This window comes from Alligator mississippiensis, chromosome 7, assembly GCF_030867095.1.
Source record: "Alligator mississippiensis isolate rAllMis1 chromosome 7, rAllMis1, whole genome shotgun sequence".
NCBI lineage: Eukaryota > Metazoa > Chordata > Crocodylia > Alligatoridae > Alligator > Alligator mississippiensis.
Genome location: NC_081830.1, coordinates 48,133,664 through 48,277,842, shown reverse-complemented (window position 1 = coordinate 48,277,842; position 144,179 = coordinate 48,133,664). Strand labels below are relative to the sequence as shown.

General features: G+C 44.0%; 1 long non-coding RNA gene across 1 annotated transcript; it reads right to left on the bottom strand.

Annotated features, from left to right (window-relative positions):
• Positions 1-42,314: 42,314 nt before the first annotated feature.
• On the bottom strand, positions 42,315-106,048 carry LOC132251926 (uncharacterized). The gene is made up of 3 exons (XR_009463668.1): positions 105,997-106,048; positions 63,075-63,193; positions 42,315-43,762 (listed from the first exon to the last, which is right to left on the bottom strand). It is a non-coding gene; the product is annotated as an uncharacterized LOC132251926 (long non-coding RNA).
• Positions 106,049-144,179: the final 38,131 nt, after the last annotated feature.

Here is a 144,179-nt window from a genome sequence, read left to right as displayed (position 1 = left end):
TTTCTAGAAAGGGCACATAAAAAAAAGAAGAAAAAATTCTGGGATGGAGTAAGGAAATCAGGTGCAAGGGGTGCCCCATGCCCACACACACAGCAGCCACTTCAGGGAGCTCCAGCTGTGCCACCTGCACACTGCTTCTCTGACAGTGGCTTGGGCAGCCACTGTAGGAGCTGGGAGCCGTGCTGATAGGGCTGTGCTAGGAGCAGGGGGTGGAGGGGCAGGGTTGTTGGCAGCTGGGAGCCTAGAAGCCCAGTCCCACTGGCCGCTTGCTCTGGTCAGATCCCAGCCAGGCATCAGGTACCAAACTCCTGGTCTGGCCACTACATGATTGGGGTAGGGGCCAAATTCCTGCTAAGCTTGGCCTAGCTGCTGCATGATCATGTGTGTTTTATTGATTTATGGATATTTCTTTTTTATATTTGAACATGTGATTTTATAAACCTTGTAACATTGTACAGTCATTACTAAATTGTATGTCCATACACCCTTATTTTCATGCAATCCTGAAAACTTAAATTGATAAAAATTGATAACAATCAGAAGAAATATTTAAAAATAAATATTGATTTTAGCTGCCAAGACTATTAAAAAATAAAAAAAATCAAATTCTTCCAAACCTACTCATATTTAAAGAAAGAAAGCCTAGATCATGATAAGCTGGTTATTCTGAGATCAGCCCTTGGCACAATCATAGGCTGATATCGGATAAAAACAGTAAAGCACAGTCAAAGACTCAGTCAGACAACACAGTTTTATAGAAAACAGATCTTGTTAAACTTTTTTTCCAGGGGAAATCATAAGTTGTATGAGAAAGGTAATTTTGTGCACGTCATTTAGTCAGAACAGAAGGCATTTCATTTAGTTCCACATTACAATCTGAAAAAGTTGGCACCATAAATCTATGCTGACTCTGCCAAACGGACTAAAAACTGATTAATGTTTGTAACTGGGAATCTTCCTTCCAGAAGGAGTCCTTCCAGAAGGAGCAGTGATTAGCTAAGTCTACCTCCATAAATTGCAGTTCAGAGTTAATCTGGATCTTCCAAAAGTCTGAGTGTTTTGTCTCAGTCCCACCTGCATTGTGGTCTCATATCAAGTTCTCACACCCTGAAAATTTCAGTGTTACCCATCTAGCAATCTCGAGCTTTGTTTTTAGCTCCCTTTTCCCTCCATTGTTTCAAAACATCTCCCTCAAGAGTTTCATTTCTGTGAAGAGCAGCACTCCTCAAATGTCTATAATATATTTCCATAGTTAGTCATTTCTGAGGCAACGGAAAACTAATAAAATAGTAAATGCATCAAAACCAGCTTTTGTCAGAAATGAGGCTACCTTCTGTCTCGGATGGCCAGAGCCGACTCGAGGTGATCAAATAATTGCTCATTCGTCGGGCGGGCTGGTGAATAGAGAGGCCGAGAAAGCTTTATGGTTGTAAAACTTTACTTACGTCGCTTGTGGTTGCGATGAAAACGGTTCCGTCGTCTGAACAACTATGTTAGTTGTTCCAGCTGATAAGGTTCAGGCTAACTCATCCGTCCACAAATCAAGCCGGTGGGAATAGGGTACGTCTGGGATTGTGCTCGGTGACGGGGAGAAGAATCGATAGGTGATCAGTCTATCGATCAGCTCAGCCGCAAGTCAGATCTCTTTTAGAAGCACTCTGCAGCGTGCTCAAAGTTCTCCAACTTGGGTGGAAGTCACGCGAAATTTTAAACGGCTAGCAAGCCAATTACTAGCTGCCATGTAGGAGGCCCCCCCTCCACCTCATGAGGGGGTTGCCAGGTAGCAAATACAGCAGTCAAAGCAGAAATGACAGCAGTGGCATTGCTTTTCCGTAGGGGGATAACCTGTAACTGTCTTGTTCCCAAGTCAACAACAACTAATCCTTTGTTTGGCGGCTTAGACCTTGGAAGGGGTCCTAGCAGATCTACCTGCCAAACTTTTCCTGCTTGAAACTGTGAAGAATCGAAAGCTCCGAGCTGATGTTTGGTTCTGTGGCACTTTTCTTTTGCACATATCTCACAGGCCTGAGCTACCTTTTCCCAATCACGCCGAGCTCCGTATGAGGCCGGCTCCGTAAGGGTTCGGCACCAACGTTGATGGCAAGCTCGTGGTCCCGGGTGACCCCAATTTTCATGAAGCCACACAAGGAATGGATTTACTTCAGGACCAGAGGTAGATGTGGTAGGCAAGACTATGTCAGTCTGGAGTGGATCTTCTAAGAGCTTATCAATGACCTCATGTACTGGATCAGTATCCGGACAATGGGACTTAGTGTGCCTAACCAACGGGAGGCGTACAAATTTAGTTAACGTTTCCCAGATGTCTTGCCAATCATTCAAATTTTCGGAGGGAAAAGCTGTACCAGTAAGAATTTTATAAATGTATTGTGAATCAATGGCAATGATTGGAACAGGAAGTGTATCGTTATGATGTGTCAGACAATGTTCTAGTACCTTAAGGAATCCTAATAATTCACATTTTTGAGCCGAATTATCATCTGGGTCGGCTTGAAATATTTCCCTATCATTACAGGCTTTGCAATAGTACCCATAGCCTCCGCCATGTCGGGAGGTTCCATCTGAGGCCATCCATGCCGGGGCAGAAATTCCATACAATGTAGGGACCTTCTCATCTTCCGGGCTTGGATCAGGTACCGTGTCTTCCAACCTCCAACAATGCCAGTTGTAATGGTGGGTAAGCACTAGTGTATTCCAAGTCTTAGACTCCCCCTGAAAATATGGGTCAACTCTTTCCGCATCCAGCAAGGGTAACAATGTGGCACCGGGAGCACGTAACGTCCCATGCCCCCTTGCTAAAGGTTCCACCAGCTGTTCAGCTAGGAGGATTTTTCCTATAGCTCCATATCGATGTTGTGCCACTTGAAGCGTCTTATGGGCTGTATATACTAGCTCATCATGAGGGTTATGTGCGACAGCCCACACGTGGTTGGTGGTGAACCCGAGGGTTACGGTTAGTGACTCACCCAGATCGATGGCATGGAGCTGTGTATCTTTAACCGTGGCTAGCAGGCGAAGCAGGTTCTGCTGATCTCCTTTTGTCCAAGCCGTGGACCTTCGGGATTTATTACGGATCTGTCGCTGCAATTTAGTGAGAAGTGCTAAATTACTAGGTCCAATATAATGCCGATACCAATTCAAATGACCCAAAAGCTGTTGAAAGTGTCTCTTGGTAGTGGGGAAGAATGTTTTTAATGAATCGATGTTAGGACCCTCATGAGAAATTCCGTGGCGTATGGAACCGATGTATCAAGTACCAAGAAAAGTAATGTCATCTATAGGATGTGAACACGACTTTTCCTCGTTGATCGTCCATCCCTCACTCTGAAGGTGAGTGACTAGTTGATTGACTATACTAGTAACTACAGAACTATCGCGACCCATGATGGCAATATCATCAACATAACTCCAAATTTTTAATTCCTTCTCCGGGGGAAGAGAGTATGAAGCTTGAAAATTCTTTAGGGTGTTATTCATGGCACCAGTGGCTAGTGATGGAGCGTTACGATATCCTTGTGGACAGACTGTCCACCTGTACATGATGCCATCAATACACATATTTAGTATTCTTTCTGGGTCAGTTATCAGGATGGAAAAGAACATATTTTTTAGATCCAATGTGACTCCGACCCACTTATTTTGTTGAAATTGTGCCATCTCAAACATACATTGTGGCAGAGTAGAAGGATTAGGTTGTTGAAGTACCTGACACCTTTTGTTGACTTCTCTATAGTCCACAACCAACCAGGCTTCATTAGACTTTCCAGGTTTCGCAACTCCCCATCCTGATGACAGGTAGGTGCTGGCTGTTATGGTCTTAATACAGCCTCGTTGCTCGAGTCGCCGCAGGAGGTCAGTAAGGGACTGTTTTAGAGGACCCTTAGTTGGGATTGGTCGATATCACCAGGTGGAGGTGCTATGAAGCTTTGGTCAATGCCAATCCTGTTCTGGGATAATAATGGGTAATGCCTGTAGCACTTGTTCTTTAAGGTCAAGCGCTCTTATCCCCGGGATCCCTAAAATGTTGATGCCCCCTAGGACAGCCTCTAGGGGGTATCGGTGGTCTTGGACCCAAAATTTGACCTTCGTTGTGACAGCAATAGCGTTAAGCCCTTGCACCTTGATCGTTTTGGTGGTCTTTTGATGAGGTATCATTGAGGTAATCACATTGGTTTGAGCTCCAGTATCGAGAAGGAAGAATGCTTGTTGTTGGTCATCCGGATCAGTAGGGTTGTAAACAGTGAGTTCAGCGTATGGTCGAGAATCAGTAGGATCAGGTTTGAACTGGAGAAGGCTGCCAGTGGAGCCGATGGCCATTACTCATTTTTTGATGGGTCCTCAAATCTGAATCCTAATGCTTCGGCCAGACGAGACTGGCCTCTTTCTCCCAAAATTCGTAACTGAGTCTTTGTAAGTCCGGAGCGGGAGAGAAGAAAACCAAACATGTTCCTTTCCTTTGTCATTCTTTCCTTCGGCGTTCTTGGAGGTGACCATCATGGCTCTTGCCGGGGGTTAAACTCTTGACGTCTGGGTCTCAGTGTTTCAGCTGGGTATGCTGAAGGTTGGTCCCTTATATTATCAGGAGCTTCTTCACCTTGCTTCATAAGTGCTTGTAGACGTGGGAGATGGCCTAAGAGATTTCCCACTGGTTGACCTGCCATTGGGTTCAAAAAGAGTCGGAGTGTAACGGCATTTGCTCCTCCGTATACCTCCACGCAGGCATCTATAGCTTCCAGGGGCGTTGGACTTGCCCCAGGGTCCGATAGGTGGCGATGAGCCCATCTCTCTTTGCATTGCATGGCTGTTAGTCCCATTGGATTTGTTCTCGGGCTCCATGAAAGATATGACACCCCAACTATAGCCAGGAGGAGTTGCTCTGCAGTAGCCTTCTGTGGATGACCTTCGTGCCAGGTGTGAAATTTGTGGGTCACCTGTCCCACTACGAGCGCCGGAAGTGGGATGGGCCAGTGGACACTATCTGTGACCACATTCAAGTCGGTGGCACGCCCTCCGCTCCATGCCACTTGTCGGGTCAAGGCACTCGCTTCTTCTTTGTCTAAGGTGTCAGATACAAATTCCACTATTAATCGTCCTAAACACATGGCCAAGGTTTCTTCTGGTTTTATTTTAGATTCCTTGCAAAGTTCTTGAATTTCTGGTCGGGTGCGTGTGCGAGAGGTAACAGTGGTACGCGTAGCACCATCTCCATCTGCAATATGCTTCATCACAGCTATCGGGTGAGCTGCGGTAGAGGAAGAGTTAAATTCTTCATCTGGGAGCGTTGGGTACATCCCTCCTCCCATTGCCCCCTCCCTGTGGCAAGGAGGCAGGGCCGTTGGGAACGACGTCACCTCAGGGGGCAGAGGCGCTAGGCGGATCCCCGCCGGATATTCTGAAACTCCGCCCCTCCTTTCCGGTTCCCCTGATGGCTCGCGCTTCTCTCGGCGCCATTTTCTGCCAGCGGCATCATGCAGCCAGCGCTATTGATAAGCGTCGCTCCGGAGCTCTTTCCTGTCCACTCCAGCAACTCCTTACCCGCCGTATGCATCTGTGCCTCTAAATTTGCGTATTCCCTTAGTAGACCCGCTACTGTACGGAACAGCACATTCGTCATTTTTCCCTTCTTCCATTTAGTTAGACCCCATCTCGGCACATGACGGCCCTTAGTTTCCAAATCCTCCCGGAGCTGAACGAGGAGCTCATGGCCCCGCGACTCAGGCACCAAATCCGGACAGTTGAACCAGTCTGTGGGGGTGGGTTCCCCCCACCTCCTTTAAGTAACGAATGCATTGAGTGAACTCCTGAGCAGGGGTCAGCTTCTCTGCCTTCTGCGCTTTCACCCCGGCTAAGGATATGGTTGAGGTTTCCTCCGGGGGTTGATAATAGACCCGATCACTCCCCATTATGCATCCGAACTCCCCAAGGGATAGCTTAGTTCTCCATTCCTTCACTACGGCTTCTTCTCTCTTTACGGAGAAGTAACCATCAATATTTCTTTCATCCCCTTCTACCGCCTGGTGGTAAGCGATATGCACCCATAGATCGTTGGCATTCTCTATGTGGCGTGTCCCGGTGCGCCAAGGGCAGCACCCAATTAGGTTCTTCTCTATCACCGTGCCCTTAGATCCCATCCTCGTTGCCATGTCTCGGACGGCCAGAGCCGACTCGAGGTGATCTAATAATTGCTCGTTCGTCGGGCAGGCTGGTGAATAGAGAGGCCAAGAAAGCTTTATGGTTGTAAAACTTTACTTACATCGCTTGTGGTTGCAACGAAAATGGTCCGGTCGTCTGAACAACTATGTTAGTTGTTCCAGCTGATAAGGTTCAGGCTAGCTCATCCATCCACAAATCAAGCCGGCGGGAATAGGGTACGTCTGGGATTGCGCTCGGTGACGGGGAGAAGAATCGATAGGTGATCAGTCTATCGATCAGCTCAGCCGCAAGTCAGATCTCTTTTAGAAGCACTCTGCAGCATGCTCAAAGTTCTCCGACTTGGGCGGAAGTCGCGCGAAATTTTAAACGGCTAGCAAGCCAATTACTAGCCGCCACATAGGAATAATTTATAGCTGGCCAATAGTGGGACACAAATTTGCATTCGAATGGCAGGAACTCTCTTGCACCGGGGGTTTTCTGCTGCAACAGAAAACCTTTGGTTTGCAAGAGGCTCTCATGTGGCAGGAAAATTCCACCGTGCCGAGGCACCAAAATCACTGGGTTGTGACACCTTCCACTATCTCATTTTTTGATGGGACCCCTGGCTTCCAGATGTTTCAAAAGAAGCACTTGTGAACATTTTTCCAGTTATGCTCAGCTCTTCCAAAGTCTCAAATCTAGTGAGACATATACGTGCCCACTCTTCTACTCAGGGTATTGTTTTACTTTGTTTGAGCCCTGGCATCATGTGCTGTTCAGAAAGCACTCAGAACCAAGGTGCTTTGTTCCTTCAGTGTCTGAAATATGAGCAGGCAAGACTCTTTGGGTAGATGTGATATCTTTTAGTAGACCAACTGAGTACTTGGAAAAAAGTTCTTAGCAAGCTTTCGGGCACAAACACCCTTCATCAGGCATAGGGAGCCTCTGCTGGTCTGAGACACCAAGGAATGAGAGAAGCTAAAAGTGTGGAGAGATGTCAGTGAAAACGTAAATAGGCAGAGATAAGCAAGACAAAAGGTAAAGCAAGGAAGGGAGGGGGAAGACAGAAAAAAACCCCAAAAGGTCAGAGGGAAACAACAGGGATAAAATACAAGGTGGAAAAGAGGCTGTCTATGAAAAAGGGAATAGTTAGAGATCAGGAAAGCAGGAATGAGAGAAGATAAAAATGTGACAGGATGTCAGTGAAAATATAAAAGGGTAGAAATTAGAAAAACAAAAAGGTATAGAAGGGAAGGGACGGTGAAGAAAAACAGGGGACAAAAAAGGCCAAAGGAAAAACACTACAGTGGTAATAATAAAGTAAAAAAAAAGAGGCTATAAATAAAAAGGAAATGGTAGGGAATCAGGAAGAAAAAGGGTAAAGAAGAGGGGGAGGGGAGAAAAGGTGGGGAGGAAAAGAGAGATGACAGAGGTCAGGTCAGGCAGGTACCAAGTGAATCAGATGTCAGGCAGGTTGTAATGTGTCATAAAGCCAATGTCTATATTGAAATATGATCAGCGTTGCTTAATATGAGATTCTATACAACACAACTACTTCCCACGGATTCATGCCATCTCCTTTTAAAGATACAGCTCTCCAAAGATAGATCACATAGGAATAAACAAGTGGCATTATCTCACTACAGGACACCAGTGCAAGCAGTCTCTGGTGTCCTACTGTTGTAGCAAAACCCCCAGTTTTTCTTGTTTTTCTTTTAAATTGCATTCCCTCCCCTTCCCCAACCATTTCTGACTTTTTCTTTCCCTCCCTATTCCCTATAGATAAGTGTAAGTGAGCTAAGACACAGGATAAGCTTCAGCGTTTTATTTTGGTAGCAAGTTGTATTTGTTTTGTTTTTGCCTCCTTCTTTATATTGTATAATCATTATGTTTAAATTGATTTTTACTGTTCTATATTACTGTTTTACTGGTACTATATGATTAGGCCTACATATGTAAGTTAGCATAAGTCATGTCAAGTTTCCATTTTGTTTGTCAAGTCTCCATCCTGTCCCCATGCCCGGTTGTGTAACCCATGGCTCACACCTACCCCTCCTATGTAACTTGGTTCCTGAATGAATGGGGATGAATGAGGGTGCTTGAGAGACAATGACAGTAGGTCTAAAAATAGCTCCCTCTGAATGACCAAACCATCAACACCAATACCTGGACCAACGACCCAGCGCTTGGAACCACCCTCAGCATTCAAGAAAGAAAAGATGAGGCAACCCATCATTGTGCCGGGCTGCACATGCTCAGTAAGAACACCTGGAGCCCTCTGGAACAGGACTGACCTTGCCTGGTTAGGCCCTCCCCATAGGAGATCAGAGGTAGTCTGCTCCATAAAAAGGGGTAGTGAAGACTGACTCCTTGGGACACCCTCTCCATCTGGACCAGCACCATGCCACACCACCAATCCACCCAGAGGCCCTGCTGGCCACCCCCTCTGGACAACACCTACTGGACAAAGACCCCTTTCCAGCCTGGATAGGTAGCTATCACTCCCCAACCCCTCTTCAACCAAGGACTTGGACTCTGCTTCTCTTCCCTACTTGGACTCCAACCCTTCCACTGAGTCTCTTTTTCCTGCTGCCATTGTGAGTGAGTGAGTGAGTGAGTGAGTGAGTGAGTGAGTGAGTGAGTGAGTGAGTGAGTGAGTGAGTAGTGTGTTGTATGTGTAATAAAACTATTATTTGGACCCCTAAGTTGGGTTTTACTTTACTATGGTTTGGCCCTGCTCCAATCTCTGCTTCTTGCCCCTCTAACTTCTGTCTCATTTCTCCCTCTCCTGCTTCTGGCTCACTGCCACCTCCAACACCTGTCCTGAGCTCCTCTCTGTCTCCAAAACCCATTTCTTTGCCACTGTCTTATCCCCACTGCCTTTTCCTTTTTCCCTGAGCAGCCAGGTTTCTGCCTCAGTTTCTTTCCTGATTGTCTCCTCCTTGCCACCACTTATCTGCCCCCCCACCCGATATCTCAGCTGTCTGCCTCAGTTTCCAGCCCCAGTCTATCTTAAGTAAACCCAAGCCTCAGTTCCTCAGCTCGCTTCTCTCTAGTCCACTGGTTCTAATCCTGGTTCTGGCAACTTTCACTCCCTACACTTTAACTCTCTCTCTCTCTCACCTGAACCTTCCTTTAACTCTCTCTCTCTCACACCTGAACCTTCCCCCAAGTATCCCAGGTACCCCAAGCACACACATACACACTGTACCATCCAAGTTAGGAACTTATCTGTGTGTATGTGTAGGTGGGTTGTATGTGTGTGAACTGGTGAGAGAGAGAGAGAGAGAGAGAGAGAGAGAGATTGTGTGCATGATATACAAATTAGTGATCTGTGTCTAACTTTTGGGGTGTATAGTGTATGTGCTTGAATTGGTGATAGGTATGCATGTGCCTAGGCTGGTTTGGATGTGTATGCACCTAATTGATTTGTGTGTTTGTATATGTGCAATTGTGTCACACCCTCCTGTCTAACAGTGCAATATTGAGATCCTGAGAGTTGGCCTGACCCAACAGGGCAACACTGTTCTTTCTAAAAGAATGTGGAAAGCTGGAAAAGTCTATCTTGTAGCGAGAGGCTTAAAACAATCAATCAAGTTTATCAAAGAGAAAAGTAAGAAATGATTTAATCTTAGTCTAGAAGTAGACCATTAATAAGTGATTTTCAATAGTAGATAACTCGTTAGTAGATAGAGGAATAATGAAATTTAAGGAAGGAAGCTGAAGCTAACAAATTTAGGCTAGTAATGAAGCATTTTTTGTCTTTAAAAAAAATACTGAGGTTAACTAGATTTCATAGACATTAGGGCTGTAAGGGGCCTCAGAACTACGGAGTCCAGCCCCCTGCCCCAGGAGCAGGAAGTCAGTTAGGGTCAAAGGATCCCAGCAAGATAAGCATCCAAACATTTCTTAAAAGAGTCCAGAGTAGGTGCTTGCACCACCTCTGGCAGAAGTCTATTCCAAGCCTTAGGGGCTCGGACAGTAAAGAAGTTTTTCCTTATGTCCAGCCTAAAATGGTCTTGGAGGAGTTTGTGACCATTTGACCTTGTCATCCCTTGGGGCGCTCTGGTAAACAGGCATTCCCCCAGATCCTGATGCACAACCCTGATGTACTTATAGGCTGCCACCAGGTCACCCCTGAGCCTGTGCTTTTCCAAGTTGAAGAGTCCCATGGCTCTCAGCCTCTCTTCATAAGGCCTGTTCTCTTGACCTCTGATCCAGCACATCAGAGCAGACTCAATTAATCAAGTCTGTTGGAGCATGTAAAGTGACGCACTCTGGCAGCCTCACATCACATGCATCAGTAGTGCAACATATCTCTCCACCGAGAAAATGGTGGTGGTGTCCTTTGAAATAAAATACATTCAATATGCCTTACTTCAAAGCACCCTGCCACCATATTTTCAGCTCAGGGACGCACTGCACTGCTGATACACATGATGCATGGGTGTTTTTAATTAACATAGCATGTGTAAAAATGCCCTGTGATCTCCAGAATCTTATAGCAGCTCCTGTGCAAACTTTGTCCAACATAAATGAGCTTCACCTTCATGGTTGAAAAGTCTCATGGTCTACATGAGATGCTTTACTGTGCAGTAAATTACCGCACAATGTGTCACTATCTACACATGCAGATGCCTACTGCACAGTAAATTGCTCTAGTCACAACTTAATTTGTGACCTGTAAATACAAGCAGCAAATTAACTCCCAAGTAACTACTGCAGAGTAAGTCATGTATCAAAACTGACTGGGAGCGAACTTGCTCCCAGCCAGCCCCACCACTAGGGGTCCACCCACAGCCTAGCCCTAGGGCCATGGTACTGGAAGCTTCTCCAGCCCCCAGGCTGGGACAGCTCTTTGCCTGCCCCTGCCCCAGCCCCAGCCCCAGGCCCTATAAAGCCTGCAGGGACACCAGGACCTGGCTGTCCCGTGCCACGTATGCTGGGAGGTGCACATCCTCACTGCCAGCAGGGACTGACTCAAGTCACTGGGCATGCCTGCCACACCCATCTGGTAAGCCCTGCACTGGAGGCAGGTCTCTCCCCTCCCAGCCTGGCCCCACTCCTCTAGCCCTGGGTTTTTTCCCCTATATAGCATGCAGGGAGGTGGGAAAAAGTGAAAAACTTTATTGAGCAGCCTGTGCCCCCACACCTAGGCATGGATGGACCTCTCACACATGGAGGAAAGTGTTGATGCTGACAGTGATGTCATCCTTAACTGTTGAGGGCAGGGACATGTAGCACAGCCACAGTAGCCCTCCGGGCAGTGGTAGAGGTTGCAGGGTAGCACAGGTTTGCCCTCCACACCACTGAGGCTCAGGGTCCCACAACAAGTAATCAGATGCATGTGGGGCACCACAGCAATCAGCAGAAGCTAGGCATAGTGGGTTGGGCACCCCTCAATCCACACAATACCTCACAGGATACCTGGGACATCCTCAGCAGGGGCATGCTTGGGGTGCAGAACAAGTGGGGTGGTGCCTGGCCCCAGGGTACCACTCCAGAAAGGTCCCCTGGGAGGAGGGCACGGGCACCACCAGCTCCATGTCCCAGTTGGCCAGGAGTCCCTCATCCCCTGAACCCAGGGGCCATGGGCTTGGAGGCAGTGCAGGAGACAATCTGGCCTGCAGAAGTAGAAGTCAGGGTGCGGGGGATCTGAAGTCATAGCAGTGGATTCTGCCTGGATCCAGGCCTGTCCTGGCCTGGGAATGGAGCAGGGAAGGCAAGCTACCTGTGTTCAGCACCCAGCGACCCACCTACCCCTGTGGAGTGAGTGGGGATGGGGGACTTGGCCAGTGGCCACCTATGCCAGGGCTTGGCTGGCCAACTTACCATGGTCCATGGGCAGCCATGTGCACAGGGCCCCCAATCTGAGGCCAAGCAGTACATAGACCCCTGGTAGTAAACATGTTATCTCAGAAATGTTGCAAACTCTCACAAATAACCTCTTTCTCCTGACTCTGTAGGACCTGCAGCTACATGTGGGGGAGAGGCACCAGTTGGCAGCTGGGATACGCTATTAGGGTCACCACTAGTCTTGGCCAGCACCCTGTGTATGCACTGGCTGCAGCAGCACAGGACAAAATCCATCTTCTGGAACAGCTTGTCACAGTGGATCTGTTGCAGGGGAGGAAGCAGGGAGGTGATCTGTGTTTGTGGAGAGGAATAAAGTGGTGCATGGTGGGGTTGGGGTCCATGGGTGGCCATCCAAGCAGCCTACAGTGAGGAGTGCTGGAGGAGGTGGTTTGGCCCCCACTACTGGGACAGCAGTTCACCTGGGGACTCAGCAGGGGGGACTCATCACTGTTGCTGCCATTGCAGCTGGCACTCCCGGTGGCAGCCTTGAGGAAGAGTTCACTGGCACTCCCAGCAGCCATGTCTCACTGGCACTCCTGGCAGCCTCAAGGAAGAACTCCCCCTGCTTTACACTTCCAGAATGGCCTCCCTGGCATGCCACCATGCCCATGCTGAAGGGTGGCCAATATAGTGGAGGCTGGTGGGTGTGGCCAGCTTGAGCAGGGAGTCCACAGGGAGGACTGGCCACATGGCAGTAGCCTGCCACTCCAGGTATGGGTGTAGCTCATCAAGGAGCTCCTGAAAGGTGGCCCAAATGCCTGGAGCTCCTGGAAGGTGACTCCTGGAAGGTGGCCCAAATGACTCCAGCCACTGCTCCTCATCCCAAGTGGTCTGGATGACATGCAGCCCCCAGTCCTGCCTGGCTGGGTGGGCCCATAGGTGGTAGGGCTGAAGCCCAGGAGCATGCGAATGACAACAGTGGTGGCATCCAGGTGCACATCGTTGGCATCTGTACCTGGGTCTGGGTAGCAGCAGAGGATTTCCAGGAGACTTGGGATGGCAAAGTGAGCCTCACCAGGTGACTGAACCATGCAGGGCAGCTGCCAGGGCTGAGACTGACCTGGACCAGGTGGCAGTCACTGTGGTAGGGCAGCACAGTAAGCACAGTAGTGAGCAGGAACCTGGGGCAATGGATGTTGCTCCTGGGACCTGGGGGGGCACAGCATGGTGGGCAGAAGCTCCATTGACAGAGCTGCAGAGTGCTGGCACTGAGCTCTGCAGGTTGCTCTGGGCCAGAAAGGCAGGTGGGCAGCGAGCAGCACGCGGGGCTGCCTTTTAAAGATCACTGGCCATAGGCAGCTGCAGCCGGAGCTTCCAGAACCCTCTGGCTGCTGCAGGGGGCCGGTGCAGGACCAAAGGTGGCGAGAGTAAACTGCTGCCATGAGCAGCAAATCTGCTCCCAAATGGGCACATGAGTAGACACTTGCCTAGAGTGGGTTTACTCCATAGTAAACCAATCCCACAGCATTTGCACATGTAGATGCACCCAAATAGTGGTTATAACCTTCTCAGATAACATGGAACAGCTGTTAACAACAACCAGGAGTCAGTATCAGGAAGGAAAAAGGCAGGTGGAAATGGAGGAAAAGAACATGAAAACAAACAAACAGAAATCCAATCAAACTATCTGAACTTCCAAAAAAATAAAATTTAGTTTGCTTTGGGTTCTAGGTCAGCATTTCTAATAACTCCAAGTCTGTTGCAGCACATATATGCCAAAAAGGTTTCTATGTGAGCACTCTAAAATATGATTTTTCAAACAGGTTTCACTATTCATTTAACTTGGAGAAAGAAGGAAACTGTGTGATGGGAGTGTTGTGCACATGGATCATTACTCCCCTACACAATATATCAAGCTATTCAGTTGCTCCCATTATTTTCACTCTTGTTTTTGGTTTGCATAAAATCCCAGAGGGACACAAAAAATCCAGATGAAAATGATGCATGCAGCCTTACATTGGCTTATAAAACAAAATTAATTACAGGGAAAAAATATGCTGTGACACATTCTTTTTATATTACATGTGGGAGTGACCTTTTGTAGCACATTCTCTTATGAGAAGAATTTGATCATTCTCTTCTGTATAATAAAACAGTATTATGGTAGCATTTTGCTAGTGCTACTATACCATACCTAAAGTCTGTCAGGATTTCCACTGTAAATCCAGTCATCAGGGAATTATATTTCAGCTCTTTTTTAGTCACCTGGTGGTTAAATCTGGCATAAAACTTGTCAGTTCACATGTACATTTCTAAATTAAAAAACAGGATTTCATATGGTAAAGCTCCCCAAAAATATGTTTATGTAGCTGTAGATTTGTTTTAACCAACCCATGACAGAACACTTAAAAGCTGTAATTTTGGAGGGTTTTAAACTTGTAATGTACATCCCAATGGATAATGCCGGCAAGGTTGCCAAAACAAGATTTTTTTTTTCTTTTACTAAAAATATACAAGTTTTTTTTTTTTGGGGGGGGGGGGGTTGTTACTGGCAGCCAAACTGTTTTTATTGACAACATGTTTTTACTGATATATGTTTTACATCATGTAAATGCAACCCTTCTGCCAGGCTTTGCCCATTGCCAGGCCACAGTTTGCAGGGCTAGATTAAAATTTAACATCAACCATACTAAAAGTTTTTAAAAGTTTCGCTGTCAGTAAAAAAAAAAACTTTTCAGTAAAAAACGTTATTTGGGGTTGGCAACCCTAACTAATTGCAGCAATGGTTTTACAAAGTGCTGCCCTCCCCATCCCCACCAAGGAACCTGTACACCACCCAACTTCCCCTTATGCCCCCAACTGCACCCTGCTGTCCATCCCCTGAGCCTAATCCCCACTGACTCTGCTCCCCCTGTCCCAGCATGGACCCCCGAAGAAGCCTGCCTGTGACCCAGCAGTACGACAATATGGGAATCTGGGACACAGGAGCACATGATTGAGGGAGCACTCCCTGCAGGGTGCTGTGCTCCTGCTCAAACACCAGGTGGTGCTGCTGTACTAGGTCTGTTGAAGCATCAATTAAGCTGTGGCTGCTTAGTGCTTTTACTGAGAGCTCATTTTTTTACAGACTTTGCTGAGAGCCAGTTTTAGCATGATGTTTTACTAACAGTCACTAAATTTACTGACAGTTGAGCAACCATGGATGCTCACAATTCCAAAGGTGAAATTCTATCTCCACAAAGTTTTTGTCCGTTGATCATAAAGGGCTCAAATGAAGCATACAGATAACACAAAAGAACTGAAAAGATTGTATTATGGTCTAGCAGATAGACCACTGATTGAAACATGAGTCTTTTCCCAACTCTTCCATTTCTTAACACAGTGTGCTTGGCAAAACAAAATAAGTGACTTCATAGGACTTCCATTTCCCCATCTGAAAAGTGGAAAATATTGTTGATGACAGCCCTTCTTTAATATCTACCAATGAAGAAGGATATATATAAACTAGGTATTTATTATTATTAAATTACATGAGGCTTATTTTTAAAAGTGGTATATTTTCTTCCATCTGCTCCATGCTACAAAACATCCATGCCCATCGTCAATAAGCAATAACACGTAGTACCAGAAATTCTATGAGAGAAGTAAGTCCCAAATTCAAAATGAGTAGTGGCTACCATAACTGAGTGCAATACAGAGTAACTCTACGATGCCTGATTTACACTTTATCTAAAGTTCTGACACTTCAAGAAATAAGAACCTGGCAAAATGAGGAATAGTAAGAGAAAGAAAAAGCTGAGAAGACATTCAGCCATAATTCTACATTATCCTTTTCTTGGCCAAACTCATAGGATCACTTAAACCCAGGCACTACTGAAATAGAATAGATTTGTCAAAAACAACAATCCTTCACTAGAATACTAGCAAAGGGCCACCCAAAATGCAGCCATTGGTATACTTTTATGACTCAAACAGTTAAAGAACTGAACAATTAATCCTCTTGTTACCATTTTATTTTTGCTCCAGAATTTTTTTCCAGTATTAAAACTTCTGGATGCAGTGTATCAGACCTATATTGTCTAAACTATCCACTGATTTTGAATGCCTAACTTAATGCCTGATGTTTAGGCTTGTTAAGTGACTGTAATGAACTGACAAAGCATAAAATACTCTAAGTACATGCTGAAACACTGTTCTCTATTGCTCTAAGTAAAGAATGCCAAGCAAATGGAATTACACTAAAATTCTTGAGTAAGGATAAAAGCAATATCAGGAAACAGAATTTGGGTTTGGAACCCACTGCTGCTCACTGCAGTATAAATTGGGAGATCAGAGGAGTTGCATTAATCTAAAATAACTGGCAGATTAGAATTCCATTCTTTTGAATTACTTTTATTGGGTTAAAGAAGAGGAAAGAAGAGGAAACCATTTTAAAACCTTCAACATCACAAGAAAAATGTAGGAGATGAGTTTGAAAGAAAGAAAAGCTCATCTGCTTGATCATCTGGTACTTCCTTTAAGGAATGACTCAGAAATAAGTACAGAACAGAATATAGAATTTCATTAAGAAAAACAACTGTGTTCCATAATCCAAAATTATATCAACTGAATATGTAATAGGGTAGTCTGAAGTTTATCAGGAAGTCTATTCACTAATATGGTAAATCCAGCATAATTTGATTTCCATTATAGCAACACATGTGCTACAAGCAGTCCATTCATTTCTCCGACCCTTGTTATCTTTTGGTATGAAGTTAGAGCTGTATAAGTAGAACTCCATTTCTGTTCAAGTTTTCCATGCAAATCCCCTTACTTGTTTCACAGATTGAAAATTACCAGATTCCTTGTAGATAATGCCTGAAACCCTGTACTGATTTTACCTGAAGTGTACAAAAGCTGCTAATTCTCTAAACTCTAATTGCTTAAAAACATATAAAAAACATGGCAACTAACACCATCTCCTCTTTGAAGCCTTACTGCAAGAACTGTAGTACTGTAAGTCTGAAGATGTATAATTAAATATCTCAGCAGGAAAACTCATGTAACTCATTTTAATCCTAATACAATTCCCACCAAAAAAGCATCTAATTCATTTTCAAAAGAATTGTATAGTAGGGGGAGGGGACTGTGTCCTTGAAGAATATTTTTTTGAATGCCCCCAGTTACTCACCCTTGCTTATGAAGTACTTTCGTATCTATGCTGTATGCATCATACTCCTTCAGTTACTAAGGGGAAATGGTAGATATAACATTAGTTGATCAAATACAACAGCAGTGTATCTCACCCTACTGAAACAAGAATGCTTACAGATGGCAAGTGGGTGGCAGAATTATAAGGTGAATTAAAGGGCAAACAACACCAACATGAGGTACCCACTTAGTGTTGTTTGGAGGACAAATGCATTTCACAGCAACTTTCAAGGTTTGTAAATTTGTTTCCATTCTGCATGAGAATGGAAACAAATCCTTGAAAACCACAAAGCCTTAACTACACTACAGCAAGTACATCTACTGTGGTGGTGAAGACACTGGTATACAATGTGGGAGATCTAGGTTAAAGGCACTACTCTGCTTCATTCAGGGCAGAGACTTTCCTCCCACATCCCTCTAACTGAGGTAGAGTAGAGAAAAAATATCTATGTTACCATATCCCAGACCAGTACTCTAACCACCAGAGTGAGGGCATGAGTTTGGTCACCCACTTCCCAAAAAACACATCTGAAAGATGACAGTCAAATCTAAAACTTCTCCTTCTTATCGGCTCCAATGCCCACAAATTTTGGCATATTATCAGAAACACCTATCAGTTGCATACCAGAAGACCTTTAAAATATTTAGCACCCCACACTGAATCTTATAGATATTTACATATGCACTCAGACTTGTTAAAATGTTAACCATTTGAAAGGAAAGAGCACACCAAGTGTAATGCACTTGGGTATCACTGAACATACATAACATTGGCCTTATGCACAGAGCCTGAAATTAATTAAGTAGTAATATCAGTCTCCATTTAGGCTTCTTGGATGATAAAAAAATGACTGGTAAAGGAACAAGGAAAATGGATTTTTTAAAAATTCTTTAAGATCTTAAGATCTTCAGCTCTGTTTTTCACAATTTGTCTTTTCTTCTTTTTGGTGGGGGCAGGGTATCACACAAATGTTGTCCTTATAATATAGTACAGAGGTTAACTTTTATAACCACCAAGCTAACTGCCATTTTTGTTCATCTAAATTGCTAATATGCAACCTGAATATGAAACTGTTGCTACTGCTCATTATGGTAGCAAAGTGGCAAGTGCAATAAAATGTAAAATATAAAACGGTATAAAACCCTTACAAAATTCTAGCTGAAAACAGAAAATAGGTGTAATAGATTTAATAATTGACTTTAATGACTATTTTGTGGTAAAATCCTTGAAAAAAAAATATTGGCAATGTTATTAGAGTCAAAAGAGAACTCCAGTTGGAAACAGGTGACATGATTTTCAGAGTTCTTGACTATTCAGACTTCCACTGATGTCAATGAGACTGCAGGTGATCATAATTTTTCAGAATCAAGGCATTATTAAAATGTCTTCTCCCTCACTCATTATCAGGAATTCTGGTTTTCTCTGATAAAAAAGAAACCTCCAATTTTTAGATTTAAAAAAGTAACACAAAATCCATATTTTTCCACGATTGAAATGAAACACCATTAATATATAGATATAGATATAGATATAGATATATCAGGCAAATGTGGATTTTGGGTTACTTTCTAAATCCAAAAATTAGAGATTTTTTTTTAATTAAAGAAAAGCAGGATCCCTGCTCATGCTGTGACCCTATATTCTAGAGACCTCAGAGCAGGCTGTGCTATATGCTTTCTCATTGAAAATGGATGCCTTTGGGGGGAAGATGAAGTGTTTTTCAGAATTATAAGTATTTTAAGATTCATAAAAAGCACTCAATAAAATAACCTTTGTTGCACAGAAACCAGGATATATACATGTATCCCTGTAGAAGGAGGATTTAACAAAGGCCTGTATTGTAGTGAAAACAAAAGAAAGAATATTTCCAAGTGGCTGCTTAAGGAAAAGCCTGATCCTTTCCAGGTAAGGGCAAAAAACAAGAAGCCTCTCATAGTCACACTCACAGTACCTTCAGCAGCAACTGCCCAAAAGATGCTCATTCCACATTATCGCCAGGCCTGAACACTGGAAGACACTGAGAAGCAGTGCAGACATACACAATGCACATACTCATGACACACACACTTACTACATTTGAAAGTGTTTCCTAAAGCTATCCTACTTTCCTAAAGCTATCCTACTTTGAAAATGTTTTCTAGCTATCCTAGCTTTAGGAGAAGTGAACTCCTAAAGCTATCCTACTTTATGCCTGTTCATACTGGAAAGCATGAACAGCCTTCCGCCCCACAAGTGCAACCTCTGTAAGAGTTAGGATTATGGATGGCCCCTACACTCAGGGAATAGCTGTTTGCAAACACTGGTGAAATTGACATTGGTTTTTGTTCATTCCCTTCTATACTGGAGCCAGCAGAACTCATTGGTTCATTGGTAGGAAGTAAATTGCAATCCAGAGGCAGATGCTTGTATTTCTCTGGCTGCTCCACCTAGGGTGAGATGGCACTGTGCATTGCTCTTTAGTGTGGGCTGTGAGCAACCTGCACAATTCATCTATTAACACACTTTCCCACGTCACTGAACTTTCTAAGGCAGGGGTGGACAATTATTTCAGCTTAATGAGTTTTGGTGAGCTGTCGAGGGCTACAAGAGTAGCCCCATGCCTTGATAGGTGGCTTGCCCCATGCTCGCAATATTTGGACTAGAAGTCTACCCCTAGCCCCTGGCCTTTGCCACCAGAGCTCCCTCCCTCTGTCCTCCAAAAGTACTCCTTTTGGGAGGGTGTGGTGGAGGTTCCCATCTTGGAACCAGAAAAAAAAAACTAAATCGTATACTAAAAGTCAAAATGCCTACTATAACATATTTTAATTTTATTTATTACAAAAAAATGTGTGTGGCTTGATAGGTGTTTGCGTACTGTATATAGAGGTGATCGTATAACTCAAAAATAAAGTCTTACTTGTGCATATTGTGTTTGTGGGGTGTGGTTAGGGTGTGTGTGTGTGTATGGTGAGGTATGAGGGGGTATGTGTTGGTGGGAGGTTTGTGAGGGGGTGTGGCTGTGAGTGTGGCAGCAACAGGGTATGTTGGGGGGTGTATATGTGAGGAGGTTGTGGGAGCAGGTTGTGGGTGTGTGGCACTTGTGGGGTGTGAGGAAGGGTGGTTGGGGTATGGGGACCCCTCCACACTCCTTCCCATGCCGCACAGCCCCCACCACCAGCAACAGCAGCAGCATGCAGCAGGCGATGAGGCTGCTTGTGGCCCAAGTAGATGCTGTTGCCCAGCAATGCACGGCTCCACCCAGTGCTGCACAACGGGTCAAAAAGCACAGCCTAGCTAGCCTACCTCTACTGTACAGGGCTCCATGCAACACACATGCAGCACCAGTCAGGGAAGCCCCTTGCGATGGAGCCAGCTGCCTTCCCTGCTCCCTGCCATGCAGGTCCCAGGACTCCACCGGGAAGCAGGGGGCAGGGCTCCCTTCCACTTCCAGTGGAGTCCTAGGACCCACACCGCAGGGAGCAGGGTTCGGAGCCAGCTCCCCTGCACAGGGCTGCCCCCGCTGGCACACGAGTGCCATGATAGAGGCAGGCTGGCTGTGCTGTGCTCCTAGCCCCCAGGTACAGCGCTGGCTGGGGTCGCACACTGCCAGGCAGCAGCACCTGTGTTAGGCCAGATGAGCTGCACTGGCCAGAGCCATGTGCCACCGAGCAGCAGCACCCACACAGACAATCAGCACCCCGAGTGCCCCCATCTGCTGTTCCTGCTGCCACCAGCAGCGGGGGCTATGAGCCATGAGGGGAGTGTGTGGAGATTTCCCACACCCCCCATCCTCCCTCACATCCACACCCTGCCCACCTGAGCTCCATGCTACTGCCAGCCCTAGCCCATGCTGTACACTCCCACGCAGCTGCAGCTCCCCCCCACCCGTTCCCACTGCCACTTCCCTACGTGTTGCCCAGAGAGAGCGGTATGCCAGGGAATCCTAGCATGTCCCCTGGTGGCTGCAGCAGTGGCAGCAGCAGCCCCACCTGGAAGCTGTGTACTGGCCAGGCCGGGCCCTTCTGCCCACAAGGGAGAGAGTGAGGCACATGGGCTGGGTGCGGTACAATTACCTGGCAGGCTGGATGAAATTGCCTGGCTGGCCTGCAGGCCATAATTTGCCCTCCCTTGCTCTAAGAATATCAGTGAGATCTTCATATACTTCCCAATCTCTTCCATCCCCTTTATAAACCTGCTAAAGACAGTAACATTTAGAAACCTTTTCTGAAGCTTACCCATCTCAAAGAAAGGTCTTTGAGTTAGTGGCTCTTTTGTCCACAGAGAAATTAAACCTCCCACACCTCCTTGTACTCTACCTCTGACCATCATATTACTATCCTTCAGGAGAAGGGAACGTTTCCCTTCAAAATGAAGCATTATAGTTTTCCAGTTTTCTTGGCTTCAGAGCATTAAATGCTTTAGTTTGGCAGTGTCAACTTCTGTTTTTGATGTCTTCATTTTGAGCCACTGCATGCATATGGTGGTACTGTACATTTGGGAGCAGAGTTCATCTAACATTACAAATAAAATAAAATTAAAGGATATGGTAATAACAGTCCCAAACATGGATACCACATGTTTCCATATGTTTCTGTAACAGACAGATCCTTAACTGTGTTTGATATCCAGGCTAAAACCTTGCATAAACCCACTGAAATTGAAGTACCCTAATTCTTCATTTTGAAGGAGGAATGTTTCATTTGAGGATTTTAGCCATGTCTCAAGGTATTAGCCTATGGAATACTGCTAAAGCTCAGCCTGTAAAACTAGAACTGTTTTTTTTAACCAGTGTTATAACGAGGTCTTCTAATTTGGACACATGTGCAACAGCTTCCATACAGAATTTGGACACAGGAGTGCAGAATGAAGGCTAGAAAAATAGAGAAGGCACCAAAAAATCAGGCTTGCACACATGGCTGGAATGTTAACTGGGGCTACAGCCTCTCTTGTACTAGAGGTAGTTTAATTCATCTTACAGACACAAAGTTTTGTTACAGACAGTGAATCCTTGTGTTATCACCAGCACATGAAATTACCTAACAGAATGAGTATGAAACCCTGGAAACCACTGCATTTCATCTGTTCTGCAAACACAGGTTGCTGCTGAGAAAGTCTTGGAACACATTCAAATGCGATTACTGCAGATGAGCCTAAGATGCAAAATCTGAAGCAGGCTTCTAATTTCTCACAAGTTTAGGGGTTGCTATACCCAAGGGCTTTGTGTTCTGGGAAGATAGAATCTCAGTTTAATAATTATTAGAAATACATATTTTTTCCAAAATAAGTGTAGAAAGAAATGAGAGGTAAAGTGTTGATTCATATGGATCAGTAATTCTGGTCTATGTTGCTGCTTGGAAATGGAGAGGATAGGGGTTCTAAGAAATCAAGTCATCTTTTCAGGCTCAAAATATTTTCCAACTAAATTGTTGCTTTAAGGAAGGGGAGATGTATATGTGGGTGGAAAGGAGGGCATGAATAAACAAAGTCTGCTCTTTCAAATCAGAATGGTTCTAACCCCCTGCCCCTATTTCATAATTAATTGAAAACCAGCTACAAGTGCAAAGTACCTATCACACCATAGAAAGGTCCAAACAACTATAAAGTTAGACCTAAAAATGTGCACTAGCTTTCTAACTGGTTGGTATCCAGCTTTAATTTGCATGTGTAGCAGGGTCTCCACTGTCGCTGGGCTCTGAACTGCATGGGTGCACCATCCCCAGACAAAGCTGGGAATCCCACAACTGACAGGAATCTCAGTCCCAGCAGCTGCTATCTGGATCCCAGCAGCACTCCACAGTGAGGCACAGCTCCAATCTCCCAGCCCTAGGGGCAAGTGGAGTCCATGGGACTAGACTGTAGTTGTTGCAGTCTCCCAGCCTCAGGAGTGCATGAAACCACCAGGACTGGGAGACCATGGCAGCTGTGATCGTCCATCCCCTGAGGCTTCACACATCCCTCTGGCTGGGAGATTGTGGCAGCTGCTATCTCTCAGCCCTCAGTGTGCATGGGGTACCCCTGCAACTGGGAGCCCCTCAGTTGAAGGAGCTCCCAGTCACAGGAGCTTGCTTCTTTCCATGGCAGGAAGAGCTCAGCAATAAGCATGCCAGACCTAGACTCCTGGCAAATCCGGGTGAACTTTTACTATCGGGCCCAGCCCCCCTTCGCCAGAGAAAATGATTTTTTTGTTACATTTTGTTTCATTTTGGGGCCCCCTTTCTGTCTGAGCCCCAGGCACCTGCCCAGTTCACCTGTTCCTGGTCCTGGCAATAAGATATGATGGGCTCTAATGCACCATCCCACAATCATACCTCCTTCCAAGTTCAGTGAAAATAATACATTGGTGCTTAGATGTGGGCAAATCAGCATGGAAAAATAAACCTTCTGTTCACTTGTCCAAAGCCTGAACTGAACCATTTTGTAAAGTTGGAATAGATTCAGTAAACTTTTATTTCCTCACATGCCTTTTTCCTCTCATGTACTTATTCCATTCCCTGGCTCCAAATGGAAGCAAAAGAGCTATTAAGAGGAATTTCTTTGCTGAGGTTCCCCATCCAGTTCTGAAAAATGAAGAGTTGGAATATTGAAGAACGTTCCGTCTAAGGAAACACTCTTTCAGGTATTTAGCATAACTAAACTGCCTCTCTCTAATTGTTAATCAATTTTCTTCACTTAAAAAAAAAAAAAAAGGAGTGAAAATAGTAAACAAGCCTTCAAGCTAGTGTGAGAACAAGGCCATTCATGCCAATATATTTATGTTCCACTTCCTACAAAAAAAATATTTCCTTCATTGTTTTATACACTTTAGAATATCTTAAAGAGATTATTTTTCTTTTAAAGGAAGTAGTACCAGCACTGGCACTTGCAGAAAAACAAACATTTTCAAGAGTCCTTAAGAGGCAGGCATTCTTAGATATTGGAGCACCTAAATTTGGAGAGCGGGGCTTAGTGAGCCTTTTAAAATAATGTCAAAAGGGATTTGGTTTCTGTATCTGGATTTATAAGACCATTTATATGCCTAGCATGGCATCTAGGTCCATGCAGTGGGTTTTTAAAAAATGGCTATATACCTGACACCAGCTTCGTTTCTCAAAAATCTTACTATGTACCTGTTTGTATCTTTAGGTATCTAAAAGCTTTGGAAACCTTGCCCTACATTCCTAGGCAAGGTAAATCTCAAGCTGTAAAGTTCCTAAATTATCTTTGAAAATGGGGCTTAGATTCCAATTTCTATTAGACATCTTTAAATTTTTATCCATAGTGAACTACATGAATTTGGGGGTAAGAATAGGCCTCATTTCTTTTTAACAGGCCAGTACTAGTAAATTAAAAACAGAGATGATCCATAAAAAGGTGGTCAGAATTGGTATCTATCAAAATTCCTTGTGCGTACACGTCATGTGGTTATTAGCTATTCAAACATTAGCAATTTTTCTCAAGCAGCTATTCAGTCATACCCAATGTACTGACTTCAGTTACACCTGTCGGCACTGGATTTAAGACCCAGATACCTTGTTCTGGGTGGACCCAAACCCTCAGACCGACCAGAACTTCTCCATTCAATAATAGGCAAATTTTATTGATACAAAGTTATAGCAGATAAGAAAAATGCAAACCATTCTCTATCTACAAGTGCCAGAGATGTCACAGTGGGAAAGTGCGTCTGGCCAGTATGCAGGCTTCACCCTGAGGTTCTCTCTTGAATGTCGGATGTCAGCAGCCTGGAGGTTGAGGGCTGACCCCAGTGAGATGAGTTGGTGGTGTGCCCTCTGTCCAGGGTGGGCTGGTGTTCCCCTCTTAGAAACCCTTTGCTGCTCTGAAATCCCTCCTTTTGTATCCTTGTTCTCCTGCGATGACTCTTCATCTCTGGGCTTCATTGATTAGTCTCCCTGTGGTCATCATATTGTCTACATTCTGTTTTGTCAGCATATTCCTTTGTTCCAACAAACCCATCACATGTATACATCTTAATTTGGCTATTTACTGATGTCTCCTAATTTGGTCTGTCCAACAAAACCAGAAATTCCAAGGGCTCTGCAGTTGGGCACTGTGACCTGGCATCAATGCTGCAGAGTCCCTTATCTCTGTTTGGGTACATTGTTCATGTTATGGAACATTGCGGTACATGTCTTCAATTTCCCAACCTGTGTCTGCTGGCTTCAGACATAGTGGGCCTCGAAGGAAACTGTCACAAGCAGGCTTTTAGAAACCAATTAACCCTTGCCATTCCCCTGGACCATTATTCTAATGCATATCTACTGTACCTACATCCAATTCCTAAAAGTAAAACTCTAAATATAATTGTCTAACCATCAACACCAATATAAATTCAGAGTGACTTCAATAATGGTTCTTTGCATTTATGTTATAGTAACAGAGCTGGATTTTAACGCTCAATCTATACAACATACAATTGTTATCTCTCCTTTTTTAAGGGTTGTTTATTTCCTGTTAATACATGTTCTGCCCACATCAGGTCAAATCTTGGCTATAATCAAAAAGTCTCCTGAATTTTACTTCTGTGTCCTTGTATGCATATGCACACACACACACGAATCCATGCATGCCAGTCCATATTTCATACATGCATAACTATGATTGTCAGACATACACACACCTCATACTACTTATCAGTGATTTTTATTGGTACAGGTCAGTCACATCATACACGCATTTAACTTGCGCAAATTCAACTATACATGGGGTGGGAGGGGGGACAGGGCTTGAGCTTGCATGCGGCGCTGCCACTTACCTGAAGGCCCATTATGGTGGTGACGGCCACTGCCTCCAAAACCTCCCACTGTCACCATGGAGCTATGCCCAGAGCTGTGTGGCCGGCCACCGGGCAGCAGCAGCTGCGTGGTGGTAGCCTGGTGGCACGCAGCCATCTGCACTACCACCCCATGCTGCATAGCTGCCACCGGCTGCACAGCTCTAAGCACAGCGCCACATGCAAACTTAAGCCCCGCCCCCCCACCCTGCGTATAGTCACCGATTTTTGTCTTATGTGATTTTCGCTTGACGCGCAGACTTCTGCACCTAACCCCCACGTAAGATGCAACTGACCTGTATACTGCAAACCATTCTGACTCCCTATGATCACTTTTCAGATTCTTAAAATGCAAATGAATGTATTTTCCAATCAGCGCAGTAAAATTCAGTTTGCATGATGGCCATGCATGGATAACATACTTTCCCCAGGCACTTTGAAAAATCACCAAGTCCCTTGTATTCTTAGTTTGTTGATTTCTGGGAAAGATCATATTTAGTTATGCTGCTAGTATAAAGCTGCACATCATAGTATTAAACTTTTTAATTTAATTTCGGGCTAAAAAGATTCCCAGAGATCAATAGTGCTGTTTCCTAAGCTCTAAAACTGCTTCTAGTGATATACAGTATCATCAATGTCCAATAAAATAAAATGCTGATGTCTCATCTCTCCCACCTGAGATTTGTCACCGTTTTCCTCTCATATCATGTCAAGTTGAAACTTTAAGAATAAAAAACATATAACAACAATAAATGATCCAATGTGCCAAGGTCCCAATATGAAATAAGAAGCTAAACTCAAACTGGACTCCACAACAATTCAGACTTAAATCACGTATCTACTCCTTCAGTGGATATGCTGCTTTGGACTCCATTATGTTGCAAGGATCACACTTACTTACCAAAATGTCATTCCGACCCTCATATGTTATTTCTAAATAAGTGGAAGTTACAGTGCATTTTGGTAAAAGGGCATGAACATGATAGTGTAAACTGAGTTAGTCATGTCACGTGTGGAGTAATATAAAAGTAGGCATAAGATTCTGAACTAGTGCAACCTAAGTATTACATCTGAATCTGTCCCACAATGCAGGTAAAAAAAAATTAAAACATTTCAGAAAGTTTAAGACTTCACAAGATTCTTCCCTTAAAAGTTAAATATATTTTCTTGAAACTCTAATTCCATAATTTAGCCAACCTTATTTAACAAAAAGAACTGAAATGAGATGAACATTCATTGGAAAGTAAAGGTGGCCTTTGGATTAACCTTGACCTCCTAGTAGGTATCAAATGCCAGCTGCTTGTTTTCACTAGCAGGGTTTTGATGGCTAGAAAATGATATGTAGAGGTTTCTTTTGGGAATTGGCTTGCAGGTAAAGTAGATATACATTAGAATAATGGTCCAGGGTGTGGGGTTTTCCCTTGATATTTGAGGGTCCTATGTTTGCCCTCATCTCCCCAATTGCCCTATCTGGGTACTCCTGTGTTATATTCTGACTCTCTCCTGCCACATCTTGCTCTATTTTGATGTTATCAGTCAGGAGGTGTACTGTCGCAGTAGGACACTGGCAATCTATCTAGATTTTTATCTGTGTTACACTCTATCTTCTAGCTCACTCGAACAACACCCAAGATTTTAATCACCAACTGAATCCAAGTTTTATATGGGTTGATCAGTTCTCTTTATTATTGATTTTTTTCTTCTTACATCCACAATCAGCTTACAGCCAGACAGATTGTGACTATTTCAAACTGTTTTATATACTTTTAATTTTCCCTTCAGACACACTTTGCTGCATCTCATCTTAAAAAAATACACAAATATGTAAAGTTAATGACAGAACCATTAATTTTTTAACATGACCAGGGATATTACTTTCAGCCTCTTTCTTTCTCCCCTTTTGTTTCACAGTGAGATCTTAACTTAATGAGTTCTTTGGGGCACTCCCGTTTCTTTCCTGTATGGGTGTGAAAGTAGCTGGGACTCAGGCTCTTTTTCTGATCAAACATCCCTGGAGCACAATCAGTCCCAATCAAAGTCAAACCAAAAAAAAAAAAAGAAAGGAATAGGAATGAACTCAACCTTTGTGGAACCCAATGAAGATCTGTGGCTCCTTCTTTCTCACAGTTTCTGTCAATGTTCCTCTGCTCCTCTGAGTGATTCAAGGGTCTTATTTCTTCAGGGGCTCCAGATTCCCTCCTCTGGTCACATCTTCTCTGGTACACAGGAATGGCTCCTGGGATTTCCCTGTCTCAATCTTTTTCCATGGCTTCTCTTCTTCTTAGCCATCATTCCCTCATCTCTCTCGCCACACACCGTGCTGTCCCTCACCGGGTCTCTCTATCTTAAAGGAACAGCTACTCCAGAAATGGCACTCTACCAACAGCTACTCTGGACACAGCACTCTCCCGGCACAATCTCCTTCCCTGTTCCAAGTACCTGATTTACAGCCAGTCCCTCTTCACACAGAGGAACAGCAATGGTTAATTGGTTTCTAAAAGCCTGCTTGTGACATAGTTTCCTTCAAGGCCCATTGTGTCTGAATCCAGCAGACACACAGGTTGGGAAATTGAAGACATGTACCACAATGTTCCATAACATGAACGGTGTACCCAAACAAAGATAAGGGACTTTGCGGCATTGATGCCAGGTCACAGTGCCCAAGTGCAGAGCCCTTGGGATTTCTGGTTTTGTTGGACAGACCAAATTAGGAGACATCAGTAAATAGCCAAATAAGATGTATATATGTGATGGGTTTGTTGGAACAAAGGAATATGCTGACAAAACAGAACATGGACATTATGATGACCACAAGGAGACCAATCATTGATGCCCAAAGATGAAGAGTCATCACAGGAGAACAAGGATACAAAAGGAGGGATATCAGAGCAGCAAAGGGTCCCTGAGAGGGGGAACTGAGGCTACCAGATGTAACAGAGGGTACATCAGCAGCCAATCTCACCCACCCCACTGGGGGTGGGCCTTGGCCCTCAACCTCCATGTTGCTGACATCTGACATTCAAAAGAGAACCTTAAGGTGAAGCTCAAATACTGGCTAGATGTACCTTCCCTCTATGGAAGCCCTCAGACTGTTAGATATAGAATTGTTTGCCTTCTTATCAGCTATCACTGTATATCAATAAGGTTTGCTTATTATTGAGATCATAGTTGGTCTGATGATTTGGATTCACCTGAAACAAGGTATGTGGGTCATAAATCCAGTGCCAACAGATTTTTTACTGTGTTGGGCACATCTACACATGCCATTAGTGCACAGCAATAAACTGCAGACCTTATTGCTCCACAGATTATTGTTGCCATAACGCTCCTGGGTGTACAGTTTATACGTGCGCCAAGACCACAGCACACTGAGCCAAGTTGGAGCAGCCCCAATTGGCAGATGGCCCTGGAGGTCAGCCTTCCAGACTGGGGCTGCTCCTGCCAGGCACAACGTGCTAGGGAGGAACTGGATGAGGCACAAGGGTGCTTCAGTGCAGAGCTAGCCTGAAAGCAGCACCTACACTCAAGCACCCTCACGGACCTGCCAGCCAGTCAACATCTACATGTGCACTGCTGTACATGAAAAAAATCCACAGCAGGGTAGTACCTGTACCCTGCTGCAGAGTTTATTAGTTTCCTGAGCCCTAATAGGGGTGCACATATAGATGTTGAGATGTTTACTGCACAGTTAGTCAGTTGTGCAGGAAACATCTCATGTAGATGCACCCATTAGTTATTATTTGTTAGCCAGCAGGTAGGGAAAAAAAACACCTTTTTTCTGAGGTTGTGCCTCACCTAAGCAGGAAAGTTGTCTTCAGTTTAACTTAAGTCAGTTTTAAAGCAGACCTTTGTACACACACCATTTCTTTTTAAAGTAGCTTAATTTGGGTTAGAAATTACATAAGGGAGGGGCTTAATTTTAACCAAAATAAATCACTCTTACACTGAAATGAGACTGTGTACACAAGGATGTGCCTGGGTTTACCCTTTATCATTTAAAAATCATTTTAGGTTAAACTACCATAACTTTGCTCAGACTAGGCCTTGATATTGCTATATCTGTTTATCACATTGGAAATCAAAGAACTATCAGCTGTATCAGCTGCAAAATGTGGATAAGACTCCACATTTAATAGACTTCCTCTATTAAAGACTTTGAGATGCTAGATGTAAAGTCTCATAATAAAATTAGGCATTAACTGTTATTTAGGCCAGGCATTCCTCAGAATAACTTTCCCCATTGGGAGCAACAGGGTTGAGACATCCCACCATTCCCTTGAGACAGTATCTTTTTTGGTATAGCCTTGCTCATTCTGTCATGTCACTTCACTTGGCACTTACCATCTGCTTCTCAAAAATCCCATCCCTTTCCTTGGGTATCAACAAGGCACACAGTAACACAATTAAAATATTTCAGCTGACCTTTCAATTGGCCAGGCAGTGCAGATTGGACATGGCTATGCCTAGAAGGTGCTAAGGAGTTTCCCTGCCCCATGACTTAGTGGGGGGAACCCTGCACCTCTATTTCTTTTAAAGCAAATTTTGCTCCTGTGGGCACAGAGGATTTGTCTCCCATCTCTTTGGAGAAAGGGACTGCAGATGTCCCTTATTCTTGCACAAATCTCTCAAAACCAGGTGACACTTCCCAGGCTTTTGTGCTTTCTTTCCCTTGTACATCCGTTTATGTACCAATAAGGTAATTAAGGATTTTCCCTTTGATGCTTAATGCTAAGGATTGGAACTTCAAAAGTACTCAAGCACTGATGCACTACCTCCATTCTAGTCCATGAGAATGCTAGGACTGGCTTAAGTCTAAATAAATACTCTTAAATATATCTGGAATCATGCTTAGCTGAGATATGAGAAAAAATGTGTAAAACAGAAATAATCTAACGAAGCAATACACATGGATCAATATGTCAACTAATATTTATAGATCTCATTATCTCAACATGTGCTTTTAGAATCATTTTAAATTATTATTTAAAATAGCCATAGCTACATTTAAAATTAATATTTTAAAGTTTAAGTGGTCTGCATTTGCCAGTTCAGATAAGCATTGTTATATTGCTATATTAACTGAAGGAACAAAAGGTATTACTAAGGGTAATGGCATTTTATAGAAGAAGAGATTTATGCAAGAAAATGATTTAATTATTTTAAATCAACTATATCAGGAACAGACATGTAGCTGTATATCAATCTCCTATGTGTTTCCAAATCTTCTATCTGGTTGCCAGTGGATAGTTTAATAGATTAACATGGAAAAATCGTACTGGGAACAAGATTAAAATAGTTCTACCTATTTTTTGCTCTAGATTTAAATTGTTATTGCATGGGGGATCAAAACATTGTAATATAGCAGGTACTAACAGTTTACCTGAAATAGTGTCTCTGACTACACCTTGAAGCAGGAGAACTAGGAAGCCCTGTTCTGCCCCTCCTAGCCTAAGCAAAAGGTGCTATGTTATAGTTTTGGACAGACTCTATGCATACTGAGCTCAAGAGCCAGGCTTTCACAGAAAGCCTTTACAGAAGATTCGGAAGTGTCTTTTTTTTAAAAAGATCTTTCCCTTACAGTCAGTGAAAGCACTGCCATCAAAGAGAGCAGGATTGGGCCATATGACAGATGGGCAACCTCTGGGCAGCTCACAGAATGGTTCTGTCTCCAGAACCCATTTTGCAGGCTCACAGGGGTCTAAGGTATCAAGACAGAATCCAGCACTGAGTAACTGCAGGGGTTACAGCAGGGGTAGGCAACCTCTGGCACAGGTGCCAAAGCATGACACGCAAAGGCATTTTGCTTGGCACATGCACCTCGGGGTGGACAGCAGAGAAGAAGCAGGGACTACATTGCCATACAAGGACAAGGGCAACTACATTGCCCTCGTGGCTTCCCCACTGTCCACCCCAAGTATGCCAACATCTGACAAGTCAAGTTTGCAGGCGTTTTTAGCAGTGCCCAAAAACGCTGCTGACTTCTGGGTTACAGAGTGCACCTTACATCTGCTGACCAGCTGCCAGTGGCATTGAGAAGGAACATGGAAATATGCAGTTCTTCCTCTTCTGATGGTAGTAGAGGAAACTCTTCCCACTCATTTCTGTGTTTTAGGGAAGATCCTCCTCTTTACCAGCTGGTGAAGTGTGGACCCATCGGCCAGGCAAGATGCAGAAAGAGATGCTATTTAACTGAGGAAGTCTTCCTATTAATAGGTAGAGCAAGAGCAGCAACATAAGGGGTGGTGGAGGAAAGAGGCACTGAAGACAAGAATGTCCAATCCTCTTCCATTCCTCTAAGAAAGGAGCTCTAAGGGAAGGCTTATTACTGGCTTTCCTTCTCTTCGGGGAGATTCCACAGTTAAGAAAACAGATCTGTCAGATCAGGGGGAAAAAAGGCAGGCTCAGAAGGACACACTGGTAAAATGACAGAAAGAATATTGTCCCAGGGGAACTGGGGGGGCAGGAGGGCCCCAGGCCAAAAGAGAGCCCCACTTACCTCCCGTAGAGCCCAAAGAGCCGGAGGAGAGGCGCGCGGCAAAACCACCAGTGAAAGTGATTAGCCACGCGTATATCCAGCTGTGGCCGAGCAGCGTGGGCGGGAGACGCTACCTGGGAGACATAAAAAGTGGCCCCGATGATACGGAGGCATGGCTGATGCGTGGAGGCTGGAGGGAAGAGCCCTCACTCAGAGGGAATCAGCCACCACGCCCGGCAGCGTGGAAAGCCGGGGTTGGAGCTAGGAGAGGCTCTGAAAGAGTCGGCAGAGACACCAACAGCAGAGCCAGCAAGGAAGCCGGCTGCATCGTCGGTAGCAGAGCCGACAGGGAAGCCGACTGCAACATTAACAGCAGAGCCGGCAGGGAGGCTGGTTGTAACGCCGGCAGCGGAATCAGCTGGAGAGCCAGCAGCGCAGACAACCGCAGAGGCGGCAGTGAAGGTGGGGCAACGCCAACGGGGGACCCAGCAGCTGCACTCGCAGCAGAGCCAGCGGCAGTGCCCACGGAGGATCTGGAGAAGAGGTAATAGAGGGGCGGGCCCAACGGGGCCTCGTCGGGCCACACCAGGGGGCGGACGAAGACCCGAAGCAGGGCTGGACAGTGGACTGTCGCAGCCCACAGCGGCCTTGGGAAGAGGCGGGGATTCAACACCCCAGCGGGTGAGCCGCCTGGGCGGTGGAACCTGAGCCCAGGGCAAACCACGCAGCCCAGAGGCACCCTTGCAGGCCTCCTGGCCCATTAGCTTAGGAACTTCGGTTATCTCGGTGGTGGGATAGGCACGTAACATCACAGGGTGATTAGTTTAGAACGATAGGGAGCCTTACTGGCAGGACCAGGCCAGAGGTCCTCGCGGACCTGGGCACGCAGCAGGCGAGTCGTGGGCAGGAGTTGGGGAAGAGCTGAAGACACCAAAAGGGGCCCAAAGATCGGCAACCCAAGATGGTGAGTGGCCGGGGTGTAGGGGAGGTCAAAGCCCCGTGAGTGCCCGCCAGGAGGCGCGACGACCCTGGAGGCTGCCCCAAGGGGGAACCCCTCCACTGAGGTGACATCCCAAGTCGTGGCAGACGAGTTAAGGGGACCCCCTGACGTCAGCAGGGGTAGCCTGTGGGGTCCACCCGTGAGCCTAGGACAGACTCGATCCCTAGTCCAGGCGAAGGCCGCACGGGAGCGCCTAACTGAACGGAGGCAGGCACAAATATATAGACTGACAGTGCAGTATAACTGATTTTTCAAGGAAGAGTTCCTATGAGCAGCTTCCTCCTCTCCCAAACCCCTTCAAGGCAGCTTCTTTTCTTACCTAATGCTACGGCACATTCTCATAGAGCCAATGTTTCAAAAAGAAAGAACTCTGTAGTTCTCCAAGTGCAGGAAGAACTCCATAGTTAGGAAGTTCTGATCCTCTCTTCTATACTTCAAAACAAAATGTTTGCATTAGTTATATATTTATACATAGCTCCCTTTGCAAAGCACGTTTATAATTATTTTTTAAAAAGAGAATAACATTAAACAATTTTCTCCCTGACCAACACTATACCATAAGCCACAAGCTTTTCTACTTACAGCTCAAAGCCATGTCAAACACTTCACGTTTACTGTACTAGATAGAATCTGGGACCTGAATGACAAATTGAACAGACAGATTATGGGTCCTGTAATTCTTGTTGTCTCTCATATCCATGACCAGCTCCCATATTAGTTTATATTGAGCCAGTGCATGGACACCCAGGGACAGAGTCTATCCCACCTGTTAGGCATCTAAGTCCATTTAGATGCCTAAATCCCTTCCTATTCCACCCAGCCAAGGCCTGAAAATCCAATAATGAACCTACTACTGTAACAGCATCAGCTTAAGAGTCACAAAAAAGCAGCAAGGAGGAAGACCCACCCACCCACCCACCTTTAGCATTAGCTGTTTTTCAGGGACTCACACATGTGGAACAGGGTAACTCTTAGGCCCTAATAGGTGGAACAGAATCTGCTCCCTAGTTAATTATTCTGCCTCCACACAAAGTCTGACTTCATGTTGTGAGTCCTGTAGGGAACTTCATACATGCCACTCACAGCAGAGTGGGTCAAGAAACATGGTTTGTGTGTGTATATAGTTATTAATCTTGTGAGTATAACAATATTTATCCTCTGTGGATTCCCACTATAACACGGCTGCAGTCATGGTCATATCACATTGACAGCAAAACTCACTGGAAAACTAATAAAGAAAAGTCAAAGAAAAATAAAAGTATATTCTACCATCTACAGAATATTTTCTAATCTTCAGGCCATGGATGTGAGAAAAATCTATTCTGCTGTGGCAGGCAATTTTATTTAAACCTCCTGCCTTGACAGTGATTGATAGAGGGGAAAAAATCAAAATCAGCGCACAACAAGTAACAGCAGTTGTCGTCACAATCTTGAACCCGAGCTAAACAGAGATCATCATCAGTTATTTAAATTGACAGCACATATCTTACTAATTACATGCAAAAGGAAGAGCTTTATGGCTATTTGGAATCCATTATAAATTCCTAACCTGAACCTTCTAGTGTCCAATGGGAGAGATGGCCATCCTGCACTTTTTTTCCTCCCTTGACAGAGAAGTTTTAATGCATAACTTCTATTTAATCACAACCTCTGCCTCTTCTGCATAAGGGAATGTCAGAAACAACTTTTATTACTGCAAATTTATTTCCCTCTTGATAACCTCTCAGCCAAGAGGCAAATCAGCAATCCCAGTTTGATTTCCCTTCTCTGCCCTAGACTAATAGAACTATAACTACAGCCAGGTCCAAACCTCTATTAAAATTAAATCTACCCCTGCGCCCAATAAGTGCCTCCAGCAGGACAAAATAAATCTGGGTAACGACGAATAATGAAATCATACTGCAAAAAATTGAAGTACCTGTCAGTCTGCAAGAAAAAAAATCTCTCTTTTGAACTCCTTTCATGCATGGTCTATTGCCACAGGGGGGTGGGGTTTGGCTCCCCTCCAAACCCACTTGATCAGTAAAGAAGACCATATTATTTGTGCACCCAGGAAAGCTCCTTTAAGTCTCTTTTAACCTTCAAACCACAATTCAGATTTGTTGGCTGACGTAACTCATTTCCTGCAGCTGGGTGAGTCTGAAATGCCCTGTGCCAAGTGGCCAGCACACACTCTAAGCTGCTCAGCCTCCTGGCATTCACCCTATTGGCAGGAACAGCATCCCTCATACAAGTGGAGGGAAGCATCTGATCTTTTCCTGGTCAGTTTGTACAACTGCTGCCAAATGGGATGAAGGAAGGCAGTTAAAAAATACCCTACTTACACGACAAAATAAGCATTAGAATGTGAGGGAAGCACACCAAACATTCAAGGTCTGATCCAAAATCTACTTAAGCTGAAAAAAATATTTCTAAACATTTGATGGTATTTGGATCTAGGGCACAAAGTCTGCCATGTACACATTCCAAACACTGATTTAAGCAGGACTCATGCCACCTTCCTGGAATGGGTACTGTTATCTTCAGATGATATGAGCCCCGTCTCACAGGCAGGAAACCCTGCTTCTTTTGGGGTTGGTAGCAGCAGGAGTGCTATAGCCCTTACTGACCTGCTCCCACCTACCCCCAAGAACACTGACGGACAGTCTAAACAAGCATTTGTGGGACCCTGCTCAGGTTTAGGCAGCTTAGTCTTTTTGCCCCATATTCGGGCCTAGCAGAATAGGGTACTGGTTCATATGACTGGCATCCCCAGGTAGAAACACAGTAATTCAGAATAACATTCCAAGAACTATAAAATCCAGCAGGAAGATTGCCTTAAGCAGATGGTGGGCACTTCCTCACAAAAGTATAACACGTCCACATTTTGCCAGATTCTTGACAAGATGGGTAAGATTATGTAAAAGGAGATATGGCCACAGAATACAACATTCTCCTGTCTGATCCCTGCCTAGCATAAAAATCCAGCTAGAGGAAAGTACAAGTTAAGCCAGGTCATGGCAGTACAAAATATGGAAAACAAACTGAAAGAAATACTCATCTCATTAACAAGAGTTACTTCTGCTCCTTGATCTTCTGGAAACTGCCATAAATGAGCTGATTTTATAGCAGTCCAAATACCCACCATTACCTTTATTTGATCATATAGGTCTAATCATGCCTATTACAGTTTTCATACATGGTTTCTAAACTCTAGAAGCCATGCATGAAAGCAATGCTACTGTTTAGAAAACAGCAGCATTCATTGCAGCTAGCACTACTCCTAGCACGGCATGTCATCATGACATATGCAGCATACTACTAGTAATATGTTACAAGATACTTCTGTAAAACAAAAATGTATTTTGATATGAAATGTTAAAATATTAAATAAATTTTCTCCTAAGCATTGGAAGTTCTAGTTTTCAATCACCAAGGCTGAGAGAAGAAAAAGGAAGGAAAATGCATGCTTTGAAATGGAAATCAGGAAGTCTGTGCGAGTCTGCAGCAAATTTAGTAAATAAAGTGAGATTTGAGTTACTGAACCAGTGCGGAACTTCCAGCTTTGTATAGTCAAAAAAGATGAGCCAGGTCCCCCAAACAGCAGGAGTTCTACAGTCCTCACCACACAGCTACAGGCATGGTTTAAAAGTCCTGAGCTTTTACAAAAATCAAAGACACCAGGGTTGTTATTTTTTGTTTTGTTTTGGGGTTTGGGGGGGGAGAGGTTGGGGGGGGGACAGGTTTGTTTTGTTTAGTGGGGGTGGGGAAGGTGTTTGTGTCTTTTGGGTACACTCAGTTTGCATTTTCCAGTTTTCTTTCATGACCATGTCAACTTGAACAGTGAAATTTGCACACATCAGGAGTTGAAGGGGGATGGGAGGTGGGGGGAAGCTCAAACACTGAGGGATTCACAATGAAGTGGTCAAAACTGACTGGGTACCTGAACAGCAGGGTGGCCATGATTAGACCATGACTCGATGCACACAGCTACTTATTGAAAGGCAAAATATTTGGAGTGAATCATCACCATTAGGACAGTGTATGCTGATTGGGCGTGCAGTTCACTCTTTCCCACCATCAACCATTCATGGGAAATGTTGTTTAAAGTTCATACAAACATTGTAGTTGAAATGTATTACTATGTCCTCAGTGGCTAGTATTATCAATGATTTCTATGAAATTCACAACACACGTAATCAGGATGTATGGCATGCTTCCTAGAAAAGGCATTCAGAAGTCTCTATGGATTAAGCATTTTCTGCATCTGTTCTGCTAATGCTCTTTTCCACAGCAAATGGTCATGGATATATTGAGCCATATGGCAAAGAAGAGGTTAAGCAGAGGCCTAACTAAAACCCTAAGTTATTTCCATGAAACTCAATTTTTCTTAGTAAGTAAAAAATAAACTTGTTTCAACTCCCTTAATCAAAAACACCAAGCACTTGTGCTTTTAATTATATTCACTCCTTGTGAGAAGAGTAATTTGGCATCATGCAATACACTTATTAGACTGACCTCCGGAATACGGCAATCAAAATTACATTAAAATGTTATCAATTTTCAGACTCATTAAGAAGCAGTGAGAAGGTAGAAATACTAACCTGTTGCTAAATCACTGATTTATATTTAACCAATATACTTCCTAAGGGGTTTTATAACTCATCTATAGTTTCCCTTTCTTCATATCTGTTTTTATATCTGAAATTTTCACTCAATTCTTTTAAAGGAATGCTGTCAAATATAATAGTTTCAGATTTGAACATATGCTATGTAAGAACAATGTTCCCATGTGTGTGCCTGCGTGCACACAGAGTTTTTTCCCTTTAAACTTTTCTGTAATTTTAAAAGATTCTACCAGTTTGAGAAATATTCCATGTATACACTTAAAATGGAAAAAAAAAAAAAAAGAATAAACACGAAAAGGCCAATAAAATGGAGTAGGTACATGGTTACTTTCTAAAGTGTACATATGATTAGAGACCTACTGAAATTGCAATTGCACAATTTTCACAAAAACTGCAATTTTGGGGAGGCTCTGCAAAAAAGCATGGGTTCCATGCTTTTGGCAGGCTCACTGCAAAAATAAATTAAAAAATAAACTCACCACCAAACGGAGAAAAGCACAGTCTTGGAGCATGGGAAGAAAGGCAGAAGAGGGAGGGTAAGGGTAGGAGGGAGGGGGCAGGGAGAAGGAGGCAGTGGGGGGGTGGGGTGCTTCTCCCACCCCCAAGGACTGCCCCATGCAGTGTGCAGCCTCTGGTTGCTCCAAAGTTGGATAGCCCTGCTCCGAGGTATTTAAACAATCCCCAATAATGAGGAACTGGGATATTAACTTCACAGCATTCATGTGATAAGGAAGTGTTTTATGTCCATTTTGCAGATGGGGACCGGAGGCATGTAGAAACAAAACGCCAGACCTACAAAGAGAATTTAATAAGAAATAGCTGCCTAAATCCCTTTGTGAATCTGGGTCTAAGTGACACAAGACCACACCAAGGCCACAGTGGAAGCCTGTTGCAGATCAAGGAACTGGATTTGTGATTAGTGCCACAACCACTGGATTAAGTTAAGTTTTCTCCTTGTTCAGACTACATGCCCTCCTAGTTAATCAAAAATTAAGTTGCACAAGAACTTTCTCACCTGATCCTAGAATTTTACCAGATATTCCATTAGTATCATGAAATACATTTAAGAGGAATGTATTTATTGAAATGATGGCAATCCATCTCTATCCATGAAGCATAAGTTGTTGTTTTTTTTAATTTGATGCAACTGTTAATGTAAAACTTAGATAGATAAACTAACTGATTGATATCAGACCAGATCTAACACCTGACAATCTCTTTTATCCTTTAAAAGGCAAGCAAATGAGATCCCTAGTGCTGACCAATCAAAAGAATTATATTTACTCAGGAGGTCGCTTATTGTAATGGGCCAGAGTGTAACTTATTTTTTAAAGTGAAAAAGACTCTGCTGAGTTACTTCTTCATAACTCTCATAGGGTTACACATGGGATTGCTTACATGCCAAGTTCCCACATCTCTGTATTTTGACACTCTAAGACCTTTGATTATCTGACTGACACCACCTACAAATCTAACCTGAATTATTCACAGCCAAAATGACTGCCCATGAACTGATGTCTCCCTTTCTTCCTCCAATGCTGCATAAAAGTAGCTGAGTGACATGTCAACAGATGCAATAACTTTTAAAGAAGGTTTGAGGATCTAATGCATTTGTATCTCTCTCAAGGAAGGCACCTCCTAAAGAAGTGATGGTATTTACAGTGTCAGACATATTGCCAAATTAAACCGATCATCACTTAGATCCTAGGCCCTGGGGAACAGGCACCATGCCATCCAAGCAGATGGGCCATGAGTGCTGGCAGCCAAGAGACCTTGTATGTGCATTAAGTATGTTTGTTGAGGGCATGATTCCCAGTCTGGAATAATGAATTTGCCATCCAGCATCCTGTGCCTATATGCAAAAGGTATGATCTTGTCCTGCTTTGGATTACATTTAAAAAATAAAAGATAACTGAGAGACTGTGCAACATGAAAAAACGAGGCCAGATGTATTACAACAATAGATGAGTATGAATGTAGAACTCCAATGATGTCTTAATACCACTTTTTCTTTCTGTTATAAGCTAAGCATGTTTAAGCATCCCAGATAAAATGCAACAGCCAACTGCATAATCTAGTGGAAACAGAACAGAAAAACATCAACACGCTTTAATTTACTTGAGGAATAAACCTAAATCAGAGATTCATGATGGCTGGTTCAGGGTTTTGATCATTTTCATTTCTAAGTCACTAGTATAAATACAGTCCAGATTGGTTGTGATAACAGGCTTCTACCATAGGATGGTTGCTCACGAACCCAGGTGGAATGGCTTAGTGATCTTAGTCCATTTTTCAGCAGACAATCTATTGTAAAGCAGACATTCTTCACATGTGGATCACTGGTGGGAGTGAAGAAGGTTTATTATAAAAAGGTTTGACCTCTTTCATACCTCATTCGTTCATTAAAAATGAGGTGAAGGGAGGGCAGGGGGAAAGATGTTCCTAGCCTTATAGATAGGAGGAACTCAGAAATCTGAAACAAGTATAAACCAATGAAGCCTGCCTGAATTTGCAAGCAGCCTAGATCAAGAATTCTTCATTACTCCCAGACAAGACTAAAATACTTCAGCAAAATTTAACAGCATTCAGAATGTTTGTGCTGGAATTCATCCTTTTTGCTATGGACAGGCACCTGCCAATCTGTTCTCTGTCTCCCTGCCATTCTCTACTTCCCCCTCCAATGGGAATTAGCTAAATTAAGAAATGTACTCCCCTGCACTGTTTTCCAGAGTCAGGCAGCAATACAATTCCAATCATCCTTCCCCATTTCTCATATTTTTTTTTCCCATAGTCTACCAGCTTTAAAATTTGCAGCCTTACTCTTCCTCTTGGTAGACTCAGACAAAGATGCGGAGCAGGAGGCTCTCTACCAAGTGGATTCTTTGAAGGAGTTGCCACAAGAATTTGGGAGCACTCACACAAAAAGCATAATAAAGCAGCCAACTTTTCTTTCAAAGACCCCCCCTTACCCTCCACTTAAGGGAAAATGCTTACGTTTACTAAATTAGATCAATGATTTATTAAACAGCAATACTGTAAACGCAAAAGCCATCCAAAAATCACTGTACTTCGGGCTAGCCAGCATCCTACTGTGATTAGTGAAATCTGCCAAACCTCATAACTAGAGAAACATTGATGACACCCTGTTCCAGATGTTATTAATCTTATCTTGAGATTTGCTGCTGCCAGTCAAAAGCAAAAGAATTTCCTCCCTTCAGCTGATATGTCACAGTTGCAAATGTTCAGGAATAGCTGTTAGTTCTTCTGAGTACAACTGAGAGAGAAGTTGCCTTTTGCCCAAATTTTAACAATTGTCTAATATGAACAGGAAGAAACCATGTGACAGCTTCCTAGTTGGTTATCTACTGACAGGTTGTGCTACAAGAGATAAAATCTGAAGCTTTCTATTCCTGTTACTGTAATAAATTTGCAGCATTGTATTTGTATGAGTAGTCATAGTGCCCCAAGCTATGACAGGAAATAGGTAGTCATAAACATATCATTCAGTTTATTACACCCAGTGGGTGCTTGTACACGTAACAAAAAATGGCCATTTTTGTGGCTTAATAGTGTCATACTGTACACGTGCGGCAGGGGTTTATGATTTCAATGAGTTTGTTATGCTGTAAACCACATCCGCATGTAGTTTAGTTTGAAATGTAGATGTTTGTAATGTTGCAACCTTTGACAGCTCAGCCCTCACCATGGGAGAGGCAGGCTGAAAGAGGAAGTGGTGAGGAGCCCAAGCCTTTTTTTCTTTTTCACAGAACCTGCCCACTTCCCACAGCCGGGGGGTAAGCTGTTGGTGGCCCAATTGGCCCCTGACTGTGGAGGGCCCCAGTCCTTCCTTCCATGGCAGCAGCACCCCCTGGGGCCACTTGGGCAGGCTGCTAACAGGTGGGTGCTGCCCCAGCTCGGGCTCAGGGAACAGTTGGATTCGGCTGGGTGCAGCCTGGGAACTGGGGCAGCACCCGCCCACTAGCCGCCCACCTGGGTGGCCCCAGGGAGTGTTGCTGCCATGGAGGGAAGGTCTAGGGCCCCCTGCAGTTCAGGGCCCACTGGCAGCTCACCACACGACTGCGGGAGAGGTGGGCAGACTCCATGGGGAAGAAAAAAAAAAAAGGATCTGGCCCCTTGCCAGATTTTTTTTTCTCTAGTAGAGCTTGCCCACACAAGCTGCCACCTAGCTATGCAGTCCCTGAGCTCAGGGGGCCCTGGCTCTTCCATCTGTGGCCACCCAGGCAGGGTGCTAGCTGTGTGGGTGCTGCCCCAGTTTACAGACAGCACCCGTGGGATCCAGCTCTTCCCTAAGACTGCTGGGCAGTGCTCCCAGTGCAGGCTTAGAGAAGAGTTGGATCTGGTGGGTGCTGCCTGTGAGCTGGGGCAGCACCCACGCAGGTAGCACCCCATCCGGGTGGCCACAGAGGAAAGGACCAGGGCCCCCTGTGGCTCAGGGTGTGCATGTCCCAGTGGCAGATAAAGGACTTTGACTGTCAGGGCTATCACTCCAACGCCTTTCACAACCACTAAAATAAGACTAAGTTTTAGGTTTTGCAGAAGGCTAACCCTCTGATAACAGAGAAAATGCATGCTATAACATTTTATATAACCTAAAAAAGACAAAGTTGGATTGCTTGCTAATAGAGAGCTCCAGGGGTTAAAATAAAATGGCTACCTCCCATACCTTGGGCTTGGATTCCTGTTCTGTCACTGAGATAATTTATGATGAGGAATAACAAGGGAGAGATGGTATGCAAGAGGCAAAAATTCTCGTGGGAGATATTTTCTACTGAACCAACTACATGGTTGGGATAGATGTAGACTATCTTCTGGCTATCACAGAGTAGTCATTTAAACCCGATCATTGTCTCATTTGGTATCCAGTTTGAGACACTCAGCACTGAGAATCTGTGAAGCCCCCAAACTAGCAGACATTTTGGAAATGTGTACCTCTCTCTCACTGCCTTCCCTTTTACTAAACTGGCCAGATTTACTTCCCTCTATAAAAGTGCTTTGGAATCCTCAGTGAAAAATTGTATATAAAATCAACGTGTTATAATTAGTCCTAAATTAATATATTAGCCTTAATTAGCACTGATAAATACTTTTTAAGTGTTTTAGGTTTAAGTTTCAGAAGAATGATAACGTGAACATCTCATGGGTTTGATGAACTTGGCTATAGAGTTACAGTTCAGTCCGGGAGCTCCATTCAGGAAAGATAACAGGCTCTAGGGAGGGAGAATAATAATTAGGCCACAAGTCACATAGCATACAACAGATGGAAGAAACATAAAGGTATCAATATGCTCTGCCATCTCAGACAACAGACAGGAATATTCCCTCACCAATTCCCTTGGCAGCACTTGTGATTTAGAGTGTGACATAGAAGAACAGAGATAGGAGATGAAATATAGATTAATATTACAGTTAAATATAGAGAATCATACAGAGCAAACAGACTTCCACGACAAGCACATTCAATTTTGCTGAAATAGAATCGTAAATTCTGGTATACCTTATAATGAATATAGAATAATCTCAGTGCTGGCACCTGCTACTCATGGCTCATTTTAAGTTGCACATATCACCCTCTCATCCAGTTTGGCCATGTTTGCCAACTAATGACATGTGTTCATTATTTTTAAAATAGGTTACCACCTATAGTTTTGCATTTTCAAAGCTCCCGTTTTCCATATATGATGTTTTTCCATACTGAAAGCCATAAAGTCAGTCATGTTTGAAGCTTAGGTTTACTCTTGTGATCCTCTCCACTCACTGTCCTCTCTCAGAAGGGAGTCTGTACAATGAGAGAAACAAACAGGGCAAGATGTCAGCAGCAGTGTATCAGTGTTTTCAGGGCTCAAATTTCCTGGCTAATATTTGAATCCTGCTGATTTTGTCACATACTGGTGATATCCTGGCCCAGCCACTGTGATATCCAGCACAAAGGACCCTGGGTTGCACTAAAGCTGCAGAAACACCAAATCCACACATCCCCAAAAAAGGAACAAAGCATTTCTTGAGCCACAGATACACAGCAGAGTTAACACTGGATTACATGGAAACAAATATGGTCTCTGAGGAAGTGAAATAAAGGATGTCTTTTATTTCCATCCAATCCTTCTCCATACTGAAAGTCTAAAACCAGAGCAACAAAATTATGACTTTAGAGAATCACAAATGAAATGAAACAGCTGATGCAGCTGCTTTTGTGATGTCCCTTGTTGGCTGGAAAACACTGTGCAAAATCAGGCATTCCTTCATAATTAAAGAACTTTAACCAGTCATAGAAGCAGATGAGGTAACTCAGGCACTTGACAGTCTTGTAGGGCTCAATCTAATACGTTAACAAAATACTCTCACCCTAATACTTTATTACCATGCCTCCATCATGGACAAAGTGGAAATCTCTATAATTAGAGCTTAGGTCCTACAAGCCATTCATTAAAAATGTCTCGTGAAGCACAAACTGTTTTCCATTTCTTAGCACGGCGTGTAACCAAGGCAGAATGAGCTCTGCCAGCAGACAGAAGTCACTGATTCGTTATGGCCTTATTCTGTCTTTGTGGCTAGACCAACAGAATGTGAAGATTGTTCCTGGAACTTGGAGAGTGAAAAAGGGATTTAGCTTCCAAATATTTTATTTGCAGACAGAAGTGTCACCTAATGAGTGAGTGCTCTTTTTAATTTTACCATGGTGGATGATTTTACTATAAGTATGCCAAAAAAAAAAAAAAAAAATGTACTGCAAATGTTCAGGCAACTATTCCATATTTAGACAACAGGACATGTAGATATTAATTGCAATGAAATTTTAGGAAGAAACACAAATACAGGGTATTTAGATCTAGTTCTGTTTCTATGAGACTTCCAACATTTGATCTCATCTAAGTCTGTACAAACAACACTGGGACTAGTCATGACTATGAAAGGGTAGCAGATGACTCCAGAAGACTCCCACTTTTGTACCCAGGCCAGCCACATTTGGATCATATAATGAGAATAAAAATCCCAGATAGATATGGGAGAGAAATCCCAGACCTTGCACTTTCTGAACACAAAAAACAATGGAACTTTATGCAGCCAGCAATGCTAGACTGCCTGAAAAATGAAGCTACAATCTCTGCTGCTTCCAAATAGCCAGGGGAACTGAGCTAGGATGAAAGGAATATATATTGCATCCATGTTAGCTGTAGCTCCCCCATGAAGAACACTCCCTAAATGCCTGCTAAAAAATTCTGGCTGAGTCAGCCAGAATGCTCCTGAGTACTTATACGACCAAGCTGCAGCTTAACAGCCAAAACATCACCCTTACATTCAAAATTCCAAGTAAGACCCCAGAGGCAGGGATCTCAGTTTTGTTTGTCTTTATAGCATCATGCACACTTACGGCTCCGCATAAATAGCTGTTTAATTATACTGTGTTACTATTTCAGAGCTCACGTCATTAACAGAAAACATACTTTGCTTTAAAAAACAGACTGATAGACACTGTAAATCTGAAGTCCCTTGCCTACCTTCACTTACCTGCAAAAGCCAAAGTACAGAGCCTTGGGATTTTGTATTCCCTTTTGCATTTGATGACTTCACTGACACCTAATGTACTCCATAGAATGCAGTTTGCTGCTCTGTTTTAGGTGTTAATTATGTCATCAGCTATTTCAGGGTGAAAAGCAGCAAAACATGAGGCCCTGCACTTCAGTCTTGGCAGGTAGGAAGGTTTTCAATTCCCTTTTAAATAATAACAATCTCTAAGGGGCTGAACCTGTACTGCTAAAGGCAGTGGGATTTTTGCCATTGACTTCAGTGAGAGCAAAACGGGGTCCTAAGGAAGTAGTTAATTAACCTCTCTCTCTCCTGGACCCCTACAAATTTCCTCTCTCATAGATACAACTATAGTCATATGCTGAATAGTTTCTCACACATTGCAGTGCCTGTATTTGTGTATGCAAGAGGCTGCAGACAGTGAGGACACTTTTTTCTATTACTGGTGGTGATCATTCAAAGCAAGCGTTCAACTTTTGCTTCTTTGTAATCTACGGGCAGGGAAATTAGCCTGGAAATAAATATTGTTCATTTGCTATTTAGCCCTCAAGTGCATTCACAAAAATTCTTCTTTCTTGATGAGGAATAGGATTTCTTGCCATTTTTGAATGGAGATCACAGAGATCAAAACACCTGAATGGAAAGGTCTGGGGCTGTTTTCTCCCCCTTCCCAGAATCTGAAAATGTTCCATTTAGTTTTATGGTCTCTTTGGATGATGAAACTTCGGCCCCATGAAACTCAACAGTTTTACCATAGACTTTAATGGGTCCAGCTTTTCATCCCTCTCTCCGGGAAGCTGTTCTGGGGCACTTGTATGTTAGCATTAAAATGGTAATTATATTGGTCTTTTTAAAAAGGCATCCTGACTCTTCCCCAGGGTAAAAATGAAAACATCTTGCCTTGGTTTTTTTTTCCTTTATGCTGTCTAAGGGACTCAGTCGGCACTGACTATTGTAATGGGAGTTGTAACCACCCAAAAGAGGAGAGGGGCCACTGGCTTTAACTGAAAGGAAAGATGCACCTTAATGACACATTGCTCAAGTTGTTTGGTTCTTCTGGTGTCCACATTAGCTCGGCTGTTACCATTTGTAGGCAATGATTGAGGAGATCCCTTTTGCTCAGGTGTTCAGACTCAGCTTCAGTTTGGTTGGTTTGTTCTACTTTCCAAGAAACCCAGGATTCATCCAACTCCAGCTCAAATAGCCTCTATCTCTTGCTAAATAAAACCCTGTTTTATTGGCAGAGTTCAGAAACCCCCCAAAAAGCATGAAATCAAAGGGGATTAAGTTCTAAACATGGCTTATACAGTACTATAAAAGTGCATCTAACCAGACATAGGATTCCTGTCAGCCTAAAAGTAATGGATAGCTTTCCCTTCTCTTCTAAATGTGAGTTCATTAAAGTTCAGTGGCCTGTACTTGACTGAACCTGTCTGACTTGGTGTACCTGGGGGTGGTGCAATGGTGGAAGGGAAGTGATTGGGCCCACATTTCTGAGTTTCCAGTGGGGGGAGCATGAGGAGGAGCTGCAACTGAGTAGAGGGTGAGGATGCAACTGGTCAGAAGGATAGCTTTTATTGTACAAGCACTGCAGAGGAGCTCATTGATAAAGTGCCAACAAGGGGGGGACAATAGACTTCTGGTCGCATATCAGAGCAAGATGTTGCAACTGGGGGGCAAGGGGGAGGGGGGAACACTGAAGAGCAAAGCAGAGAACAATTTCTGGAGGGCCAGTTAGACCCATGTCACAAAACAGTTGGCATCTACAGGTCAGACGCACCTTGTTCACAGAACACTGGTTCAAAGCAGTACCTGAGTCTCCAGGTACATTTATGAACTGTTCAAATGCAATTTTAAACCAGTTTAATGGGTTTATTCATCTGTTCATGTCAGGTTTAAATTGCATGTACACCGGTCTACGTGTTAAGTGTGCCCAAACCCTTTGCCTTTCAAATACAGCCAAAATGAACTGTAAATTAAGGGTGCCTGATGTATCACCACGTTTTTGAAAGATGAAATCCTGAATAGGACTAATTTCTCACCCCAGTCTGCAACAGGTGTGGGCAATAAGCGGTACTTCCAACCTCACTTGTCATTGTGAACTGATATTCAAGCTTTCAAATAATGCCTTTTTTGACTGCCATTAGGGGGCATCTCCCCGATTAAAAGAAATGTATGCATGCCCTAATGTGCATCAGCAAACAGCTTAGACAGATGGTGCTTTGTACAATTAATGAGTAATGATTCAACATTAAAAGTCTCTGGCGCACACATATATACAAACATACTGGTTGTAAAACTGATCTTAGTTCACCTTTTTTGGTTTCTCATGTCAGGCCTCAGGTTGAGGCCATTATGACTTTTTGCTCTGGGTCTTAGAATCCCCATACAGTAGCATAACAGGGGGCAGGGTGGGATGTGGGATGGTAGCCCAGGTACCATCTTTGGTGAGGAGTGGTGGCCCAAGAATAGTCACTGCCATCTGCACTGCAGCAGCTGGCACTGCTCCATGTGTCATGGCTCCCCTGCTACGCCTCTGTTCCCATAGGAGGTGCACACTCATTCATGACCTCCATGATACTAGGTAGAGACTCCAATAATTTAATAGACCCACTTCAGCTTCTATTTTTCTCAGATCTAACTGATCACTGGAAATACAATGGTGCTCACTGTCAAGTGTTCATCTCTGCATCAATGGATCATCTTCCTCTCTCTCAGAAATTGTTTTAAGTATTTCAAGTAATCTGCCTTCTTGGGGTTCATGCAATGGGATAACTATCACTTCTGGGCCCTCCTAAAGGGCCACTATATGAACTGGAGTCTGATCTTATATGTATTGCATTCAGAAGCAGAGTCAAAAGTAGTGTGAACAAATCATATTGTAGCCAGGAGATCAAATATGAAATACTGTGCCAAGTTTTATTCATCTTGGATTTATTTTTATGCACTCCCATGGAGTGCAAAGATGAACATCATATTTCATTTCAACCATTTAAAATATGACACACTTTTCTTACAAATCTCACCCACTGAGATATTCACAAATTGAAGCTTCATTAGAAGGGTCACACTTAAATTAAAGTAACTACTGATTTAATACAAAAAAGTCTGGCTTTCATACTATAAGAGCCTTGTTGAATTCATGAAAGCCAGTAATTCATTGCTTCCATGGCCCAGTGCAGAAAACTTCTTTTTTGTACAGGGTTGAGATTTTACTATATTATCTGATGAAGGATTTGGACCAAACCAGCTAGATTTCACTTAGCCTTTACTCATTGCTACTTTAAAGTGACGGCTAAAAATTCTTAGACTTTTACTAACTCTGAGTATACCCCCTTCTCTGTTTTCATACTACCTAAACCAGTGGGGTGACTACGGGAGTAATTATTAAGGGTACTGTAATCTAGCCCCCTAAATGTACCTCAGGATTTGGCCTGTAAGACATAACAGACTGTAGAGTATTGAAATTAAGAGACATTTTCCCCATGATGCATGTGTCCTCTAAACTCCTTTGTTCCATGACAGAAATTCATAAAGCCTGCAACTCGGCAATGAAATTTAAGAATAGCTTTTAATCACTTATATGCAAGTTGAGCAAGGTAAGCTGAGCATTCTGGGAAATAGTTGGGTTATTTCAATGAGGAAGGTGGATTTGGGGCTTTTGGGAAAAAGGGTTATTCTCTAAATGAATTTAATATCCAGTTTTGGTATAAGAGCAAGACAAGTCAAATTAATAGTTATTAGTTTTGATTGAAATGAGAAATTTGCTTTTTTTAATGCATTACAGAATTATCAATGCCATGTAAAGGGTTCAATTTACCCCTCACATATATGAAATGCTCATGGACCTTTATGTTTTGACTGGAGTAATTATTTGCAGGAATAGTTCACTGAATTGATGCCACAATCCAAGACAGCAATCCTTGCAAAGCAACCATTCCTCTACTATAAATATCAATGGAGTTCACCCACATGGTATTTAGGCCAAATGGCCTTCATGAGTTATGGACAGAGAGGAAGCCTTTGAAGGCCTTTTGCCATTTCACTCTGTATGCATTGCTTAGGCCATTTTAAATTTAGTTTCTGCTTCTTTTCTCTGCAGTGCAGTAGAAAGCACCAGCTGCCTCTAAATTATTGCTTTGAAAAATCTGTGTTTTTAACCAGGAGATGAGAAATATCTTTAGCTGTGTAGAGTCAGTCTTAAGGCTTTGGTTATGTTTTAGCTAGAATTGTATGTATTCTGAGTATCCCTTGAATTGGCTAAATTGAAGGGCTACTCAAACTGGTAATTTGTGGAATTATATTCTCCAAGGGGCATGTAAATAGGCTCATCTGCCTGATGAATGTGTGCCTTAGCACTAGATTCAGGAAGAATGTACATCGATATCAAATAATACGATGCTCCTCAGCCTCACCTGTGGACATCATATAACAGCTTTTTAAAATGAGTAGGGACAAAGCCCTGAAGAATAAGCTACAGAGAACAATCCTGCTTTAACATAAGAGGAATTTAACAATCCATTGTAAGTCTCTCCCATCTCTGATTTCAAGGATTTTGTAATTGCCCAGGGACTCCAGTTTCATAAATCCTTAACCTAAAAATTGACAGCAAGCCCTAGCAATATTCCAGCATTAAATCACCTACAAACCACAGCCTTCCCTGGGAACTTGAAGGGAATTAGTATATCTGAAAACTGAATATACAAGTGGGGACTGGGCTGAGTCCAAGACTAATGGCCAAATATTACCTTCACTCAGTAACAAGCAGGGCACAAACCCCAGGTACCTACTTTAGAGGGGGCACCAGAATGGTGACTCCCCAGGGATTCTGTGGTGCAGAATCATAGGGTGTAACTAAGGATACAGCTTATTCTGAGATATTAAGGCCAATAACTCTGTACCACATGACAGTGCCAACTTTCAAAAAAAGGAAATGTTTTACAAAGAATGGAAGGGGTGCGTCTTTACATGATATCTAACTGGATCACAGTTATTGTGCTCCACAGTTATTGTACTGATAATTTCTAATAGCATATTTACATACACTCACTTACGGACTCACTGACTTCAATGCTTTCCACTTAGAATTCTGTTTACCAATCTAAAGAGAGATCTGAACATTTAAAAATGGGAACTGCAGGCAGACACTCAAGATCCTTCCCAGCTTTCCTCATCTCGGGGGAGGGATATTTGGGACGCAGCTCCAGCTCCCTGATGCTCAAGACCCCCTCAAACCCTATGTGCAGAGGACTTCTGAGCTGTGTTGTTGGCTAAGTGTAGTTAATGGGCTCTGGAACATTTTGGGGTTGCTGTAGCAGAGATTTGCCAAACTTTTTAGCTGTCCCAATATCCCCCACCAGGATATTCTTCAAAAAAATCCCTCCAACTTCTAATATTCCCCCTGATGGTTATATTATGCGAGAGGCATACGGCCCACAGCTAAAACATCCGAGATACCAGGGGATAACTTTGAGAGGGTCCACAGGAGGGCCACTCGTATGGTTAGGGGCTTACAGGACAAACCTAATGAGGAGATTAAGTGACCTGGACCTCTTCAGCCTCCACAAGAGAGGCTGAAAGGTGATCTTGTGGCTGCCTACAAATTCATTAGGGGGGCAGAGCAAGGAACTGGAGATGCTCTGTTTACCAGGGTGTCTCTTGGGGTAACAAGGAACAATGGTCACAAGCTGACAGAGAGCAGATTTAGGCTGGGCATCAGGGAGAACTTCATGGTAAGCGTGGCCAGAATTTGGAATGGGCTTCCAAGGGGGGGTGGTGCTCTCCCCTACCTTGGGGGTCTTTAAGAGGAGGCTAGACAGGCATCTGGCTAGGGTCATCTGATTCCAGCACTCTTTCTTGCCCAGGGCAAGGGGTTGGACTCAATGATCTGCTGAGGTCCCTTCCAGCTCTAGCATCTGTGAATCTATGCATCAACCAATGCATCTGAAGCAAAACCAAGGAAGTTATTCTTCCACTTTACTCAGCATTGGCAAGACCACAGCTGGAGTAGTGTCCAGTTCTGCATGCCACACTTCAACAAGTATATGGTAAAGCTTGAGAGAGTCCAGAGAAGAGCCACCCATATGATCAGAGACTTGCACAGCTAGCCATACAAGGAAAGGCTGAGGGATATGGGACTCTTCAACCTAAAAAAGAGAAGGCTGAGAGGTGACTTGGTAGCAGCTTACCACTACATCAGGGGAATACATCAGGGGCTCAGTGAACAACTGTTCACCGGGGCACTCTTGGGGAAAACCAGAAGTAACGGCCACAAACTCTGTTTCAGGCTTAACACTAGGAAAAATTTCTTCACAGTTAGGGTGTCCAGACTGTGGAATGGGCTCCCTCCAGAGGTGGTACAATCACCTACCCTGGAAAGAAGGAGAGGATCTTCAAGAGGTGACTGAATGGTCATCTTTCTGGGGTCACCTGACCCCCAGTTGTCTTTCCTGCCTAGTGCAGGGAAGCTGGACCCAATGGTCTTGTGAGATCCCTTCCACCCCTTCCAATCTATGAACCTATCAAAAATGGCTGATCAGGTGAAAATCTGAACCCTCATTGCATGATAGGTCAGATGAAGACATTTCAAAACAGAGCATCTTCTGTAACTTCTGTCTGTGCTGTTTTCGGAATGGGAGGGGGGGAAAAGGAGTGGAGGGAGTTTGGTCGGGGAGTTTTTCAACCTCTGCCAGAGGGTGGGAGGGTGAATTGGAGCCACACGCCCTCCCCCTCCACCCCATGAGGCTATTCACCTGCTCCACCAGCACTGGCTGGGGAACCCCTAGAACAAGCTCCCTCTGCTCCCTTTTCCCCCTCCCATTCTGAAAACTTTGCAACCTCACAGGGAGGAGGGGCCATTGCTAGGGGAAACCAGCTGCAGGCTTATACCGTCCTCCCTCCCTCCCTCCCCCCCCCCCGAACTAACAATGAACTTCTTTTTGTTCCAGGGGATCATTATAACTCATAACACTTCTTACAAAGCATTCCCAGTTACAGCAGGGAACTGAACTTCTGCCTGCTCCATCAACATACTTTAAGCAACCTCTAGTGAGACTTCTACTCTAGCTTTTTTCTATTTCTTTTTTCTTGAATTTTCCAAAATGGCTCATTCCTTGTTGCCTCCTCATTTCCTTTTCCTCTTCTTCTCTTACCCAAACTTTGGTCAAACAAATGCTACACCATATCACCATTAAGCAATGTATGGCCTACTATAATCTATGCCTATGGCAGCCTTTAATTTTGTCCCCAGCAATGTTTGGACTGGTTTATTTGTCTGTGGGTGCATCTACACAAGATGCTACTACACAGTGGTTATTGTGCATTTATTTAGTACTTGTACAAACAGTTACTGTGCAGTAGCACCAGCAAATGCCTTTTAAGCGACACTACTGCAAAGTAGCATAATACTACTGCACAGTACTGTCTCAGCATGGTTTTTGCCATGTGACACTACTGTGCAATAGTATCAAGCTAATACACAGTCAGTGTCTCATGTAGATATGCCTTGTTTTATGTAATCTATATCATCTCTATCAGGCAGCCAAGTTCCACAAAATATTTCCCCTTCATTTCACTGTGTCCGTGCTGATATGTGTACATTTATGGTAAAAAAATCTGATAGTTGTATGTGTTCATACACAAAAAAATAACGTTTGGAATCTAGCAAATACATGTCCCTAAATTTAATAATAATGATTCCACAAATTAGTTTGTCTAGACAAACACACTTTCATCAGAAGGTCACACCCACACATCATGCAGAAAATATGCGGTATTATCCCAAATTATTTAATGATATATCTTTGGCAAATCAGCCTAGGTAATAAAACTACAGTGCTGAGGATATAAACACATTATTTCCTTTCCTAACTGCATTTTGATGGAATAAAAGGTACTTTGTCATTACTTAAAATGACCATGGAAAGAGACAGATGATAGGAATAGGACTCGCATAAAAATAATCCTCGAAACTAACTTTTAGTGTTTCTTTAAACACATCAGTAGAATAATGCAGAACAAACAGTAACAGAGAATAGGATCCAAATCACAAATGAAATAATTAAGAGATGCCCTAACCTGTTGTCTGAAACTCTGTCATTAAACACCAGCACTCCCGCCTGTCCCCCTGGCCGTTGCTTAAGTGGCAAGCACGGTCAGTCAGGGGGTGCACTGGCTTTCTCAAGGGGTGCATGTACACCCCCGTGCACCCCCTACACATTGCCAATAGGACTTCCTCACCTTCTCTAGAGCCCAGCACAGAGCTCAATTTTAAATTGTGGTTTTTCCTTGCACCTGAATTGATGTGTAATTCTGTATCAATACATCTTACGTGCATAGACTGTAGAATTTAAATATACAAGAACGAATTTTTTTTTTCTTTAAGCAAATGCTATCACCTTGCCAAGTAAGTGTTTGTGAATAAATGGAGGATTGGCTGATGATTTATGGAAAAGGTGGGGATCAATGCTTATTTTTTCTGCCATTCATGCTGCATCTTGTTTAGAATAAGGCTGATGACCATGAGAGGTCTTCTACTGCAGGAACAGATATTCAGCAGAGCTAACTGAGCAGGAAGAGCTTGGCAGACAGAGGTGTATAGCTCAGGAGATACAGATGAGACTGAAACGCTTTTGAGGAGCAGAGAACAAGCATGCAGCACCAAGTTCTGAACAGCACTAAAGTGACGCGGTCAAAGAAAGTTGCTGTGGGTGGTGGCCAGGACTGGAAGAGGATTAAGAAAAAAGAAGGCTGGGAAAGATTAGTAGACTCCCAAGGAAGCAATAAAGAAGAAGAAGAAGGGTACCATAATAACTTATGCAGATAATTCATTAACTTTGTATGAGACGGCTGTTGATAGTCAAAAATCTTTAGCTCTCTAATGTGCTGAATTTAGGCAATCAAATACCAGAAATATAGTTGGAGAGAGAGAGAAGAAAGCCAACAAATCATTTGATTCCATAGTTTTGCCAAACCACCCAATAAACCCTACTCACAGGGCTTTGCTATTCCCTATGCTATGAGTTATGGACAAATATCTGGTTATTATACTGATGTTCTTAAACTGTTGTGATGTGTCCTGTGGGGTATGTCTCTTAACTCGGACATTAGCCCGGGTGTTCTGAATGTCTAACATACTCAGTGTGTATATTTTTATTGTTCTTAATCCACTGCTATATTTCATTCTTGAGCCAAGTATGCACATTTTTTTAAAGCCAAACCAACATTCATGGTAAAACTAACACATGCAATGCATGTGTATCAAACTTAACAAGCAGAAGGAAGTGTATATTTACTTTTGCTCTTTCAAAAGGAGATCATCGAGAATAGATTTTTATGTGGCTTGGTATCCTTCCAAACATAAAAGATTAAATCACCAGGAAGTGCTATCCTTCCACATTCAATTCCCTTTTTAAATGTGTTATTTTGTGATGCCATCCAATATTGGTAGTGATGCTTGGCAACATTACATACTGCTGTTTAATTGCCTTAAAGCTATTTCCCTAGCAGTATCATTAATAATACTAAGCCTAAATTGGATTAAGCATTACGCCACTATAAAATTAATTCACTGTGATACTAATGAAATGTCATGAGAAGCTTCCTGTAAATCCAGCTAAACAGTTGTTGCCAAGGTTTAAATCAATGGCATGTTCAACTAGTCTACTTAGAAGATTCTGCTTAATTGCTGCCAGGTGATTTTGAATAACAGAAGCATCTAATGTTTTACTGACTTTCAAAGTCTGGTGGGATCTGGAAGCTGGTTTTCAGCTGAGTAGCTTCATTCTTTTGAAATACTTGGGAAAAGGTATAGTCCAATGGATGTCAGTTCAAAAGGAATAAGATAACTTGGACCATGCTATTCATAGTTCAAGATTTAGGCATTTAAATAAGGAACTGCTGTTCTTGAATGCTCACTAAAGTTAATGGGCTTTGATCAAGCACCAGGTGACCTGGTTTGAAAAGGTATAGGGAATTCACATTCCCACTTCAGAATTAGGTGTCTAATGGGCATTGGAGTTTTGAACCAGTTGGTCTTGCCCTGTGGCCCTAAGTTTTCCTTGTGTGTGCCCATGTTTTCCCATTATTTTTTCTTCTTTCTCTGCACTGAATCCAACTGTTTGCTTTTGTTCTGCTTCTCCCCATATTTTCCTCAGAAATATACACATGAGAAAGATAATTCTTCCTGAGCCTAAAATATCCTTTAGTCACTCTGAAACCCCACCTGCTGACTACAGCCCCAGTCACTTACTCTAGAATTTGCAATGGGAGAAGCCAATCCTCACAGCTGCCTTCAAGTGTGCCTGCACTTTGGAAGTCATTCCTGGACTAGATCTGGCCCCTTTTTTTGCCCCCTACCCTTTTAACCAGCATAAAAAGGCCAATATAAGGAGGAGCATCTCCTCCACAGTTTCAAAAAACTGTGCTAAATGTCACTGATATCCAATGCTTCCACTTCAATAGCTTCATTTCTCTATCATGTGGCACCTACTCTAAAAATATTGAGGTTTGCTGGCTCCTGATCTCAACTTCACTATTTAAACTGTAATATATGAGAACATCTACAGATCTACGCTCTTGGAATTTATTGACTGCTTTTATCACTCTTCACATGTTTAGGACCATATCTACAGTTTTACGCTAGATAGCATTTGCACTTTTGTTCTAACAGTAAAGACACCCACTCTATAGTTGTGAGATCTATTTAGAATATGTTATATGTATGTGCATTTGCTAATATGGGAAAGCAGCATTTCATAGCTGACAATGCACAATGAGTAAGTGATAGAACAACCTGAGGAACAGAACTGACATTTTTCAGAAAGCTTATTGGAAATCACCCTTTGATGTGGCTGTCAGTTCAATGGAGCTACAACTTCATTCCATGCACATAGATGATACAATTTCCTTTACTCAAAGGAATGAAAAGGGGACCAATAGTCATCCCACCCTAAGGCAATGGAAACACTTTCATTTGGCAGAAGCTGAACTGAGTTTTACCATTATGATTATTTTAAACCTTTCTAATCCAATCTATGGAATTTCCAAAATCTCTTTTCCTTGAACTTTGTTTTCAGTTATTTTTCACTGAATGTCAGCCTCCTCTTTTCCTTCTTCTGTTAAAAAGCCTGGATAGCATTTTAATGGTAGATAAGTAAATAAATCAGAGAATAGGGACAGAGTACACAATATTTTTCCACACCTATGGGCATTTTTTATAATACCCCTATTAAAGGAATCAGTACTGTTAGGCAATCATCAGTAATATGGAGAGAAGTTTGAAAGCCACCTCCTGGAGTTTTCCAATTGAAAATGAATACCTACATCACTGGAGATCCAAATCTCTTCTTGATCTGTGTAAAGACATGTGCACTGATCAGATCTGGAGGTCTTCCAACCTCACCTCTACTGTCTCTTTTTGAACTACATAAATGTCAGGCTTAACACCAATTTTTATATTTCAAGAATAATTGTACAGAGCCTCAAACTGGAGGGTTGGCCTTGAAAACGTGAAGTGGCCTCTAGGCATGAAAGCTGATCACATTGATTTTTCTTTGACAGTGCAAGTTACTCATGTGACCCTTGCCTCAGCATTGTCTTTTGAGTCTATGAAGCATCTGCCTGAGTCTCAGCTTTGTGCAACCTCAGTCCTATTTGTATCATCACAACATCAGTTATTCCCATGCCCTTTCACAAGATCCTTCCTGGCCACTGGCTGACTGCTTTCAGACAAACAATTTCATTGGCTGAGCCATGAGTTAGGACAACCCATCAGCATAAAAGACAAGGGATATGTCAACAGTCAATGCAACCACTACTATCACTACAACTCAGAGACATACTTAAGCTGGCACAAGTACTTCTTTGCAATATAATTACAGAGCTCAGAAAAGGCATCACTCCCCATTCAACCTGCACAACAATCCATAACGTCAATAATATAGCATCTTTACCCTATGGCCAATCAAATCACTCATAGAATCGCTAATTGGTGCACATCCTCTATCACACCAAGATGCCTACATTACATCTGTTTCAGGGTGCAGAAAGCAAAGTAGGCATGCTGTGCTCCACCGAAGTGCTCCCTATCATGGTCCTTCCACAGCACAGGCATGCCCTGAAGGTGCAACTCTTATTTATACTTAGGCTATTTTATATTTTGCCTTTTAAAAGAACCTGAAAATGTAACTGGGCCCTTAGTTGCTTTGCCTCAGTTTCCATTTTATAGAGTCAATGTTACATTTAATTAATGATCCTAAAGCACAAGTATGAATGCAGAATATTATTACAGTTTGCATGCCTGTACTCTAGAGGGAGATAGCATACAAACTAATAACTCATTCAGTCACTTCAGCCCTCTGCACTCGCAAGTACATTGTAAAGCTCCTAGAAACCTGGATTTGTTTTGATGGATACATGCCAGAGCTATCACAACAGCATTTATGGGAACCTTTTCCTTCTTGTTTCTTTCACTAGATATCTACAGTTCAAAGTTAAAAAAACACTTAGAGTGCTTAGAATAAACACAACAGTGATTTGTATCCTGTGCTCCCACTTCTTCAGCTCCATTTTCTCTGTGGCAATTATTCTTTCATCATGAATAACTTATCAAACATTGTCAATTCTACTTCTCTCCAGACAGTTTAAGGCTGTAGATCATACAATAAACTACTCCACTGTCACTTGGCATCATAAACTCCACGGAGCCAGTTGTTCAGGAAGTCATTCAGCCCCTGACCAGAGGCAAGGATGAAAGTTGACCTATGACCTAAGCCAGTGATTGAGAATATATACTGTATGTCATTGTCTGTGAAAAACTTGAACAGCCTTTTCCTGGTATTGAGGCTTTCTAAATGTAACTGTGCTAAAGTGTCAAGATTAGTCAAACCTTTTGGAAAGAAAATGATAAAATCCTCATGTTTCACCTCAGGGCACAAAGTTTAATCAAAGTTCTTGCTGGGTTAGCTTACGGCACATTTCTATAACGATAAAGTTCTGGATGTATAGGTTTGGGGTGAAAGCATTTAGAATGCTTTTATACTCCTATGAATGATATTATATACATGAGTACAGTAATGGTTTAAATATATTCACTACCTTCAATTGTCAAAGCATATGCCAGTAATTGCAGTATTATTTGAATTAGCGCTAAAATGTTGTCCCCACTTGAACACATTTTATAGTTATGATTCAGAAAAATTTGTAGCAATGAAAGTTTCCAAGGCAGAATGAAACAGTGTCCAGTGCTTTGTCATATATACTAGAAATCTTACTCAGAGGTATTGTTACAAGTTACTACTAAAAGTATGGCTGATACCTTCCAACTTCTGCTAGCTATTTACAACACCATCACGATGCTGATGTCCAACCTAGAGGACAAAACATCACTCATTTTATTTTTAAAAAAATCCCTCCTTTAGCATACAGGACTTCTAATAACTCATAGCTCCAGAGAAGTTGGTTGGCTGACATTGTTTAAGAGTTCCCAAAGTTATAGTCTTGGGAAAATTGTCACAGTGTTGAGAGAACCAGGCGTGAGATCACAATAGAAGACCATGACCAGGATCCAAGAACACTTAAACCAAACTCTCATATGCAGATTTATCTATAGCAGGGTTGTCCAAGTGCCACAGGCAGCCTCTGCGTGGCACACAGCAAATCAGGCAAGGAGCAGAAAGCAGAGCAGCAAATCTGGAAAGGAAAAGGGATTGGATTGGCTTGGCATGGGGGCAGGGTGTGGGACTAATTTATGGCATGCCTACTAAAAAGTTTAACCCCCACTGATCTAATTGGTTTCAGTGGAACAGGCACATGATGCACAGATCCTAGACACAAGGGAAAGATACCTAGCAGGAAAAAGAACAGAATAGAATGCAGGGAAAGGGAAATATTAGTGAAACTAACAATCTTAACAAGTAGTTTTATTACATTTTTATTATTATTTTGATCATGGGTCTGGCTTGCAACATCATCACCATCACGGCCACCACAACTCTCTCTAGTGTAGGGCTCTCCATTTGTAAATCACAGAATCATACGAAGTTAGGGGATGGAAGGGACGTCAGAAGGTCATCCAGTCCAACCCCCTCCTCAAAGCAGGACCAGCCGCAACTAGATCATCCCTAGCTGGGTTTTGAATACCCCCAAGGGTAATATCTAACCTAAACTTCCCTTGCTGCAACTTGAGACTGTTGCTCCTCGCTCTGTCATATGCCACCACTAACAGCCTAGCTTTATCCATTTTCAAACCCTGCTTCAGGTAGTTGAAGACTGCTTTTCAGTCTCCTCTTCTCCAGACTAAGTAAGCTCAGTTCGCCCAGTCTTTCCTCATAAATCACATCCCCCAGCCCCCTGAACCATTTTTGTCACCCTCCACTGGACTCTCTCTAATTTGTCCACATCCTTTCTGTAGTGGGGGGCCCAAAACTGAACACAATACTCTAGATGTGGCCTCACCAGTGCTGAATAGAGGGGAATAATTGCTTCCATTCACCTACTGCCAACACACCTACCAGTGCAGCCCAGAATGCCATTAGCCTTCTTGGCAACAAGAGCACACTGCTGGCTCCTACTTAGCTTATTATCCACTGTAACTCCCAGGCCCTTTTCTGCAGCACTGCTGCCCAACCAGTCAGCCCCCAGCCTGTACTGGTATTTGAGATTGTTCTGTCCTAAGTGTAGGACTTTGCACTTGTCCTTGTTGAACCTCATGAGATTCCTTTTAGCCCAATGCTCCAATTTGTTTAGGTTACTCTGAATCCTAGCCCTACCCTTCAGCATATATACTCCTTCCCCCAGCTTGGTGTCATCTGCAGAATTGCCAAGGATGCACTCTATGCCATCTTCCAGGTTGTTGATGAAGACATTGAACAAAACTGGCCCCAGGACCAACCCCTGGGAAATTCTACTTAATACTGGCTGCCAACTAGGCTTGAGCCACTGATTACTATTCTCTAAGACTGATCCTCCAGCCAGTTTTCTATCAAATCTCAAAAAGCTTTGCAGGTATCTGGATCATTATCACTGTGGAGAATAATTAATGGGAAATTGAGAGAGAAAATGACTTTCCCAAGGTCAGTAAACAGATCGGGGGGGGGGGGGGGGGGAATAAACAAAAAACAACAACCCAGGAGTTCTAAGACCCAGTCTAGTGTCCGTCTACTACTAGATCATGCTGCCATAAATAGTTTTAAAGAAGCAAAGAAGTTTTTGTTTTGTTTTTTTTACTTTCAGGCCTGCCAAACCAGCTTTGGTTGTGTCCTAAAGTTGTCATTGGACCAACCATTGAGGATCTCTGTGTTCAGTGTGACTGAATTAAATAGGGCTTCTTGTGATTGCAGAGGTCCTGTGAACTTGAAAGATTAGGGCCTTCAGTACTTAATTTAATGCAACAAAGCAACTATCTGAAGGTCATATTAAAAGTCACTTCCCATCTGAAATAGAAGCCAAAAAGTCCTGACTCAGTCCCTTGCTCTAACCACCAAATCATGCTTCATTTCACTTCTAAAGAATCGTTAAAAGCTTCTTCACAGTGTGGCATAAAATTCACTGTGTTCCATGGCTCATTTTTATTGTTGTACCAAAAGGTAGAAATGACAATGTTATACTTTTTTTCCAAACAGGGATGGTAAAAAATTTCAAAGAAAAAGTTACACGTTCTATTGAAAACAGAAGAGATTTCCCCCCAGTGTATTGTCTAATAATATTTGTTATTAATTTAAATAAAACAGGGAAATACATTTTCATGTGAGGTAACTTCAGCTTCTATTTGGGACTTTGCTATTAGGATAGAGAACAATCAAAAAGATTTTAAAGGAAAACATTAAAATAATTTCTTAGCAACTTCTCTGCTTCTCCCCCAACAGGACATTAAATATTGTTACTTGTTGACAGACACAGAAAAATCCATGGCAATTTCATTGCTGAGTTGGCTCAACAATGAGTTGGTTCACCATGACCTAAGCTGTGACATGTTTGTGTTCCTGGGTTTCCATGTGTTTTGAAATGTTATAGTGAATTATTTTCATCTTAGCTGGTCTTAATCAGAGCAAACTGTTTTTATACCACTAAAATGCAAATAAATTATTGATTATTCATTATGAAGTAGTACCTGAGAGTCACAGCCCAAAATTCCATTGTGTTAGATGTGCTACAAACATAGATAAAAAAATAATATATGTTGCCTTGCTAAATCAGGGCCTAATCCAAAGCCTATTGAAGTCAGTGAAAATGATATGGATAAATAAACAATTTATTCTAAAGTAAAAGTGGGCAGTATTTTACATCAGCCACTCCATCATAACTGCCTATGTGAATGGTCTTACCCCATAGATGAAGGAAGCCAAACTGTAATAAACTGTCTTTTTTAATTGAAGGATAGTTACTACAACTAGCATCCATTTACCAGAATGTAAGACTGTGCAGAGGCAGTTATCCTGGAGCAGCTGCTGTTTTCTAAAGCCCGCTCCCTTTTGTCCCACCATAATTGTCTGCACATCCATTCCTTAGGTTCTTAATCAGATCCTTAGCTTGCTGCTTCTCTGCTTATTAATCATCCACCATGATTTGCCAAATGTTATCTGCATGTCAATTTACATGTGCATTTCTCTTTAATTACATAGACTTTCTCTGGAAAATGAGAGCACTGTTAAAAAGCTCTTAATTTTCCTCTGGAAATGCCTCTCTCTACTACATTTATATTGAAAAAAAAAACTAAAGAGAGGGCAAAAACATGCTTGAAGATCTCAACCTGTGTGTTAGTGCTACATATTTTTATTATGTGTATTCCAGTGTCACTTAAAGTTCCACACTAAGGGCTGGGTCTCATTCAGCTTGGAATTGTAATAAATGCTCATAATTAACAGCCTATACCCCCAACCAATATATTCCAGAAAGAGACACAGCACATCAGTTCTAGTCTCCTGACTCCCATTCCAGTGCCCCGTTCACTAAACAACATAGCCTTCTAGTAACCAGTGCAAATTCTTTGTCCCCTTTCTACAACAACTGATAAACAGGTAGGTTGATAGTTGATAGTTTTCCTTTTCAATGGCATAGCATGTTTGTCATATAGCCACAAGAAAGAAAGGAAAAATAAAAACAAAACAAAAAAAAATGGTTACGTTTCCAAAACACAGCTTTCCAGTCTGTAAAGTAACAGTTTTCACAATTTCCCCACCCCCCCTGTTTCCATTGTTGAATGAATGACAGTATTATACTAGCTTTTAATACTGTAGATTATTAAATAACGGAAAGAGAAGAGTTTTATCTTCTGATGGAGGGAAATAGTTAGTGAAGAAATGGTGGGTCTTCTAAATTCTGCTGAAGGATAAAATCCCAGAGTTCAAGGAAAATATTCCCTTCCAAATGTACACTTATTTTTCATAAATATTCAATAATGGGAGTTACATGTTCAAAGAGTGGAGACTAGAGCAGGGGAAACCATTTGCAGTCAATAATGCATTTTACACATTTTCAGTCACTTGTGGGTTGTTCCTTGATCTTCTGGAAACACAGAAGTTTCACTGATTTGTTAGTTTTCAGAAAAGTGATTTAGATAAACTTACTCCAGTTTTTTTCATGCTTGGGAGCCATTTTCCATAAATATCCATAATTTGTATACATGCTATATGATTGGTCACTTAAGTCACATGTCAATATTTCTGCTCCATAACTGAAGGACTCCCTAGGGTTGAATAGGGACAACAACAAAAATTACAAATTGTACCTCCATTCAAATACAAAGCTATGAGTAGTTGGACACGTCTACACTTTCCCACCCATGAATACATAAGATTGGGAGTTGTGCCCTGCCTGCTTGCTCTTGTTTTGCACACACCACATCCTGGAAATGCAGCAATGCACAACTTCAGAGCAGCTCAGCAGATGTGACAAAAAGCACATCCAATTTACAGCATGTAGAAACAGCACTAGGCAGTATTCAGTGACAATATTAGATGGCTACGCTGCCTTATTTTGTCAATAGACAAAATAAAAAGGATGTGCATTGCAAAGAAAACTAAGTGTATTTTTATTCAAATTAATATTCATAACATCTGTTTATAGAAGTAGTGCCCAACCACATAGCTGGGGGGCCAGATGACTAGTGTAGGGTCAGTCCACAGGCCAGACCCAGTCCATGGGACCAATCTGGCATGCAGCCCCATCCCCACATGCAGGGCATGTCATCTGGCTGATGGCACTTGGAAATTTGGGGAAACTGTGGCAGCATTAATAGTGACCACTCACCTACTGCCAGATTTCCAAACCCATGGACAGCCCTCTGGCCAGATGACATGACTGACTATACAGGCTGGATCTGATCTGCAGGCTAGAGGTTAAGCACCATTGGTCTACAGTTTCTTCTAGAGGTGGGAAAATGCTAAGAATCCAATAGGTAAATATCTGAGTGTAAGGAGACCCTTTCCTCCAGCACACCCATGCCAAAGGAAGCTGTAATTTGGTCAGAAGCCATTGCTAGGACAAAAAGTCTGAAGTTTTTCGCAACAAAAATTCATAAGAAGATCCTAGGTCTACATGAGGCAAGAACAACCCATATATCATCTGAATGTGACAAAGGGAAAGCAAGCAGCTAACGTTTCCTAAAACATTCCCTTCTTCTGACATTAAATACATTTCAGAAGTTTATATCACAATCCCTTTGGAGTCTCCTTAAAATAGAGCCTTTTCCACTTTTTAAAACCTCTCCCTTATGCTAATATGTTTTGTTTTATTTATTAAAGCAAAAAGGAAAGAACAAAGGAGTGTAGGATTGAAGTGAGTTACCAGCAAGGATTCATTCACAAAATAATTATTTTGATATAAGCAGAAAATACTTTCTGGAAATTGAGAAAGGGTAAATTTCAAAAAGACAACATGGTTTAAAAAATGGAGGTAGGTGGCCCAGTATTCCATAGCTGTTTGGGCTATGTATCCCCGGGAAAGTATGTCCTGCCATACAGAAACACTTTGATTCATTTAATTGGTAATGAAACACCAATGCACAAGTGAGATATTTTTCACTCTTACATCTCCCTGCCATCATTACATACCCACTAGCTTTATTGACCTTGGCATGAAGGAAGTTGCAAGGAAGGGAAGGAAGCCTTTATACTTTATTACTTCCACCCCAGTACATTATACTAAATTATGGCTAGCTACTCTAGGTAAAAGCTTAACAACAGAAGCCAGAAATATCAGTTGACACTTCAATCCATTTAATATACCTTTCCCTAAATTAAATTATTTCTATTTAGAATGTTACTGGATGTTTTAGTGGTCTTAATTTCTGTCCTAGGCTTGATATTACTCAGAGTCTCCTGTTAAGTTGTTAACATTTTCACTTTAGTGCCCAGTAATGCTACTAGCCTTACATTTCCCCTGACCCCGCAGTGGATGCCTGTACTATTTATAACATTTAGGAAAAAAGATGCAATTGACTTTCTGGGATGGGAAGCAAATGAAAGTTTATTTTTAAAGACAGTGAGAATAATAAAAACATACCAATGCATCTGGGTTTGGCACTGAATGTGCACAGAACTGTCTGCATTTTCATTTGACTTGTCATGTAATTGATTTGTATACCATCCTCTTCTGAATGGTATGCAATTGTGTTAGCCTCTAGCAGCTGGTCTCTGAAATATATGTGAGCCCTAATTGGATGAACTAATCATAATTTTCCCAAGTTCACATGCAAAAGGTTAAGTTTTGAAATCAGCATTCCGTTTCTCAGGTTGGCTACCTGCAGTTTAGCCGGCAATCACTGTATATGTGCTTACCTATGAGGGAACAGCCTTTCCATTTCATATCTCATCATCCAAACTGAGAATCAATAAAATACTGCTCCCTCATAATAGCATCCTGTATTTGCTAAAAATAATTATTTTAGGTAGCTGGTGGATTAAGCAGTAACAGTTGCAGAACCTTTTCTGGTTGTATCTCTTTGTGAGGCAATAATGGTGCCTGCAGCACTTCAGCATCATTTATACTTCCCATACAAGTTGTGAACGAACTTTATACCAGTACAAGCTACAGCAAACACTATGCTTTTGCAATATCCACACAGCATTGTAACATTCGCACCATCTCTGTATCTTATGCATGTCAAAACTTTCTAGTCCAGGGGTTTTCAAACCTTTTGGATCAGTGTACCCTCTGTGGCTGGTTGAGAAGGAAGGAGACCCCCGGTGGCTGGTAGACGAGCAGGGCTGGGGGGGACCCAAGTGTGCCAGTGGCATGGTGGCAGCGAAAGTGCTAGCTGTTAGGCAGCAGAAATGGCAGTGGCAGCACCCACTGCCGAGTACCTCCTCAGCCTGTCCCAAGTAACCCCAGAGATATGCGTATCCCCAGCTGAAAATCCCTGCGAATAGTTCTCAACCTTTTTAGGCTTCAGACACCCTTGATAGACTAAAGCCACCCCTTGGAAAATGTCAGCTTTTAGTTTCCACTCAATTTTTGACTACAGAAAGATAATGCTGACCTCGTGAAGGAACATCTTGAGAAGCTGGATACCTTCAAGTCAGCCGGCCCTGACAATCTATACCCCAGGGTACTCAAGGAGCTGGCAAGCATCATAGCCCAGCCTCTAGCATGGATCTTTGAAAACTCTTGGTGCTCTGGTGTAGTGCCCAAAGACTGGAAGAAGGCCAATGTGGTGCCTATCTTCAAGAAAGGGAGGAAAGTGGATCCAGTAAACTATAGGCCCATCAGCCTGACCCCTAACCTGGGGAAGATCTTAGAAAAGTTTATTAAAGAGGCCATCCTTAATGGACTGGCCAACGCCAACATCTTAAGGGATAGCCAGCACGGGTTTGTCGCGGGTAGGTCTTGCTTGACCAATCTCATTTCCTTCTACGACCAGGTGACCTATCACCTGGACAAGGGAGAAGAGATTGATGTCATATATCTTGACTTCAAAAAAGCATTCAATCTGATATCCCATGATCACCTCTTGGTGAAACTGGCCAATTGTCGCCTTGGCTCCACCACGATCCACTGGCTGGAAAATTGGCTCCATGGTCAGACCCAGAGGGTAGTAATTGATGGAAGTCACTCATCATGGTGTCCTGTGACCAGTGGGGTCCCCCAAGGCTCTGTCCTTGGACCCGTATTGTTTAACATCTTCATTAATGATGTGGACACTGGAGTCAGAAGCGGACTGGCCAAGTTCGCCGATGACACCAAACTTTGGGGCAAAGCATCCACACCAGAAGACAGCCGGGTGATCCAGGCTGATCTGGACAGGCTCAGCAAGTGGGCGGACGAGAATCTGATGGTGTTCAACGCCGATAAATGCAAGGTTCTCCACCTTGGGAAGAAAAACCCGCAGCATCCTTATAGGCTCGGCAGTGCTATGTTGGCTAGCACTATGGAAGAAAGAGACTTGGGGGTCATCATTGACCACAAGATGAACATGAGCCTGCAATGCGATGCTGCGGCTAGTAAAGTGACCAAAACGCTGGCTTGCATGCATAATTGCTTCTCAAGCAAATTCTGGGACGTCATTCTCCCCTTGTACTCAGCCTTGGTGAGGCCGCAGCTGGAGCACTGCGTCCAGTTTTGGGCTCCACAATTCAAAAAGGATGTGGAGAAGCTTGAGAGAGTCCAGAGAAGAGCCATGCGCATGATCAGAGGTCAGGGAAGCAGACCTTACGATGACAGGCTGAGAGCTATGAGGTTCTTTAGCCTGGAAAAGCGCAGGCTCAGGGGTGATCTGATGGCCACCTATAAGTTTATCGGGGTGACCACCTGTATCTGGGGGAACATTTGTTCACCAGAGCGCCCCAAGGGATGACAACTAGGTCGAACAGTCATAAACTACTACAAGACCGTTTCAGGCTGGACATAAGGAAGAATTTCTTTACTGTCCGAGCCCCCAAGGTCTGGAACAGCCTGCAACCGGAGGTGGTTCAAGCACCTACATTGAACACCTTGAAGAGGAAACTGGATGCTCATCTTGCTGGGATCCTATGACCCCAGCTGACTTCCTGCCCTTTGGACAGGGGGCTGGACTCGATCTTCCGAGGTCCCTTCTAGCCCTAATGTCTATGAAATCTATGAAAAGAGCAACTCTTCTGTTGCAGAGGAAATCAGAAAGACCACAACAGGTCAGAATGTTTTTACCACTATTGGAAATCTCCAGGTTTATCTTGTGAATCAAGTTTGCATACCTATGTTGTGTGGCACCCCACCGCATCCTTGAAAAGATTTCAGGGCACTTGAGGGTGCCATGACACCCTAGCTGAGAATCACTGCTTTAGTCTTTTGGGAGCAAGAGCTACCTCAAACAACTCAAATCATCTCTCCTGAAAGGCAGCTTAGCCTCAGCAGTGAATTCCAACCTGAGAAATATGGAGATACTATTGAATGCTATGTCAAGAACCCTAAAAGTTGCCTATCATTAAAGAAAGCTAGATTTTGTCCTAACATTATCTTGAACCATGCCAAACTAAGCGGGGGATACTTCTTAGAATTTATATTACAATATCATTTACAAACCTAAGGGTCCCATTTGGTGGGCACTGCACACATATGACGAACCAAAGAGCAGGCAGTCTTGGGGGCCAGTTCTACTAGCCCAGAATTGTAGGAGACCAAGTGAAACAAGCCATGATTCATCTGCCTCCTGGTGCACACTTTAAGCTGGAGTGTCTAGATAGCAAAACCCTGGAATTTCCTACTTGCCTAGCTAGAAAAGCTTTCTGCTCCTTTGACAGTGGTATAAAGGAGATGGGGATGGGAGAGGCTAAGGTCAGGCTCATGGAATCTGAGGTAGACAATAAGGAATAAAGTGACTGTAAGCAGCATTATATACGGCAGGGGTGGGCAAACTCTGGCCCACGGGCCAGATCTGGTAGGCAGTGGACTCCATTTCCCAGCAGTCCCTGCCCGCATGGCTGGGACCAGTTTCCATGGAGACCCCAGCAGCAGCCAGGCTGTGATAGTGCAGGGCCATGGTTTTTATGGAGATTGGCCCCAGCAGTGCTGGCAGGGCATGCAGCAGTGTTGGGAGCTGCTTCGGGGCTGGGCTGGGATCTTGCAGCAGTGACAGCATAGTCTGGACAAAGGGCAGAGCCACAATCTGCAGCCTGCATGCTCTGGGCAGGGCAGTGGGTCATGGCTCTGCCCTAGCTTCTTGTAGTGGTGATAGCATAGTCCAGAACTGGGGCAGAACTATGATCCATTGCCTGCATGCCCCTGTCCAGAGCATGCAGGCTGCAAATTGCAGCTCTGCCCCAGGTCCAGACCATGCTGCAAGATCCCAGACCAGCCACACACCCTGCTGATCTCCACGGAAACCCCCGTCCCACGCTATCACAATATAGCTGCTGCTGGAGCACAGGCTACTGGGAAATAGAGTCCAGCCACCAGCTGGATCTGCCATACTTTAAGTGGCTTAAAGTTACACCACTCCAGCACAGGTTTATCTGTGACTGGTGTTATCCAGCTTGTGTTCCATTAATTTGTGGCCACTCTTCACAGATAAGCCACCCAAGTTACAGTCCTCCAACATCCCAGGATGTACTGGTTCCATCCCTCACCTTCCTGTTCTATGTGGACAAACTTCCCACCACCTAAACTCTACTGCCCATGGGCCAGTTCTGGCCAACTCTGGTAAGCCAACTCCCCCTCCCACCTCCAACAGTGTGACCGTCCCACCCCAAGGGCTGCAACCCTCACCTCCCAGCTACACTAGGAAACAGAACCAGCACCCCCCACACCCCAATCCCAAATCCCATTTTATTAAAACATGAGGCATTTTTTAATTTACTTCCTCATTATCTCTTTTTAGGTTATATTTTTTATTTCTTTCTCTCTCTCTTTTTTTTTTTACAGTGGCTGGCTGACCTCATTTCATCACCCTTCTTCTAACCCCCATTTCTTTCCACCCCCATCCTATTAACTCTCTGCCTCTCAGCTTCATGCTCCTGTTCCCCACAACCCATCTCTCACACACCTCCAGTTAGAGCAGGGATACAAGCCTGTCCTGACTCACCAGCCCTGTAGAGGCAATTCACAGCTGTAGCTCCTAGTCAGGCCCCTGCTTGCAAGCCCTCTATTGGCAAGTCATAGCTGTGCAGGTGGCAAACAGTCAGACAGTTTTTAGCCTTGAAGGCTGGGGAGAGAAGTTACACAAAAAATGGTTTAAGTCATCAGAAACTGGTTTAAACTTGTAACAGAACTTCAGTGCATACAAACCAGTTTCAAAATGGCAGAAACTGGTTTAAGATAAACCTGGTTGAATGTAGTATCATATTTAACTGATTTGGATCAAACTGGTTTATGAAACTTCTGTCCCAGACCCCTTCTGGTTCAAGTTAAATCATAGTCCCCCAGTGTCTTGCCATGCTTTCCAGACCTGGGCTTGCCTGTGCCATCTGCTGCATTAGAGAAGGGTTGGGAAGCAGGAGATAAGGACTGCCCCCCACCAGGCAAACCCCAGATGGGGTCTGGGGCCAGGAAGTGGAGGGGAGGAGGTAAACTTCCCTTCCCCCGAGTGCAGAGCTGCCCTGCCCTGTCCTGCTAAAAAGTAACTGCTGGCAGCGGCTGTGGACTACATATCCTAAAGGCACATGGACTTAAGAAGACGACGTGATGAGCAACCCTGCAAAGTCCTGCTGCTGCGACCCTGGATTGCAGATCCTAAAGACCTCGGGGGCAGCAGGATGAAGAAGTGAACACACAGGACATGCCAGGGAGCCATGCTCTACTGTGTCCCAGCTTCTGGCCTGAGCCACTGCAGGTACGTGACTGAATTTTATGAATCAAAAGTGAATGTCCATCCAGTTGTTTCTCAGTTTAATCTCTGCAGTTTAGACTAGTTTCCAAAGATTGATTCGATTCCGCCTTGGGCTTTTTGACTGTTTGTACTTAGTCTAAGTGTGACTGCTCCAAACTTAACCTAGCACTGCTTCTACCTCCCAGCCAGGCAACATCTGAGTAGCTTGAAATGCAACATGTAGCAAGGCCCAAGGACATACTAAACACTAAGTTTCCATTTGCAATTTATCTTTAGCAACAACTTCCTCCTGTCTGATTATGGTGAAAGGAACGGAAAATTATAGTAGTTCAGAGTTTCAGGCCATAGCAGAGCAGTATAATATCTGTGGTATCAGACTTTGGAGCAAGAAAATTAGTAGTTGCCCTTCCTGTCACTCCTTTCCTCCCTCACAACTACAGATATGTATACTCAGTTGGTTCTTCCCTATTTTCCTGATAAAGCAAACCCAGAGGTGAGTGGAGCAGGAAGAACCCTTTTAAATAGGAACCTGTTGAACGGTTCTGCACAGGTTCTGAGGAGAGCTCATAAAACACACTTAAATGACTTCTGGTCTAACTGCTTTCTTTGGACTAGATTCTCAGCAGGCCTCAATCAGCTTCACTCCAGTGAACTCAATATAGATTCGTTGCAATTTGCAGCCTGCTGAAGATCCAGGCATTCTATGCATTTGTTTCTCTCTTATTCTGGAGTTGTGCTGCTGAATGTTAATGAGATGAGAGGTGATTCATCTCCAATCAGCCGTTTCCAGGTAATTAGTCTGAGCATCAAACATTCACCCCCCTCCCCCCCCCCCCCGCCTTTGCAGTTACCATGCAGGTTGGGCTACCAACAGCTATTTGGATAGCAGATCCAATATTACAGCTCCAGTCTAGCTATAATTATTTCCTCAAGTGTTCAAGACATTTTGAAGAATCACAACCACCCTTTAACATTCTTATGGAAATAAAGTTGTTATTTTTCTCTGTAATTATTTCATCATATTTATTACTTAAACTGTCTTAGAGAACAAAAGCTGCAAAGCAATAGCAAAGTTGCTCTCCTGACAGTTTTAAAAAAAGCTATTTAGGGGAAAAAAAAACTTTCTTTTAACATCATTGCTCTGACAACCACAAAGGCTGCTTGACAATCCTGATAGCTCTATTTATGATGTTACATTATCCTGCAACAGTGAGGAATATTATTTCTACTAACCAGGCTCAGATATAAATAGAGCTATGAGGCACACTCCCTTTCTTTCTCCCCAATCACATGACCTCCTAGAAAATGAAAAGTAAGGAAGCTAACTAGTAGAGGGCTACAGTGATGGAAACAGTCAGTGGCCACCCCACCAGAAAGTACCATAGGCAGATGAGCCTGTTAGATCACAGACATCCCTGTGATAATGTTCCAGTTTCAGGAAGGCAGACCTGTCATAGTGTGAGCAAGTAAACTTGAGTGGAGGAGAAGGAAGAGGTTTTGTGCAATACATGTCCTCTTGAATAACTCCAAATACATAGGGCTAGGGAAACTCTTAATTAACTGCATCTTACAGGAGCTTTAGAAAGGATATAAACTGAGCCCAGCCAAAAAGGGGTAAAATGATAGTAGTGGAAAACATCTTCCCTACAGTTTTGTCTATCCCCAGCTTTTATCTATCCCGGAATATCTATTTGTTCAAGACAAAGGGCCTGGGGAAAGCTCATCATATATTCTAATGATTTGCAATGGTGGAAATTAATGTAATAACCTATTAAAATTAGTATGTGTAATGACCAGGGATCCTAGTTTTCTGTTCACCACAGAAAAATACAGAATCCACATTTTTCCAGGACCTACTGAAAGTGCAGTGGCATCCCACAGTGAGTGCTCTCTTATTTTTGCCTTGGTTTTTGCCTCAGCCAATCAGCAGCAGGGAGAGGAGCACAGCAGCAGGGGTGCACCTCTGGTTGCCCGAGAGGCAAAAACTGAGGCAAAAATAAGAGAAAGCAACAATGGCACTGCTTTCCATGGGACACCACTACACTTTTGGTAGGTCATGGCAACAAACAGATTTTTGTTTTGTTGTTTTTTTTGTTTGTTTGTTTTTTAACAGAGATTTGTTTTGCTTTTTCCTGTGGAAAACTAGGATCCCTGGTAATGAGATAACTCTCTCCTGAAAGGGAACAACTTTGCAATGCCATGAGGGCATTTAACACATGGTAAACTTCTTGAATGTGCATCTGCCTGCATTGTAATTGCTCTTTGGAAATGTTTAATTGAACATTTAACCTCACTCAAAGAGACTATTTCCTGTGTGTCTACCACCTAGTGGTAAGGTGCTGTAATATCCATGTACGCTGTGCCGCTACCCCTTCTTGTCTGTCCCTTTCAAACTTCAATGCAATTTAGTGGTACACAAAACTGTAATCTTACACCCACATGAACCCTTTGTCTCTCCAGAGCCAGTGCCACTTAATCATAACTAGCAGCAGCACCACTATCACCATCATCACCACTCTCACTTGTATAGAGCTATTCAATAGTAAATCTCAAAAAAGTCTGCAGATATTTGGGTCATTTTTCAGCAATCCCCTGCAGTTGAGGATGGTTGTCTTATCTGTGCATCTGAAAATGGCTGATCAGGCCTATCCAGGATCAACAGACTCTACTGCAGCTCAGACATATGCTTGTGTGGGGTGGGTGGCACTGGATTTTTTATTTGGTCTGTGACATGTTTCTGCTGCTCCTGCTTTTCCACCACCTACCGTTGTCATGAGGTTTCAAAGTACTGAGATCCCTGCAGCAGACTTTTCCTCCATTTGGGGTGGTCCTGAGCAGTAGTCTCCCATGATTTGACATTGATGCTGCATTTAAGTTAGCCTTGAGGAAATCCCTGTATCACTTTCTCTGCCCTCCTCTTGAGCACGCGCCTTGGCTGAGCTGGGAGAATAAAATTTGTTTTCGGAGTCTGGAGTCAGTCAACCAAATGACATGATAGGCCCAACAAAGTTCATGCCAGATGATCATTGCCTCAATACTAAAGGTGTTTGCTTGCAGGAGGATACTAACATTGGTGCCTCTCTCTTCCCACTGGATTCAGAGGATCTTCCACAGGCAGTATTGATGGTCCTTCTCCAACAACTTTCAGTGTCTCCTGTACATTGTCCATGACTGCGCTCCATACAGCAAGGTGGAGATCGCGACTGCTTGATAAACCATGAGCTTCATTTTGGATTGGATGTTGTGATCTTCAAACACCTGTTTCTTCATTTGAGGTGATGTTGGATTTCTTCACTGACGTCAGTTTTCTGCGAGAGATGGCTTCTGAGGTACAGGAAATACTCAACATTCTCCAGAGCCTCACCATGGATCTGGATTACTGGAGCTGGGAACTGTTTATTAGGAGCTTGTTGGTGGAAGACCTTAGTCTTTCAAATGTTAAGCTTCAGTCCCATTTTTGTATGCCTCAGTAAAGATGCTGACAATTGCCTGCAGGTCTACTTCCAAGTAAGAACACACTATAGCATCATCAGTTACTGGAGCTCAAAGACTGTGGTTGGGTTGGTCTTGGTTTTGGCTCAGAGACAGCTGAGGTTAAATAGCTTACCATCCCTTTGGTAGCTTAGCTCCACTCTGGCTGGAAGCTTGCTGGTGGTCAGATGTAGCATTGCAGCAAGGAATACTGAGAAGAGTGTTGAAGCAATGATGCAGCCTTGCTTAACTCCCATCTTAACCTCAAGCAGATCTGTGACAGATCCATTACTGAGAACCACTACTCACATACTGTCATGGAGCAGGCAGAGAATGGTGACAAATTTCAGTGGGCATCCATACTTCAGAAGCCTCCACAACACTTCTCAGCTGGCAGAGTCTAAAGCTTTTGTGAGGTCAAAGAAGGGTATGTAGAGAGGCTTATCTTGTTCCCAACATTTCTCCTGAAGCTAGCAAGCTGTGAAAACCATGTCAGTTGTGTCTCCTGATGTCCTAAACCCACACTGAGATTTTGGGAGGGGCTATGCAGCAAGTGGAAGGAGGCAATTCAGAAGGGTTCTTGCAATGAACTTCACAGGGTTAGTTTTGCCATTAGCAATCAACTCATAAGCTAATTCAATGAGTTCCCTGTCAGAATTAATAAGTGCCCACTGTGGGCCTGGATAGCTCAGTTAATAGAGCTTCAGACTTTCCTAAAGGGCCTGAATCTATTCAGCCTCCACAAGAGAAGACTGAGAGGGGATCTGGTGGCCACCTATAAACTCACCAGGGGGGGCCAGTGGAAAATAGATGAGGCTCTGTTCCCCCGGGCACCACCTGGGATAACAAGGAATAATGGCCACAAATTGATTAAGAGCAGGTTCAGGCTTGATATCAGGAGGCATTACTTTATGGTTAGAGCTGCCAGGCTCTGGAATGGGCTCCCAAGGGAAGTGGTGCTCTCCCCTACCTTGGGAGTCTTCAATAGGAGTTTGGATAGATATCTGGCTGGGGTATTGTGATTCCAGCACTCGTTCCTGCCCAGAGCAGGGGGTCGGACTTGATGATCTGTTCAGGTCCCTTCCAACCCTAGAAATTATGAAACTATGACCTTTCTTTGGTGGACAACAAGTCAATCCCTCTGTAGTTTCCACAGTCAGACTTGAGTCCTTTCTTGAAGATTGTTACAATCATGGCATCCCTGAGGTCATCTGGGACTTCCTCATCATTCCAGATAATTAAGATGAGGACATGACGCTGTGATGTGAGCTCCCCTTCTCTCTGTTTAAAGATTTCAGCAGGGATTCCATCCACTCCAGGTGCCTTGCTGTTGTTCATCTGCTTGATCACTTCCCTCACCTCATCAAGGGTTGGAGGGATTCTAAGATCACCTCTGACCATGTGTTATGGGATGGAATTGAGAATACTCTCATCAACAGCAGAGTCTCAATTGAGAGGGTATTGCAAATGCTCCTTCCAATGGGCATTAATGACTCTCCCATCCTTGATCAGGTCTCCTCCATCCTGAGGTCTCAAGGGAGTTGGTCCCTGAGTGCTCAGACCATAAATGGCCATGGTGGCACTGAAGAAGCTGTGTATATTGTGGATGTCATCCAGATATTGAATCTCCTTAGCCTTGCCTTCCCACCATTTGTTCTTCATATTGCATGCTCACCTTTGGACCTCTGCCTTGGATTGTTGGAGATTTAATTTCTTTTTCTTGGAGTTGGTGTCATTTTGCCAAGCACAAAAGGCCTGCCCTGTGATTGACCAACTCTTGGATCTCCGAGTCATTCTCATGAAACCAGTCTTGATGTTTCCTGGTAGAGTCAAGGTGTCTCTTTACAGGTGCTGATGGTGGTGGCCTTGAGGGCTCTCCACATGCTGCTTACATTTTCCCATTATTGTTTGTTGGAATTCACCAGTTTTGAATTGAGGCATTGGTGGAAGAGGTCTCGCTTGGTTGGATCTTTGAGTCCTTCAATGTTGATCTTCCATCAGCATTACTTCTGCTGTAACCATCATTTGGGAGCCAGTCTGAGTGACATAACTGAGTTAGTGAGTCAGTAATCAGTTCAGCAGTCATCAGCTCCTAGCATAACTTGGGTGATGTGGACATCTTTGAGATTCTGGGCATGGATGATGACATAGTCAATCAGGTGCCAATACTTAGATCACAGGTGCTGCCATCACTTCTTGTACCTGTTTTTTCTGGTGGAACAGGGTGTTAGAGATGGTGAGTCCATGTATGTGGTCAAAAGGAGGATGCCACTGGATTTGATCTTTCCTACTCCTTCTTTGCCAATGGTTCCATGCCAGAGGCTAGAGCCACTCTGACTCTGGGATTTAAATCACTAAAAATAATAAGTCTATCTCCCACCAGAATGTCAGAAAGGACTTGGTCAAGGTTGTCATAGAATTCCTCTTTGGTTTCATCAGTGGCATCAAGAGCCAGGGCATACATGCTGATGATGACAGTGGCATATTGGCTCCCTGCCTATTTAAGATGGAGAGTCACAAGGCACTCATTAATTCTGACATGGAACTCATTAAATTAGTTTATGAATTCATTGTTAATGGCAAAACCAACTCTCTGAAGTTGGCAATCTCCTTACTGTTTACCCTTCCAGAAGAAGGGATAGCCACCTCCATGTTCTCAGAGCTGCCCGTCTCCTTCTTGCCAGGTCTCACTCAGTGCAGCTACATTGATGATGTGTTACCTGAGTTCTCAGGCCATGATTTCAGTGTGGTGCTCTAGGCAATCACTGTTAGAGTTGTCCATGAGGATCCTGATGCTCCAGGTCCCAAAAATAATGGTGCATCTTCACTGGTATTTTCAACCACATAAAGGTGATCCCACTGGATGCAGTTATCTAATCAGGAAGAAATATAGAATACTTTATTAGACAAGCTATGTTTAGGCCACCTTTAATAGTCCCTTCCCCATGTGGGATGGGCAGAACGGATCCTGAAAAATGCTGCTCAGTCAGTTACATCTGCTGAATCATACTCTTGTCTCTTCCAAGTGCTAGACAACCTTCTTTCATAGATGTTAGGGCTGGAAGGGACCTTGAAAATTATCAAATCCAGGGTCAGCTAGGGTCAAAGGATCCCAGCAAGATAAACATCCAAGTGTTTCTTGAATGAGTCCAGAGTAGGTGCCTGCACCACTTCTGGAGGGAGTCTATTACAGGTCTTGGGGGCTTGGACCATAAAGACATTTTTTCTTATGTCCAGCCTTATGTCTAGAGTTTATGTCCAGCAGTCTTGGAGGAGTTTATGACCGTTGGTCCTTGTTTTCCCTTGGGGCACTCTGGTGAACAGATGTTCTCCCAGGTCCTGATGTACATCCCTTATATACTTATAAGCAGCCACCAGGTCCCCCCTGAGCCTGCACTTTTCCAGACTGAAGAGTCCCATGGCTCTCAGCCTGTCTTCATAAGGCCTAATCTCTTGCCCTCTGATCATGCATGTGGCTCTCCTCTGGACTCTCTCAAGCTTCTCAACATCCTTCTTCAATTGTGGAGCCCAGAATTGTATGCAGTACTCCAGCTGCAGCCTTACGAAGGCCGAGTACAGCGGGAGGATGACATCCTGAGATTTACTTGAGAAACATCTATGGATGCAAGCCAGAGTTTTGTTTGCTTTACCAGCTGGGACATCACATTGGTGGCTCATATTCATCTTGTGGTCAATCACAACCCCCAAGTCTCTTTCAGTAGTGGTGCTAGCAAGCATAGCACTGCCGAGCCTATAAGTATGCTGTAGGGTTCCCCCTCCCCATGAGGTGGAGTACCTTATATGTATCGGTATTGAATGTCATCAGGTTTGTATCTGCCCACTTACTAAGTTTATCCAAGTCAACCTGGATCACTAACTGGTCCTCAGGTGTGGATGCTATTTCCCAAAGTTTAGTGTCATCGGCGAACTTAGCCAGTGCACTTTTGACACCAATGTCCACATCGTTGATAAAGAGAACCGGTCCAAGGACAGAGCCTTGGGGGACACCATTGGTCATGGAGCACCATAATGATTCGCTACCATCGACCACTACTCTCTGGGTTTGACCTTGGAGCCAAGTTCCCGGCCATCGGACTATAGTGCGGCCGCCTTCATGCCAGTTCCACTAGGAGTTTCCAGACCTCACAATCCTGCTCGCTTTGCCAAAAGGCTTAAGAAATGTGCTGGCATGGAAGACACCTGCATGTGACTTTTTTTATTGTGGAGAAGCTGCTGCACATCCGCTTCCACATGATTCTTGAAAAAATGGGACCTTGATCCAATGGCAAAGAGACCAAGACACCTGCGGATCTCATTCTTCTGCAGCCTTCATCCACCTTCACAGCCACTGAGATTCTAACATCTTCTTCCACCTGCTCTGCCATTGACCCGTAGACCCATAGCTAGGGGTGGGCAGGCTTATTATAGTTGTGACCTGTACTTGCCATGTCACAGCATCATCAAAGAATATATGTGGCTTTTCAGGAGGAAAACCATTGCCATTTGTTGTCCTCCCCACACCACTGCTTGGTCCACAACTGCTTATTCAGAGTTACCCCTGCTTATTTTACAGCTAACCTTCCCTGAAGGCTATTCCACTATCCACCATCTGTGGACACACTGGGTAGCAGTACTGTTCTGCCCCACAGGTCTAGATCATTACCACTGTGGAGGATAATGTTAGGGAAATAGAGACACTGAACAGTGAAATGACTTCCCTGGGATCTGTAGCAGATTGGGGGGGGGAAGGGGGGGAATGTCCAAGAGACTTTTCCTGACATAGTGAATAACAAAGGAACTCATTTTTAATACTTTTTTAATTTTAACGCTTTAAAATCTTTGCATTGTGTCCTTAAATTGTCAGTGGGCCAGCCAGCCAATTTGTCCTTTTGTATGTGTATATATGGAATACACTGAAAAATTACTGAGTTATGAAGAAGTGGCAGCAGCTGTTTAGGTAAGGCTATACCTGTGTCTATTCAGAGCCAGTTTTTCAAACTGCTTTATAAATCAATGCACCTAAACATTAGAATGGATTTTATACATAAAAACCCATGGAAAATGTATATAAAAACCCATTCTGGTATTTAGGTGCATTAATTATAAAGCAATATGAAAAACTGACCCTGCACATTTGGTACAACTTTATCCATATAAAGGGAAGTGGTAATTTTGCAAACAGCAGAACTTACCACAGAAAATGTCCATTTTTGGTTTCCCCCTCACCCCCTCCAGGATTCTGCTAAGAATCCCCAAACTGTGGGTTTTCATAAGGACAAAAACTCCTACCATTTCCCAAACAGCTCCATAAGGGAAATTTACCTTGAAAACTGCCTGGCCCTGTCAGAGGGCAGGGTTACATTGCATGATGCACTTCGAGCTCTTTTCACCCAGGTTTTCCCAAGACACAAACCCATAAAACACGTCTGTTTTAAAAGTGACAGATTCTTATCTTTTATTTTTCAAACAGTTCAGAGTCAGTGGAAAGGAGGCTGGTATCAGCAGTGATAAGTCTGCATGACAAGAATTCACCCCATTTCATTAAATACTAGGTACAGGTTCAGTTCAGGGACCCTCTAGCAAATATGTACTGTGCTAACCTATAATGTAACATGAAACTCATTAGGTCCTGTATGGTTTTAGTCCTGTATGGTTTGGTTCCAAATATTTCACATAGTTCCTATTACAGAAATCATCAGTTACCTCTCAGTATCACTCTTCCAACAGAAAAAAAAACAAACCTATTTCTGACATTTCATGCACATTGAAATTCTCACACATACTCTGTGAAAGGTGCCTACAGCCCAATATAGACACTTATTTTTACCATTGCAATAAATCTATAACAGTACAATAGCCTGAAAAGATATATATAGGTCCTAACATTAATATTTGTTGGTCTGACATTTAGATTTATTCATAACCGCAGCATAACAAAATCCATTAAACTAATAATAAAAGAAGATAGCAGGATGGTGTGATCTTTTAATTGATGTGGAATTAAGTTGAGGATATGGCAAGTATCATTTTCCATTGGATATGTAAAAGGTTTGGTTTCAGGCAAAGGTTGTATACACTGCATGAAAGGTAGAAAGGAGAGATGGCAAACAGAAACCTCCCCTGAGGAACACAACAGAAATAGAAGCAGCTGGTGAAGCTGTTCAAAACGGACAGGTATTTCTTCACATACAGTAATGAGTAGTCAAAATGTGATTTCAAATTAAATATTCAGCTGTAAATTAAACATTTAGTCACTTTAAATATAAACCCTTTCTAGCTTGCTACTCACTTTCTTTAAGAAGATTCCATCATTCTCAGCAATGGTCTTTAAGATTTTTGGTGAATGAAATTTAAATCAGAAAAATAAAATTTATGGCACAAGTACAGCACTCGTTCTCAGGATCCTGAGAGTCTACCATCTTTCTTACTGCAGTACTTCCCATGCCCTGTTCTGCTAACTGACCAAAACAAGGGCTGGATTTTCCTGGCATAAACAGCTTCTTTCATATTACAAAGCAAAATTAAGCCTTTTGGCCACCACCACTCTAGATTGTTTTAAGGAGCTATATGATTGTATCGCAGCAGAATGAAAACCGCAACTGATAGCAGCAGCTGCATGTGCCTTGGCCTTTCTTCCCAGCAAAACTTCATGTGTCACCAGTAATCCATTATGGTCATATGTGTAACCAGCCCTATTTGCCAGTCAGGGTTCAAAGGAATGATTGCCAAAGCCATAAATGGCAGCTAGGCACCAATTCTCCACATGAGGCAAAGTGTTAACATACAATGTCCCTTTTCACCATGACATCATTTAGATCTACCCACTTCCAGAATTCTTGGGATAATGAAAACCTCTCACATGATTTCCCTAACATACATGTTATCTTACAAAGCTCCTTGGCTGAGAGTTGACTGTGGTACACGCTTAGCAATATCTTTAAAATCTATATAATAAACAAAAAGGATCTCTAAGTTACTAAACACATTCTATGAGATGGTGAATGTATTCAATTGCTTTTGGAAACCGAGTATGCCATTGCCTATCAATTTTCATGATAGAAGATGCTGCTTTACAACACGGTATCATACGCATATTCTTCCTGCCTACTCTGAAACAAAGTACTGTTAATTGATTAGTTCCCTCAGCTCCTAATGAACACATGAGAACTGAAGGGGCCCAGTGCCAGGTATAAGACAAGACTAAGGACTTGGCTCAGAAGAGGACGCCTCTGGAGTATTTACTTCTAACATTAAGACATATTTGCACTTAATCAAATGAAAAAGCTGTTTCTATTTAAACTGTCTGCCCCTTGTTTTGTTTTGTTTTGCCTGATGCCTAATGTCTCAGTCAATCAGGACTTGTAGTAGAGATTATATCTTTTATTGGACCAACAAGATTTTTGCAAAAAAATGTCTTTAATTGCAAGCTTTCGGGCACAAACACCTTTCATCAGGCAGTGGAGAAAAGATTGTAAAAGTGCGCCTGGGTAGAAATGGAAGTTTGTATTTCATAGGATTTCACAAAGGAGTCAATAGATGGAAAACTCCTCTGGGCAGTCAGTTCATAGCTGGTATGAAGCCTCTTGCCTCCCGTGAGGATCTGTGATGATGCAAATTAAAGTCTCAGTCAGCATTTGATCCAAAAGAACTGAAATGATGAAAAAAACATGCCTGGATATGCAAATTTATGGTACTAAATTGCTTTTTTCCACGTAAATTTTCTAACAGTATTAATGTATAAAAAACACAGGAAATTTTCATAAGAATTTTTTTTTTTTTACAGTTATATGTAGGCATGGGTAGATCTAGGATTTTGAAAAGGTGATATGGTGCATCATCTCATGCAACACAACACACATTTTTCTCCAGGTAAAATAAACTAGAAGCTTTACTAATATACTAGGGACCTAGGGCTATATTATTCAGTTTGAGATCAAAGTAAAAAAAATATATCTTTATTGGAGTTTGCATTCATTTTCTCTAACCTATATTATGTATAAAAAAAGCACAACAAACTAGGCAAAACTAATCAAAATATGTTGTTTCTTCAGTCCTGTTGTCATCAGAATTAAATATACATCTCTTTCAGATTCATAAAACAAAAGCAAGTCTTCTTTAGTATCTTGACAGTGCATCTTATGCTTCCCTGAAAATTATTTCCACACCTAAACTGACATTCCCCTGAGCTGTTTCCATACCTTAGCTGATGTCTTTAGCTACAGTTATGAACAGCCTGCAGGACTGTGAAATAGGAGCTACATTAAAAGGAGCAGACTAGCACAAGAAAGAATTGTTTGATTAGTGGAACATCAAGACCATTAAGAGGAGAAAGGATTGTTAATACCCATGGGACAGGGAGTTTAGAAGGAATCAGGTAGATTACCATGAGCTGTGAAGTCAAGTGACTCCCCCTCCCTGCTGCCTGAATAAAAATGCTGCTGCCACTACCAGGCAGTCGGTTATAAACTTTGAGTGGAGCAGGAATCAAAGGGGGATGCAACTGCACTCCCATATGCCAACAATACCTACTCAGAAATTGTATTTTTCCTTCCGTTCTTCCATTATATACTTATGAAATAATTGTTCGTACCTATAAATACTGCTTTTTTTCCTCCAGGGGCCAAACTAAACATGAAGCAGATTTGAAAAATTCTGCTGTAAAGGATTGTGATGCACTATTCCCCTTTTATTTCAGTGGGAATCAGGCATCCAAGTCCCATAGGCAGCTTTGAATTCCACTTTATAATCAGCTGCCTCTGGATTGTGAAAGTTACTGAGGTATATGCTATTGATATAAGAACTTGAAGGCTATAAAATGGTTTAATAAGAACAATAACTTGGTAATCTGTGGGCCTTACTGCTCACGTGATGATCAAAACCCCTCTGAGTTGGACTGGTTTACTTTTTCTTCGCAGAGAAAACCTGTATATTTTTCCCAAATATTCATGCACAATATGAGATATGACACAAAATGCAGTTCCATTAAACTACATTAAAATTATTCTGTGAAGAAAGGTCATGGGGTGGTTGATTTTAGCATTAGAAAGTTAGGGGAAAGCTTTTAGATTTCCCACATAGCCACCTAAGTCAATTAACTTGTATGAATGTTGATATGTTTATCACTGTGGATATTTAATTATTTGTGTTTAAACAGTTGCTATACTCAGGGTAATTCTGATACGGTGACAAATAGGATATAAATGCAGAGATAGATGTGTTCAATGGTGAGGGAAGGGAAAAAAAAAAAAATCACGTGGAATTTATCCGTTTCTGTGACTTGAACCTAGAGTGAAGTCATAGATGACTCAATCTATGGTATAGTCTTCCAGAGGAAGTGGTAAGAAACATATTTTTTTGCAATATCTAAACTATACTGGACAAAACACTGCAAAAATGTGCTACACAAAGCAATTCTATATTGACAGGGGAATAGACTATATTTCATAAGGGATAGGTTCTACTCTCATTTAGCTTGGATTAACACTACTGTTGCTGAAATGAAAATCTGTTCTCAAGGGCCATTTCTATCTCTGCCCTTTCTGATTCATTCTTATGGTAACAGGGCAGTAAGACTATAAACACAGTGAATTAGCTGAAGAATATGAAAGACAAAGAAAAAATTTCTTATACTAACAGAAAAGTCCTCATTAAAAACAGACATGAAGAAAATTACTTTCAAGTTCAGGTACTTGCTTTATAATATTTTCCATTGTTTTGTTTTTTCTAAAATAAAGATTCTACTTTGCCATGCTCTAGAGTCTGCAATTTAGCCATTACTGTATTGTACTTGTTAAAATCACATGCCAGTGTCTGCAATTTAGCTATTACCATATTGTGCTTGTTAGAATGGCAGTTTGAGACTCCCAAATGCATTATTTTTTTAAATCTAGGTGAAAAACTCTCTCTCACTTTCTATTCCCTTTTATCCAAACTGTTCATTTTCTCTGTGATTTTTGTTTCAGACAACAGAAAGTGCCATTGTCATGATCTGATGAGTATGGTGATCTTGTCCTGCCATCTAGTGACTAATTTAGAGAATAACATGCATCTTAAGAATAACTGGAGATAACAGAAAAAAACTTTAACTAGTACTTGGAAAATAAATAGCTATTTATTTTCCAAAGGTTTGTTCCTTCAAGGCTACAAATAAAAGGCTCCATAATGCTGTAGATTAATTTAAACCTATTATTGTAAATTGCTGTTTGATTTATAAAAATTAACAAGTTTCATTCCACGACAGGTAGTAATTTAAGTGTTATCTATTGGTGTAGTAGATCTAATGGTGTGATGTAGGAAAAAGAGTCTCTTTTCAAAAGGTACATTCTTCTGATGTATACTTGTGAATATAGATTTTCTTGTTCTAAGTTAATTATACAGCCAGTATGAATTTTCACTAACTCAGCAAATAATTAGGTGAAACAGATTAAAGTTATCAAGAAAAATTCTCTCTGCACAAGAGGATATAATGCAAAAAATAGCAACATTTCTGTCAACAAGGTGTCACATGTACTGACAATTTAGTCTTCTATGTCTTGTTTGGACTAACTATTTGTTCTTCTTTTTCCCCTCACCATGACTTTGCTCTGAAATTATCATCTGCTACAAATAAGCATTTCTTAATGCGTTCCTCTGTAGTTTTTGAAAATGCTTCCACTAACTTCAGATGAGTTTGGTTAGGGCCCTCTCTCTCTCAAGAACTGTTCACTGAAAATTAACAGGAGCCAACCCCCACCCCCTCCCACATATTTTTTTATATGTTCAGATCCATATATATTACCACATTCTTAATCTGGAGGGTATGCTGTCATATAGAAGTAAATCTCATGTATGTGACAGGTAAAAACAGGTTGCAATTTTTATATTTATGTTACTAAAAACCACATCAAAGAGTTTGTAAAAATGGCACATTTTGCTTTAGAGAGCTGGAATTTGAAAACATGATAAGATTAGAATATCAAAGGCTAAAAAAAAAAAAAGTCCCTCTTAATGAGACCTTCAGCTGCAAAGTGTGGCTTTTATGTACTATATACAGATATTAATACAGCAGGTTCTGCAAAGAATTTGCTACTTCTATATAAAACCTGTTAAAAAGCAAGCAAAGAAACCAAGAAACTGCCACTGAAGCCAGCAAACCGCACTAGAGGGATCTCATACTTCTCTAGCTGCTGGAATTGGATAAACTTGCACAGAAGACGTATGGTACCAGGCAATTCTAGCAATCCTATACCTCTGCCATGGGTGCATTTAAAAAAAATGCAACCACCTGTTTAAAAAACAGATAGGAAAAACCCACCCAAATGCAGCCAACTAGTTGATTTTAAACATTCCTCTTCCCTATTCATTTGTTGGATGAAGAAAGAAAGAAAGCAGTCATAGTTTAAGCAGGAGGATGTCCAGACTATGGTGTCATAAATGTACTCACTGAATTTTCAGTGGAAAATTTTTGTCCCATAAAAGCTGAAGTTGTTGTCTACTGTGACATGGATCTTTTGAACAAAACTTAACAGTCATCTGACTTAGTGGCACAACAAAGTTTATGTATACTACAATTTAACCAAACATTGCGATATGGTGAACAAAAAAAAATATTTCTCTCTGAAATTGAAATGAACAGCCAAACTATTCATAGAGCAAAGCTATAGCATCTTTGAATGCCTCTGACTGCCAAAGGTCAGTGCAGCAAAAACATATTTCAAGAACAGAACCAATCATTCTTGTACCATGTAGAAGAGAGTATGCTTTACTTTAAACAATTTAGAAAAGCAGGCTTAAATCTCAAATCGCCTTTGTCACAGAATTATACTATTTATAATAATTAGGATTAAAAATTACTCATTTTGTAAACTCGCCAGCTCTGAGAATTACGCCTGTAATGCAACAGATCACATTTCTTTTTCTGCTTTGATGTTTACATATTCCCATTGTCTTCAGAGGTGTTCATTAATGGGGACATCCAGGACAGATCCCACTGCAAATTCTCACACAAAAAAGCCAGACCTCATCATTCCTATTTAGTCCAAAAGGTTTTTTCTGCTACAATCATTTTTCTTAATGGAGTGCTTGTGCTTTCATGTTAACAACCTAGTTCCATGACAACACTTTGGGCTTGATTGTTGAAGTCATGTGTGTGCAAATACAAACCTAAGGTCCATAAAAAAAAAAAAAAAAAAAAAAAAAAAAAATCACTTGACCATGTAGTTGTACCTGTCGGTACAGCTGCTTTCTTTTTCAAGTGAGCAGCCAGACTTCTAAACTCTGTATACCTCAGAAGAGGTGATCTTTACTCTGACAGAATAAATAGACAGTTGCAACCCACAATCTTACAACCTTATAAAAGTTTTGAGGATAGCATATAAGTGGCATCAAGAGTCTATGTACTTATGATAAATCCAAAATAAAATAGCTCCTAACTCATATTGCTGTCCCTTGTTATTTAATTATGGTCATGCATCTTAGTGATAGATCCACACCATACGTGTGTTCCAAAAGTACGTGCTCCCTCTATTTCTGCTCTCTTTTGCCTCTGCTTTCTCATCTTCCCCCGAGCAAAGTACACAGTCAAAAGCCCAAGGCTGAATCAATTCAATCTTTGCAGGTTAGCCTGAGCTGTGTAGACTGAACCAATAAGTTGCCACAGCCCCGCTGAGCATCCCCCCCCCCGACCCCTGCCCATTTTCCCAGCCCTATCAATGGCTGCCCAGACGAGCCCCAGCATCCCAGCACTTAAAAAAAAAAAAAAAAAAAAAGACCCCTGCACTCACCGGCTGCTGCAGCCACCCTCAGGACCTCTGACAGCTTGTGGCAGAACCCCCTCATGCAGCTCAGAGCAGTGGGGGGTAGCAGGGATCACCCCCCTCCCCTCCGACTGACAGAAGCTGCTAAGTGTGGAGCTTTTTTTTAATTATTCATTTTTTTTTATTTTTAAGTGCCGGGGTGGGCACAGCAGCCATTGACAGGGCTGAGAGAGCAGGCAGGGGGATGAGGCCTATTTGATTTGCCCGAATTGATTTGGGACAGTGATTAGGATGACCAAATTGAATCACTGTCCCCCGAATCAGCCGAATCCAAAGCAAATACTAGCCACTTTTCACAGGCCTAGTAATTTCTGTCCCTAGTTCTGATGTCCTTCCTCACACATACTGGCCTCTGAACTCTCACCATCTTATACCATCTCTTTAGCAATTCACCAAGAGACTGTTATGTACAGTAAAGTCTTTGTTATCCAGCATCCCCAGGGTAAGGGGATTGTTGGTTATGTAAAAGTTCTGGTTATCTGAAATAACCCAGCAGGCAGTGGCTCCACACAGAGCAGTGAGATAGCACAGGATGGTGGCAGCAGTGGCTGTGTGCGAGCTTCCTGCCCCCCACCGTGCTTAATAATTTTGATGAAAATATGCAGGAGGCTGCTCAATTAATTACACATTACACATGGCTCCAATCTACCCTATACCATGTCCCATTCCTTGCAGATGGCATCACAAATCAGTAACAGCTCCGGCCCAAGGCCGACCTAAACTGCCCCTTGCTGGGCCTCTAGAATTCTACACTAGCACTCTGCCCCTTCTCACAGGGCCTCATTCACACTGCCCACTCTCACTGGGCCCACCATGGATCCATGCAGTCCCTTCAGGTCCCTCTTGGGCCCTACTCTACACGGCCCTTCAGGCTTTCCTACTCATGCTCTGGCCAGCCAACATGCAGCCCTTCAGACCCTGTGGCCACCAGCCTTATGCCTCACACTGGCCTGAACTCAGCCACTAGCCCCTCTCCAGGCAATTTGCTCATGTTGTCACTCTTGTGGGGGCTGGCCCATGTGCAGCTCTACAGGATTCCTGAGCAACTACTTTAAATGCCCTCTGGTGCAGCCCTTCAGCCCCACCTGTACAGACCCTACTCTATACCCCTCATGCACAACCCTTCAAGTGCCACTGTGCACCCTACTCTGTGCAGGCCTCTACACATACTTGCCTCCTCACTGGATCCTCTCTCCACCCCCTCATTGGGCCAACTCTATGCCCCCTCACTGGAGCTTGAGGTCTTAAACCCCACAGGCTCAGGTGTCCACAAATGCCTGGCCCCACTACCTGTCCCTGCTCTAAAATTACCCACTGGGTAGTGGGAGCTGGGGTTATAAGGCACCCCTACCCATCTTTCACTGGGGAGGCAACTGGCCTAGCATTTCTGGGGAACTACCCTGCCATAGGCAGTCCCACCAGGCCATTTTTTCCCAGCAGCGTGTAAGTTCAAGTCATGCCCCGGGACCAGGAGCCTCCTGCCATCTACATAGCTCCTACCCTTACCTCCAAGATGTTCCGAGCAGCTCTAGATGAGCAGTGTTCTTTCCCCAGCTGTTTGCAGCAACTGCTGGCTCAGCCCTGAGGGCCTGAGTTAAAATAGAGGCCATTCAGCCCTCTCCTTCATTCACATGGCCCTCTTGTGGTCATGTGACCACCTCATCAGAGCTGGCCTACACCTGCCGGCTGCCCTGCTGCCTGCTCTCAGCCCTTAAAGTGACAAGCACCAAAGGTGCTCTGCCACAAAAAGGCAGAGTTATCCTGTGGCACAAATATACTAGTTAATTAGCACCTGAGGAGACAAGCATTAGTATTAGCCTATCATCCAACATTTAACTTTTAATTATGGAAATAAATGCTTGTTTAAAATTCTAGTTTTAATTTTACAACATTTCATTAGGTTGTAAAGTCATGTTTCTTTTGCTATAGTTAAAGCAATTATTTTTTAAAGCTTATTTTTAAGTGTCTGTTGATATATAATCTATGTTTCTATTAGATTTAAAAATAAATATTTTGGATTTTATGCTCTCTCTCTCTTTCATATATTCCCCTACGAAATCAAATAGTAACTACCTATAAAAACACATTAGAAAAATAATTGGAGGTTATTCACAGAAAGAACAATTAAATCACCAGCTGCTATACAAAAATAAAAAGTGTTTATTACGTACCAATTATTTAGTTTATACAAAACTCTCTAAAGGAAAATCCTTCTAATGCTCTTGTTGTATTCAGTTAAAATTCAGGTCGACAGTGGTAGTCAATTCATGACATACGTACTGTGATACTGTGATATTATTATAGTATAAGATGTCATGAGTTTATGAACTCTTCTGTGTTTGAAGAAAATTTAGTATGAAATTAAGGAAAACATATTTTTTGGATTACAACACGCTAACAACCAATGTCATTTATGTACAATAACATTTAATGGCCTGAGAAATAAATTGGGCCATATGTAAATCTAATAATTTGAGTGCTATCTTTTAATAAATGAACGTATAAATGGTATCCAATGACCCTTTAAGGTTGATGTTCAGTATTTAACAAATCCTACAAAAGCTGGTTAAGCACATTGTTTATAAAAACAAAGGATAAAACTACCAAATGAACAGATTAAAAGCAAAAATTAATTGAGTCAATGCATCCACTATCACAATTTATTTAGATCTAGTTTGAAAGAGAGGGTGGGCACATTTCATATAAATTTGTTACAAAATCACATATCAGGGCTGTCCCTGGGGGAGGGGGGGAGCAAATTGGGGTGACCACCCCAGGTCCCATGGACATTGCTGTACAGGCCCCACTGTGACAGCCACTGCATGCCCCCCACTCCAGCTGCTCACCACCTTCCCTCCCCGCCTCCTCCCCCACCCCCACACACCCCTAGGGATGGCTCCGTCTAATGTACATATTCACATACTGAATAACTTACAAACTAAATACTGAATAAGATATTCACATAAAAGTGAAAGAATTTTAGCAGATGATAAAATCTTTCTATTGGGTAGATGATGCTTTAACCTGACCTCTTAAAATGTTTCCAGGTTCTTTCAGCTAGCAGTGGTATTGCATTTATATGTGTTTTGATGTCAAAAATACTGTCTGCAGCTCTTACCAATAAAAGTAGTTTTACAGTAGTAGGACAGAAATTTGAATTTAAGTTTAGCCATTTGGATTTACTCCCATATTCTGGCCAGAATCCAACCCACCAAAGCCTCAATTTTGAATTTAAAAAATGAGCACAATGTTTTTCTTCTGTATTCTATAAAGTTTAACAACATGTAGTGTCAGTACTGCCAAGCTGAAGTTTGCCATAAATAGTGCAGCATGTCATCCGCTTTTCAAAAACCACAGTAAATTATCTCTTTTTCTGTATTCACACTCAGAAGCCAAATTTTACTGCAACTTATGTTTAAAGTGGAATTGTCATGCTTTATTCTATACCTTGTAGTACTTTCTTCTGTTCTCCTTAGGTTGCAATTCTTTCAGATAAGCTTGAAAACAATCATTCTTACTGGATTTATCCATTTACAACCAGTACCAGAACACTAAGATGAAACACACCCTTCTCTCTTTTAAATAAAAGATAACCCAATCTAATTCTTTAGCCTCTAAGAACTTATGGAAACATCAAGATCAAGGCAGCTCTGGAAAAAATGTCTGACATATCCTAACTTCTTATCTAGATATTCAGAAATGAATACCTATTATGAAAAGATTCTAGAAAAAAAAATGAATATTTAGAATCATTTGGGCATAGGACCAGGGCAACAAAGTAGCAATGCTACAGATGGGATTGGTTAGGACAGTGTGGTATAATCCTGGAAAATGGCAAGGTTTAGGTAGATGGTTTAGGGTCATCTTTTTAACTATGCAACAGGCTCCTTGTATAACCTGACTGAGGACAATTCATCCTGTAATTCAGGGAAGTAAAACATATGGTCCAAGGAACCATGTCATCTGGTCTGCAGAGCTCTTAGAGGGGTTGGAAATGTGGGGGCTGGGCCCACCACTGAAATTCAGGGCATGGAGCCCTGTTGAAGATGTGTGTCAGTGGCTGTTGGTAAGGGATAGCAGCATTAACCTCCATGATTCCCTGGCACCACCCACCTGGCTGCTGGAGTCTTGGATCTGGCCCTCAAGAAGCAACAATGAATTTAGTTCAGTGAGGCTGCACCGATGCAAATGAAAGGATAATCTGGCTCTGAGCCTAATGACTTAGTATTGCCATTTAGGAAAGTAAGATCCAGGCATGTGCCATCTTCCATCAGCTCTTCAAGCACAGGTATCCTTGGCCTTAAAACAAGTAGGGCTGCTCGGGAAGGGCGGGTCCTCCACCTGCCCCCCCACGTGTCCCATAGCCTCACCTCCTGCAGCTGCGGCCATCAGGGTAGTCAGGGCCCTCTTGGCACAGCCCCCCATGGCATGGGGTATCATAGAATCATAGAAGTAGGGTCCGAAGGGACCTTGTAGATCTTCAAGTCCGACCCCTTGCCTGGGCAGAAGGAAAACTGGGCTCAAATGACCCCAGTCAGGTAGGCATCAAGCCGCTTCTTAAAGACCCCCAGGGTAGGAGCCAGCACCACTTCCCTTGGGTAGAGGGGCTTGGCCCAGGCTGCCTGGCATCCAGCACTCCCTCAGCCAAATTGCACAGGCCTGCCCAGCTTGATGCGGGGCTGTGCACCTTTAGGCAACTCCGGGCCATTTGGCCCGTCACCTGGGGCCCCATGCTGCTTGCAGGGACCATGTGCCAGGCTGGGGCAGGTCCTGCATGCATGGAACCAGCCTAGCCCAATGGCACACAAGGCTCATAAATGCAGGACCTGGCCTGGCATAACACATGGTCATGAATGGCACAGGGTCCCAAGTGACAGCTTGAGCAGCCCGGAGCTGCCTCAAGGTGCATGGCCCTGCACCAAGCCATAATTTAACACAGACAGTGCTGGGTGCCAGGCAGCTGGGGCCAAGCCGCACTGCCCCACACCACAGGGGAGGGTGGCTGTGCCAGAAGGGCCCAGAGTGCCCCGACGGCCACTGCTGCTGTGGAGAGAGAGATGTGGGCCATGTAGGGCAGGGACCATGAGGCAGTAGTCATGGGGGACCTAAACTACCCAGACATCTGCTGGGAGACACAGATGGCAAAGTTCCACCGCTCACACAGGTTTCTAACCTGTGTACAGGACCTCCATCTGACACAGGAGATACATGGTCCCACTAGGGGGAATGCCATACTGGATCTGGTATTGGCAATGGGGGATGACATGGTAGGGGACCTACAGATCGGTAGCCATCTGGGGGACAGTGATCACCTAATAACAGAATTCACCATAAGACGTTGAGTGGGTAAGGTAACTAGTAGGGTGAAAGTGCTAGACTTTAGGAAAGCTGATTTAAATGAACTCAGGCAATTAGTCAAGGACACACTGCAGAGTAGGAGTTTTGAAATGATGGGAGCCCAAGAAGGGTGGCTGTGCCTTAAGGAAACGATCCTTCGGGCACAAAGCGAGACGATCCCCATGCGGGGTAAAAGAGGGAAAGGGGCCAGGAGCCTTCCCTGGCTGACCGCAGAAATCCAGGGCAGCCTAAGGGCAAAAAGGGGAGCACATAAAAAGTGGAAACAGGGAGAGATCACCAAAGACAAATATACCTCCTCTGCTCATGCTTGTAGGGAGGCAGTTAGATGGGCCAAAGCTACCATGGAGCTGAGGATGGCATCCCAAGTAAAGGACAACAAGAAATTGTTTTTTAGATACATAGGGAGTAAAAGGAAGGCCCAGGGAGGAATAGGACCCCTGCTAAATGGGCAGAAACAATTGGTGATGGACAGGGGCGACAAGGCTGAACTCCTCAACAAGTTCTTTGCCTCGGTGTTCCTAAGCAAGAGGCACGACAAGTCTCTCACTAGGGTTGTAGAGAGGCAGCAGCAAGGTGCCAGACTTCCATGCGTAGACCCTGAGATGGTGCAGAGTCACTTGGAAGAACTGGATGCCTTTAAGTCGGCAGGCCCGGATGAGCTCCATCCGAGGGTGCTGAAGGCACTGGCCGACACCATTGCAGAGCCACAGCGGGAATATTTGAATGCTCATGGCGCACGGGCCAAGTCCCAGAGGACTGGAAAAGGGCCAATGTGGTCCCCATTTTCAAGAAGGGGACGAAGGAGGACCCGGGCAACTATAGGCCAGTCAGTCTCACCTCCGTCCTTGGCAAAGTCTTTGAAAAAATTATCAAGGCTCACATATGCAAAAGCCCGGCAGGACAAATTATGCTGAGGGGAAACCAGCACAGGTTCGTGGCAGGCAGATCGTGCCTGACCAATCTAGTCTCTTTTTATGACCAGGTTACAAAACGCCTGGACACAGGAGGAGGGGTGGATGTCGTATACTTAGACTTCAGGAAGGCCTTTGATACGGTATCCCACCCCATACTGGTGAACAAGTTAAGAGGCTGTGACTTGGATGACTACACAGTCCGGTGGGTGGAGAATTGGCTGGAGGGTTGCACCCAGAAAGTCGTGGTGGATGGGTCGGCTTCGACCTGGAAGGGTGTGGGCAGTGGGGTCCCGCAGGGCTCGGTCCTTGGACCGATACTCTTTAATGTCTTCATCAGCGACTTGGATGAGGGAGTGAAATGTACTCTGTCCAAGTTTGCAGATGACACAAAGCTATGGGGAGAAGTGGACATGCCGGAGGGCAGGGAACAGCTGCAAGCAGACCTGGACAGGTTAGACAAGTGGGCAGAAAACAACAGAATGCAATTCAACAAGGAGAAATGCAAAGTGCTGCACCTAGGGAGGAAAAATGTCCAGCACACCTACAGCCTAGGGAATGACCTGCTGGGTGGCACGGAAGTGGAAAGGGACCTTGGAGTCCTAGTGGATTCTAAGATGAACATGAGCCGGCAGTGTGACGAAGCCATCAGAAAAGCCAATGGCTCTTTATCGTGCATCAGCAGATGCATAACAAATAGGTCCAAGGAGGTGATACTTCCCCTCTATCAGGTGCTGGTCAGACCGCAGTTGGAGTACTGCATGCAATTCTGGGCGCCACACTTCAAGAAGGATGCGGATAACCTGGAGAGGGTCCAGAGAATGGCCACTTGTATGGTTAAGGGCCCGCAGACCAAGCCCTACGAGATGAGACTAGAGAAACTGGACCTTTTCAGCCTCCACAAAAGAAGGTTGAGAGGCGACCTTGTGGATGCCTATAAGTTCATCATGGGGGCACAGAAGGGAATTGGTGAGTATTTATTCACCAAGGCGCCCCCGGGGGTTACAAGAAATAATGGTCACAAGCTAGCAGAGAGCAGATTTAGACTGGACATTAGGAAGAACTTCACAGTTCGAGTGGCCAAGGTCTGGAACGGGCTCCCAAGGGAAGTGGTGCTCTCCCCCACCCTGGGGGTCTTCAAGAGGAGGTTGGATAACTATCTGGCTGGGGTCATCTAGACCCAGCACTCTTTCCTGCCTATGCAGGGGGTCGGACTCGATGATCTGTTGAGGTCCCTTCCGACCCTAACGTCTATGAATCTATGAGGGCCCTGCAGTGGATGGGGGGGCAGTCCATGTGCTGTGCGAAGAGGCTGCACCCTATGGGGGCCAGGGGACCCACCCCCCTGAGAAGCACCCCTCCCACATCCCTCCATATCCCTTCCCACCCCCCTCCTGCAAACTCCACAGTCCCCCATCACACTTAGCATGCCCAGCTGCCAGATAGATTGAGACCTGCTGGCAGGAGCTGTGGCTGCAAAAGCAGCTGTCCCCCCATCTTAGCTAGTAAAGGGGTCAGAAGGAGCTCTAATTGTTCTATGGTAAGGAAACCAAAAGCAAGCATCAAAACATATAGATATTTAGAATTTATTTGATGATGATGATGATAGAGGCACTGGTAGACTTCCAAATTGCTTTAAGATTGCAAATATATCAAGAAAACATTGTCCAACTCATCAAACTCTCCCTCATATATATATTAGTGGCCTTTTGTTTTAATTGTGGAAGAACGTGGATTTGGGGGTATTTTAAAGTGTGAATTTGGGCTTTTTTATCAGAGATTTTACAGTTTTTAAATAGGGAACACCAGAATTCCTGAGAGTGAGGGAAGTGGCAGGACCCAGTCAGAGGAGCCTGCTCAGGGCTGGCACATGGGACTCAACTGAGGTGGACCCAGCTGGTCCACTTAGGGCCAGGAGGACATGCTTTGATAGTTCAAAGCAGGCCACCACACTGAGAACATCTTCTGGGTGACTGCTGCCCAGAAGGCTGGGCGGTGGCACACGTGGCAGTAGTGCTGCACAAAGGCCAACTGTGCAGCCATGGCCCGCTGGCAGCTAGCCCAGAGGTGAAGATGCCTCTGCTGCAACTGTGCAATCCCCATCTGGGTCTGGAAGGCATGCAGCCTTGGGGCCACATGCTGTCGCAGGTGGCAGCAGATCATAGCCAGACAGCAGCCTCCACTGCCAGACTGCTGCAACAGAAGTAGCCCTGAGTTGCTTGCCAGGGCAGCTTATTATGCTGCTGGGGCCAGCACAGGGCAGGTTTTTATACTGCTGGGGTAGCACAGGTGCTGGCCCCAGGCTCTAGCTCCCCCTGGCTGCAGATCCAGGAGGAGCTGGACAAGGTTATTTTGCCTCAAGTGGCACAACTTGTCCCACATCAAAGTGTGTGTCCATGCATGTGTGCCAAGGCAAAAATCCCCAGCTCAAGTTTGTGCCACTTCTATTTGAGCTGCTTCAAGTGCGTTTGCCTGCATGTGTGGACATACCCAGAATGTTTTTTAATGGGACAAATGAAGGCAAAGCTTTCATTTCAGAGTCCCTTAGAATAGAACTAGTGGCTCTGCTAAATTAGCCATCAGAGCTCCTCTCCAGAGGGCTGGGAAGCTGCAGCAGCTGATCTATAAAAGCCTGATTGTAAGTAATGGGGGTTGTTAGGTGGGGGATGCTGACTCTGCCAATTCCCTGCTGGAGCAATCAACTGTGTCAGCAGAGTTAATGTAACATTACATTAACTCCAGTTTTTCAGACAAGCTATCAGAGCTCACTCAATCCTCTTCATAAAAGTGAAGAGCTACATTAACTGGTCTCCAGCGCTAACCTAATTATATGAACCCTGGTCAAAAACCCTGCCATAGCTTAAATGCAGTGGGTTCCTTCAACCCCACACACTGATCACTTAAAATATTTTGGAAATTGTTACTCAGCCAAAATAAATGAGCCAAAGTCTTCACTTAAGACAATTTTGTTCACACAAAGACTTCTCCTTAAGGGTTACTGGTCACAGAGAAGCTGGTGGCTCAATGCTCATTTTTTCAAGTAATAAGTCAGAATGAACCAATTGAAAAAGGATTTGTTGTCTGATAAATACACTTTGGCCACTGACTGATGTGGGGAAAAAAAATGGCACTTTACTTTCAGCTCAACATGCCCCCAGGGCAAGCACAGCACATGCCCAGAAAAAGAACCATGTTAGTGTGACCCAGTTCGCCCAACATCTGTATAGATCATGTGCTTTAGCAGGGCTTTTTGTCTGTGCCTTGGGGTCAGCTTACTGAGCTGTGTCTTCCAGCAGCTCAGCAGCATCAGAAAGGCTATTACTTCCTACTTGCTAGTCTGCTCCTAGCAAGTGGGGTCCAATACCTTTTCCTTTCCTAATACCTTTACTATTATATTTATTCCTTTCAATTTATTCCTCCCCCAAAATCCTCTTTTTGTTTCTGTTAGTCTATTATGATTATTTTCCCCCAGAAAAGAAATCTGTGTGCTCTCTCACAGTGTGCATTCCATTCACTGTGCAGGGAAGCACAGCATATATTGAATATTATAATATACAATTTATACAGGAACACTTACATACATTCATATATTTTATTTATTACATAAATACACAAATACATACATTATGTACATACATACACTTATCTACATATATTACATAATTACATAGTACATTACAGAAGAACACAGATTTTCCAGCACACCAAACACACTATGAAGCTTGCTGGAAAAGCAGCTGGCAAGTCTTCGTGGAGGGGCGGAAGAGGGGGTAGGAGGAGTACTGTAAGTCTCCACCACCACCAGACTGAGACTCAGTATCTTTCCTACAACTAGTAGGCATGAGGCTTCTGGTTCTACTAGCAGCAAGGAGAGGGGAGCAGTGCCACTGCCTGAGTCAGCATCCCCTCGAATACCACCAGCTATAACCCCCCACTATCACCACCATGACAACGAGCAGCACCAGCATGACAGTCTCCTTCACCCCATTTCACTTCCCAGCCTGAGCTTTCCAGTGCCAGAGAAAAAGCTGGAGGAAGAGCTAGAGCTGGATCCAAGTGCCATAGGAAAGGAAATTAGGGAAGGAGGGGGAATAGTGTGCCATAAGGAAGGAGGGGGAAACATCTTGGTTTATACTCCACACCCTTCAAGTTTCCTCTAGAGCCAGGTCTCCTTCCCCAGAAGGCACTTCAGTGGAGGTTGTGGTAGAGGTTGTGGAGGCAAGTGGCTCAGCTGAGTCTGCTCCTCCTGTTGCTGTGCTTCTGCCTGCTGAAGAGGGGGAAATAGCAGCATCCACACATCCACCCACACCCCAGAAGCATGGGGGTTGTGTGGTCTGAAATCATTTTGAGGTCATGGCCCCATCATACAAAGTACCCACATACACCACCTTCAGCAGGATGGTGGTACCCTCCCTGTATGAGGCATGCAGGGGGTACTTGAGGGAGGAGCTGTGCAATGCAAGTCCGCAGGTGGCCTTACATTTCATCTCAGACATCTAGAGCAGTCAGGGTGGAGATCACACCTACCTCTCCCTCACAGGACACTGGTGTGACCAGTCAGGCTTTTGGTGGGCTCTTTCTCAAGCTGAGCTGATGGATGAGTCCCAAACAGCAACTGAGATGATTGGGGCCATGAACCGCTTGGTGCAGTGGTGGATCATTGGGCAGGGTGAACTCACACAGCAGGTTCATGGTCACCAACAATGGGGTCAATATGGTCACACTTTGTTGTCATCTGCTGTGTGGCACACAAGTTCCACCTCATTGTCAAGGACACCTTGGAGGGGGACAAGGCTGCCAGTGACAGTGCCAGCAACACCAGCAAGCTCATTTCAAATACAGGAAGGTAACAGGCTACTTCCACTGGAGCATCAAAGAGGGCAAGATGCTGTGGGACAAACAGGCAGAGCTGAACATCCCACAGCACAAAATCATGCAGGATGTGGAGATTCAGTGAAACTCCACACCCCCGATGCTCAAGAGTCAGGGAGGCAGAAGGGCACAGGCAGGGGGACGTGGAACAGGGGGATCTACTGCATGCGTCCCGGGAGGCATAGGGTGTGCGTGCCCCCAGATCTGCGTGGCTGCTGCTGCAAGCTGGAGCTGGTGCAGTGCCAGGCTGTTCCGGGGGGGGGGGGGGAGGAGGGCCAGGTGGGCTATGGTGACTCTTGGGGTGGCTGCAGCTGCCCCCCCCCCCACCCATAGCCCCCTCCCAGCACCACCGGCAACCACCCCAAACATAGCATGCCCCCCCACCCACTGGGAAGACCCCAGTGCAGCTCCAGCCCCAGCCCACAGCAGCAGCCCACCCTCCCCTGCACAGATCTGGGGCACATGCCCCCCATACCTCCTGGGGTGTGCACAGCAGCAGAAGCCATGCCCCTTGAATGAGCCACTCATGGCTCAGTCCCATGCCATGGGCTGGGCAGCACCCGTCTCACTCCCTCCCCACACCTGCTGCAGCTGCCAGATGCCTTTGGTCAGGCTGCCTTGCAGCCCTACCACTGCCCTGCATTGGGGGGGCTAGCCCCATTAGCCCCCTTCTGCTGCCTATGGGTGACGGAGGGAATGAGGATGGTTCAGGGTAGTTGTGAGTACCAGTCAGATGGAACATTTAAGGTGGAGACAGACATAACACTTGAACCATTCCAAGAACGTCACTGGTTGGAAATCACTTCACAACTCGGGAACCAGCAGCGGGAAGGAGAGGAGGCAGCACACGTGTGTCCCGCACGCACGTGTGCCCTTCTTACCAACCAACTGACCGGAGGCGGCAGCGGCAGCAGCAACAACAGAGGAATCGGCAGCGGGGGCAGCAGCAGCTGATCCCCCAAAGGTAAGTGGGGCGGAGGGACCCGGCGCAGCTGAGCCGGATCCGGAGGGGAAGCCCCCCGGGTCCCATATAGCTGAGCCGGTAGGGAGCCGCGCTCCCGAGCCGCGCGGCGCGAACAGAGTGCGCAAACAGGGAGGGCTAGGAAGGGGACTGTCCCCCCAGGCCAGGGGGCACCCCCGGGGCTAACCCTTGGGGGAGCAGGCTCCTGTGGCAGCGGATCCCCCCAGCGGGGGAGCGTAGAGGCAGAACTGCCAGCAGGCACTTCCGGGTAGACCGGGGCGCCCGATTGGCCATTGGAGCGGGGCGGGTAATTCAAACCGCGGGCTTTAAAGCCACGGAGTGACGTAGTTCCCAGCACTCGGGAACCAGCAGCGGGAAGGAGAGGAGGCAGCACACGTGTGTCCCGCACGCACGTGTGTCCTTCTTACCAACCAACTGACCGGAGGCGGCGGCGGCAGCAGCAGCAACAGCAACAACAGAGGAATCGGCAGCGGGGGCAGCAGCAGCTGATCCCCCGAAGGTAAGTGGGGCGGAGGGACCCGGCGCAGCTGAGCCGGATCCGGAGGGGAAGCCCCCCGGGTCCCATATAGCTGAGCCAGTAGGGAGCCGCGCTCCCGAGCCGCGCGGCACGAACAGAGTGCACAAACAGGCGCGCTCTGTAAGAGCACGCCGGCGTTTGCGCGGGCGTTCACGCCGGAGGGCGGGCCAGGAGTGGGACTCCTGTAGGGGTAGGGCGTAGACACCGCACAGGTCTACAAACAGCAGCTTGTAGAATGGTGTCTACGAGGAGTACTGCTAGGGCCTCTGCCCAGGGGGACAAGGCTACCCGGGGCAGGTCTGAGGCCTCCACCCAGACCGAGCCCATGGGGGAGCCGGTGTCCCCCTACCTCCTGGCCTGTGGGGTATCCCCAGCAGGGCAGGGGGGAGCAGAGATTGGGGGCCCCCACACCTGTCCAGCAGGTGCCCGTCTTAGGGCTCTGGAGGCGTAGGTGAGGGAGCTCCGGGAGGAGGTTAGCAGGCTAAGGGGGATCAGGGAGGCGGAGGATGAAATTGACAGTTATTTCCTTTCCCTGCAGGCCCAGGCACCCAAGGAAGAAGCAGCCCGGGGAATGCCCTGCGCAGCAGAGTGGCAGACGGTCACAGCCAGGACCGGAGCGGCACACAGTGAACCGGTACCAGCTTCTCCAGTCCGACTGGTGAACAGGTACGAGGTCCTGGCGACCCTGCAGGAGATGGAAGGGGAGGCGGACACCCTTGGGCAAGAAGAAACACCACGTTCTTCACACTCCAAACAGATCAAGAGATCCACGATGACCCAGAGGAGGAGGCGACGAGTGCTCGTCATAGGAGACTCCATCCTGAGGGGTACGGAAGGGCCCATCTGTCGCCAGGACCCCTCGGCACGAGAGGTATGCTGCCTCCCTGGAGCAAAGATTCGGGATGTGACGGAGGTAATCCAGGCCAAGATCAAGCCCACTGATTATTACCCCATGGTCCTAGTCCATGTGGGTACTAATGATGCGGCCAGGAGAACCCCCGATCACTTGATGGCGGACTACTGTGCTCTGGGCGGCGTGCTGAAGGAGTTCGGTGCCCAGGTGGTTTTCTCTTCCATCCTACCAGTGACCGGACGAGGAAGACGGTAGGAGAACTGCATCAGAGAGACCAACTGGCGGCTTCGGCAGTGGTGTCTCGAGGCAGGCTTCGGCTTCCTGGACCATGACCCGCACATCACGACGAGGGACATGCTCAGCTGGGATGGGCTTCACCTGTCCCCCAAAGGTAAGCGTGTGTTTTCTTCTAGGTTGGCGGATCTCCTCCGGCGGGCTTTAAACTAGGCTCGTCGGGGGGAGGGGAGTACGAGGGCAGGGGAAGCTGTGGACCACCAAACCATGTGGCACCCACAAGGACAGCCCAGCCTGAAGAAGGAGAACATTGGGAACCTGAAAGCCATGGGGAGGCCAGCACAACAGAACAGGTAAGGAACAAGAAGGTAATAAACAATGGGCCCCATGGGACTGGGAGCAGGGGGGCAGCAAAGGCACCAGTCGCAGGGCTCAAGTGCCTATATACTAATGCTAGGAGCATGGGGAACAAGCAGGATGAACTAGCGCTCCTGCTTGCACTAAACACCTATAACTTAGTAGGGCTAACAGAAACCTGGTGGAATTCATCCCATGACTGGGCGGTACATATTGAGGGCTACAGATTGTATAGAAAGGACAGGTCGGGGAAGAAAGGGGGGGGGGGGTTGCACTTTATGTCAGTGAGCAATATACATCAACCCTCATCAAGACAGAATCCGAGGCTGAGGAAGTAGAAGGATTGTGGGTTAGGCTACATGGGGGGAAAGGAGAAAGGGATTTGGTGGTAGGGGTCTGTTACAGACCCCCACACCAAGGGGAAGAAATAGATGCGGGGCTCCTGAGGCAACTCTCGGAGACCATAAAAGCTAAAGAGACGGTAGTCATGGGGGACCTAAACTACCCGGACATCTGCTGGGAGACGCAGACAGCAAGGTCCCATCGCTCACGCAGGTTTCTAACTTGTGTACAGGACCTCCACCTGACACAGGAGGTGCATGGTCCCACTAGGGGGAATGCCATACTGGATCTGGTATTGGCAACGGGAGATGACATGATAGGGGACCTCCAGATCGGTAGCTATCTGGGAGACAGTGATCACCTTATAATAGAATTCAACATAAGACGGCGAGTGGGTAAGGTAACTAGTAGGGTAAAAGTGCTAGACTTTAGGAAAGCTGATCTCGTTGCACTCAGGCGAATAGTCAAGGAAGCACTGCAGAGTAGGAGTTTTGATGGGATGGGTGCCCAAGAAGGGTGGCTGTGCCTAAAGGAAACGATCCTTTGGGCACAAAGCAAGACGATCCCCGAGCGAGGCAAAAGAGGGAAAGGGGCCAGGAGGCTTCCATGGCTGACCAGAGAAATCCAGGGCAGCCTAAGGGCCAAAAGGGGAGCACATAAAAAGTGGAAACAGGGTGAGATCACTAAAGATGAATATACCTCCTCTGCTCGTGCTTGTAGGGAGGCAGTTAGGCGGGCCAAAGCTGCCATGGAGCTGAGGATGGCAACCCAAGTAAAGGACAACAAGAAATTGTTTTTTAGATATATAGGGAGTAAAAGGAAGGCCCAGGGAGGAATAGGACCCCTGCTAAATGGGCAGAAGCAATTGGTGACAGATAGGGGGGACAAGGCTGAACTCCTCAACGAGTTCTTTGCCTCAGTGTTCCTAAGCGAGGGGCACGACAAGTCTCTCACTGGGGTTGTAGAGAGGCAGCAGCAAGGCGCCAGACTTCCATACGTAGATCCTGAGGTGGTGCAGAGTCACTTGGAAGAACTGGATGCCTTTAAGTCGGCAGGCCCGGATGGGCTCCATCCGAGGGTGCTGAAGGCACTGGCCGACGTCATTGCAGAGCCACTGGCGGGAATATTCGAATGCTCGTGGCGCACGGGCCAAGTCCCGGAGGACTGGAAAAGGGCTAACGTGGTCCCCATTTTCAAAAAGGGGAGGAAGGAGGACCCGGGCAACTATAGGCCGGTCAGTCTCACCTCCATCCTTGGTAAAGTATTTGAAAAAATTATCAAGGCTCACATTTGTGAGAGCCCGGCAGGACAAATTATGCTGAGGGGAAACCAGCATGGGTTCGTGGCGGGCAGATCATGCCTGACCAATCTAGTCTCTTTCTATGACCAGGTTACGAAACGCCTGGACACAGGAGGAGGGGTGGATGTCGTATACTTGGACTTCAGGAAGGCCTTCGATACGGTATCCCACCCCATACTGGTGAACAAATTAAGAGGCTGTCATGTGGATGACTGCACAGTCCGGTGGGTGGCGAATTGGCTAGAGGGTCGCACCCAAAGAGTCATGGTGGATGGGTTGGTATCGACCTGGAAGGGTGTAGGCAGTGGGGTCCCGCAGGGTTCGGTCCTTGGACCGATACTCTTTAATGTCTTCATCAGCGACTTGGACGTGGGAGTGAAATGTACTCTGTCCAAGTTTGCAGATGACACAAAGCTATGGGGAGAAGTGGACACGCCAGAGGGCAGGGAACAGCTGCAGGCAGACCTGGATAGGCTGGACAAGTGGGCAGAAAACAACAGAATGCAGTTCAACAAGGAGAAATGCAAAGTGCTGCACCTAGGGAGGAAAAATGTCCAGCACACCTACAGCCTAGGGAATGACCTGCTGGGTGGCACAGAGGTGGAAAGGGATCTTGGAGTCCTAGTGGACGCCAAGATGAACATGAGCCGGCAGTGTGACGAAGCTATCAGAAAAGCCAATGGCACTTTATCGTGCATCAGCAGATGCATGACAAATAGGTCCAGGGAGGTGATACTTCCCCTCTATAGGGCGTTGGTCAGACCGCAGTTGGAGTACTGTGTGCAATTCTGGGCGCCACACTTCAAGAAGGATGCGGATAACCTGGAGAGGGTACAGCGAAGGGCAACTCGTATGGTCAAGGGCCTGCAGACCAAGCCCTACGAGGAGAGACTAGAGAAACTGGACCTTTTCAGCCTCCGCAAGAGAAGGTTGGGAGGCGACCTCGTGGCTGCCTATAAGTTCATCACGGGGGCACAGAAGGGAATTGGTGAGGATTTACTCACCAAGGCGCCCCCGGGGGTTACAAGAAATAATGGCCACAAGCTAGCAGAGAGCAGATTTAGACTGGACATTAGGAAGAACTTCTTCACAGTTCAAGTGGCCAAGGTCTGGAACAGGCTCCCAAGGGAGGTGGTGCTCTCCCCTACCCTGGGGGTCTTCAAGAGGAGGTTAGACGAGTATCTAGCTGGGGTCATCTAGACCCAGCACTCTTTCCTGCTTATGCAGGGGGTCGGACTTGATGATCTATTGAGGTCCCTTCCGACCCTAACATCTATGAATCTATGAATCTATGAATTGTCCTTGGACAGAAGTGTCTGCATATATACTGCTAAAGGTTCAAAGTAGAATCCTCACTTTTTAGGGACTGTACTCCTGCCACATTGCCACCAGGGCATGGTAGAGTACCCAGACCATCATGCCTTCCAGGGAAGAGTGGAGGGGTTGCCAGGTGCTGGTGGACTGCTTGTGGTTCCCAGGGAGCTGCATGCTCTAGGACCCCTCCAAGATCTCCACAGTTTTTCAACCCCTGCCTTGAAAGCTGCACTGTAATTTCATCTCCCTGCTAGAGGCCCTGCATCTGGGTCAGGCTCATTTAGGACAACAGGGAATCAAGCCACAGAGCCCTCCCCCCAGCCCCTAGCAACCTCTGCACCTGTGGGGCAATGGAAAGGGAGGGCATGGGGAATGGAAAGGGAGGGAATGAGCTGCTGAGCACGGAGGGGAAGGAAGGAGGTGAGACAGGATTCTTACTTGATTTAGGCACTGTAAAAAGTCCCAGCTTCTGCTCCCATACTTTGCCTGTCAGGATTGAGGAGGAAGCTGGAAGCAAGGGTTTGGACAATAAAGCCCTGTCTGCATTGCAGAGTAGCCCCTTGCTCTGTTGGAGAGAAGGGGTGGTGGTAAGGAGCAGTGCAGTTTGGGATACCTAGACTACAGGCCAGGCACTAGGCATGGGATGCTGTGTCCCCACATAATGTTGAGCTGTTTCAATGAGGATGGCTCAAAATAGTATTTGATCTTCCTACTGTGCTCTTGAAATGTTCCAGGAAAATTAAGCTGGTCTTAACATCTAGACTCTTGGGGTATACAGCATATTTAAAATGATCCAAGTATTACATCTGCCCACACCCTTAGATGCTCACAACTCTTCTTCTGCATACAGAGAAAAACATTCACATTTTAACTTTCCCTAAAGACAAGAAAATTATAGCAGAAGTGAAATACTGAGTAACATGCATGCATACACTGAAATTGACCAATACAGCATGTAGACTTCTCCTAAAATGCAATCTACAAGGTTTCAGCTGGCTTTGAGAACAATCAAATGGCTGATTTCCTGAACCATGTTTGTATTTAAATGGATTTGGAAAAACATTGTGAGCCTGAAACTACTACTTCAAAACAATGACTGCTAAAGTGACATTTACAAGTTTAAACCAGCTCAGTAAGCAATTCAATCAGCAGTTTCCAAGAACCAGGATACTATAAACACAGATTGCTCTGCAGAGTAATGCTTCTTGATGTGAAGAAATTGGCAGGATTTTGTCCAACCCAAAGCACATATCACATTGACAAAGTCTGTGCTAAACATTCAGGCTTTAGAGAAAATAATAACAACCAGAATCCCTAAAGAAAACAGAATAACACTTTCTCCCCTGATTCTGATTTATAATATTTTTTCAGGAGTCACTGATGTAAGTTTTCAGGATGGAACTAAACTCAGTGATAACAATTTAGTAGATATTTCCAAGGGTGAAGAAAATGAGTAGGTCCCAAACTCCAATATACAGCTATAACATTGTTCATGGTCATTGTTCTGAATCAAAAACACCATCTGGTTAAAGTGAAGATATTATTTGAAGAAAATAAAGATAAATTAAAAAAACATATTTCAGGATGTTCTGATCTCAGGTCACAAGCTACTACCCACATTTTTTATACTCTGACTGAATCTCTAGACTGCTGCTCCACTCTCTGTGCTTTTAGACATTTTCTTGGCTGTCTCTGAGATATTTGAATGTTAAGGCAAAGCAGTATAGCTCTTCCCAATGTCCACAAAAACCATCATGCAGTTACCCACAGACTTGGGCTTAGTCAGCCTTGTTAAAAAGCACAGTGTCCTAAAGTGAGCATTATCTTGGCTATTATCATCCTATTATCATCCTACGCAGGCCATAAAACCTAATCCAACATTCCCTAAGGTATTATTCTTTTTTTTTTTTAGTGAATATCTGCCAGATTTGGGCTACTAATGATATAAGTATATCCTTTGTCTTAAGCATGTGTTTTGTCAAAAGCTTATTAATAAAAAAATGCACTGGCTGATATATTTGCTCCACTGAAGTTTTGCTACTAATTTCAAGGAGACCAAAATTTAAACCATAGCATTTATTTGACTCATTATTTAAAAAAATGACAGCAGGAAGTGAATAATACAGTCAAAGAGCTAATGTAACAGGAGAAAGGACATCACATGTAAGAGTAGCTTAAACTTCTTTATACATTTTCTTCCTGTGGGCCTGTGTTAACAATATTTACAATGACTAGCAATTCATTCTAACAATAAATGCACTTCATTCAATAGAGTTGCTTACAAAACAAAACACCACTCAGCTTTACTGACCTTTGTGTTTACTATAAGAAAACAGTGAAAAACCACTGAGGAAAAAGTCCTCCAATCTTTTTATAACAAATGCAATATGAGGAAAGCATAAAAAGTAAAGGATGGGAGAGAAAGGAAAAATAATAAGTACTTACTGACAAGAAAAGAAAGATACAACAAGCAGACTCTAGTTCCAAAATGGCTGCTATAGGGCTACAGATGCTCAACTCTGCAAAATATAAAGGTCCAACCCCAGCAAGGCATGCTGGGAAATGTATATATCAAGGCCAATGTGCAACACAGGGAGTTAGTAGGCACCAGGGAATTATTAAGGTGGTGGTTTTATGTGCACTATTATTATATTGTTTGCAGCTGAATAACCATTATGTTCTTATGAAAGACTCACTTTATTAATGAGAAAATACATTTGAAAAGTGTTTTAAGTTGTTATTAGAGATAGCTGTACCTTTAGTGTTGATGTAAAGGTTCAGTTGAACAAAAGATGGCAGTTCTGTTCTGAGGCTTTGGGTTTTTTGTTCTAATTTCATGTTGAAACAAAAATAAAATTTATAACAAGCTGGTGTGAGAATAGAATTGTGTCCCTTTGTGTGAAATGTTTAATCTAAAAACAAAACTTGAGGGGGAAAAGTTTGAGGAGGGGATGTATATGCATATTCCCAGTAATTAGTAAAATAACCTGGGAAGGGCCCAAGTTCAAGTCTCCCTCTTCTGATTCCTTGACAGCAAATGTTTTCTTTCCCAAATCACTCCAGAACAGGCAGATCAGAATCTTAAACCAGGGAATCCATTACTCCAGGCAGCTGCCATACCTCACAGTCTTCCTCTTCTATTATTTCCTTTCTCCTACCTTCACCCTGCAATTGTATCTATAAAATGTTTTCTGTTTCAACAAAATGTTCCAACCAGCTCTAGATTAAGACCTTTAGAGCAATCTTGTCCTAACGCTATATTGAAAAGAAAAACTCACTTGGGGCCTGGCCATGCGAGAGGGCCAGTATGATTTACATTCGGTTTTGTATGACAACATAAATCGCACCAGCTCCTACAGGAGACAGAGAACCATTTATCCCAATGTGGCTATTTCAAGAGGCATTTTATAGAGCCTATTTTTTAGGGCCAGGTATAGACATTACACTTCTGGTATAAGTAATCGGAAACTAGTCTATGCCCATAACAGAAGAGAAATTCAGCAGGCACAGACCGGTTTAAAAATGGCAGAACCTGGTCTAAGATTTGCTGCTGCCTCCCCACACCCCGGTCCAAAGGGCAAATGTGTATTTTGTTTGCTAACTATCTAAACTACATGATTTACAGAAAACCACATAACTTAGATCTATTCTGCCTTGGGTTTTATGAATGCCTATACCTAACCTAAGTGATAGAGGAGGAGGTAACAGCCTATTTGCTTGGAGCAAATACCTACCCCAGGATAACTGAGGACTTACAACATGTTTGCTGATATAACATACAGCAGTTTATTTTTACTGTGTTATTTTATCCTCCTGGGGTAACTCTACTGGATTCTCATAAGTTATACTGGTGTAGGTTATCCTTGTGTCCCTGTTCTCTGTTTACACCATAGCATAAAGCAGATTATTAGTAGTATTACAGGGGCATCAAAAGACTGTTGTTTTAGGAATTGTACATGTAGCATATGCATCACGAGAAAAATTGCATGTCCTGATTATTCAACATTACTAGACAATGGATAGGAAGAGAAAAGAGGAATAAAGTGAAAGGATTCTTCCAAATTTATACTAATTGGCACCAATCAGAACCCTGTTTTTTAGCTCACCATTCCAGCCCGCAGCTCACAGGAGTCCAGTGTCTTTTATCTACACATCTTCTGCATGTAAGAGGGCTAAAAATACACAGAATGAACAGTGTATTCAACATCCTGCTTGCCATCAGACACCTTTGAGATAAATGGACTGCTCCAACTTTTATCCAAGCCTAATTTGCATAAAATGAAATTTTCCATCCTCCTGTGCAATATGAATTTTCATTTCTACCTGAGATAATTTTTTGCATTCCCCTATGCCTGAGGAAAGGGGGAGGGAGGTGTGCGTGAAAGCTTGCAAATAAAGAAAAAAATTTTTGAAACTGTCTAGTTTGTCTAATAAAAGATATCACTTCTACCACATTGACAGAATGAACAGTGAAATCCTGACAAGTGTCACTCCCAGTTTTTTCCATTTTGATCAGACAAAAAATGACTCCACAGTTAATCTGATTCAGACACTCCCCTACCCCTACCATACCTCCAAAAATAGCATACTAAAATATTTTACAATTTTTAATGTCATTTAGATTGTTTAAACAGCTTCCTGTGGGAGGCCACATTAAGTTAACGACTGAATAAAATTGAAGATTTCTATTTTATTGCCTTTCTTTATGCCCTCAAAGTGAATTTGTTTTTTCATCTTGCCAATTTCCAAATGTTCTTTTCCCTTTTTTATGCTGTTTGCCTCTTTACTTTCAGTGAATCATCTGAATTTAAAATCTCATCAGCTCTGTGTTCAAAGCTGTCATTCTAATTAAGCTTCTGCAAAAGTGGACATTAACTTTTACAATAGCTATACACCTGGAACATGAGAAAAAAAAATCAAAAAAGCAGTTGAGCCTAAAAGGAGGAAGACAGCCTTGAGTGTTGCTGGAGGACATGCCCATTTGCAGTCTTTGCTTTTCTTCACTTGATACTATCCTTGCCTTTTTGTAGCTCATTCTAGTCAGCCTTTCTTCCACGTAGTTCATCAAAGTGGTTAAAAGATGACAGCTGCCCAGTCTTGGAGCTCTCATTCATTGCAATCGTTTGCCTCTTTTCCTCTGCACACATGGGCTTGGTTTCCCCAACAATTAAGTAGCTGAGTTTCTGTTCCTTCCACTGCTATTTTTGCAGCTGACATTTTAGAAACCTGAGACTTGGCCATTTATGCAGAAGATGATAGAGGAAAGCAGCTGGAATTTCAAAAGCTGTGACCGATCACTGCCACCCAGGAATCCTGGCTCCTAATGCAGTTGAGCTCAGGACTACAGTTCTGTATACTTTATCAGGCAGGTAAAAGGTGTTAATGCAGCTTGTGTTAATGAGCTCTATTTTCAAACAGGGTACATGGATGAACATGAGGAAATATATCTCCTAACCTCACACTGATAGATGCAGGTCAGTTGATGATATGTATGAAAGGTGGTTACCTTTGTTTTTGAAGTTTATATTTTCCTTGGTTTATCCATTATTTATGTTATTATTAGATTTAGGGCTGAGATGCAGAATACCAACATTCAAAATCCTACTTTGAATCAGCCAGTATGGGGTTTCTTTCTCTGACTCTCAGTTCCCAGATGTAAAATGGTAGTGAAAACACCATGTACTATTGCAAGGTATTGTAAAAAAAAGCCGAGAATGTACGGAAAACAATCATACTTTAAGGATAGTGCTCCAAAGAAATACCTAGTAGGAAATTCATTATATTGTACTTGGTATGCAGTGAATAAGGCATTTAAAGCTACACACTGAATGCTACAACTACCTATTTACTAAAAGAGGCAAGAGTTTTGTAGAAAGAATAGTATGGGTGACATTTTACAGTTTTTTGTTTGTTTGGGTTTTTTTGTCATATGGGTAGCAGTATTTTAGTCACCTATGTGGTGTTTTTGGCACTTATCCACTAGGGCTGTGTGAAGCTTTGGTAACCACTTTGATTCGGAGGAGAATCGGCCCGATTCAGCGGTTGATTCTCTAGATACAAATCGAATTGGGAGTCCCATTAAAAGCTCCGAATCAAATTGGAAGCTTCCAGATCAATTCAAAAAAGATTCAGTGCCAATTCGGAGATTCAGCCATAGACTAAGCAGGCAGCAGTCTTCAACCACGCTGGACACAGCTGACTTTAGCTGGTAAGTCTGTTGTGGTGGGTGGAGCAGGGAGGGAAGGGGTGTGGAGGGGGGTGCAGATCAATGCCCCTACAGCAAGGGAGAGTTTGGGGCTGGGACAAGCTGTCCAGTTGGAGTGGGGGGACCAGGGACTCAGGGAGGGGGGCTCCTGTCACTGCGCACTGCTGCACGCCACCAGTCCAGGAGAGCATGGGAGCAGGTGTGTACCCCTGGATCTACATGGGGCAGACTGGGCTAGGCTGCGCTCCAGGAGGCTAGCCCCAGCTGCCCACTGCTGGGCTGCAGTCTGGGCAGCTAGACCCAGCTGCAGAACAGAGCGCAGGCCTGGCTCCACCTGCCCTGCAGAGCACAGCGGAGTGGGGGCTATGGGGGCTGCAGCCACCCTAAAATTCCCCATAGCCCCTGCCATTGGCCCCAGTCTGATCCAGGTGCTTGCACCCTCCCCCGTGCCCTGCCGCTGCTCACCCAGCCAGGGTGAAGTCATGGCTTGTCCAGGAGGCACAGGGAGGCTGGGCAATCAGTGGGAGGGCATAGCCCCCACTCCCAGTGCCTTCTGCCGCCCATCCAGAGTGCAACCCAGCCCAGCCCAGCCCGCCCCGTGCAGATCTGGGGGCACACACCCTGAACTGTCAGCGTGCAGCAGTGCGCCGTGGCGGGAGCCCCGCTCCCTAAGTCCTGTGCCCCCTCACCCTGGCTGGACAGCTTGTCCCAGCCCCAATCCCTCCCTCACTTTGGAGGCATTGATCTGTGCCCCCACACACCTTTTCCTTCCCCTCCCCCCTCCACCCACCACTACAGACTTACCAGCTGGAGGCAGCTGTGCCCAGCATCCTCAAGGGCTGCTACCTGTTTAGTCTATGGCCGAATAGTCAGATCCGAATCAGCTGAATCAAATCGGGACAGTGATTCAAATCACCGAATTTAATCATTGTTCCTCTGAAGTGGCTGAATCAAATACTTGTCGCTTTGCACGGGCCTATTACCCATAGGTAGCCATTCTATTCTTAGACATGTAATACTGTACATGTAGGTGTTACGTATATGTATGTGTACTTGGGCATGTACATCCTGGCAATGAAATGGAGGAGGAAGAGGGACTTCATATTTTAGTCCTAATAGCTAAGTGGCTAGGGCATTCACTACCACTACCTAATGCCTAACACTACCTAACGCTTTCACAAAGGCTCATTAGTTATATTCATCATCTGGATATTTCCCAGAATAGTCTCCCTTTATTACACAGTATTTTAAAAACCTTCTAAGAGCTACATTAGAGCATTAACAGGACTTGTGTCAAAACCTTCCAAAAAATTAATTAATCAACTGTATGAGTCAGAGATGGAATTTTTCCAAGCAATCCCAGTACTGCCTCAGTCAATTCTATCTATCCACACTACAGAAACCTACAGACACACACATTCATGTCTCCTTAATTAGCATATTTAAAGTGTTCTATTACAAAAAATGTTATTTGTAGAAAAGCCTTTAACAGACTAACGACAGACATTCCTTACCCACCTTAGTTTTTTCTTTTTAATTGTTGAAGTAATACTGTCTTACTTCTCTTATCATCTCACTCTTAAAAAGTGGTCCCAATATACAGTGCATTTGATCTTAGTAGACTGTTAAAGGAAGCACAGCATGGGATGTGGAGCAGCAGTGCCTCCCTGGCACACCATGCCACTCTGCCTCCCCACTGGACTCCATCCCGGGACTTTTGACTAACCGGCTGGGACCAGGCTATGAAATCCTGCAGTGTCCCAGCCAAAATGGGATGTATGGTCACCCTAGATATAAGAGATTAATTGTAGCAAGACTGAAAATAGAGTCATGTGGACACAGCCCTAGGAGCCAGAGAGCATTAATGGCTGGCTGGAGAAGAGCTAGCATGTTTCTTTTGCTGAAACAAAAGTGAACTGAAGATGTTGATGCTAGAGAAGATCTTATCAACTGACTATGGGAAGATATTTGTGATCAACAGGCTCAGGTAAGATAATATTACCTAAATTCTTGGTTGAAATGAGTGATATCATTCCAAAGTTTTGTTTGGTTAGACTGTAAAAATGTATAAATAATATAAATCTGAAGACTGATTCATGCTGGTAGAAATAGATCATTTCTGAAAGCCAGAATCTGACTATTGGATCCATGACTTCATTAGCTTTCGGTAGACTTTGAGTACTGCCCTGGTATTTAAGACAAGCTGAAAGTCTTCACAGTAATTTACAGGGGATGCATCTAAATTTTATTTCCAGGTCTAGAAGTACTACTGATTCAAGCAATATTCTCATTTTACAAATACGGAACGTAACTGATGTTGGCAATACTTTTAAAATCAGTGGGAATTCTTTAAGCATGTTCACAGTCAATATACTGGACTTGTACAGAGAAGTGTAATTTGGTGGTAAACTGCTATAGCAATGATGCTCAATCTTCTGGTCCTGTCAGCCAGATGAGCAGTGTGGGGAAGGATTAGGTCTTGCACTGGTCCCATAGTCCAGAACCAGGCACCAGAGTGGCCAGACATGCCAGAATCTGACCCCAGGACCCTGCACCAACCTCATGAGCTAGAATTGAGCTCTGGGGCCCTCTGCCACCCCCATGTGTCAGAATCAGGCCTTGAGGCTCCACACTGCATCAGCCTGGCCCCACATGCTAAGATCAGGCCCTGTGCCAGTTCCATCCACTGGGATTGGGACCTGTGTGTGAGGAGTAGGGTCCAAGGACCCCATGTCATCCCCAACGGCCCTGGGTAAAGGAGGATCAAGGTCCTACACTGCTCCCACCCACTGAGATCAGGCCCTGGAGCCACTGCCACTCCTACATGCCAGAATCAGACCTCAAAAGCCTGCAGTGACCCAGTCTGGCCGCATGCCACCCCAATGCACCATGGTCAGGCCCTGGTGCCCACAAGCTGGGACTGGACCCTGCGCTACCCTGTACTTGATCCAGAGTGCAGGACCACATTACCTGTCCCCTAAGGCTACCACAGATCTTGCAGCAGGGAAGCAGTGCCAAATTTTTGGACCCATGAGGAATCCCATGGACCAGATGACTCAGTACCAGGGATTAACTCTGGCCCATGAGCTGGGGGTTGAGCATTCCTGTGCTATAAAGTTTCTAGGTCTCAATCAAAGGTAATTTGGGTAGATGTCTATTTTCAAAGTAAGACATATTGGTAGTTTGTAACATAAAGAGAAAACAAGAATATTAAGTAGGTTTTTCAGACTCAAGTTTTAGACTAAATATATGAGCTAATCTAGAACTGTCTTGTGCTGATATTATATATATACATAGAGAGAGAGTTCTATTTTTAAAAAGTTACACGCATACACACACACACTATATATATATATATATATATATATATATATATATATATATATATATATATATATATATATGCGTGTAACTTTTTAAAAATAAAATTCTCTCTCTCTCTCTCTCTCTCATATATAATATATAATATCAGCACAAGACAGTTCTAGATTAGCTCATATGTAATCATAACCACCAGTGTAAAGGCAGTACGAATTCAGGGAAGTTATGCAGTTACACATACACACGCATATTTTATATAGATATATCTATAGATCTCTCTCTCTCTCTCTCTCTCTCTCTAGAGAGAGAGAAATAATATGTGTGCAACCTTTTTAAAATAAAACTCTAATGAAGGAGGCTTTACATCACCTCTATATAGTCCATTCCAGTGTGTTACCACTTCAACAGCTAGAAAGTCCAACCTATAACTTCTCTGCTGCAAAATAAACTGATTTCTTCTTGTCTTTCTCCTAGCAAGAATAGAGAAGAATTGATCACAGCCTTCTTTATAACAATCCATAACCTCCATGTCTCCTTTCAGTCTTCTCTTTTCTAAACTAAACAAATTGATTTCTTTTAACCTTTCCCTACCAGTCATGTTTTCTAACATCCTCTTTCCTCTTATCTTTCCTTCTCTCTCCTCTGGGCCCTTTCCAATTTGCCCACATCTTTAAGTGAACTGTCTACACTTTCTGAGAAGTATAGAAAACTAAAGAGTCAGGAGGAGAGTGAAATAAAATAAGAGGTTTAGAAAACAAGACTTATTTAGAATGATTTGGGATGGAACAGTCTGATTTCAGGCTGTGGATGCATAAGTGGGAGTCTGGTTTTACACTAATCATGAAACAGAGGACTAGACTATCCCTGAACCACCAGTGTAAAGGCAGTATGAATTCAGGAAAGTTGTGCAGTGCCCCATCATCAGAGTTATAGCATATGAGTAAGTATGTAAAAAAATTATTAGGAAATTAATCATCTTGGTAATGTTAAATGGAGTATGGATATTTAACAGGCTGTTGTGAAATATACAGTGAGCAGCTACCAGATGAAACAAGTGCAATTTGGGCAAAAACCTTTTTTTTACCTTACTTAGTAGTACTGCCACCTACTGACCATGTTTGTTCTGGGTCAATTCTTGGGCACAGTGATGTGCAGAACACACACACAGCAAGCCCAGACACTGGGAGGGGATTTCACTAATTGAATACATCTGCTTTGGTGTCTGGCTAGCAACTGAAAGGCACTGCAGTGTGTTTCCAATAAAATGAGACACCTAAAAAAATGTTGGAAAAGTCTTGAAAGAAATGAAACATTAGGAGAACCTGATCTTTTTTTTTAACTTCTTCTGAAAGTGAGTCTGGACAGAATCCAAAGTGCAAAAGAATCCTCATATTTCTTTTTCCTCCTCATACTTATAAAGGTCTTTAAGTATGGCATATAACCAGTAAAATAAGCAAAAGAGTGGTGTCTACCCTCTACTGCTCACCCCTAGCATTCTGAGTTGTTTTGTGTTCAGAAATTCTACCTGATACAAATGGCCACTTAAATTCATTGGGTTACTAACATATTTGTAACCAAAAAAATCAAACACTTGCAGTCTGTGCAGGTGTTACATTTCTACTGGTGGAATCACAGTCCCTCACTCCTACCATTTGGTACTTCAAAGCTGGCACCAGCAGCCCCATGCAAGGCCGTGGACACAGGGGACGTACCTTTTTGTCCTGCAAAACGCCAGAGATCTACCGCTTTGGGGCAGACTTGATTACCATATTTTCCCGCATATATCCCGAGGGGTATACGTGATTTTACCAAAACAATGGGTGGGTGAGGGCTATACAGGGGTGCAGGCTATCAGAGGACTTTTTTTCCCTGCAGGGGGCTGGGGCTGGGCCTGGGCCGGGCTGCTCAGCCTCCCTGCTGGGCCCAGGCAGGCCGGGCTGCGCCGCCGCTGCCGCAGGGGCCGACGCTGGCTGCGCCGCCACAGGGGGCCGGGGCTGGGTTGCGCTGCCTCCCCGTGAATACGCCGCCACAGGGAATACATGGGTGCAGTGTATACACGGACTTATTTACAAAAATACAATTTTCCGAGGGTTATACGTAGGTGCGGCTTATACCCGTGGGCGGGATATATGCATAAAAATACGGTAATCAAATCTGCTCCACACATGAGCTGATGTGCACTGTGCTGTGTTGTGTGCAGTTGTATAAGCAGCAAAATGTGTGTCAGCACACAGAAATGGCAGCGGTGCACTTTTCAACTAAATCACCTACGAAGTGTTTTAGTTCAAAAGTGCTGAGAAAATGGCAGTGGTGTGCTTTTGAACTAAAACACTTCGTAGGTGCTGGTTCCATCCCTTAGAAGACTCTACAGAGCTGTCAGCATTAGAAAGCTAGCAGTCCTGCTGCCCCCTTCCTTGCATTTTTGAGTGATTGTCCCTTTGCTCTCACAGGCCTCAGGGTGGGATCTGGCTGTCCTTTCATTCGTTGGGTGTGTCTGTACTGTAATCGGAGGCATGACTGCATTATATGTAAGTCTACCAAAGCCAGCTTTAATCAAGACAACTGTGGTACTGAATACTGGGGACCACATAATGGCTGCACATAGTTGGACATTTAGTCTGTACTGAAGCTTGGTCTATAGTTGTTATATTAGTGGCCTTCAAAACTAGCTAGATTCAAGGTCAGTACACCTGCTGAAATCACAGTTCTGATTGCAGTGACAATATACGGTGAGACCAGAACCTGGGTATGGTCACCCAACTGCTTATCACCCAAAAGATCTGACTGGGTTTCAGGCACGTGTAATTGCCCCTTTGGGAAGCTGTGATCAATGCTATTTGGTCAATAACCTTCTTAAAAAGAAGTATTGTCATTGAGCAGTTGAAACAAAGCTTCCAACTAACACAGCCTACAAACAAATTTAGATTGGTCCAATCTTACTCTTCCCTACACAATGTTAGATAAAGCTTTCTTTGTAAGTTATGCGTATAGGTTTTCTTCTCACTGGGCATGTCTACACATGCCTCTATGAAGCCATTGTTACTGTGCTGTACTGCTGATGGCACAGTAACAGCTGTTATTGTACGGTGCCAATAGATCACTGCTGCAGCTGTGGGAGGCACCCAGGACCACAGGTAAGGCTGCTGAAGTGAGCCCAGCGTTGGTCCCAGCCTCCCCTACCCTACCTGGTGTAACTTGACACAGGCCAGAGGGTGCATGGCACAGGTGTTCCCTGGGGACAAGTAGCAGCAGCACAAGTGTCCTGCCACTAGTTGTCCCCAGGGAACCAAATATCCATGCATGTGTGGACACGGGCTTTAATTCCACAATATAACAACATTCATGGAGACAACTAATGTGAAAAACATTTCCATAAGGTTTCCCTTGCTGACTTTCCTGCCCAGTGTCACACACATAATCACATATCAGCTCTGTATCCATATCTTCTTTACCCAAACATGTAGGTAAGGAAGCTCCACTGCAGCTGTGCTTCATGTCATTCTCAGCTCACAGGTACAGAACTGTAAGATAGCCTTAAGCTGCCTTGTTTCCCAGAGAATCTTCTCTCAGTTAGTAATGGATGGGATGAGGGGGATAATGTGCATCTCCTTTGCCCTCTCCCAGACCTGCCTTTGCATTCCTAGTGTCACCTTTGTTAGCTTTCTACCACTTGAATGATCCTGGTACCCAGAAGAGCACGCTTCAGATTCCATGGTGAATTGCACGATCCTTCCCTAAAGGCAGCTGACTCCATTTGGCCACAAGGAGGGAGACAGATGCATATGCAGACTGACATCCAGGCACAGATCTAAGGGACAAGCCATGACCTATAATGCTTTTTTTCTAAACTTCTTCCAAAATGCCCAAGTTGTTATATTAACAAAGGAAAATAGTGAGCTGGGGCAGTATAGGCATAAAGGCACACAGTTGACAGACAAAAGCAGTGCTATAGCAAGGGGAGGGGTGAGTGGGGCAACCGCCCCAGGTGCCAAAGCCAAGGGGTGCCAACAAGTGCTGCCCAGCCAGGGCAGGGCACGGGACAGAGCCATGATGGGCTCATTTGGTGGGGCATAGGGGTGGGGAGAGGGTGGCATTCCCGTGCAAGCATGGAGAGGGAGGGGTGTGCCCCCTGGATCTGTGCGTGGGACGAGAGTGGGCTGCTGCTGTGGGCTTTACCCCAGGCACCAAAATTCCTTGCCAAGGCATTGGACCAGAGGTCACAAGTTTAACAGCATAGCAAAAGTGCTCATGGCATGGCCTGTCAGATTCCAAAGAATCTGCAAATTCTGCTAAATATCTTGTCACGAGGACATGAATAAGGAAAGACAAACAGTTGCTAAAAATACACGGAGATATTATTTAAAAAAAAAACACATAAAAACTCTCCAGTTAAAATAATCGACACACTAGGATATGAAGGGGCACCTGCAAAGCAAGCTGACTTATTGCTATCATAAGCAGTAACGTCTCAGTATAGAGTTCATTTTTATACTTCCTCATATTAAGATTTAATGCTATTAAGATGTAATGAAGCCAATACATTCATTGTGAAATACAAAGAGCAGCCCATCAGGTATGGAATTGTCACCAGAGTAATAACAGTGAAGAAATAGTGCAAATATGTGAAGAAGAAGATTTTTTTATCACTGTCTTTTCTTGGACAGAAAAAAATATTCGTGTGTTATAATTGAAGGAGAAATAATCACAAACTGCAATTATCCAGGAATTATTCCCTATTTAAATATTTTAAAAGTAAATTCTAGTGAACAAAGAGGGGAAAATGCTTAAAGAGAAACCCTGTCAAAACAATATATAGACTATATGCTTCCTTTAAGTGTCAGAACTATATTGGCAACAATAGCAATTCCCAGGTTTGCCTCCAGAGAGCAGAAGTAAGTACAATACCTGAGAAGGGCATTGAGGGCACATCTACTGAGAGGATACAAGAGATGGAAGAAACAGGTACATGTGGTGAGGGTGAATTGGGAGGTTGAGGCAATAAAACAGCTCAGTGATAAAGTGGAAATCTAAGATTGCCATGTACCTAACCAATTTCAGAGAGAAGTCGTGTAAGTATCAATTATTCAGCTTCTTAACCACAAAATATATAAAGTTGTGTTTCATTTTGTTCTAACAAATACATTTAAATAAAATGTGTTGATGTTTTCTACTTATGGTACATCCTCAGTTATCTAAGCCTTGGCTCTCCAAAACCCTGGTTATCCAAACACCAACTCTTTTTTTTTTCCCCAAAAAACAATAACAAATAACTCTTGTTATTGTGTAACAAACTGTTCTCTTTTTCAACTTTATTTAATGTACTACTACATCTCTCCTCTTATATTTGATAAGTGCTGTAATTTGTAACTAAAAAAAAAAAAAAAAAAAAAAAATTGGCTCCGGGGTTGGACCCAGAGGGTAGTAATTGATGGAAGTCACTCATCGTGGTGTCCTGTGACCAGTGGGGTCCCCCAGGGCTCTGTCCTTGGACCCATACTGTTCAACATCTTCATTAACGATGTGGACACTGGAGTCAGAAGCGGACTGGCCAAGTTCGCCAATGACACCAAACTTTGGGGCAAAGCATCCACACCAGAAGACAGGCGGGTGATCCAGGCTGACCTGGACAGGCTCAGCAAGTGGGCGGATGAGAATCTGATGGTGTTCAACGCCAATAAATGCAAGGTTCTCCACCTTGGGAAGAAAAACCCGCAGCATCCTTATAGGCTCGGCAGTGCTATGTTGGTTAGCACTATGGAAGAAAGAGACTTGGGGGTCATCATTGACCACAAGATGAACATGAGCCTGCAATGCGATGCTGCGGCTAGTAAAGCGACCAAAACGTTGGCTTGCGTCCATAGATGCTTCTCAAGCAAATCCCGGGACGTCATTCTCCCCCTGTACTCGGCCTTAGTGAGGCCGCAGCTGGAGTACTGCGTCCAGTTTTGGGCTCCACAATTCAAAAAGGATGTGGAGAAGCTTGAGAGAGTCCAGAGAAGAGCCACGCGCGTGATCAGAGGTCAGGGAAGCAGACCCTACGATGACAGGCTGAGAGCCCTGGGGCTCTTTAGCCTGGAAAAGCGCAGGCTCAGGGGTGATCTGATGGCCACCTACAAGTTTATCAGGGGTGATCACCAGTATCTAGGGGAACGTTTGTTCACCAGAGCGCCCCAAGGGATGACGAGGACGAATGGTCACAAACTACTACAAGATCGTTTCAGGCTGGACATAAGGAAGAATTTCTTTACTGTCCGAGCCCCCAAGGTCTGGAACAGCCTGCCACCGGAGGTTGTTCAAGCGCCTTCATTGAACACCTTCAAGATGAAACTGGATGCTTATCTTGCTGGGATCCTATGACCCCAGCTGACGTCCTGCCCTTTGGGCGGGGAGCTGGACTCGATGATCTTCCGAGGTCCCTTCCAGCCCTAATGTCTATGAAATCTATGAAATCTATGTTGGTATGGTAGACTTAGGGACTGACCAAATTCATGGTGGAAATAGAGTGCGCAGCAGCTCCTTTAATCTTGTGTGTTCCCCCACACGCACCTCACCCCTCGCTGCTGATTAGCAGAAGATCCCGACACTCCCTCCTTATCAGCAGGGAAGCTCAAACTGTAGTTTTAAAGATGGCACTATTTTTGCCTGCCCACCAGTCAGCAGCAAACAGCAGGGCTCTCCAGGTCTCCTCAGCCACTCAGTGGCAGGAGGCAAAAATGGCAAAATACTTAAAACTGCAGTTTTCACCTCTCTGCTGATCAGAAGCAAGCTGCAAGTGGGGCCTCTCCACCAATCAGTGGGAGAACCTGCAAAATTAAAGGAGCCACAGCACACCGTACTTCCACCATGAATTTGGTAGGTCCCTGTGTATACTGATCTCTTTTAAGCTTTGTTTATTACTGTTCCAATTCTGCAGCTCCAAAAACTGGCACAAGAGGCAAGTGGGGAGCTTCCACTTTTATATAGAAAATCATAGTGGTTAGTGTCACAAACCAACAGACCAAAGGGAGGGAATAGGTAAAAGGTAAAGAAATATCAACAATGTGGTAACATACACTCAGCACCTTAATCTCCCCTCCACACCTCCACAGGTGTTCCCAAACAAGCCGTTAGTCCCTAGAGTGCTCAACCAGCAGCCTGCAGCTGCTCCCAAGTCTGAGTCTGTCTCCTTGAGTCCAGGTTGACTGAGCCAGCAAGATCTCCAGCACCACTGTGCATTCCTTTATGTAGGGCTTTTCCCTTGTCCCAGGTCTCAGAGGGTTCTGGGAGTTGCAGTCAAAATGAACAGTCAGCATAGCTCTGCAGACTGCCCCCTGGTTCTTCCTGCTGTTACACACATTATGTACACTTTACAATAGAGTATACTTACTTCTACTCTTACATTAGGCAGAACACAGGGAAAGGTGGCACCTTAAAGACTGATTCATTCAAAAACGCATACATTTTTGTAGATGACAGTCTACTTTGTCACATGCTGTCACACAGCCTGACAGGTAGGAGGAGTAGAATAGCTATGTAATGCACCAATTCAGCATAAGACCAAGGTACCTCTAGATACAATGCTAAGGGGTCTAGGCTAATTTTAAAGCTTTCTTCCCCAGCACAAAAGAGTAGTAAGTGAAATGTAGAGCTGCTTTCTCCCAAACATTATAGAACCAGACTTCTCACCTGCCTGAAAGCCAGGCACAAAGGTGCCCTCCTTGACTTCCAGACCCATGCTCAGCTGTAGTCAGTCCCTGTGCTGCCTCCATGATCACACTTTTTTCTGAAAGGAACATGGCATGAGCCAAGTTCCTAAATATTACCCAGACCATAGTAGAGAAATAGTGGATGATGCTATGTGGATACAGAAAGGTCTAGTATGTATTCACTTAGGAACTGCAACTCTGGAGGACAATCAAGACAAGAGACAATGGATTCCATAAGAAATAACTCTGCTTCCTGTAACAAACAACTGAGCAAAGCAAGCTTTGCAGTGAAAAGGGGATAGCGACTTGCTTTTCTAATCATAAGAGAAAGATTTCAGACTAAAAGTTTATCCCCAAGGGAAGCAGAGTCAAAAATTGCTCTTGTAGTAGAAACAGTCTTACAACATTACGGCTCTGCTGGGTGCATAATTATTCTAAATACTTTCCAGAAATAGGTATGCTAAAGAATTAGACTTAATTAATGTTGCTATAACACAGTCAGTGATTAATGGATCCAGTAGTCAGACTGCACACAGTATGGTCACTCTTATTACTCATTATGTATGGATGTGTATAGCATAGGAGTGGGCAATTATTTAGGCCCGTGAACCACAAAGGCAGTTTTAGGGAGCTGTTGCAGGCCATTCAGCATCTCCCGCCTGCAACAGCCTAGAGCTCACGTACCCTGCAGCTCCTCCCCACCACTGATGCTGCCACCAGCACCCAGCAGCAGCTGAGCCCACAGCTCCAGCCTGTTCTGTGCCTGCTCTGGACTCGCCCTGGCTTGAGCAGACCAGCTCCAAACCCATGTCATGTGCACAGCCCTGGCCCCAACCCAGCCTACCCTACACCTGCTACAGGCCGGCCTGCTCATGATAAGCAGCAGTGGCAGTGGCCAGGCAGAAGCTGCTGTTGGGCGCAGGGGAAAAGCAGGCACCTTCCATTGCGGCTTAAAGCCTGCACCCGAGCTGTCCTGCAGCTCCTCTCTGCTGCCACCACTGCCCCACTGGGTGACCTGGAGGCAGTGCTGGTGGCAGTGGTGTAAAGCAGCTGCAGGGCAGCCCAGACACAGGCTCTGGGTGGATGCAACAAGAAAGGCCCAGCAGTGGTGCGGGGAAGGTGGCTGCTTTTCCCCAAACCCTGCAGCAGCTTCTGCCCAGCTGTGACCACTACTCATCATGAATGGCCAGGTCCAGAGAGGGCATGGGGAGGGCCAGAGCTGTGTGCCCAGGTCCTCACCAGCCTCCATGGAGTGGGGGCCAGCAGTGGCAGCAGCCAGGAGTCACTGCCATCTGGGCTGCCTGGTACTGGAGTCCAGCTGCGGAGCCACACCAGCCCCGCTGCTCACGTGGAAGCAGTGGGATACATCATGGACCAGATAGTGCATAGGCCAGGCAGGACCAAGGGACCCACCACAGGCCAAATAATGTCCCTCTGTGGGCCAGATCCAGCCCACAGCCTGTATTTTGCCCACCCCTGGCATAACATTTTTCCTCAGTCACATCAGTCAGCAAATGTTTATAGTGTGTACTCTCTTTCGTGTGTACAGACTTATGCTGCTAACAGATACACTTACAATCATAGAATAATAGAAAATTAGGGTTGGAAGGGACCTTAGGAGGTATCTGGTCCAACCCCCTGCTCACAGCAGAACCATCCCCAACTACATCATCCCAGCCAAGGCTGGGGAGTCCACAACCTCCCTGAGTAACCTGTTCCAGTATTTTACTACTCTCCTAGTGAGAGATTTTTTTCTAATCTCTAACCTAAAATTCCCTTGCTGCAACTTGAAACCAAACATTGCTCCTTGGTTTCTTATCTGCAACCACTGAGAACAGCTCAATTTTGAAGCCACCCTTCAGGTAGTTGAAGGCTGCTATTAAATCCCCTTTCAGTTTTCTCTTCTCTAAACTAAATAAGCCCAGTTCCCTCACCTCTCCTCAAAAGTCACATGCCTCAGCCCCCTAACTATTTTCACTGCCTGCTACTGGACTCTCCAATTTGTTTACATCCTTTCTGTAGCTGGGGGGGGGTGCAAAACTAAACACAGTACTGCAGATGTGGCCTCACCAGGGCTGAATAGAGGGGAAAAATCACTTCCCTTGATCTTCTGGCAACAACCCTACCAATGCAGCCATGTATGCATTGACAACTAGCTTGGTTGCATTGATAATTAGCCTTCTTGACAACAAGGGCACCCTGTTGGTTCATATTCAGCTTATTGTCCACTGTAACTCCCAGATCACTTTCTGCAGAGCTGCTGCCCAACCAGTCAGCCCCAGCCTATACGGATGCATGGGACTGTTCTATCCTAAGTGCAGGACTTTACCTTTGTCCTTATTGAACCTCATGAGATTTCTTTGGTCTAACCCTCCAATGTGTCTAGGTCTCTCTGAATCATAGCTCTACCCTCCAGTACATCTACTACTCCCCACAATCTGGTGTCATCTGCAAACTCACTGAGGATGCACTGTATGCCATCTTCCAGGTCACTGATGAAGATATTGAACAAAACCAGCCCTGGGATTCACCCCAGGGGCACTCCACTTGATACTGGCTGCCAAGTAGACATCAAGTCATTGACTACTATCCACTGAGCCTGATGATCGAGCCAGTTTTCTATCCACCTTATAGTCCTTTCATCAAACCCACACTTCTTTAGCTTGCTTACAAGAATGTTATGGGAGACCATATCAAAAGGCTTGCTAAATTCAAGGTATACTGCATCCATTGGTCTCCCCACATCCACAGAGCCAGTCATCTCATCATAGAAGGCAATCTGGTTGGTCAGGCATGACTTGCTCTTGGTGAATCCATGCTGACTGTTCCTGATCACTTTCATCTCCTCCAAGTGCTTAGACATAGATTCCTTGAGGATCTGCTCCATGATTTTTCCAGGGACTGAGGTGAGGCTGACTAGTCTGTACTTCCCTGGATCCTCCTTCTTCCCTTTCTTAAAGATGGGCACTATATTTGCCCTTTTCCAATCATTCAGTACCTCTCCCAATTGCCATGATTTTTCAAAGATGGTGGCTATAGCTTTGCAACCACATTGGCCAACTCCCTCAGGACCCTCAGGTGCATTGCATCCTGCCCCATGGACTTATTCATGTCCAGCTTTTATAAATAGTCCCTAACCTGTTCTTTTACCACTGTTGGCTGCTCACCTCCTCCCAAACTATGCTGCCAGGTGCAGTAGTCTGGGAGATGACCTTGCTTGTGAAGACTAAGCATTGAAAAAAAGTAGCCTTTTCTGCATCCCTTGTCACTAGGTTGCCCCCTCCCCCCCAATGTAGTAAAGGACCCACACTTTTTCTGATCCTCCTTTTGTTGCTGACATACTTTTAGAAACCCTTCTTGTTACCCTTCATGTCCCAGTTGTGCATTGACCTTCCTGATTCCACCCCTGCATCCCTGCCCAATACTCATACTCCTCCCTAGTTGTTTGTGCAAGGTTCCACTTCTTGTAAGCTTCCTTTTTGTGTTGTAGCTTATTGAAGACTTCCCTGCTGAGCCAAGCTGGTCTTCCTGCACATCAGGGTGGCTTGCTACTGTACCCTCAGTAAGGGTTTTTTAAAGTACAGGCAGCTCTCCTGGACTCCTCTCTCCTTCAGACTGGTCTCCCAGGAGATCCTGGCCATGAGCTCCCTGAGTGAGTCAAAGTCTGCTTTTCTGAAGTCCAAGGTCCTTACTCTGTTACTCATGGTCACTGCTGCCCAAGGTGCGATCCATGACTACATTTCCAATTCTTCCCTGTTTGTGAGCAGCAGGCCAAGAAGAGCATGACCCCTAGTTGGTTGCTCCAGCATTTGCACCAGGATGTTGTCCGCAACACTCTCCAAAAACTTCCTGGATTGCCCGTGCACTGCTGTATTGCTCTCCCAGCAGATTTCAGAGTCACTGAAGTCCCCCATGAGAACATGATTGGGAAACTTGCAATAGCTGATTGAAGATAGCCTCCCCACTAAGATGTGGGGTGAAGTGGACACACTTGAAGGGAGAGAGAGGCTGCAAATAGATTTAGACAGACTACAAAAGTGGGCAGATGAGAATAGGATGGGGTTCAACATAGACAAATGCAGGGTGCTGCACCTTGGGAGAAGGAATCCACAGCATACATACAGGCTGGAGAGTTCCCTTCTTGAAAGCACAGAGGTGGAAAGGGATCTTGGAGTCATTATTAACTCCAAGATGAACATGAGCCGGCAATGCCAGACTGCATCCAGCAAGGCCAGCCATACCTTTTCATGCATCCAAAGGTGCATCTCAAGCCGATCCAGAGAGGTGATACTCCCCCTCTATGCGACTTTGGTCAGACCGCAGTGGAGTACTGCATCCAGTACTGGGCACCGCACTTCAAAAGGGATGTGGCCAGCCTGGAGAGGGTTCAGAGGAGGGCCACCCGCTTGGTGAGAGGGCAGCAGGACAGGCCCTACGAGGAGAGACTGAAGGACCTGAACCTGTTCAGCCTCAGCAAGAGAAGCCTGAGGGGCGACCTGGTGGCTGCCTACAAGCTCATCAGGGGAGATCAAAAGCAAATAGGCAGAGCCCTTTTCTCCCCAGCACCACCTGGGGTGACAAGGAACAATGGTAATAAGCTGATGGAGAATAGGTTTAGGTTAGAGATCAGAAGGCAATATTTTACAGTTAAGGAGACCAAAATCTGGAACCAACTTCCCAGGGAAGTGGTCCTCGCCCCTACCTTGGGCAAATTCAAGAGGAGGTTGGATGATCACCTGTCTGGGGTCTTGTGAACCCAGCATTCATTCCTGCCTGTGGCAGGGGGTCAGGCTAGGGGATCTGTTCAGGTCCCTTCTGACCCTAGCTACTATGAAACTATGAAAGTACATCCTCCTGGTCTGGTGCTCTATGCACCACCGTGACATCACCTGGTTGCTCTCTCCTCTGACCCTAACCCAGTGACTTTCAACAGGCCTATCTCTAGTTTCATACTGGAACTCTAAGCAATCATACAGCTCTTTTACATAAAGCAGAACTCTTCCTCCTCTTCTCCCCTGCCTGTCCTAAACAACTTATACCCATCGATGACAGTGCTCCAGTCATGTGAGCTCTCTCACCAAATTTCTGTTATTCCAATTATGTCACAGTGCCATGACAGTGCAAGGAATTCCAGTTCTTTCTGCTTGTTTTCTAGGCTCCATGCATTTATGGACAGGCACCTGAGGTAACATGTCTAAAGAAAGAAGTTCACTTCTAATCAAACATTTCCATGTTGTCTGTAGTGCAGCAATTGCACATTTGAATGGATTTGGGAAGATAATGGAAACAGTCATAAATCAATGTTTTAGCAATAATTTACTATCCTTTTTCCTTTTTCTTATCAAGGACTGAAATGCTTTCCCATAACAAAGAAATACACTGGCTTGGTCTTCCACATCCAGGTACAAATTGAGTGGAGCCAACAGAGACAGCAGCAAGTAGCTGCCAGGGAGTAAACTGGGGAAGTGCAGGGGAAGTGCTAAAATACATCACCAGAAAAGCAAGTGGTACCAAGCTCTGCACCAGTCACACAATTCAGAGTGGTCTTAGGGTTTATCAGTACAAGGAAATTAATGTGCAGTATGCTAGGGTGTGAATTGACAGCATGCTAGCTATTCCACACTATTCCCCAGGAAGCACAGTGAACATGAAGTCATGCAAGATAGTTTATTCCACTTTCAAAGTGTAAAAAGTAAACTACCTCACAAATATGAATGTATCTGTGTGTACATATTGAGAGAGAGTACTGTAGCTAATGCACTGTACATTCACATCCTAGCTTACTTGCTAGTAACGTCCCCATGTGGAAAAAGCCTTTGCAGGATGAAGAATCAACCCCAAACCATGATTTATTTCCCCTACCAAAAATATGAAAAGTAAGTTTATTTGCAAAAGATTATCCTTTTCAGGTGAGTGGGACACCAAAAACTGTAAATAGGAGTCTACTAGCATTTTCAGCAGAGCCTATCTAATTCTCACTGGAATCAGTGGAAATGAGGTTCCTAAGAATGTCTTTAAAAAACCAACTGGGTGCCTATGACCTAATGCCCATTCATTCCAACGGGGTGCCCAAGAGTTTTTGAAAATCCTGTTATTAGTCATCTTTATTCACTTTAAAAAAATCTGGTACCCAAACCTGAGTGTTCCCCTTTTTTTTTAATCTGAACAGTTCAAATTATTGGCTAGGCTGAAATGAAGGACTTCATATCATTGAATAGATCATGCAAAGGCATGTCCAGAGAAAACAGAGGCTAGTTTATTCAATTCCTGTGTAGTCTCAAAGGAAACCAGCTCAGCAAGGTACTCTGTCAGTGAAAAGCTTTCATTTCAGAAAACTTTTTCACACATTAAGAAAATATGTTTTCCTCTCTGCAATTTTCCCCCCAGCAATCAACCAAAATGTTCTTAGCAATTATTGTGCTGCAGAATATCAGCTGACAACCCCTTCCGATGGGTTCCACTCCTCTTCTTTCTAATGACTCATTAGCAAAATGCATTCTTACAGTTTTCCCTTCAGATTGCACCCTGCTCCAGTGAGCCAAAATGTAAATGCTAAGGTTGGTCATATTTACATTTCATCACTTATGCTAATAGTAATCCCAGCACCACATTCTTTGAGAAAGGTTATCCATCATCTTGAACATGATTAAACAATAAAGTTAACAAATGGTTCACAAGGTGATCTCTACCGCTTCTCAGCCAATTAAAGTTGTATTATATCCCGGCTGTTCAGAGAAGTGCTTTGGGTTGGGGTTTTCTTCCCCCTTAATGTACAAGGTAGCAAACATAAATTACACCTTTTATCATTATTTTTTGATAGTACAGGCATGTATCTCCAACTGGTTGCAGTTCTTCAACTGCCTGCTTTCCCAGATGTAGTCCAGATGCCTCCTAAATGCATATGGCAGGAAATTCTTTGCAATCTTTTCTGTTTCCCGAATATTATTGGTTTATAATTACTGCTATCCATCATAATTTTTTTTAGCTACTGACTATTGCCCTTGAGTTTTTTTTCAGAGTTTTGCAGGTGTGTAGATGAAACCCAGACCTAGCAAGCTGAGCAAGTTCTGCATCTGTCTCAGTTGTGAGAGGTAAGGCTAGTCATTTAACATTTGCTCATAGGGAGCCTTATTGGAACAATCCAGCATAAACAAGGAATTGAGCACAGAGTCTAGAAATGTGCACCTCCTGACAAACAGTTCTGCCATTTTAAAATGCTTTACTTTGGGTAAAATCTTCTAGAAGCACTTAGGGCTTTGTTAGAAATATTTGAGAGCATTTCCTAACCTGTAACCTTGGGCATATTTCCCACATTGCTATAGCCTTCCCAGAGTGAACTACAAGCTGCCAAGCTGCCCAGAATCTCTGCACAGGTTTATGCTGCAGCCCCACCCCAATATATCTCCCCCACACTGCTATAAAACTCCATTCAACAACCATAATACTTAATAAAACACTGGCAGCTTTTGTGGTTTTATTCACACCAATTTAAGATGGGAAAACAACTATGTACATTTTTAAAGACAACCCAAAACCCAGGAGAACTGAAGCAGCCTAGAGACTTCATCTCACTCTGTGAAATAACATAATTAGAAAGACAGAACTCTTGGGGTAGAGGCAATATCTTTTATTAGACCTACTAGACAGTTGAAAATATGTGCGTGAGTGCGTGCGTGCGTAGGCTTTCAGGCCCAAACACCCTTCTTCAGGCAAAGAAAAATTCAAAAATTGTAAAATTTCTCCCAGATAGAAACGAAACTTCATATTGCACAGGGGAACTAAAAGATGGATGGTATGCTTCTCCTAGGTAGGAAGTTCATTTATAAAAAAGCTGCTCTGTGAGCATGCAAATCATGTCTCTAGAGCAATACGGCTACAACCAATATCCCTGAAATATGGAAGATATCATAATTAGCTGCTTCAAAATGAAAACTTCACAACATAAGAAGAAGGAAGCAAACTTCAGCATCCTGCCTGCCACTGGTCACCTTGAGATAAACAAGTGGCTCCAACTTTTTTTTACCCTAATCTGCATACTCAGAGAGCAGCTTTTTTACAAATGAACTTTACCACCCAGGAGAACCATACCATCTTTTAGTTCTCCTGTGCAACACGAACAACTTAACAAGAAAAAAGCAAAATTGAGCAAGCTGCATGTCATCAGACACGTGAGGTAAAGATCCTGCTCCAGCCTTTGTTTGAGCTTAATTTGCATACTCACAGAACAGCTTTTTTATAAATGAACTTTCCTACCCAGGAGAACCATACCATTTTTTAATTCTCCTGTGCAATATGAAGTGTTGTTTTTACCTGAGAGACATTTGGGTCTGAAAACCTGCAAATATATATATTTTGCAACTATCCAGTTGGTCTAATAAAAGCTATTGCCTCTGTCCCAAGAGTTTTTTGTCTGCCTATGCCTCTAGACCAACATGGCTACCTACAACTAATATCCCTGATAATTAGAAAGAATCACAGTTCTAATTTGGGCACTGAGTACACCTATACAACTTCAAACCAGCTTATAGTCTTCCAGGATGTGTGTCCCTATGTTATGCATATGTATGCAACGTTCTTTTACAACAGACTGAAAGTAATGGATAAAGATATTCTCACCCTGTTTCCAAGCCTATATAAATCAGATCCGAGTTTCTTTAGCTCAGGAAATATGAATAAATATTATTTTTAAGGAAGTATTTCTAGAAAGTTTTTCACATCCCTTTCTGTTAAGAAGACAACCATCATAGGGCAGTCAAAATGTAGTGGCACACTAATATGCATCCCTAAAGGTTGTTTGAAAAACATAATAGCCACAGTAATAGCCTCTATACCCACAGTACCTGCTAAGGAGAATACATGGGAAAAGGTCTGCTGCTTGCATCATTATGAATTATCACTCTCCCACTGAAATACACATGTTTTTTCATAATAGTGATCAGTTATAGTAGTCAAAAAAGATGGCTTCAGGAATACAAAAAGATCATTTACTCAGACAAAATGCATCACACAAATTATAAAGAATAGTAACTGTGGATCAGATGTAAATCATATTGTGTTGTGGATTTATGGTGTTACACCAGGTTCATTCACTGATGTGTTATTACTGTAGTTCTCTCTTTGGCTTGAATAATGAGAACAAGTTATAGCCTGTGCCTATCATTTAGCAAATGGTAAGGAGGCTGATAAAGTCAGCCTGCAGCATACATCCATTGCCCTTGCCCTACTACAAAAGCTTTAGGAATCTCTACACACACGATAGCCTGAATGTTGGTGATCAAGAAACATTGGCTCTGGCCTCTCTCATCACACTAACGTCAATGGAGACACGTGGATGGAAAACTGGTGTAAGTGAGTACATTCTTAATTTTCTCTAAGCCAAGATAGCTACCTATAGTGATCATTTTTCACAGATCAATCCTTTCCACCCTCAGCAACTATGCTGAACTCACTCACATCTATCAGCATCTCTCCCAGTACTAACTCTCTCTGGAGCCAGACTGAAGAAGTCTATTATAATCTTCCTGCTCTCACCCTGCATGCAACACTGCACATAAAAACATGCACAAAACCATGAGAAAAATTGGAAGCCACATATTGAAAACTGGGCCCCCATAAAACTCCAGAAGGTAAGCAAGCTCAAAACAACATAAAATGGGTTTTGATCAAAGCAACTAGTGCTCTGCAGTAATGACACCTGGTAGGCACATGGGGACAGGTATGTTTCTGAGATCAATTCGTGTGCGTGTTTTCATTACTACTAGCATTCTTAAGTGAACAGCTACTCTTCTTTCTGTTCCTGCACTCTCCCTCATTGGCACAGATTGGTTGGTAAAAATAACTGAATGTGTGAGAAGTTTTGCTAACATCCACCATCCCTCTCTAGCCTACAAGGCCACTTATTTTTGGCTTAGAAGCTTCTTTAAGCCTTTCTAAATTCATGCTAATATTAATTTTCTCCTCCTTTGTCTACTTGCTCACTATTGTTCTTTTGGTGAGGACTGAGGAAATCTCAGGTGCAGTTGTAATGTCAACCAGTCTAGTCCTGAAGGGGGCCTGATCCCCGTGTCCTTTAGATTTCTTCTCAGCCCTACATGACTACTATAGTCCCTCAATACTCTTCATAAAGTTAGTTCAGCTGTTCACCTACCCAGTCTCCCACCTATCAGCTCACACATTTTTTAATCCAGTCGCACATTCTCTCATCATTCATCGGTCCATTCACACATTCTCTCTTTCTCACTCACTTGTATAGTCCATCAGCCCCTCTCACTTTCAAATAGCTCCCATTTGTTGCTGCCTAACTTTTGTGGACTCTACAGCCCTGGGTCTCTTAGAGAACAACACAATGTGTCATTGTATACCATCTTGGACTCAAACATTTTACCACAGTAACAAGCAGTTCCTGCAAGTCTGCTTTAGCAGTTCCTGCTAAAGTCTGAACAAGACTTTTTCTGGCTGAAGTTACGCTAGTGTAAATCAGTACTACATTGATTTAAATTAGATAAAATTTAAATCCTATATTTCATGTAGATCTCACACATAGTGGAGGACAAGAGGGAAAGTAGAACAAGTCAGAAACAAACAGCTTTTGAAGAGAATGAGAGACCCTGAAGGGATCTTCAGGATGGCAACTTAGGCAGCACGACCATTAGATGACTGAATTCAGGATCCTGAGGAAGGGAAGGAAACAGAGTAAGGACCCTGGACTTCAGCAAAGCAGATTTTGAGTTGCTCAGGGAACTCATGGGCAGGATCCTCTAGGAAGCCAGACTGAGGGGGACAGGCATCCAGGAGAACTGACTGTACTTTAAAGAAGCCTTACTGAGAGTGCAGGAACAAACCACCCCAATCCACAGGAAGACTAGCAAGTATGGCAGAAGACCAACTGGGCTTAGCATGGAACTCTTTAGTAATATAAATCACAAAAAAGAAGATTATAAACTTAGACAAATAACTAGGAAGGAGTATAAGACCATTGCTCGGGCATGCAGGAATGAAGTCAGGAAGGCCAAAGTGCAATTGGAGTTGCAAGCTAGCAAGGGATGTGAAGGGTAACAAGAAGGGTTTCTACAAGTATGTCACTAGCAAGAGGATGATCAGTGAAAGTGTAAGTTCCTTATGGAATGGTGGAGGCAACCTTGTGACACAGGGTGCAGAAAAGTCCGAAGAGCTCAATGCCTTTTTTGCCTCAGTCTTCACAGGCAAAGTCAGCTCCCAGATAACTACACCAGGCAGCACAGTTTCGGGAGAAGGTGAGCAGCCAACAGTAGCAAAAGAACAGGTTAAGGACCATTTAGAAAAGCTGGATGTATACAAGTCTATGGAGCTGGATGGGATGTACCCAGGAGTACTGAGGGAGTTGGCTAATAAGATTGCAGAGCCATTGGCCATCATCTTTGAAAACTCATGGAGATCAGGTGAGGTCCTGGATGATTTGAAAAGGGCAAACATAGTGCCCATATTTAAGAAAGGGAAAAAGAAGGATCCAGAGAACTACAGACCAGTTAGCCTTATCTCAGTCCCTGGAAAAATAATGGAGCAAAAAATCTATTTCTAAGCACTTGCAGGAGAAAAAGGTGATTAGGAACAGTCAGCATGGATTCGCCAAGGGCAAGTCATGCCTTACCAACCTGATTGCCTTCTATGATGAGATGACTGGCTCTTTGGATGCAGGGATACCAGTGGATGTGGTATAACTTGATTTTAGCAAGGCTTTTGATATGGTCTCCCACAAAACTCTCACAGGCAAGCTAAGGAAGTATGGACTGGATGAAAGAACTCTAAGGTGGATAGAAAACTGGCGACAGCATCGGACTCAGAGAGTAGTAATCAATGGCTTGATACTGGCTTAGCAGACAGTATCAAATGGAGTGTGCCAGAGGCTGGTCCTGGGGCTGGATTTGTTCAATGTCTTCATCAATGACCTGGAAGATGGCATAAAGTGCACCCTCAGCAAGCTTGCAGATGACACCAGATTGTGGGGAGTAGTAGATACAATGGAGGGTAGGGCTAGGATTCAGAGTGACCTAGACATAGTAAAGAATTGGGCCAAAAGGAATCTCAGGAGGTTCAACAAGGACAAGTGCAAAGTCCTGCACTTAGGACAGAATAATCTCATGCACAAGTACAGGCTGGGATCTGACTGGCTGGGTAGCAGCTTTGCAGAAAAGGACCTGGGGTTTACTGTGAACAGTAAGCTGAGTATGAGGTGACAGTGTGTCTTTGTTGCTAGAAGGCTAACAGCATACTGGGCTTCATTGGTAGATGTGTTGCCAGCAGGTCAAGGAAACTGATTCTTCCCCTCTATTCCACACTGGTGAAGCCACATCTGGAGTACTGCATTCAGTTTTGCTCCCTCCCTCCCCCACACACTACAGAAAGGATGTGGACAAATGGAACCCACCCCTACCCTAGCCTCGGAACGATCTGTAGGGAAGGCAGGGGCCCCCAATGGGACGCTTGCCTGCCTGTACACCAAGGCCAGGAGTTTGGGAAATAAACAGAAGGAACTGGTCCTCCTGCTAAACAAGAATGACTACGACCTCATAGAGATAATGGAGCCCTGGTGGGACTTCACCTATGACTGGGGCACAAGTATAGATGGCTATACCCTGTACAGGCAAGATCATGAAGATAAAAGGGGTGAGGGTGTAGCTGTCTATGTCAAGAGCAGCTACACATCCCTCCAAATTGACACTGGCACTCAGGAAGGATGACTGGAGTCTCTCTGGATTAAAATACATGGAGAACATGTCACAGGGGACATCATGGTAGGAGTCTACTACAGGCCTCCTAGCCAGAAACAAGAGCTGGACTAGGAATTCACCAGGAAATCGGCTGAGGCTGCACGCTCTCGGTGCATGGTTGTCATGACAGACTTTAACTACCCAGACATCTCATGGGAAAAGCACTCAACCAAATCTGATCAGTCGCAAAGCTTCCTCACATGAGTGGATGAGCTCTACCTGACACAAGAAGTCTATGGGCCAACAAGAGGTACAGCATTGCTGGACCTGGTACTGGCCAAAGGGGATGATATAGTTAGTCACCTAAGAATTGATGGAAAGCTGGGTAATAGTGACCATGAGCTGATCACCTTTACTATTGATCGCAAAGCTGGCAAAAGTCAGTCAACTATACAAAAGTCCTTGACTTCAGGAAAGCTGACTTTGACAAGCTCAGGAGGCTCATTGTTGAGGCCCTAAGAGACCATGACTTGACAGGAATAGGAGTCCAAGAGGAGTGGTTGCTCCTCAAGGGAGTGATCCAGACAGCACAAGGGATGGCCATCCCATCTCGGAGGAATGGTAGCAAAAGGGTTCAGCAACCCCCTTGGCTCAGAAAGGAACTTGAGGACCTCCTATACCTCAAAAGAGAGACTTATGAAGGATGGAAGGATGGAATTACCACCAAGGAGGAGTACTCAGCACTGGTTCGTACCTGCACGGAACAGATCAGGAAAGTCAAGGCTGCAACCGAGCTCCATCTGACTTCACATATCAAGGATAATAAAGAGTCCTTTTTCAGATATGTAGGGAGTCAGAAAAAAATAAAACGTAACATTGGGCCCCTGCTGAACCAAACAGGACAGCTGATAACCGACACCCAGGAAAAGGCAAACCTGCTTAATGGGTACTTTGTGTTGGTCTTTCATCAATCCAATGGGACTGCCCTGTCTATCAAGACATGGGACGGCCAGGTTGAGGGCGTATTTATACACAGCATTGGTGTTGATCTAGTAAAGGATCACCTTGAGAGGCTGGACACCTTCAAGTCAGCTGGTCCTGACAGATTACACCCTAGAATACTCAAGGAGCTGGCAGGTGTCATAGCCCAACCATTGGCAAAAATATACAAAAACTCGTGGCGCTCAGGTAAAGTACCTGAAGACTGGAAGAAGGCCAGTGAGGTACCCATCTTCAAGAAAGGGTGGAAAGCAGATCCTGGGAATTACAGGCCAATCATCTTGACCTCAATCCCTGGTAAGATTCTCGAGAAAATTATCAAGGAGACCCTTCTGGATAAGCTGGCTGAGAGCAACATCCTGAGGGATAGCCAGCACAGGTTTGTTGTGGGTAGGTCATGCCTGACCAATCTCACCTCCTTCTATGACCAGGTGATGTATCACCTGGACAAGGGAGAAGAGATTGACATCATATATCTGGACTTTAAAAAAGCCTTTGATATGGTGTCCCATGACCTCCTCATGGAAAAATTGGCCAACTGCGGCCTCAGATACACTATAGTCCAATGGCTGGGAAACTGGCTCCAAGGTCAGACCCAGAGAGTAGTGGTCAATGGAAGTGAATCATTATGGCATTCCATGACCAGTGGCATCCCCCAAGGCTCTGTCCTTGGACTGGTTCTCTTTAACATCTTTATCAACAATGTGGACATTGGTGTCAGAAGCGCACTGGATAAGTTCACCGATGATACTAAACTTTGGGATATAGGGTCCACACCTGAGAACAGGCTAGTGATCCAGGCTGACTTGGATAAACTTAGTAAGTTGGCAGACACAAACCTGATGATGTTCAGTACTGATAAATATAAGGTACTCTACCTTGGGGAGAAAAACCTGCAGCATACTTATAGGCTCAGCAGTGCTATGCTTGCTAGCACCACTACTGAAAGAGACTTGGGGGTCATGATTGGCCACAAGATGAACATGAGCCACCAATGCGATGTCACAGCTGGTAAAGCAAACAAAACCCTGGCTTGCATCTATAGATGCTTCTCAAGTAAATCTCAGGATGTCATCCTCCCACTGTACTCAGCCTTGATGAGGCCGCAGCTGGAGTACTAAAACCAATTCTGGGCTCCACAATTCAAGAAGGATGTTGAGAAGTTTGAGGAAGTCCAGAGGAGAGCCACATGCATGATTAGAGAGCAAGAGAATAGGCCTTATGAAGACAGGCTGAGAGCCATGGGACTCTTCAGTCTGGAAAAGTGCAGGCTCAGGGGGGACCTGGTGGCTGCTTATAAGTACATAAGGGGTGTACATCAGGATCTGGGAGAATGTCTGTTCACCAGAGCACCACAAGGAAAAACAAGAACCAGTGGTCATAAACTCCTACAAGACCATTTTAGGCTGGACATAAGAAAAAATTTCTTTATGGTCTGAGCCCCCAAGACCTGGAATAGACTCCGTCCAGAAGTGGGGCAGGCACCTTCTCTGGACTCATTCAAGAAATGCTTGGATGTTTATCTTGCTGGGATCCTTTGACCCTAGCTCACTTCCTGTGCCTGGGGTAGGGGGCTGGACTTGATGATCTTCAAGGTCTCTTCCAGCCCTAAGATCTATGAAATCTATGAAATTAATATGGAAGTGGAAAAAAAAAAATACATAATATGGAAGTGGAGACAGTCCAGCAGAGGGCAACAAAAATGGTGAGGGGGCTTGGAGGATGACTTATGAGGAAAGACTGAGGGAACTGGGCTTATTTAGTTTAAAGAGAAGACTGAGAGGGGATCTAACAGCAGCCTTCAGCTACCTGAAGGTGATTTTGAAGGAGGATGCTAACAAGATAAGGCTGTGAATGGTCTAGAAAGTGAAGACAAGCATCTTATATTTGATGTAAAAGACAAAAGGAAGCCAATCGATGGATGTAAAAGAGGGGTGACATGGATAAGAAGCAAATTTGCTATTTGTAGGGTGTGTCTACGCATTGCCCTACAGTGATGTAGTAATATGCTATGTTGCTGTATGGCACGCTACGACAATATAGCTATCAAGGGAGTCAACAAGCGATTGCATGCTGCTAAGGCAACATAGTGGTGAAATCTAACTACACACCATGTACACAGTGCAGTAACTGCCCGTATGGTGATGTGTAAATGCACCCGCATTTTTAGGTAGCAAATTTACTCAAGATTAGAGCAAATTACTGCACAGTAAGCATCTGCATACACAGATGGTGATGCTTACTGTGCAGTAATTTGCTCTAATCTTCAGTAAAGTATCTTGTATCAATGTACTCAGTGACCAGTTGCAAAAAACCCTTAGGATTTTCAGTTTGGTATGAAATGACCAAATGAAGGTGAGTGCATGTGATGGGTTTATGGAGAATACAATTTTAGCTGACAAAACAGAACATAAACAGCATGATGACCACAAGGAAACAAATCAAGAGTATCCTGAAATGAAGAGCCATCAGAGCAGAAAGAATACAAAAAGAGGAGTTTTCAGAACAACAAGTTGGCATCAGCCCCCTACCTCCAAGGTTGCTGATGTTGGACTGTGATGGGGGAAGATTGGGGACTGGGGTACACCCCAAAGAAGTGCATGAGCTTTCCCTGCTTACCCCAGGGGGAAGGCAAGAGTGTGAGGAGGCAACAGGCAGTAAGCGATACTACTAAAGCAGGTACTCCCTGTTCACGAGCCAGCTGAGGAACCTGGTGAGTACTTCTGGCCCCAGAGAGGGGAGCTTCCAGTGTTGCTGGGGACAGGACACCCAAACAGCTCTCCAGCCAGTGCCTGTCAGCAGAGAGGCAGAAGGCAAAGGTGCCTGGCAAGAGAGATGGGTGACTGGAGAATTGCTGACAGAGGAAGTTCAGCCAGAGAGGACTCAGCACTGCATCCTGGAAGCTGAGGAGAGCTGCTGCAAGATCAGCCAGAGGGAGGGTACTGTGTGAGGAGGGTTCTTCCCCTCCCCTGCTTCTTAAAGAGACAGTTGGAAGGTTCCCAGAGGGACTCAGGTGGACCCCCTGGTATGGACTTTTTCTTTTTTCTTGTTAACTTCTAGGAACATTGTGAACTTTTTTCTTTCCTTTTGGGCTTCTGCCCTGCAGAGGAAGGGGAGCTGGGACTATGCAAGCAGCTAACCTTGTGGGGTCATGATCTCTGAGGGCCCAGGGGCAGTGAGCACCCAGGACTGGAAGACTTTTCTTTTTTTTTTTTTTTTTGCAGCCAGAAAGAGTCAACTGGGGCCTAGAGGCAAGGTAGGGAGCTGGGCTATATACCTTTGGTTTTTCCTTCTATTCATTTTCTGCCAGGTTTTTCCTTCTATGGAGTAAGACATTTCAGGAAGGCCAAAGAACTACATTGAAGGTCTTCCCTGAGTCTCCTAATGAAACCCGAAGCTAGTTTGCTGCTGTTGTGAGTGGACAGAGTTTAAGCTGGACAGCTGCTTGTAGTGGTAAGGGTGGGGTGAAGGAGAGGAAGGACCCCCACAGTGAGCTCCTCGTCCCATGGCATGGAGCTGGCATAAACCTCTTGGTGTGATGAGATCCTCCCCAGTTCCAGAAATATCAAGTCATGGCAGGAGACAATCACTGAGGTAGACTTCAGGTGGGAGGAAGACTCAGCATCTGGTGCTTTAACACTAGGTAAAATGTCAAAGAGATGGGGGCCCCAGCCACACCTGCCACACCTCTGACATGGACATTCAAGCAAAAAACCTCAAGGTGGCCTTTATGTACTGGACAGATGCACCACTCACCTTGTTTATATTCTGGGCACTAGGGATTTTTGGATAATATATTTTGCAATCATGCTTGCTTTGCCTGCATTACTCTTATTTCCTATTACTGTGTATCAATAACATTTGTCTATTAGCAACCAGAGAAGTTGTGCTTGATCCAAAGCTTGTGTTCACCTGGAACAAGTTACCTAGACTGAGTTGTAAATCCAGTGCCAACAAAACCCACAGGGAATTCTGAACACCTGAAAAAAATATGTACAAGGAGACATTCACTATCTCTATTACTATCACCAAAGATAAGATCATCCCTTTCTGCATCTGGATGGGCACATCTCAACATGCTATTAATGCTATAAAGGTTTACTGTGAAGTAAAATACTGTGCAGTATTCCTTCCCTGGGAGCACATCTACACATGCTCCCTATTGGGAGCAAATCTGCTCTCAACAGAAGCAGCCTCACACAGGGCTGCTCCAACCCTGCTCTGGTCCCCTGCAGCAGCATGGGAAGCTGCAGGCTCCCCCAGGGTGCTAGCCTGGGGGTTGGCAAGGAGCATAGGGCCAAGAGAGCTCTTCCAGCTGTAACTGCAGCTGTCTCCTGGCCCTGATGTGCACAGAGCCAGAGACAACTGCTGGTTCAGAGCTCTCCCAGCCCTGTGCTCATACGGACAAGCCCTGTGCATAGCGGGGCTTCCCCACACAGCTGGGGGTTAGCCACAGAGGAGCTGAGTACATGGTGGGCCAAGGGCCCTGGCCCACCTCAGGAAAAGGGCTGTCACCTGAAAAGTGTAAAGCTGTCCACATGTTCATCATCTTAGACCTACCCCAGCAAAAATAAAAGTCAGCGCCTATGGCTTGCTGGAACCTGTCTTACTTGTGGGGCAGCACCTAACCAGCCCCTAGCTAAGTGAGTATTCCCCATGTAGCCAGGGGCTGGCTAGGAGCTGTCAGACCTGTGGACACACTTTACAAGTGAGACAGCTCCCAGTCACTCCCAGCTGGGTGGGGAAACAGAGATGTCCCCATCCCAGTGCTGCTTGGTTCCTGGCTCATGTGGGGAGCCAGGAGCTGTGCAGCACCAGGACCAAGGAAGTTCCCCATCACCTGTGGCCCCCTGGTGTTGGGGCTGACAGGAGCAAATTTTCTCCAAGTCAGCATTTAAGCATGCACTACTGTGCAGTATCTACTGTGCAGTTAGTTTACTATCTGTATTTACAGGTAGTAGCTAACTGCACAGTAGACTAATTTATTGCACAGTAAATGGTGCACATGTGTAGATGGTGATGCTTTACTGAACAGTAGATTAGTCTACTGCAAAGTAAGTATCTTGTTTAGACATACCTGATATGTGCCACAACTTAGACAGACTGAAATATGTTGAAGTGAGAAAGGGTGGTAAAGATTATATGAACCCAGAAAAAGTTGTAGGACCAGAGATGTGGTCATAACGTGGAAATGTTTTGAAGGTAATGACATGAAGATTTACAAATCATGGAAGAAATGAGAGGCAAAGGAGTTCAAAGAGAATAAATCTAAGATGCCTCACTGACTCTGTCATTCATTCCTGACCTCTGGAATACTTGAGGTTTATGATGAAAGCAGCGACACAAGCTTTGCTGTGGCCATATTAATTAACTAATTAGCTAAGGCTACTGCAATAATGACTTGAATAGATTGCATTCAGAATAGACTGTCAATTACCAGATCAAGTTACAGTCAAGGGAAAATATTTATGTGGTTCTTTTCTCCTTTCAGATTATTACAGAATTATGATGACATGTTAATGGGTCAAAAGTAACATTGGCAGGTTAGTACAAGGCTCAAATTTCATTGATAATCAGCAGACGAATGAGCCTGGTAATGATTCTTTAGAATCAGATTTTTTCCAGTCTCCAGAGCCTTCATGTAGTTTTGATCTGATTGCTAGCTGCTTGCACTAGAGAAGATTACTGATAGTTGTGAAGAGTTTCTTTCATTTAAATTATTGGGTATAGTTTGTTGGACTTAATATTATAGAAGCTTAGATTTCCCCAAAGCACTTCAACTTTTAGACTTTCCTAATTAACACAATCATGCTGGAAATAAACCCAGGTCTCAATGGATATATCTCTTCAGCATGAACTCATGGTCCAAAAAGCAAACAGGATAGGATATGTAAGGAATGAATTTGATTATATACCACAAAATTCTATATGAAACACCACATTCAGTTCTGCTCACCTTCTCTCAAAAAAGGTATAGTAGAAATAAAAGGATTTTAATGATGGATGCCAAAAACAATTAGGGGTCTAGAAAAGCTAGCGTATCAGAAGAATTTGGAACTGCCCATAACTTTTACTCCAGTGCAGCCACTTTACACTTTTTTTTCCAATGGGAAATAATACTTGAGTTAGCAAGGTGTCTTTAGATGATAGTCAAGTCTCATAGACATCTGCTGATGGCTGGAGAGCCCTCCAACCCCCCAGCTACCTTTTTTACCATTGAAAGCCTATCCTATCATTTCCAAGCATGGGAGCATCAGCCAAGGTTACAGGTAACACAAAGGCAACATAGCAGCTAATATGCCAACATCTTGTTCAGTGCTGGAATACAACAGTGCATGCTCCTCCCATATCAGCCCTCTGTGGTCATTGGCAGCTGACATAGTTTAAAGCAGTTCTCAGGGACTCTGGGGCACAGGTGAGTGAGATTCAAGTGAACTCAAAGACCAGCAACCAGCTTCACTTTGCATTCCTCAGCTATAACAAAGGTCTCAGTCCGTTTACTTCAGAAGGGAGTGTGATGGCCAGAACCAGAGGGATTAATAAGCAATAAATATGTGCTTCTTAGAGGCATTTGGTATTTTGCCTAAACAGGTAATATTAGTTACTATAAAACTTGTAAGTTTGTAAACCGCAAATGTAACTTGTCTGTCATAAGTTTAACCAAAATGATAAAATTAACTGTTCGTGGAACTGACTGGGCCCCATAGGCAAAGCTGTAGATGCAAGATTAGCTGACCTAATGGTTTATGCTCAGGGTTCAGCTTTAATGATAAAACACTGGATCCAACTGCCTGGCACACCCAACACATTCCAGGAAAGCATATTCAAAGAAAACCTAAAAGGGGTTGGGGCTTAGGCGGAGCAATGTCAATTTCAAACCTAAAGGTGCTGCATTGTAATTTGCCTATTGGATAAATCCGAGTCTGGGTAGTAACCTTTTATGATATTTTTTAGCACCTTTCAATCCCATAGGGTAACAGCTATAGGGCAACATTGTGAGTGGCTCTAAAGCCAACAGATTAGCGTAAAACTAGGTATAAAAAGCGCGTGCATCAGGTGACCATCAGGGAGGGAACAGAACAGTCATTTCTGTTCCACGCCCGGACCCTGGACTCCCAATGTGAGTGAGGATCAGATCCTGATCAAGGGATCTTCCCTGGTAATCCCTCTGACAGCTTCGACTGGGGATGCCTGACTTCGCTGGAATCACTTGACACGTACCTGGCATTGAGGGACTATCCATAACTTGCCAACCCATGTCTGTCTATCTGTTGTTTTAAACAGCCCAGTGGCTAATACCCTCACAGTGCCCAGTTGGTCTGCAACAGAATTGATCTCTCTGTTGTTATTATTTGTTATTATTATTTACTATTAGCTCTTTAATACTGCATTATCTGCTTATCGCATTTATCTTTCTGTTAACTGGTGTGTGTGTGTAAACTATAATAAATTTGCCTTTACTTTACTCCCAACTTTGCCTCCTTGATCCAAAACTGAACCAAACAGCCCAGTTGGCCTGTGATAAAATTGATACACTCACAGTGCCCAGCTGGCCTGTGACAAGGGAGACACAGCAATGGTACCACTATACAAAAAATTAATAGTAGAGATAACTTAAGCCAACCTCTCTTATCTAGCCTCTCATTAAATGAAGGGAAAATGACGTGGAAATGCATCTGGGGCACAGATAGCAACAAAGTTAAACTATTAATGAGGAATGCTATTTTCCTCAATGCACAATTAACATGAAGGACTTGCTGTCACAAAATAACATGCAATACAAGAACTTAGTAGAATTAAGAAAAAAAAAGGATTATCCCCTTATGACTAATGAGTACTTCCACAGATACATTTGATTTAGAAAGAAAAGTTTTAAAGATATATCACTCCTCATGCTTCAGACCATTGTGCCAATCAGGAGGAAACTATCCCTGTATACAGAATGTTATATGAGTGCTCACATTGTGGTTTCTTCCTCTGAAATGTCTGATCCTAGCCATTGTCATATATAGAATGCTAGAGTTGAAGGACCAAAGTTCTGATGTATTATGTCTTTTCTGATGTTCTTATTAAAGTTATAGACAAATAGATCTGCATTATTTTGCTTCAAGTCTCCTCTGTGAAGCCTCGTAATGTTGTATTTTGTTGCATGTGTTTCATAATAGTTGTATCATTCATCCTATTTCTTTGCATAATATTTCACTGGTGGAGTGGGGGAATTCTTTCTGAGAATGATTCTGAAAAGCCAGTCCCATATGAGATTTTTGTGGCACATGCAATATAATGCAGATTAAGTGAAGCTGTTGAAATGACTGAGAACCACTAGCAGATACCTTAAAGCAGCATCTCTTATTTTTTCCATGGTCCTTTTGGAAACTGTTCCATAAACAATTTCCTATGGCACTGAGCATTTCATTTGTAGGGGACAGAAATAGTTCCATTTTACCCATAAGAGAATGAAGCACAAAGTATGGAATTTAAAAAGAATGCTCAGCAGTGGCCTAACTGTTCTCAGAGAAACCAACAATTTTATTCCTATTGATTTCAATAGAAGCAGAATCAGGAGCTGCTGAATGCTTTTGAAGATCCCACTCAAGGTTTTCCTGTATGGCACAATGCCCTATTTTGCAGCAGGGCTGATTAGCACAGGGGGAGCATCAGACCTACACTGCTTCTGGAACATAAGCTAATTCTTCAGAGCCCAGTTGTGTCTGCGTGGCACTGCATTGTGAATGTAGGAAGCCCCTCAGAGAGATGAAGTTGCATACTCCCAGTCACAAAGGAAATTCATACAAAGCTTTGTCCATAGGAACAAAACCCAAATTTCCTGATTCAGAGACTCCCCTAATTACAAAACCGTCTTTCCTTTTATCCTTATGAACCATTACTTAAGCAAACCACACAAGGCATACTTTAAAACTCTGAGGCCATCCATCTTAAGATTTCTAAGCAGTCTCAGGGGGAAAGCAATCAAAACCAACCACTGTAATTGTACTTTAAACTAAGAGGCATCATGTTGACAGTGTAAGTGGAGGCCAAGCATGGAGTCTAAATTAGCTTAGTGCAGGCCACTTTTGAAGCACCTTGGAAGGAAAGTGTATGGAAAAAAGTGTATTGATGTTTTCTGAGCTCTACCCATTCTGTGACTGCTTAAAAGAATTGAGCCTTCTGAACTGCCAATCCCACTTATTTTCAAAATAACAAAGTCAATAAATTCACCTGTTATGCTTACACTAGTTTTATAGATAGCTAGCCTTTAAAGGGGGGAACAATCTTTCCAAAATCAGACTCAATGAGCCTATACAACGTGACGTAAAACTTCCAACTGCATACACACTATATGAAGAGTGAACAGTTTAAAAAGATAATTTTATGGTTTGCCATGTCACAAATCATTCATCCAACAAACATTGTACATTATGGAATGCTGTTTAGGGTTTGTTTTTAAAGAAAAAACTGGAAGAAAATATATTTTTTCATCCATAATATCTCTGCATTATTCAATAAAATAAGATGCCACTTTTCTCCAAATGTTACTAAAATAGAGAGGTTTAAATTAAATACAACTCATTGGAACTCAGTGGGATTGCACTGGATCGTGCTTTTATATTTATTTTCTACAAATTTAGGTTTCAGTCCTGAAACTGGACACAGAAATGAGGACACATAAGTCTGCATGGAATCTTAATGGATTCAAATAAGACTTCATGTGATAAAAGTCAAGGTATACAT